The sequence below is a fragment of the Mobula birostris genome, chromosome 10 (assembly GCF_030028105.1).
Source record: "Mobula birostris isolate sMobBir1 chromosome 10, sMobBir1.hap1, whole genome shotgun sequence".
Classification (NCBI taxonomy): Eukaryota; Metazoa; Chordata; class Chondrichthyes; order Myliobatiformes; family Myliobatidae; genus Mobula; species Mobula birostris.
In genome coordinates, this window is record NC_092379.1 from 107,690,223 (window position 1) to 107,834,401 (window position 144,179).

The 144,179-nt window shown below is 41.8% G+C and overlaps 1 protein-coding gene across 1 annotated transcript; it reads right to left on the minus strand.

Moving 5' to 3' along the window:
* Positions 1-11,496: 11,496 nt before the first annotated feature.
* On the minus strand, positions 11,497-109,052 carry stard8 (StAR related lipid transfer domain containing 8). Its single transcript, XM_072270761.1, has 14 exons — positions 108,696-109,052; positions 65,053-65,124; positions 62,023-62,104; positions 49,276-49,339; positions 44,759-46,071; positions 40,374-40,547; positions 36,379-36,538; positions 34,033-34,231; positions 30,362-30,572; positions 28,814-28,928; positions 25,810-26,031; positions 21,226-21,443; positions 16,233-16,409; positions 11,497-15,215 (listed from the first exon to the last, which is right to left on the minus strand). Exons 1-14 carry the CDS (start codon positions 108,796-108,798, stop codon positions 15,119-15,121), a joined length of 3,207 nt encoding a protein of 1,068 aa, XP_072126862.1. The 5' UTR covers positions 108,799-109,052; the 3' UTR covers positions 11,497-15,118.
* Positions 109,053-144,179: the final 35,127 nt, after the last annotated feature.

Here is a 144,179-nt window from a genome sequence, read left to right on the forward strand (position 1 = left end):
CGCATTGCTTACTGGCGCCCCCGCAGCCACACACCATCGCTGAAAGGCTGTCTCCATGACAACTGTACTTTAAACAGAGTGATAACTCAGCATCTACAGAATTCAATCCTGGACGACAGCCCCCACAGATGTAACGCTTAGGGCTATTGGCTTGTGTTTGTCTAGGGGAAACCCCATCCGCCCGCCAAACCGTGTCTCAGGTTTGCGTAGTTGCTGTGTAATGCACCCTGGTACAAACTCACACATCAAATATCAGACAGCACACAATGTACGATTTACAGATTACACTTTATAAATCTTACTGGAACTATGTAATTAATAGAGATACAATATAAAAGGAAAGTACAAGGCGCCAAACTTATCTGAGTTCAACAACTTCGTGCACAACCGTTGGAGCTCAATTAACGGGGTCTTTCCACCAGTCGATCTCCTCCGACCTCCTCGACCCGCCGCCTGGGACTAACCACGGTGGTCAACCAGAGCGCGTCCAGCACGTCCTTCCTCTTCGGTTCTCCTCCCGAAAAACCAGCGCACTGACCCAGGTTCCCAAACATACAGCTAGAATAACATAGCTTCCATTGGTTAGTTCCTCCATTATCTATAACTATAACCCAAACATTTTAGCTACAGAGAACATTACCTCATAGTTAACATTACAAAGAGGCAATTTTATTATTACACTTCAGAGAAGCCATTTTATAATTAGCAGTTAACTGTTAACATTACAGTTAATATTACTGAGAACCCTACACAAAGAAACAACTTTGGCTTTTCTCCACGCTTCTGAAACCTTGCTTCTGACTTAAGAGGATACAAAGAACTCTGTCAAGGCCCAATCAATCTCTCCCTTGCCTCATTTAGTATTCTGAGATAGATTTCATCAGGGCCTGTGTATTTATCCACCTTAATGTTTGTCAATACACACAACATCCTTCTTAATACCAACATATCCTATCAACATACCCCTCTCTTAGCTCATTATAATACATGTCCTTCGCCTTGGTGAATAATAATGTGAAGTACTCATTAAGACCTTCACCCACTATCTCTAGATCTATACGTAAACTCTCGTCAATGTCTTTAAGTAGACCTACTATTTCCCAAGCTACTTTCTTGCTCCTAATACAGTATACAGATAACATGTCTTGGGATAAGCTATGCACATGCTCTTGTCTACATCAACAGCACTGAGGTTGGGAGGGTTGAGGGCTTCAGTTTTCTAGGAGTGAACATCACCAATACCTAACCTGGGCCAACCACATAGATGCCACAGCCAGGAAAGCTCACCAATGTGCCTTCCAACTCAGGAGGCTAAAGAAATTTGACATATCCTTATTGATTCATCCCATCTTTTATCAACAACCATAGAAGGCATCCTATCTGGATACATATAGCTTGGTATGGCAACTGCGCTGCCAGTGACTACAAGAAACTTCAGAGAATTGTGCACACATCTCAGCATATCACGGAAACCAGTCTTCCCTCCATGGACCCTAGCTGCACTTCTTGCTGCCTCAGTAAAGCGGCAATATAATTGAACACCCCAACATTTCTCATACCACCAGTCTAAAGGGCAACTTCTATCCCGCTGTAATAAGGCTATTACAAGGTTTTCCATATGATAAGATAGACTCTTGATGTCACAATCTACTTCATTATGATCCTGAAATTATAATTTACCTGAACTGTCCTTTCTCTGTAGCTGTTACACTTTATTCTGCATTGTGATTATTTTACCTTGGTCTACCTCTATGCACTGTGTAATGATCTGATCTGCATGAACAGTATGGAAAACAAGCTTTTCCCTGCACCTTGCTACCTGTACCAATAATAAACCACTTCCAATTCCAAGGACATTTCGTGGCCTCTTTTAGCCTTCCTAATTCCTTCCTTAGGTTGTTTCCTGCTTCTTTTATACTCCTCAGGAGCTTTGTCTGATTTCAGCTTCCTAAAGCTTGTATGTGCTTCCTTTTTCTATCCACAGCTGTTATTTTCAGTTCATATGAGTGGTATACAGATCATATAATCATAATTAAATTGGGAGTACACTGTCCATGTGTCCACACACACACGGCTACAGAATGACACATCACCAAGCTACCAATACAACTTTACTACTCTAGTATAAATGCACAATAAGTTTTATGTATCTGTACCAAATGAATGCAGGACATCAGCAGCTAATGTCATTCGCTTGCTAAAAGATATTTTTAAAAAGAAAAACAAGTGTTAAATATTGGTGGTGTTTCCTGTCTGGTAGGTTCTCTCACTCTCTTTGAGGAATGTAGCATTTTAACTGCTGGCAGACTGAATATTTCCATTTCCATATTTAATAAACTATTTATCTAGCAAACTAAGTAGATGGCAGAGCAAACTTGATGAGCTGTTTGACCTAATTCTGCTCCTATGTCCCATGGTTTAAGCTAAATTGTACTGGCCAGTTATCCCAGTTAGTAATGATAAACGAGAAGTCACCTTGTGAGGAGATGTCAATGATGCCTCAGTGAACAAGTGGCCAACATGTGGGATGGTGCAGCTTGTAGAGTTCTAGTGACCCCAGTTTCACCTTCACTTCTAGTTCTCACTGTGCAGAGTTTGACCATTCTGCCTGTGAGTTTTCCCGGGTGCTTCAGACTTTTCCCTTGCCCCTAATGCATGGGTCAAATAGCTACTGTATTTACCCCTTCTGTAGGTGAGTGGCTGGAGAACGTGGGGCAGAAGAATCTGAGAGAGAATAGATTACCAGGACATACGTAAGGGTTTGAGAGACTAATGGGAGTGCTGACAGATGGCATTGACTTGTTGTACTGAATGGCTTCCTTTTTTTTGCCTTGAGAATAAGCTCAAAATCCACATGTGAGATCCTGATTTTACCGTTCCTTCTGCTCAATAGTTTTGTCTGCATGCTTTTACTATGAGGTATGTTTTTAGGGAACCACACAGTCCACAGAGCTTATACATATCCATAGCTCCTCTTGCACATATGCCTCACCATCATAACATCTTGACATTCTGCAGTCCTGGTACGTAAGCAAACTCATCACTGCCTGGGTTACCAGCAACAGAGGCCATGTGCTTGCACAAAGACTGCGAGATTCTGGTAACTATGGGCGCAGGGTTTGAATATCACACTATGTAACATTTGCATGTATGTAAAATTGTTTAGTGCCATTTTAATTAAAACATGTAACCTACTACTACTGCATTAAAAATTAGCAAAGTCCAATAATAATGGCAGAACATTCCAGCTAAACTTTCTGCCTACACTGAGATGATGTCATCTTGTGAAAGTAGACAAATTTTGCCTTGTCTTGAACACTTGTTAGTTAATCCAGATAATTTCCTACCTTCCATCATCTTACTGAGTAAATGAGAAAAATATAATGACACGCACAGGGTGGTCAGAAACTCAGCTGTTCAGCAGACAGTGAGAGCCTCCGCTAAGACAATCAGTTGGGAAGTCAAAATGCAGATAGGTAGATTGGTCAGAGGTTCCATCCAGCCAATAATGTCCACTTGGTTGCTGTTACTATGTTCTACAGCAGGTGGCAGTAGAGGACCATTATTTTAAGGATTGGGCATCAAGAACCAAACGGAAACCATTGAGTAGAAGAATTGAAAGAAATTACTATAAGATAAAGGAGCAGAATTAGGCCAGTTGGCCCGTTGAGGCTGCTCCGACATTTCATCGTGACTGATCCATTTCCCTCTAACCCCGGTCTCCGGCCTTCTCCCTGCAACATTTCATGCCCTGACTAATCAAGAGCCTATCAACCTCTGCCTTAAATATACCTAGTGACTTGGCCTCCAAAGCCACCTTTGGCAACAAATTCCACAGATACACCCCTCACTGGCTAAAGAAGTAGTTCTTCATCAATCTAAATGGATGTTCCACAATTCTGAGGCTATCCCCTCTGGTCTTAGACTCCCCCAACATAGGAAGCATACTCTCCACATCCACTCTGTTGAGGCCTTTCAAGATTCAATAGGTTTCAATGAGATCCCACCTCATTCTTCTGAATTCCAGAGTGTACAGACCCAGAGCCATCAAACACTCCTTATATGATAAGCCTCTCAAGCCTGGAAATATTTTCATGAACCTCCTTTGAACGCTCTCCAAAGTCAGCACGTCCTTTCTTAGATAAGGGGCCCAAAAATTGTTCACTTTACTCTAAATGTGGTCTGACCGATGCCTTATAAAGCCCCAGCATTACATCCTTGATCTTATATTCTAGTCCTCTCTCAATATGTACACTAATATTGCATTTGCCTTCCTCACCACCACCTCAACCTGCAAATTAACATTTAGGGAATTGTGTGCAAGGAATCCCAAGTCCTTTTGCACCTCAGATTTTTGCATTTTCTCTCTATTTAGAAAATAGTCTACACTTCTATTTCTTCTACCAAAGTGCATGACCATACACTTCCCTACACTATATTCCATCTGCCACTTTTTTGCCCATTCTCCTAATCCAAGTCCTCCTGTAGCCTCTCTGCTTCCTCAACACTACCTGCTCCTCTACGTATCTTCGTATAATCCGCCATCTTGGTGAGAGAATAAGTTGCAAATAAGAGCACAATTCCTTTTCTCTCTTTCTAACTGTTCTCTACAATCTCCCAAATAAAACCTTCAGGATAAAAATTAAAGAGAAAACTGCTGGAAATACACAGCCTACCAGTTATCTGCATCTAATTTTGAAAATGTGCCTGGTCTTTCTTCATTGGTAGTGACCCTTGTAATATCAGCCTCTCAGAAGATTTGGTTTCTCAGAGTGAGTTTGACCCTCTTCTGCAGTATGAATCCATCTTTATATTTTGTGCTGAGGCTATTATTATTTTAATGAAAAACCTCCAGGTCATTTGGGATGCAGTGTAGTGTTCTAAATATGGAAAAACAAGTTGCAGATGAAGCCAATCCTTTTTGACAAACTATAGGGTGTACAGGCAACATCAGTAGGCATGGTGATGTAGCAGTTAACATTAGCACTATTAAGGTGCCAGTGACGTGGGTTCAATTCCTACCGCTGTCCTTAAGGAGTTTGTACATTCTCCCTATGAATGTGGGGGTTCCTTCAGGAACTCTCGTTTCCCCCTGCATTCGAAAGACATACAGGTTAGGAGGTTAATTGATCACATGCTTGTAAATGGGCGACCCAGGCTCATTGGGCCTGTTGCTCTACTGTATTTTTAAAAAAAGAACATTTCCCAGATCTGGAGCACCTACTGGGAAATGCTGTTGTAAAAACTTTTTCCGAACGTTTGATCGTCAACTGATGACCTGCGTCAGCCTTCAGTCAGAGCAATGGGAAGTCCTGGCTGCAAGTTTTGTCATCATTTCATATCAAAAACACATGCAAAAGTTCCTCTTTGTTGGGAAAACCTGGAAAGCACCCAGAAAGAGAAGAGATCTGGCATGAACAAACTTGGAGATGGGGAATGAGGAAGGTGGGGGTTACAGACCGTAAGAAACTCTTAAAGAATACGCAAAGTCTTTTATTTAGATTTTCATGGGAAATGGAAAATGATGAGCCAAGCCTGGGTGCAATAGCCTGGGAAGAAGCTGCTGTGTACAAAGATATAAAATGGGTGATGCTTGATTGGCACCTGATTAGTTCCAGGGGTTTAAACGAGGCAGAGTTTGTTAAGTGTGTCCAGGACGGATTCCTGACACAGTTTGTTGACAGGCCGACTAGGGGGAATGCCATACTAGATCTAGTATTAGGTAACGAACCGGGTCAGGTCACAGATCTCTCAGTGGGTGAGCATCTGGGGGACAGTGACCACCGCTCCCTGGCCTTTAACTTTACCATGGAAAAGGATAGAATCAGAGAGTACAGGAAAATTTTTAATTGGGGAAGGGCAAATTATGAGGCTATAAGGCTAGAACTTGCGAGTGTGAATTGGGATGATGTTTTTGCAGAGTAATTTACTATGGACATATGGTCGATGTTTGGGGATCTCTTGCAGGATGTTAGGGATAAATTTATCCCGATGAGGAAGATAAAGATGGTAGGGTGAAGGAACCATGGGAGACAAGTGAGCTGGAAAATCTAGTCAGGAGGGAGAAGGCAGCATACATGAGGTTTAGGAAGCAAGGATCAGATGGGTCTATTGAGGAATAAAGGGTAGCAGAAAGAAGCTTAAGAAGGGGCTGAGGAGAGCAAGAAGGGGGCATGAGAAGGCCAAAGGAAAACCCCAAGGCATTTTTCAATTATGTGAAGAACAAAGGGATGACAGGAGTGAAGGTAGGACTGATTAGAGATAAAGGTGGGAAGATGTCCCTGGAGGCTGTGGAAATGAGCGAGGTCCTCAACGAATATTTCTCTTCGGTATTCACCAATGAGGGGGAGCTTGATGATGGTGAGGACAATATGAGTGAGGTTGATGTTCTGGAGCATGATGATATTAAGGGAGAGGAGGTGTTGGAGTTGTTAAAATTAGGACGGATAAGTCCCTGGGGCCTGACGGAATATTCCCCAGGCTGCTCCATGAGGCGAGGGAAGAGATTACTGAGCCTCTGGCTAGGATCTTTATGTCCTCATTGTCCATAGGAATGGTACTGGAGGATTGGAGGGAGGTGAATGTTGTCCCCTTGTTCAAAAAAGGTAGTAGGGATAGTCCGAGTAATTATAGACCAGTGAGCCTTATGTCTGTGGTGGGAAAACTGTTGGAAAAGATTCTTAGAGATAGGATCTCTGGGCATTTAGAGAACAATGGTCTGATCAGGGACAGTCAGCATGGCTTTGTGAAGGGCAGATCGTGCCTAACAAGCCTGCTAAGAGTTCTTGGAGGAGGTGACCAGGCGTATAGATGAGGGTAGTGCAGTGGATGTGATCTATATGGATTTTAATAAGGCATTTGACAAGGTTCCACATGGTAGGCTTATTCAGCAAGTCAGAAGGCATGGGATCCAGGGAAGTTTGGCCAAGTGGATTCAGAATTGGCTTGCCTGCAGAAAGCAGAGGGTCATGGTGGAAGGAGTACATTCAGATTGGAGGGTTGTGACTAGTGGTTTCCCATGAGGATCTGTTCTGGGACCTCTACTTTTTGTGATTTTTATTAACAACCTGGATGTGGGGGTAGAAGGGTGGGTTGGCGAGTTTACAGACGACACAAAAGTTGGTGGTGTTGTGGATTGTGTAGGGGATTGTCAGAGATTGCAGAGAGACATTGATAGGATGCAGAAGTGGGCTGAGAAGTGGCAGATGGAGTTCAACCCGGAGAAGTGTGAGGCCGTACACTTTGGAAGGACAAACTCCAAGGCAGAGTACAAAGTAAATGGCAGGATACTTGGTAGTGTGGAGGAGCAGAGGGATCTGGGGGTACATGTCCAAAGATCCCTGAACATCGCCTCACAGGTAGATAGGGTAGTTAAGAAAGCTTATGGGGTGTTAGCCTTCGTAAGTCGAGGGATAGAGTTTAAGAGTCACGAGGTAATGATGCAGTTCTATAAATTCTGGTTAGGCCACACTTACTGTGTCCATTTCTGGTCACCTCACTGTAGGAAGGATGTGGAAGCATTGGAAAGGGTACAGAGGAGATTTACCAGGATGCTGCCTGGTTTAGAGAGTATGCATTATGATCAGAGATTAAGGGAGCTAGAGCTTTACTCTTTGGAGAGAAGGAGGATGAGAGGAGACATGATGGAGGTATACAAGATAGTAAGAGGAATAGATAGAGTGGATAGCCAGTGCCTCTTCCCCAGGGCACCACTGCTCAATACAAGAGGACATGGCTTTAAGGTAAGGGGTGGGAGGTGCAAGGGGGATATTAGAGGAAGGTTTTTTTAACTCAGAGAATGGTTGGAGCATGGAATACACTGCCTGAGTCAGTGGTGGAGGCAGATACACTAGTGAAATTTAAGAGACTACTAGACAGATATATGGGAGGCAGGGTTTAAGGTTCGGCACAGCATTGTGGGCCGAATGGCCTGTACTGTGCTGTACTGTTCTATGTTCTATGCTGAATCACAAAGAAAGTCAAGCTTAGAGGCTAATGGCCCAGGTTTATGCTTTAGAGAGAATGATTTAAGAACATACCAGAAACGGGAAGAATAAGCAACACACAAAATGCTGGAGAAACTCAGCAGGTCAGGCAGCATCTTTGGAAAAGAACAGTCAACATTTCAGGACAAGACCCTTCTTCAGGACTGAGAAGGAAGGGGAAGAGTAAGCCCGTTCTGCCAATCAGTGTGAATAGAATTCATATTTTATCTTATTATTTGGTTTATTGTATCATGCACCAAGCAACAGCTAAAAGCTTTTATCGTATGCCATCTAGAGAGATCATTCCAAGCGTAACTACATCAAGGTAGTAAGAAAAAATGGGGTAAGTGAACTGAGGACATGATGGTAGATTTACAGATCAAGAATTCATCTAAATTACATAAAATGTCTGTTCGAGAGTCCTATGAAAGTGAGAGAAGCTGCCCTTGAGACGGATAGTACGTGTTCAAGTCTCTGCGTCATCTGCCCAATTAGAGGGAAGTGAAAAGATCTGAATGTCATTTTCCAGCCATTTCAATGCTGTTTCTCAATGTTATTTTCTAGCACTAATCACATGTTTGTTGATAGAATCAAAGTTGCAGGGAGGAGAAGGAAGAGTATCAGCCTGTTGCCTTCTTAGAGTTGTGTTTTTTTAGATGTCATGTTAAGCAGGGTTCGTATCGACCTGTGCAGCAACATAGAAGTGGCGTCATGTTGCTACTTGAAGAAAAGCAGTGATAACAGAGAAAGTTAGTTGTAGAGATGACGCAAAATCTTTTTTAAATGGTGTGGGCTGTAATAAGATTTCCTGTCTAGTTGTCAGAGATAACTATTAAGTGAAATTCTGGTAAACTCCTGGGGGGACCAGTCACTAAGTATCCATGGTTTCATTTTGGTCTGCTGGCAGAAGTCAGAGAGGAGACCCAATTTTCAATCCTCCCTAAACATGTGAACTGAACTGAAGAAATTCAGATCAGTTTAAGGGCAAACTGAGGTCAGCCAGTCTAAAATCGGGGACAATTAACAGAATGAATCACTGACTGGCTTTAGTACAGGAAGCAGAGTTTGTTAGTGAACAGTAGCTAGTCACCGTGGAGGAAGATGGACAAAGGAGAAATGGTATTGGTTTGATCTTGTGGTAAGAAGGTGGTTGACACAAATCAGTACAAATGCGTTAAATCACCATTGTTAGCAATACAACAATCCCAGTAAGAAATTACTTTCACCCCTAAAGGTGGGCAATAGATTTCCACATGTAGTATATGGTGTACATAGGTAGACATATATACACCTTGATAAACTTACTTTGGCCAGAATCAGTAGGCGGACCATCAAAATTCACAATTCACATAAGCAATTGAGCCCCTGGAATCAAAATAAGTTTCTGGCAAGATGGCGGCGCACTTGGTTGCAGGAGCCTCTCCAGGTCCAACAAATGGTGCAAATGTTTGTCCTAAACATTCTTCTTGCAGTTGCAAGACCCTGTTGGATATTGGAAATGCAAAATACTCCAAGGTCTGGTTGATTGGCAAGACCAATGCTGGGGGAGCTTTCTGGCTTCGATTGTTGGACAGGGCAGGTACTCAAGCCACGGCCTTGCCTGTTACAGCCACGCAAGGGAGGAGGGGCCAGAGGTAACAGGCCTGCTGGAATCTATGTTGCGTTGGGAGCTGGCCCCAGCAGGCTGCCTCTCCTATTACGGCTGCTCTCAGGTGTTTGCCTCCTGGAAGACAAGCTGGTTTGCCTTCATTTGCAGCTGACCTAGTGCAAGGTGAAGACCTGTTGCATGCTTGACCTTGAAGAAACATGGCTCCAGGACAACATCCCATGCACCAATCTTCAAGACACTGAGGGACTTGTGCTACAATTATTTTGTGACTATATGAGCTATGTGTGAGTATAGGTACTGTGTTTTTCACCTCGGACCTGGAGGAACGCTGTTTCATTTAGCTGTATCCATGTGTATGGTTGAATGACAATTAAACCTGAACTTGAAAAACCCTGATTTTCCAATTTCCAAATGATTCTCATTGTAGCGGAGATGCTCCGTACTGGGGAACACTGCAGCAAATTACGGAAATACATTAATAACCTGACAGAATGGGGAAATATAATCAGCAAATGAAGTTCAGCACTGACACTGCACTTTGGTCAAATAGAGTTCAAATACACCCAATCACTGGAAGTTGCAACAGATATACTACGATAAGATTAAAAATGTGAGGGAAGCCAAAGAAGAAAGGGATGGACTGAGCCTATTAACAAAAATCTTTAAAATTATGTAAAGTTTTGCCAGATTTGATTCAGAGGGAAAGGATCCACTTGTGGAGGACAACATAACTACAATCATCGTTAAAAAAACATAGAAATACAGAAAACCTACAGCACAATACAGGCCCTTCAGCCCACAATGCTGTGCCGAACATGTCCTTAGAAATTACCCATGGTTACCTAAACTCAATCCCAAAAGGAGGCACAAGAGACTGCAGATAACGTAATCCAGAGCAACACACAAAATGCTAGAAAAGTTCAGCATGTGATGCAACCATCATTATAAAGGTAGCTTCCAAGAAATTCAGCGAGTAGAGAAGAATATTTATTTAAGGGGAGCAACACACACAAAATGCTGGAGTAACTCAGCAGATCAGGCAGTATCTACAGAGGGAAATTAACAGTTGACATTTTAGGTGACTCATCAGAATTTTGAGGTCTCCTGATGAAAGGTTTCAGCCTGATACATCAGCTTCTCGTTTCCCTCTGTAAAAGCTGCCTGGCCTGCTGAGTTCCTCCAGCTCAAGATTGCCAGAGCATTTAAAAGGAGACTAGACAGAGGAGGAAAAAACCTGTTACATTTATAGTTACAAAAAGGGGAAGACAGAAGGACGTTCAAGTGGAGCATAAATGCCAGAATGGTCTGTTTGGGTTGAATGCTGTTTCTGCTTCCTGTGGCAAGGTCTGAAGCCCCGAAAGAGCACAGGCTTTACAGAGAACCCCATGTGAGCAAGCAGGTTGTGGGAGACCAGCGAGTCTCTCTCTTTCAGTGGCCCAAACACATATAACACTTTTGCCACTTGGCTCCCTAATATTTTTTTTCCACCAACCGCTCTCTTATTGAACTTAGAGGGGAGGAACAAAGCAGAATTACACACCAGCTCCACATAACTTGCCGTGCATGCAAAGTGTGCTAGTGTGATACTAATGTACACTTTTGTCCATGTGCTAACTTTATGAAATGGGGGGTGGTGAGGGGGTGTCGATAAAATTACTGCTTTTAATACAACGGATAAGCAGTACAATTTCTTTTCATGTACCGGACTGCTTAACTTTTCACACACATATTAAATGTTCCAGCAGGAATCTTTAGATTAGAACCTTTGCCTCCTAGCTCATGCAGATCACTTGGAACCACCCTCCTGAACTTACTTCGCTCCACAGGGATCAAAATACTAAAACGTCGCAACACCAAGAAAATCACCCAGAGTAAAGGAAGATTTCACAGACTTTTGAGTCAGAAGCAAAATTTATTAAAATGACCTGTACATTTCTGAGCAGACTGTTGAGAAAAAATATATTTTTCATATATGACAATATAAAAAAACTTTCCATACAAATATTTCTCATGGGTGCACATATTTTGCAGGAATACAACATATGTACAGTTGGCAACAAAACTCATACATTTAAATACCTGAGATCAGACATATTCTCAATATTAAATAGCTATTTGTGCCATTATGAGTTCTTACAGACATGCCATTCCCTGAATACTCTCTCACACACACACTCCTCACTGATACAATACCCCACTTTATTCAATATCTCTAAGCAGAACATACATCAGCTCATGCAAGAGCATTCCATACGTCCATTTCTTTCCCCGCATGTGAATTCAATACTGTAATAATAATGCTGGAATTACCAAACTGTGGAAACTCTCTGCATATTTTCTATCTGTTATTTGCAATGAACAAAACAGCATGCAAACTGCACTTGTGTTTTATCTCTACGCTACGCCAGCTCTCTGCTGAGAGCACAGTTCTGTACAGTTCACTCATGGAATGCCAGTTAAATAAAAAAAAAACAACTTTACAATGTCCCTTTTACATAATGCCCTTTGCATTTCTTCATTTTATGAGGAGTAGTTGGTAATGTCAGAGTTCAAAAAGGTCTGAAGCTGAAAAAAGCCATTGTTAGACCCACTAGGTCATGAACTCATGATCATGCACATGATCATTATCATTTAAAATGATGTGCATATATAGTTCCTAAAATCATTCAATGAAATCACCAGGAAATCTTACCACAATTCTTTGAGAGCTGCCTTCCTTTGCCTGATATTTCCATAAATATAGTATTTTGAGATTCATTGTTCCATTACTTCACATTTCTTTAATGCAAACTTTAAATACCTATTCACAGGATGAAGACATTTACTTTGAGAAGAGGTTCAGATCTCATCAGGAGGCTACTAATAAATTTTCCATGTTATCACAGTTTCTCATTAATAGAAAGAGCTCTTGTGAACGCTGTTGTCCCTAATGACCTGAGATTGTAAATTTACTCACTCATCCTCCCTCTTCAAGCCTCCTTTAAATAGTTGGCCTTGCTTTTACTTTGAACCAATTAATTTATCTTCATTGTACTTAAAAGTTCAACCTATCTATCCTGAGGTCTTTTAGATCATCTTTAGGCTCTTAGTTGCAAGAACAAATAAATTTGGGAACTGTAATAAAGAACTATCAGTCAAGCTCATGGTTCTTGTCATTTTGTAACCTGAGGGCCAAGCCAAGGATTTGAACCTGGAGCACGTGCACTTGAAGTGAGGAGCAAAAACTTGACAAACTATTTTGGCTCTGAACAGCTGCTCAGTTTAATTGAATTGAAGTAAAAGTAAAATTTCCAGGTGCTAAAAGAACCAGAGGGGCAATCACAGAGGGTAATTAAAACAGTTTGTAATTACCACCTCACTGAAAACGATCACGACTCCGTAGGTTCATAGCCAAGGATCATGAGATGCTCTGTCTTAAAGCAGCAAAGTTATTAATATAACAAACACAACTGCAAATTACATTCCCAATGATGGTGGAATTAACAGGAATCCATTGTGATGTCAACCCTGCTCTTAAATCCTATGTAATGAAATTTTACCTTATGCCCATCACAAAAAGGCCAACATTTGAAATTCAGTCTCTAAGAGTCCTGGAAGTGGTATCAATTTAATCATTGGGTTAAGCCAAGACAAAAATACCTCAACAACTGATTTATGAAAGAAAATTGAAAATTAAATGTGAAGGCAATGCAGGAAAAATAAAATTGTACTGGGGTGGTGGGTGGGGGAGCACACTCTCTGCATAATCTGACAATTCAAATGCAGATGAGAAGCTCTTCAAGCTCTCAAGCAGCAGATCTTTTCTAGTCCTTAAAAAGGTAGCATTAAAATATTTATTACAGAAGATCTAACCTTCCGGGGTTCACAAAGAATTCACCCACCTGGTCGAGGATATCGTCAAAGCCAGGGCAAAGCAACATGGAATTATTTACAACACCAAACTAACCAGTGGCAAAAACAACTAAAAATATTCACAGAATCTTTGGAATGGTAGGATGAGAAATCCATTACAAAGTTCCTCTCCTCCAGTCATAATATCATTTAAAACAAAAGAACAGCAAAATAAATAACTGGAATAGGATAAGTAGCAACAAGAGGAAAACACCACTGAATGCTGCTATTGGGACTCAAAATACCCAACTCTGTGACCTGTGTTATTTCTTCTCTTTAAAGATACGGGGTGGGATGGTCTGCCTACGACAAGTTAAAATAAACAGAAACTTGGCAAATTTAAAAAGTTCAATCAAGCAAAATGTAAGAGAACGTCAACAAACTTCCAGCAATACTCTCCCATTATGAAAGACATCCAAAAGCAGAGGGAGCAACATGATTTTAAGTGCCAAGGAAAAGTTGAGGAAAACCGTCTGTTTTCATTGGATGAGGAAGGCTAAGGGGTCACATAGTTTCAGGTAGTTAAGGGCTTAGATAAGCTGTTTATCTCCAGCTAGTTGGATGGAGGGTGGAGGGTCTATGCAGAGATCCAAGAGGAAAGGGGACATTAGAAATCCCTTAGTGTTTGGGTTTAGAATCACAAGGACCTGATGTCTTATTTGCCTGCTCCAAAGCATAAAAATAACAGTTTAGATATAATCAAAAAGTAATATACCTGATACTCTGTGTTAAGGTACCCTGTGTCTGGAAAGGCCAAGGTAAAATATTAGTGCAGTATTCTATAGAAATAGTAAAAATCTTATATAAGCTTAAGGTTAAAAATAACCTCAAATAGTTTAAATATCCAGATTTACTACAGCGAACCGCTTGTGTCACTTCAACTGGTATTTGCTCCCAGCAAATGCTTTAAACATACTCCATTTCCGCTTAGCAACTTTTCACATAGCCCACAACATACCTTAGCCAACATCTCCTCACGTATACTGTAAATAAAAAATTCCTGAACAATTAAATCCTATATCACTCTCCTATTTCCTTTTCTCCCCCATTGTTTAAAGGCCTCAACTCCATTTCAAGCATTTTCCTTTCATGTGTATCTTTTTACCAGATGAATATGTTGCAAGCAATATCACTGTTTTCAGATTTACAATTCATACCAAACCAAGCAGGATAATAAAGTTAGAGCAACTCTGAACTCAATTTATGATGTTCAACTTCTTTGTTCCAAATGCACGGGTGCAAGAAATGTCAGGAGTTAAGGGGTCACAGCCACAGGAACAGACAAGAAAATTAAACCAAGACACTGCATAGAAGAACTCTCTCTTCTTCTGGGGATGTCACCATCACAAGAACTATTATGGTATGTTGATACAATAATGACTAAACAGTCAAGGAGAAGTTCAAAGATGATGGTTGATGTCAGGATACTCAGCATCTTAAATAAACAGTAGGAAATTATAGTAAGAAATGAGTTGTACAGCCACCTTCACCTGAGCCAGTGCTATAACTTGTCTGACCGCTATAGGTTGAAAACCAATCACTACTCAATGACAGCTGCCACTATGCATACTCAAATAAAACATCTTTCTTCTGTCTGAAGTGTCAGTTCAAGTCTGATTTTGATCTTTAATCCTTATGAATTTGATGGCAGAAAGGAGTCCCGTATCCTAGCAACCTCTACAGCACAAAGGTATCCAGAGACCTTGTTGTACCATTCAGGAGTCCTGCCCCTGGAAAATACATAGAAAGGAAGAATACAAGAAACAATGAGTACAAGAAAAGGCTACAAGACTCACAAGTAGCTTAATTTTCCCATTATATTATGTCCATCTACATTTCAAACACACTCCTGAAGTTTCTCCTAACATAACTCCAATCACCCGATCACTCCAAGCAGTCATCATGGTCTAGGTAAAGTTATCTTCAGAACAGTTGTCTTAAAATTAGTTGGCACTATGTCTTCTGTATCTTACATAATTGGGAGCAATGTTCTATGGTATTAATGTTTTGAAGTGAGTACTATCTGCATTTTTCTTCAGAATATCTCCATAGTCATGGTTAAAAAAAAAATCAGAAGTTCAATCCCAACATATTAGGAATGACAAGGGCAGTCCTGTATGGCGATCAAACACCAACATTTTGTACAGTAAACATGACCCAAAAGGTACAGGGCATTCCACAAACTATTTCAGTAGTGTTTGCTTGCACCATTAAGGCTGTAACAATTCATCGCTTATTTATACAATTCCACTTTGAGCATCAGAAGACACACTGGGTGCCGAGTATCAGGGCTCCATTTGATGTTAATAAAGATTACCATGAAATAAGTCCCCACTACCTTGACCAAGGAGGAAACATTGCTCTACAGAAGAGGTAGCTATCCTAAGAGTGAATCTCAGACATGTTGATTCAAAGTTGAGTAAGCTCTATTTCTCTTCTATTGCAGTACTTAACCCCTCACGTTAATGAGCAAAAAAAATCTAATGAGAAAATCTTTTGAAAAATATATGCACATTGTTATCTAACACAGGGATAGACCTCACAGAGGTTGCTTATCATTCTTCGATATAGAAGTAACTTCACTGAATCAAGTGAACTGGATGTGAAGTGCTGATACTTTGTCAACAATGGTTCGAACTGACAGGTGACCCCATTGACTAAAACCTCCTGCAGCCAGCACCCACTGCCCATGTTCACACCCCTGTAACCCATGAAGACAAAAAGAGGAGGAAGCACATAACACATACCTTAGGTCAGTTCGGGAGATGTACGTGAGCCGAGATCGACCTGAACCACAAGGCTCCACCAGGTACTGAGAGTTCAGTACTACAGCTCTTACACCTCCCTCCAAGGGCACTGAGTCATGCTCAACGGAGACTGCTACCATAACGCACATGTCCTTTGGCAGATCAGCTCGCCAGGTCCTGAAATAGAAGAAAACAATTCAAATATTGTAGTGGATTTAAACTGGATAACCAATTCAATTTTATAAAATGTAAGCATCTCTATTTACTGATAACAAAGGAATGTGTGAATTCAACCAGATACCACTTCAGTTTACTGCTCAGTAGGAATGGGCCCTTCACAAAACCAGTTGGTGGATACCTTGGTCAAGCAGTGAGGCACATTGTACTTGGACATGAAATATACATGAACAAGGTAACATCAGTTCAATTAGTACTTAAAAAGTACTTAGGTACATACAGTAGCTGTTATGGTGTAACCTATAAGACTACAGGCTAAACACGGTGAATGGAATTAGATTAAAGTCTCTTCAGGGCAACTTCTCTGATGTTGTCAGTGCTAGAAAAACAGGTTTGCACTTCAGTTTTTTTTATTGTACATGTTCACTGTAGAGATGTTTGACATTTTAAAATTATATTTCAAGTTTTCTGCAATGCTGAGGTTTAGATGAATTCCTCCAAATGAGATCTCATTTGTAAAATATTGACTTTAATTACATAGTAGATTTATAATTTTCCTCTATGATAACTGATAAGGTGCCACAACATATTAGGTAATAATTTACATCGGATTGCATAGCGGGAGAGAGTGTTTAAAAGAAGTGAACATCATACTTTGCACGCCACAGTTCCCAAGGAGACATTGAATTGTGCATAATTAGGCACTTAGCAAGGGCCAGTAAAAGGAAATTGGGTTAAAGCAAATAGCCATTGTGTGACTGGGCCAGTGTTGGTGTGGGGAGTTGAGGATTTGGCATATTGGAGCTTCGGTGAGGAGAGGCATAGGGCATAGGTAGATTTTTTTCTTCTATTTATTCTTTCTTTTTGCACATCTAGAACATTGGGGGTGCCAGGCAGGATACTGGAATGCTCCTCTTGCGGGATATGGGAAGGCAGAAAGACCTCCAGTGCCCCTGATGACTACACCTGCAAGAACTGCATCCAGCTGCAGCTTCTAACAGACCATGTTAAGGAGTTGGAGCTGGAACTGGATGAACTCATGGATGTGGTCAACTGAATCAGCAAATTTGCAGATGACACCAAGATTGGGGGCGCCACAGACTTCATGGCTTGCAGAGAGATCTGACCAGCTGGAAAAATGGGCTGACAAAAATTGCAGATGGAATTTAATGTAAACAAGTGTGAAATTTTGCACTTTGGTAGGACCAACCAGGGCAGGTCTTACACAGGGCACTGAAGAGCATCGTAGAACAAAGAAATCTGGGAACACAGGTACATAATTCATTGACAATGGTGTCACATGTAGATAGGATCATAAAGAAAGCTTTTGGCACATTGCCCTTCATAAATCAATGTATTGAGTACAGGAGGTGGAATGTTATGGTGAAATTATACAATACATTGGTGAGGCGTTATTTGAGTATTGTGTGCAGTTTTGGTCACCTACCTACAGGAAAGATGTAAATAAAGTTGAAAGAGTACAGAGAAAATTTACAAGGATGTTTCCGGGTCTGGAGGACCTGAGTTATAAGGAAGGATTGAATAAATTCGGACTTTATTCCTTTGAAAAGTGCTGTACTTCTCTATGACTATGATGCTCTAACACCAGATCATTTAGGAGGCTGAGGGGTTAATGATGGTGGCATCCATTAGTCTCGAGAGACCATGGATCTGTGCCTGGAACGTCTTGCTTCAGTCTGTATTGGTAGAGCAGCTTCTGTTGTGGCTGTAGAGCTGCTTTCCGTGTTGTGCTGTCGCGGTGAGGCAACGCTGGAATGTCCTCTTCAGGGCGCAGGCCTGACCAAGGTTGTATGGAAGAACGGCAGCAAGTCTCCCCCCTCCGCGATACCGATATTGTCCAAGGGAAGGGCAAGGGTCCTCAGGGTTTACTCCCGAAGCCTTTCCCATGAGTGGGTATGGCCATAAGGTAGCGGAGGTTTGAAATCAGTTTTCCCTCTCTTAGATGGACTGCCTTCTCAGACTGACGAGCTCCGTCTACCCGAAGCACTGGATTTAAGGTGCCAGGACCCACCTTCGCCCCTTCTCTTGTCAGTAGAAACAGTTCTGCTGGGCTTAGAGGCTAAGCCACACGAGAAGGCCAGGAGTTGGACTTGGTTGTCAGAGGCTATTTGAGGCGTATGCCATGAGAAGCACTTTTAGGTAGTGGGAGCTTGTCCCCACTACCACTCCTCGGCTTGACAACCTTGGAATAGACCAGACATATAGGGAGGTAGTTACACCCATTGCACAGAGCACAGGTAACTAGGTGACCATCAGGAGGGCAAAAGGGGATAGGCAGCTAGTGTAGAGTACACCTGTAGCCATTACCCTCAACAACAGGTAAACTGCTTTGGATACTGTTGGGGGAAATGACCCAGCAGAGAAAACTCACACTGGTCAGGTCTCTGGCACTGAGTCTGGCTCTGTGGCTCAGAAGGGAAGGTGGGGAGAAAATTTGAGCTATTGTGATAGGGGATTTGTTGATTAGGGTAACAGAAATGAGATTCTGTGGACAAGAACAAGATTCCCAGATGACTTGTGGCCTCCTGGGTACAGACAAGTGTTAAGCCATGTACTTTGGGACAAACTAGAGTAGGTCTTACATGGTGTTCTGTAGGATAAACAGGGGGATCTGGGAATACAGGTCAATAATTAATTGAAAGTGGTATGACAGGTGAATAAGTCGTAAAGAAAGCTTTTGGCACATTGGCCTTCATAACTCAATGTTTTGAGTACAGGAGTTGAGAGGTTATGTTGAAATTGTATAAGACGTTAGTCAGGCATCTCCAACATGAGTGCAGAGAAAATTTACAAGGATGTTGCTGGAACTTGAGGATCTGAGCTATAGGGAAAGGTTGAATAGATTAGGATTTTATTCCCTAGAATGTAGAAGATTGAGGGGAGACTTGATAGAGGTTCTGTAAACAAAATTATGAGGTGTATAGACAGGGTAAATGCAAGCAGGTTTTTTCCACTGAGGTTGTGTGGGTCCAGAACTGGAGGTTACCCAGAGGGTGGTGAGAATGTGGGATGAGCTGCCAGCACATGTGTGGTAGATGTGGGGTCAACTTCAACATTTAAGAGGAATTTGGATCGGTACATGGATGAGAGGAGTATGGAGGACTAAGGTGCAGGTGCAGGTCGATGGGTCTAGGCAGATTAGTAGTTCAGCACGGTCTAGAAGGGCCAAAAGGCCATGTTTCTGTGCCATAATGTTCTATGACTACATAAAACCACACATATGGGAAAAGAGTAAAATACTGACATGAATTGGTGACATGAAATTGACATGAAAGCAAAAAAAAAAAAAAAAGAGGAAAAAATGGGTCATTTTCAGTTAAGAAACTATGCCTGGTGATGCATTACAAGAACCAGTGCAGGTTTTCTAGCTGTTCTTAACCTATATCAATGATATGGATGGGAGAGCAAGATTAATATATCCAAGTTTGCTGAGTAAGAAAGTTTGGTGGCAGAGTGATTTCTAAGGTACACATATGAAGATATATATGTATGTATTTATTGATTGAGATGCAACACAGAATAGGTCCTTCTGGCCCTTTGAACCACGCCACCCAGAATTCCCCTGATTTAATCTGAGCCCAATCACGGGACAATTTACAATGACAAATTAACCTACCAACTTTGGACTGTGGGGGGAAACCCACGCGGTCACGGGGAGACCAGACAGGAAGCAGTGGGAGTTGAAGCCCGTCTGCCTCTACTGTAAAAGCATTGTGCGAACCACCACACTACCGTGCCGCCCTCATAAAAAGGCGAGCCACGTCAGTGGGGAAAAAATAGAAATGCACAGCATCTTTTAAAGGGGCTAGGTTGAAAAGTGTTGGTGCCCATGATAAACAATTGTCCTCATATACTGATTATTTAATAATGAAGGAATCAAAAATCTTAACTCAAAATTCTGAAATAATATATTAAAACTTTAAGATAAGCAGTCCTTCCAGTTTGTTTCAGAATTGGTCGTTCTGATATAATTTTACCACTTCTGGAATTAACTCCACTTTCTCTCTTCATCATTGATTACTTCCAGCCATCGCTTTTACTTCGGGTTTCAAGTACCTGCTGTGCTCACCATCCCCTCATCTTCGCTCTCTAAATACAGCTTCTCCAGACAGATCAGTTATGATTAACAAGCATTCTGCACTTTCCCTTAGAAAATGCCAACAGTACATCTCCAACTACTGTACATACGTTTGGTTTCCACCCCTTGGTTTTCTCCACCCCATCTCCTTTTCTGGCATTTTAAATAACCTTGCTCACTTTTGCAGTTCCAACATCATTGACCCTTATCTCTCTCTCCCCACTTGCTGCCTGACTGCTGGGTGCTTCCATCGTTGTTTGTCTTTCTTTTCAGGTTCTCAATAACGGCTTTTTTTGGAGGTTGTGACATGTTTCTGAGTAATGACATATTTCAATCATATCACACTGCAAAAAAATGTTACGTGAATGACAAAAAAACAAGAGGGAAATTACACAATTGCTTATCAAGAAAATACAGAACAGGTAAACCATTCATTTAGCCTGAAATTCAAACCTAATTACTCACAATCAAAAAAGGGACATACAAGCATAACTATACCAACTGATTTTTCTTGCAGTGGCATGTATTGCAAACTAGTCATGACCACATAATGAAACTGCTCAACAGTCTTGTTCGACCGTTTCTTGTGGTAAGTGAGTGTTAGTGACATCAGTCACAAGATTCCTCAATTTGGTCAGCTATAAATCAGGAGTGCAGTGTAACACACTTGAAGGGTATACAAAATTGCAATGTTGCCAATGCATTAGCTCGTCGTACCTCAGAACAACAAAGTCCCTCCTGGGATGTGGCGCCATGCTGTCCAGAACATAATGGTAAATCTCAGTATTTTTGTCCAAATTCTCCACAATTTTTCCCATCAATACATCATCATCCCAGAGATGTCGCTCTCGGAGCAGACGGTTTAACACTGAGCTCGGGGCTGCTTCTATTTCCGTTGTCACTTTCCACAAGCGGATGGGATATCCATCACCAACCTGTCAGAAAAAGGGAAAACAGAATATGGTCACCGTACTTCACATATAAATAACCCAATAAATAAAATACATGACTCACATCAGTGACTGGAGAATGTCACTGCGAAGAGCTACTATACAAAGTAAATTTGGACTTAATTGGATTCAGTCTTCCCTCATTTCCTTCTCTCAAGATTTGACTCAGGCTGTCCTGGAAAGGTCCAATTGTGAGACTTGCCTATTCTCTTCTAGCAGAATTGCTCTTTAGAATAAAGGATCAGTATCCTAAATCCTGACAATTAATTATTATTGAACAATTTAAATAAATATTTCAGAGCATGATTATATTTAATGAATTTCTTGGATCTTCTCCATTTGCACACTTAGAATAATTCTATGTTTAGTTCACTGTCCATCCCATTAAAACTTATCAACAGTCTCTACTGCACAACCCCAAGGAATGTGGAAAATTTTTCTTTAATGGACTCATATATAAATATACAGGGGTACTGGACAGAAGACATCAACCACATAACTGCTAATTATATAAGTTTTCTTCTAATGTCTGAAGATAAGCACCCTTAGTTGCTACAGCAGTGATACAACAATCAAAATCAGTGGAGTAAAGTAAATAAATAATGAGAAGGCTATATCGATACACATCAATAATACATCATTACTTAGTCCTGCTAAAAATGTCACTGTGACAGACACAAAGCACAAATAGCATAAAAATTGGACCTCTTTAAACTTCATTTGTTGGATCTGTCTACAAAGTTACATCAGATTACTAAAATTGGCTTCCAGTTTGTCAATGTACGCGAGTTAAATGTTGAGGAGATAAAGACATAATGGAATCTTTTATAAAACAAACTTTAAACAGAAGGGTCATATTTAAATAAGGGAATATCAGCTATTACTATTGTGCTTTGCATCAACCTATTGTTCAACGTATTGTACAGAGTTTACATAAATTGAAATAACTACTGTTACTAACATGTTAATGCTCAAGCAATTTTAAATTTTAACTGGATTTGATCTTTGCCATTCTCCTTCTCTCATTTATTTCCTTACAAGCTTCTTTATAAAACTGGGCCCACACAGGGGGAGACAATCTTCATTGTGAAAATTTAACTTTAGACATTTACTGAAACTCCTCACCAAGATCGTATCAATTTGGCCAAAGAATGATGAGTAATCATTAATCAACAGCTCGGTCATAGAAATACTGTGAATATGTGGAAATAGGACTGCTCTGCTTGGTTAAAGTCCTGCATGCAACCCACCAGAATCATTACAGTCGGTAATGATGCAGAGAGAGACTGCTCTTTTAAGAGTTCAGTATCTGCAGATGATTTCACTTTGTTATGGTCAGTGATTTTATCTGATTTGCACAATTAAAGTGTCTGAGGTCACCCAATGTCTGCCCAGAGAAAATGCCAAGATAAAAGGAAACCTGCAAACGATTCAAACACAGTGGGATCTTCCCAGTGAGTAAGAAATGCAGAATTTTATTATTCACGAAACAGACAAAGGCTTTTACTGATTTCTTATTTTCTGATAGTTTTCATGTTATCGATCATTCATCCCAAAGCTCAGTGGCTGTTTGGACAACATACATCCATTAGAACACTCAGCAAAATCCAGCATTTGTGCAATAAATACATATGATGAATGATCAAAGACGCATTCGAAGTCCCAGTCTGTGATAGACAGGGTGGTTCCGGTTCGTTACTATTGCCTTGAATTTGGGACAGTTTAAATTCCGTGACAAGGATTCCTGATCCTGATCTCTATCCATTGAAATGAGATGAAATGGAATGCAGATGATACAGTGAGTAAGAGATGAAGCACTTAACAAGGAGGAAGAGAACTGAGATTGAGAGCAAGAGAGAACTGGATGATAAGTTGGCACAATTCATAGTATCATTCCAGTACTACTCTGGTTAACACTCCAGATGTTAGCAGGAAGGGAAAATGTTAAAAACAATTTTGATACATTTTAGAACCAGTTCAGAGCGATATTGATCAAGAGCTATGTGAAATAAACTTTTCATTTTCATACGCAAACACGAGGAATTCTGCAAATGCTGGAAGTTCAAGCTACACACATCAAAGTTGCTGGTGAACGCAGCAGGCCAGGCAGCATCTCTAGGAAGAGGTACAGTCGGCGTTTCGGGCCGAGACCCTTCGTCAGGACTAACTGAAGGAAGAGTGAGTAAGGGATTTGAAAGTAGGAGGGGGAGGGGGAGATCCAAAATGATAGGAGAAGGCAGGAGGAGGAGGGATGGAGCCAAGAGCTGGACAGGTGATTGGCAAAAGGGATATGAGAGGATCATGGGACAGGAGGCCCAGGGAGAAGGAAAAGGGGGAGAGGGGAGAAAAACCCAGAGGATGGGCAAGGGGTATAGTAAGAGGGCCAGAGGGAGAAAAAGGAGAGAGAGAGAAAGAATGTGTGTATACCTCCCCCTCGTACCCCATCCGTTATTTATTTATAAACACACATTCTTTCTCTCTCCCTCTCTCTCTCCTTTTTCTCCCTCTGTCCCTCTGACTATACCCCTTGCCCATCCTCTGGGCTTCCCCCTCTCCCCCTTTTCCTTCTCCCTGGGCCTCCTGTCCCATGATCCTCTCATATCCCCTTTGCCAATCACCTGTCCAGCTCTTGGCTCCATCCCCCCCCCCTCCTGTCTTCTCCTATCATTTTGGATCTCCTCCTCCCCCTCCCACTTTCAAATCTCTTACTAGCTCTTCCTTCAATTAGTCCTGACGAAGGGTCTCGGCCCGAAACGTCGACTGTATCTCTTCCTAGAGATGCTGCCTGGCCTGCTGTGTTCACCAGCAACTTTGATGTGTGTAGCTTTCATTTTCATTGGAGCTAATAGGCAGCATAGTGGAAAAGCTGATAAAAAGACAAAGTATGTGCTGCAACCCAGCACCTTTTTCTGATTTGCATAGTCTGGAAACTTCTTAAATACACATGGTAATAGATACCTTGTGATTATTTTTATTCAGTATGAATTAAAATATAGCTTGATGACCCAACACACTCATACTATGTTTTAAGAAAACAGGTCCAGATATTTAATCATGAAATAAAAACAGGAAAGTCCAGAGGAACTCCTCAAGTCAGGCAACATCAGTAAAAAGAGAAGCAGTTCACATCTTGGTCTGGGACCCTTCGACAGAACTGAAGTGTGACAGTCATTTTTAATCATTTCCTGAAATGATACCTGTGATGAAAGAGGGTTACAAAAAGTACACATAGACTAAGATGTTAACTGTCCTGTGCTGGCACCAGTGGGATCAACAGTTGATCTGCCACCTGTCTTCAGGAGAAAGAGAGATAAGGAAGACAATGGTGCAGCATTTGGAAATGTTAATGAAGAGACGGCAGAGTTTAACGGAAGGAGACACGGTCTGAGAGCTGTCAAGATCAGCTCCTGTTTGAACCCTGAACTGTTTGAAGTGTGATGGACAGGCGATACCCCAGCAGGGGGATAAAAAGGGACAGGTTCGCTACGGCAACACACACAACATCACGAGGTAACGAGACCCAGGAAGCGGTGCGCCTCCCACAAGTCGGTGGGAGTTTTTGGAGGGCTGGTCGCGGAACCGAGCCATAGACGCACAGGGTGGGAAGGTACGATCAGCGGGAACCTGGTGTGCGTCCGCCATTGCCTGGGTGCCAGGTTCACTGCAGAGGAACGATCGTATCTGAAACGGAGGGGTCACAGTCAGTGGCCTCAGAAGACATTACAAAGGGCTCGCCCGAAAGCTGACTAGGAAGAATATCGAAGGTCTGTGTGGAAGCCGTTTTGAATATTCATTCGCTATCTCTCCTTCCCCCCGCCCCCATCCACCGCCACGGCAGTGATTACTGTGAACTGAACTGAACTCAATTGAACTGAACTTTGCGTCACTTTGAAACTGGTCATTTACTCCTAGACAACGATAGAGCTTGATTGATCCTGTAATCCTAGTTCTGTGTACATGTGTGTTTATCATTGCTGAACTGTTGCATTTATTATCCTTTTGATTAGAGTACAGTGTTGCTTATTTCTTTAACAAAACTTTCTTAGTTCCAGTAATCCAGACTCCAACTGAGTGATCCATTTCTGCTGGTTTGGCAACCCAGTTACGGGGTACGTAACAATACCCCAGATGCTAAGCATGTAAAATAAAGTTACAAATGCATACACAAGCATGTAGAATGTCAAATCAAAATTTAAGTGGGATGTTTAACTTTCTTTTAAAACTGTAAATTCCAATCAGGATGGAAAATCAGATGACAAACAAAATATTGGCCTGAAATAGCCCAAAATAAAACAAAAGTAATAATTATGGCAATGAAAGACATCTTATCTTGCAAAACTCGGTTTAATACCTTTTTGTAAGAAAGTTCTGTGTTCACAGGTCCTACGGTGCTGGTCCAGCCTTTAAACTTATCTCCCACCTCTTTTAGTAGAGCCTGGATTGTGTCCTCCATGTGGGCCATATAATCCTTGACAATGCCTCCAGCATGTCTCCTGAAACCCTCTGCGGGTAACGGGTGAGCATCAGCTGCAATATAGGAGTTCCGAGACTGCACCATTATATCATGGGGGATCTAATGGAAGAAGAACTACAATGTAAAATCATCTTAAATTTCAGAAACACATTAGACATTCTTTCAAGTAGAAAGTTGCAGGTCACGTCTTTAAGCATTTTGAATACTTTCTATTTAAAGTGGATTCATATCTGACTACAACACCACATAAAATAGCTAGAAGTTCTGTCCAGAGTGGTTATTACTGAATACAATAATACCCTTTGTACATTTTTCAATCATACCAAAGGCAAATGAAACACAGGGTCACTCAAACACAGGCACAAACCCTGAATGAAACACAGGGTCAATGGAACACTGGCACAAATCCTGAATGAAACACAGGGTCAATGGAACACTAGCACAAATCCTGAATGAAACACAGGGTCAATGGAACACTAGCACAAATCCAGAATGAAACGCAGGGTCAATCAAACACTGGCACAAACCCTGAATGAAACACAGGGTCAATGGAACACTGGCACAAATCCTGAATGAAACACAGGGTCAATGGAACACTAGCACAAATCCTGAATGAAACACAGGGTCAATGGAACTCTGGCACAAATCCTGAATGAGACACAGGGTCAACAGAACACTGGCACAAATCCCGAACGAAACGCAGCGTCAATCAAACACTGGCACAAATCCTGAATGAAACACAGGGTCAACGGAACACTGACACAAATCCTGAATGAAACACAGGGTCAATCAAACACAGGCACAAATCCTGAATGAGGAACAAGGTCACTCAAACACAGGCACAAATCTTAAGGCTGCTTTAGTATCGTAAAAGAAAATCAAAAATCTGCAGATGTTGACAGGTGAAAAATAAAACAGTAAATGCTGCAAAAACTTGCCAGGTTAAGCATGATCTGTGGAAAGGAAAACAGTTAATGTTTAAGGGCAATGTTAGCCATTAACTATAAAGTGTTCCTCTTGCTGCCAATGCCGCCTGATCTGTTGAGTTTTTTCAGCACCCTCTGTTTTTATACTACCTGTAGCAAGCAGAGCGAGAGGTAATATCTTCATTTTAATCCAACCTGCCCAAGTCCTAACTTTCTCCTTCACCTTTATCAGGTTCTTCCCACACCTTGAAACAACCACCCACCCATTGAACAAAATTCCTAAGCACTTCATTATTATTCCCTGAAATCTGTGAGTATCCTGGTGGATAATGAGGTAGAAAGCTTAATATCATTATTCAACTAGAGCACAATAAAGTGGAAAACTACAGACCAGTTGTTCTGATATCTGCTGTAACAAAGGTCTAATAGAGTATTTTGATTATGTAATAGGCAAAGTCCAGTAAGAGGGAATCTGTAGGTGTAGTACTTCTGAATTTTTGAAATGATGCTACACAATAGGCCATTAAATCAAATACAGCCTAGACAGTTAATGTGAATTGAACATTACTTAACCTGTTTTTAAAGAAAATAGAATATCCAGATTAATGGACCAATTTGAGCTTGGCAAATTGTTACACGAAGGATGCCACAAAATCAATGCATGTACTCAGATATTTACAAGCAGTACTAACATCTCAGATGTAGTGCGTCCACATTTCCAAGCAATACAAAGATGCAAAGCAAACTGTGCGAATAACTTGGAAGGAACGTATCCAAATTAAGTGAGTGAATGGGAAGGTATGTGGGAAAATGTGATGTTACTCAGTTTGTTGAATAGAACAGCAAAACAGAACTGGAGATAAACAAGTGTACAGAAACTGGAATCTGAGTAAAGAATAAGCTACTGGAGGAACCCAGCAGACAGAGGGGGAGAAGGAATTGTCAAAGCTTTGGATCAAGCCCTGCATCAGGATTGAGAGCAGAGAGAGAGGAAAGCTGGCATAAAGAGAGGAAGACGGGTGAGACAGAGGCTGGGAGGTGATAGGTGAACCAACGGTGGGTGAAGGATACTGGGCAGACAGAGTCCAACTCCAACTGCCTTTTATTATCTTCTTTCCTTGTCTGCTTCTATTTTGACACCGAGCTGCCTACCTTTCCCAATTCCGCTCTTTCCCCTCCCCAATCTACCCATCATCCTTTGTCCCGGCAATGGAGAGAGACAAGTACGGATAATTTGGTGTGGAAACCGGCAGCTTGGGAAGGTCACCGTGGACAGAGCGCCGGTGGCCTGCAAATCAGTCGCTTTGTCTGTGCTTAGTCTCACTGATGTAAAAGAGGCCACACTGGGAGCACCAAACAAATCAACAAAGTTGGAGGAGGTGCACTTAACTTTATCCTCACGTGGAAGGACTATTTATGTTCCTGGGTAGGGTTGAGGGAGGAGGCATAGGAACTTAGAGAAGAAACAACAGAGTAGATGCTGAAACAGTATTTCATATTGACTCCAGGTTTAGGGCAAAAAGACTAAGGGGTGTGCAATTTACGAATTTACATAGAATGTCGTGAATCATAATTCTCTACAAATGAGTGTAATGGATGCCAGTTACTGGATGTAGTTATCAGCCGCAACCTTACTGACAGGTAAAGTAAGCTCATGGGACTGCATGAGGGTATCCTTGTTTCCAAGTTCCCATGGTGGATAGCCTAAAACATAGTTAGAACCAGAGAAGAAACAAGGCAGCAACTACGAGAACCTATATAACCAAAACACACAGCAAGTACTGGTGCTTAAAACTGCAGAGAAGTAGTAACCATAAAAGGCTTCACCTAAATCACATAAGTACGATAAGGTATTCTTCACTAACATCACTCAATTCATATTTAATTTTTTTTTACTGTTAATCCTTCACTGTAGAAATGCTGCTGTCTGAGCCCTAAAATTTGTTTTGAGGTACCTGGAAAAGTTTCTTGCACTCTGTGATCATGTGACCTAATCCCTCAGTTGCTGCCAGATTCTCGCTGAGGTCCCTCTGATCGGGTTTACTGAGAACACCTCTCCTTCGAATCATCCTACAATAAGGCCAGGAAAAAAAGGTAAGAATTTCCACAAAACATAGCACATACATAGAACTAAAATGTATCAGTCACACATATGATCACAGTTATACGCAACTTCCACTTTTTACATCTACGTGCATAGCGATACAGGTTGACTTTCTGTGATTGATAATTTTCTTTGTATAATGGTACCAATTTTATGAACCTTATTCTGTTACTTCTAAATTTCTTAATCAATAGCAAGCATGAGAGGAAGGTGAAGTTTTATGTTCAGCCACAATTTTTATCTTCTCACCACATATCTGACTGACTTCCTTTTAATCTACTTTTAATCTTTCCTTTTAATCTCTCCCCACTCCCTATCACGGTCTTTCCCACTGTTCTTGTGAACTAGAAACAATTAAGTTCAGTCCAGACAAGGATAATGAAGGTTATCTTTCAAGAAGGAAAACTCTGATACCTAACCTCTGCTGCCTTGCAGCTATTACCACCCATGGGGAAGGCTTCAGGAGTAAACCCCAAAGAAGCAAGGAGCTGGAGTCCCTAACGCAGTCCGAAGTTGAGTTCAGCGCTGACTAGCAACTCCTGTGACGCCACTATCGCAAAACTGTACCAGTCTCTGCTGTTCCTCTGGATTCATCAGCTGGGTGGAGGGGGGGCACCTGTTGCATGGTCAACAGCTCGTTCTCCATATCACACTCCCTGGCTTGTGACTCACATAGACAGGTATGACGCCACGTCCAATGGTCAACCCTGACCAACAGAAGGCCTCATATGCTGCCCTTTTTGATTAATGTCCTTTTTGATTTTGAGGCCAGAACCAGGGGACAAAAACACAATGCTCACAATGTTATAAGTGTTGTAGGTAGATCAAATTATCCAGTTTTGTATTTACATTTACTAGCATTCTCCCTTGTCAATTTTGAAATTATGTTTTTGAACCTAGAACTCATGATCTAGGCTGATTCTCCAATGAAGCATTGAATACTAATTTCATAAAGTCTTCATTTTTATTTCCCTTTTGTAAAATATTTTTTGGGTAGCTATATGCAACTCCTCTCTCAGCTTTTAAGCAAGCACATTGCAATGCACTAATTATCAAGCCCAAGAAAGTGAAGCAAATCAATGCTTAGCACACCACACCACACTGGTTCACTTTCCTAAAACTTCAACATTTTGGAATTCCTTGCTTTCTACAGGCTTTTAAAAATCTAGTATGATGTCAGCTAATTTCTACATGACTTACTTTGACTTCATTCTTATTCTTTACAAACTCAGGAACCGCAAGATGCCTTTTGACTCACCAACTGGATTTCTTAATAGCCAAGAAAAATGGAGTCGATGATGATGACATAAGGTTTTGTGGTAAGAATTTCTTTCCTTCAGTGTATAGCAGGACTATAGTAAGCTATCAACCACAGAGTTTCAGTTGACATGGAGCTCACCTTGGAGAGGAAGTTTCTTTCTTCAGTACATTAAGGTGAAATAGTGAGGGCGCAAGGCACACAGCCAAGTTCCCAGCAGTCATCTGGTTTTGCTGCACAGACGCGATGTCACTTAGGAAGTACAATAGGGACTGAAGAACCTCACGGTTCTGATCTGGCATCAGCAAAATGGCAGCCTGAACAGCTTGGAGACGTTGATCCATTGGCACATCTGAGGAAGGGGAAGAAGGATTTACAACAATCTCCATGTCATTATTACTTCAGCGTTTGAAATCAGGACAACTCCATCAATTAACTACTTCCAAGTATGGGGTGAAACTACAAGATGAACTTCCAAACCCAGCAAGGGTCTCTCCATGCAGCTCCAAAACCCGAAACCTCTACTGCTCAGATCGAGAAAGGTCAGATACATGAGAATACCACCACTCCCAAATGACCCAAACTATGTACAATGCCCTGACTTGAAAATAATCACCCTTCCTCTCGCAATTCTGATCCAAATTCTTGGGGGCTTCATCATATGTGCTGTAGCAGTTTCAGATTGTGACTCACTTCTACGTACAAAGAATTAGTGATGGGTCAACAAATGCTGGCCTTGTGAACAATATCTATATCTCATGAATGAATAAATACATAGGGAAGTAACTGTCAGAAATCATCTAAATAACCATGAACTTCACTCAATTCTAAGACCATGGCAATGCTTAGGACACAGAGAATCACAAAACAATATTCTGCACGTGGATAATGTGGTTGAACCCGCAAACAAGGACTTCATCTCTAGTGGTATTGATTCACCAGTGCTCTCTGTATCGTAACCTATAAAACACAGGATAGCTTTGGGGATTTAAAAAGATCTCGGGCACCAAGTCTGGCTCGACAGCTCAGAAGGGAAGGAGGGAGAAGAAGCGAGTTGTAGAGATGGGGGACTTGTTGGTAGGGAAACAGAAAGGAGGCTCCGTGAACAAGAACGAGATTCCTGGATGGTATGCTGTCACCTGGGCGCTAGAGTCAGGGACATCTTGAATCGAGTCCACAGCATTCTTAGGTGGGAGGGCAAGCAGCCAGAGGTCATGTTCCATGTCAGTGCCAAAGACGCAGGTGAGAGGGATGACGAGGGTCCTGCAGAGTGAGTTCAGGAAGTTAGGTGGTAAGTTAAAGGACAGGACCTCCAGGGTTTCCAGGGTTGTGACCTCAGGATTGCTACCCGTGCCATGTGCTAGTGAGGCCAGAAAAAGGAAGATCATACAGTTTAACATGTGGCTAAGGAGATGGCACAAGGAGGGCTTCAGAATTTTGGATCTTTAGTCTCTCTTCCAGGGATGTGTACAGAAGAGACGGTTTGCATCAGAACTGGAGGGGGACTAATATCCTAGTGGGAAGCATTGCTAGCGCTGCACGGGGGTGGGGGGGGGTTAAGTTAGAATTTCAGGGAGATGGAAACCACAGCACCAAACCATATAGTGGAGTGGCTGGGTTGTGGAGAAGAATGTTTTTAAGCTTCATACAAAGTCAGGAATCAAAAGGTTGAGCATGGTGAGACTAATGCTCTGAACTGCGTATATTTCAATACAAAGAGACTGTCGGAAAGGTAGAGGAGCTTAGGGCATGGATCAGCATGTGGAATTATGACACTATGGCCATTAGTGAGACTTCATTGACAGAGGGGCAGGACTGGCAGCTCAGTGTTCCGGGGCTGTGTTGTTTTTGACGTGAGAGAGCAAGAGGGATTAAAGGTGAGCATTGCCAGTCATGGAAAATGTCACAACGGTGCTCAGTCAGGACAGACTGGAGAGCTTGTCTAATGAAGCTTTATAGATAGAAGTGAGGAATAAGAAAGGTATGACTGCATTAATTATATTTTTAGACTACCCAACAGTCCGTGAGACATAGTGAAACAAATTTGTATAGAGATCGCAGACTGTTGCAAGAAACACAAGGTTGTGATAGTAGGTGATTTTAACTATCCATAGACATGTCCCAATGAGGGGGAGGGGGAGAGGGGGAAGAAGGGGGGGGGAGAGGGGGGGAGAGGGGGGGAGAGGGGGGGAGAGGGGGGGAGAGGGGGGGGAGAGGGGGGGAGAGGGGGGGAGAGGGGGGGAGAGGGGGGGGAGAATAACTCTCCTATTGGGGAATGAGTCAGGGCAGGTGACAGAAGTTTCTGTTGGGAAACACTTTGCATGTAGTGATCATAGTGCCATTAGTTTCAAGGGAATTGTAGAAAGAGACAAGTCTGTTCCATGGGTTGAGATTCTAAATTGGAGACTGGCCAGTTTTGATGGTATCAGAAAGGATCTGGCAAGTATGGACTGGGACAGGTTGTTTTGTGTCAAAGGTCTACTTGGTAAGTGGGAGGCCTTCAAAAGTGAAATTTCTGATAACAGGTTTAGGGAACTTTGATTTTTGAGAGATATTGCGGCCCTGGAGTGCACTGTAGGTATATGCAGGCAGGATAATTGAGGTACTTGAGGACTGTAAGGAATGCAAGAAGAAAATCAGGAAGGCTCAAAGAAGGCTTGAGGTTGCTCTAGCAGACAAGGTGAGGAAGAATGCTAAGGGTTTCTACAGACATATTAAGGGTAAAGAACAATAAAGGAAAAAATTAGTCCTCTGAAATATCAGAGTGGTAGTCTACGTATGGAGCCAAAAGAGATGGGCAAGATCTGAAATGGAATTTTTTCATCTGTATTTACTCAGGAGACAGACACAGAGTCCATGCAAGTGAAGCAAGATGGTAGCAAGCTCATGGACCCTATGGAGATTGCAGAGGAGGTGGTGTTTTCTGTCTTGAGGCAAGTTAGGGTGGATAAAGCCGCAGGGTTTGACAAGGTGTCCCCTCAGAACCTCTGGTAAGGTAGTGCAGAAACTGCAGGGGCTCCAGCAGAAATATTTAAAACACCCTTTGCCACAGGTGAGGGGCCAGCAGATTGGTGGATAGTGACTGTGCGTTGTCCCATTATTTAAGATAGGCTCCAAGAATAAGCAAGGAAATAATATGCCTGTGAGCCTGACAGCTGTAGTGGGAAAGTTATTGGAAGGTGTTCTAAGGTACCGGATATATAAGTATTTGTATAGACAGAGACCGACTGACCAGGGATAGTCAACATGGTAGGTTGTATCTAAAATAGAGTGTTTCATGGAAGTTGCTGTACCAGGAAAGTAGCGGATGAGACTAGTTCAGCACTGACTAAATGGGCCAAAGGGTCTGTTTCTATGTTGTAGTCTTCCATGACTCTATAAAAACTGGAATTGCATCTCTCAGGCATACAGTAATAAACAATGAAGCTGTCGCAATTGAAATCCTGTCCATTGGTTGTGTGGGACCCATGTGACAGCCTTAATCCAGTCCCTAGTGGGTGTACCCCACCTTAAAATTTATTACAAAAATTACAGTTATGGAAGTGGAAAGTTCACAATGGTAGCATAGCACACTGATTCTTCAAAGAGGGAATTTCCAAGCCAACCACAACATAGCTGTATTTTTAGTGGTTCAAAGTATTGACTTGGAAAGCAATTTTAAGCTCACAAACCTCCCATCGTGATACAACTCAATTACACAGGGAACAGTCCTTTGTGAGTTCTTCAGAATGCATGACTCAGATACACAAGTCATATTATAACTTATTTTTAAATCAAAGTAGTAAAAACAACATTTTCGCTATTACACTCACACTGATAGATCTGTAGAAAGGTTTCTGTCAGTTTGCTGGTGAAAATAGGCTCTGGAAGATCTCGGAAATACTGTTTCAACAAGTCTGCTACATCAAATGCTGATTGACCCTGATAATTGACATTGTCAGGATTGTTTTCATTCATCTGCCTGAGGACCTGGATTCGCGATTTCACCCCTGACTTCCTGAAGATACCGACCTGTGTACAAATTAATAAAATTAGACATCCTCATTTTCTAATCAATGCAACTTTTTTACTGAAGAAAACCTTTGTAAATATACAACACTGGTAACAGGCAACTAGACAGTGCCCTTACTTGCTGGCAGTTCATTATGAGAAGCTAATGGACATCCAGATACTCAACAGTAAGTACATGAATGCACAGGTCCAACGATGCTAGAGAGGTTATGCAACACACATCAAAGTTGCTGGTAAACGCAGCAGGCCAGGCAGCATCTATTGGAAGAGCTTCAGTCGACGTTTCAGGCCGAGACCCTTCGTCAGGACTAACTGAAGGAAGAGTTAGTAAGAGATTTGAAAGTGAGAGGGGGAGGGGGAGATCCAAAATGATAGGAGAAGACAGGAGGGGGAGGGATGGAGCCAAGAGTTGGACAGGTGATTGGCAAAGGGGATATGAGAGGATCATGGGACAGGAGGTCCGGGGAGAAAGACGGGGGGGGGGGGGCGCGGAAACAGAGGATGGACAAGTGGTATAGTCAGAGGGACAGAGGGAGAAAAAGGAGAGTGAGAGAAAGAATGTATGTATAAAAATAATTAACGGATGGGGTACTAGGGGGAGGTGGGGTACTAGGGGGAGGTGGGGCACTAGCGGAAGTTAGAGAAGTCGATGTTCATGCCATCAGGTTGGAGGCTACCCAGACGGAATATAAGATGTTGTTCCTCCAACCTGAGTGTGGCTTCATCTTTACATTAGAGCAGGCCGTGGATGGACATGTCAGAATGGGAATGGGATGTGGAATTAAAATGTGTGGCCACTGGGAGATCCTGCTTTCTCTGGCGGACAGAGCGTAGGTGCTCCCCCCCGCCCAGGGTCTTTCTCCCCGGATCTCCTGTCCCATGATCCTCTCATATCCCTTTTGCCAATCACCTGTCCAACTCTTGGCTCCATCCCTCCCCCTCCTGTCTTCTCCTATCATTTTGGATCTCCCCCTCCCCCTCCCACTTTCAAATCTCTTACTAACTCTTCCTTCAGTTAGTCCTGACGAAGGGTCTCGGCCTGAAACGTCGACTGAAACTCTTCCAATAGATGCTGCCTGGCCTGCTGCGTTTACCAGCAACTTTGATGTGTGTTGCTTGAATTTCCAGCATCTGCAGAATTCCTGTTGTTACTAGAGAGGTTATCACACTTTTTCAGAATTTGTCATTGGGAACCATAATCAAAAAACAGGAGTTTATGCACTCAACATCCTCTCCAGTAACTAGACATATGTAGAAGGCAAGAATTAATTTAGAACCTTACCATACATATGCAAGGAGGGGATGAGTTAGCTTCACCACGTTGCCTATGAGTTGTAATGGTTCATAGCTGGCTATTCTTTTCTATTCAATTTCTCCCAATTCTTTTTTTTCTTGGTCTTTCCAAATCAATCACCAGCTATAATCAACTAGGAAATGTTCATGAAAGGCCTTTACCCCAACTTTAGTCTCTATCATCCAGGACTTGGGCACTACAAGATTTATGACACCACTTATTTTTCATCTTTGCTTTCCTGCTTCCAAAATTAGCTAATGGCTGACCACTGGAGCTTGAAACTCATCTCATGGGAGTTCATACCTGTATACTGCAAACCCAAGTACAGTCCCTCCAAACTACCTCACTATTGCACTGCGACATAGTGAACTCTCACAGGTGCTGTAAAAAAATAGAACATACTAGCAGTATAAGCTTATTGTTTGTTGGTGGTTATTGAACATGTACATGAGGCACCACCTCCAACTATAAATGTACTTCCCAAAGTCTTAATTATTATTCATATTCCCTTGACGAACACAAGGAGCACAATAGGCTCCTGGGCACACCATACAAACACTGAAACATTCTTAAAGATCTGTTGCTCAATGGCTTATAAAATCATTAACTGAACAGCCAGCTTCTATTGAGCAAAAAATTATTTTTGGTGGATATATTCATAACTCAACATCCCAGAAGACATCTGATGACCTGAAAGACCACAGGCTCTTTACAGACCTTCGACAACATAGGGAACTCAATCTGAAAACAATGTAATATATATGTAACAGCTGAGATTAACCATATTTAAAAAGAAAGCCTATTGAAAAACAACACAATTGGTTCTGATTTGTAACAGAACACAGAAACACACCTGGCCCATGCACTGACTACGCAGGTAGCGCATGGCTTGTTGAATGCTTTGAGGCAGTGGCTGCCCCGACCTCTTGACATTTATTAATGGTGGAACACCAAATACATTTTTGCCTCGGTAATCTGGTTCCTTGCTTCTTTTCATGAACTTGGGAACACCCCTGCAGGAGCAAATAAAAGCATATAAATTAATAAAACACTAAAATCTTGTGAAGTGATTGAAAACAATAAATTTAACTGCTGATAATACACCCCCTTTTATATTACTTTTCCATTCATTCTTGTGATACAGTGGATTATCTTGTTCCTGTAACCCATCACTCTAACATTGTTTCTCATAATTCTTTCCAGTGTTTTTATTCTTCTCAAGTTCTCATCATATTAATGTGTAGAATTGGCTTATTTGCCGGTCGAAAGCCATTTCCACCATGTCAGTCATTGATCAGTTAAAGGATGCAGCCTCTGGTTGGCTTGCATGGCACAGCACCAGTTTCCGGTTCCAGGTGCTTCGGAGTTAAAAGAATAGCAAGTGTGGGAGGCTTGGCCTCTTTCCTCTCCTGGGCCCACATCAGGCTGAAGACATGATCCATACTGAAGAACCATTGAGAAAGAGCATTACAAAAAGAGACAGGCCCCCTGCATTTGTTTAGTTAAATATTTGTTTGTAGCATGCTTAGGTCTTCAGTCTTATAATTTGGTGAGATTTAATGTCGTACCCGTTAATGAGTGACTGAATGTTCGGTATTATAGTTTTGTGTAGTTTAGCATAGTTTAGATGAGCACTTGTTTAGTATTTCACTGTTCACTTAAATAAATAATGTGCCCATTCGCAATCTGTGTCTCCTGTTCCACTGTTTGGATCCTCGAATCTGCCTCGACATTACATCGTAAGAACTGGGTACAAAATGAATCTCAGCAGCAGTTCCCTGAGGGACAGCGTCACACAGCATTGGACGTTATTGATTTTCACCTACATGCTTTCTGCTTCAGGCAGCATGGGTAAGATTCCCAAGTCAGGCAGAGTACGGACCAAGTAAGGCACATTGGCCTACCTGTGCTCCCAACGTTCCCCCAGCAAAGACTGGTACTTACAGGCGGCACGGAAAGTAGAAAACCTGTAAGACCTCAAAGTCTGAGGACCAGTAGGAGATCAAACCCAAATATATCATCTCCCTTTGGGGGTCCGCTTACTCTTCCAGCCGGACACAATCTCCATCTTAAAGGGCTCCTGTGCAAGACCCACCACTAAATGCGGATGAAACTTCAAGGATGCCAATGTCCCCTCCCACCTATCTAACATCAGAGCACAAACTGTGCAATAGGGATTTAGATCCGCCACCATCAGATTTTCCCTTTCAGACACCAAGCAACAAGATAACATGGCCAGGCACTGACTGCAACCTCAGCCCGTTTTGTAGCTGTAACAGGGTTGAATTTCAAGCCTGCCAGCCATCTGATTTCTAGGCTGTGGACCAACCCATTCCTTTCTCACAGGCTGCTCGCCTTTGTTTACAATGCACCCTTCTGACTGCTTCAGCACAAAGAATTCCTTTCCAAGATGTTTCCACCCTTTGTGAGCTTTCAAACAATTTAACTCCCGACCTCCTCAGCACTCCCAGCTTCTGCCTGTTTCCTCATATCCCCCACTCACACAGCTGTGACTTGACACAACCCCTATCCGTCCACAGAGGAAGCCATCTATAAAATTCCAAGGGTCAAAGGCCTTGCTTGGACAGACTCCAAGTCCTGTGGATTCCTGTTATTGTACATTCTTTGACTGGATGCATTGAATGCGAAGACACAGAATAGCAGGGCTCATATCCAATTGGATGCTTTTTTATCCTCAAGGAAGCACAAGGGATGAGTTCTCTCAAATCGCCAGGACACAGGCCAGTGACACTATGTGTGGCCGGTTCCTGTAAGCACTGAGATTTGAGCAATCAAAATGAGCAAGGAAGGGACAATTCCGGCAATTGCACAAATAATCTGATTGTACTGTCACTCTGAGGCCACACAGGTTCAAATTTTACCAATCACCAACAGGTTATTTCTCAGAATAATAAAACATGGAGCAAGCCCCCAAGATCCATGTCTCTCATACATTTCCTGGAGGTGAGGTTCACATCCTACGCGAAAGACGTCTGGCTGCAGAACGTCCCATCTCCGAACAAGCAAAGCAATCATCATTCGCAGTGCTCTAGGGAAGAACTTCCAGGATTTAGACACAGTGATCATGAATAAACAGGGATAAATTTCCAATTCAGATTGGATTTGGAGAGGAGCCTGTGGCAGGTGCTGTTCCCATGATCCTGTTGCCCTCGGCCTTGGTAGTAAAGGTCACAGGTTAGGGAGCACATTTCACAATAGCCTAAAAAACCATTTGTTATTACATAAGCTACCCAATTAATGAATCAGATTCTTGTGTGTCTGTATAAATGATTTAAATCCCTCTGGCCTTCTGTTGCACTGCATGTGATTCTTTCAATGATCCATACAGGTTTCACGTTACTGTTATGACAATTTCATAGAGAGCGTCACTGAATAGTACAGTGTAGAAACAAGCTCTTCACCCATCAATCCACACTGACCACCAAGCATCTACTTACCCAAATCCCAAAAAATAACTCTCAGTGATGCCCACAACATACCTGCCAATCTCCAACTGCGCTAACAATCATCTACCTTATTCCATATTATGTGTGCGTTCAAAGACTTTCCATCTGTATTCATCAACCTTTTCGATTTTTGCCCCCATGTTATACTTCACCTCATCCTGCTGAATGCAGTTTTGTCCCATCATCTGCCTGATCTTCCTCATAGTATTGCTACAGACTGCACCAATCTGTATGCCAACTAACCCATCCTCAGCCCTATTATTCCAGTTGACATCCCCCTTCCAACTTAGTTTTAAACCTTCCCCAACAGCTCCAGCAAACCTCTCCTGAAGGATATTGGTCCCCTCGCATTCAGGTATAAACCGAGCCTTTTGCACAGGTCATACCTTCCCCAGGAGAGATCCCAACGATTCAGAAATCTGAAACCCCGCCCCCTGCACCACTTCCTTAGCCACTCATTCATCTGTACTATCATCCTATTCCTGCCCAGACTACGATGCGGTACTGGGAGTAATCCAGAGGTTAGTACCTTGGAGGCCCTGCTCTTCAGGCTCTTCCCTGACTCCCTATATACACTGCGCAGGACCTCTTCCCCCTTTCTACCGAAGTTATTGATCCCAATGTTCACCACAACCTCTGGCTGCTCACCCTCCCCCTTGAGAATCTTCTGCAGCTGCTCTGAGACATCCTGGGCACTAACACCTGGGAGGCAACACACCATCCTGGTTTCTCTTTCGCAGCCACAGACCCTCCCGTCCATCCCCCTAACTATCCAGTACCGCTCTGCCTGACTTTACCCTTCCCTACTGAGCCTCAGCGCTGCCCACATTGCCACTGGCCTGGCTGCTACTGCTGTGTCCCGATAGGTTATTCCCCCCCACCCCACCCCAGCAGTATCCAAAGGGGTACACTTGTTGCTAAGAGGTATACCATTTTTTATTTCCTGCACATTACCCCAACCCCTTCCAGATTCTACCATTCAGTTACACTTAAAGGGCAATTTTACAAAGACTAATTAACCTATCAAATCTCATGCCTTTGGAACGCAGGGGAAAGCCAATAGTCACAGGGAGAACACGCAAACTCCACACAGACAGCACCAGAGTTCAGGATTGAACCCAGATCACTGGACTGTGAGAAAACAGCTGTAGTAGCTGTGCTGCCACCCGCCCCATGATGAGTTTTACCTGGTGCCTTCCTTAGATGGCAGACGCTTAATTTCCATTATTGGTAACTGCAAGTCTGACTTAGCCACACAAAAAGATTCAGACAAATGTAGAACATTCAAAAGTCTCTCTCTGCTTTGTTGCCTGCATTCATGCGCCTGGCCGATGCAGCAAATAAGACCCCTGCCCACTCTGTCGGAATCCTAGCTACTGACCAGTTCCAGCCCTGCTTGCTGCGGACACTGTACTTCTCCATGATGGCAGTCAAACGTAGCAAGGAGAATCGCTGCAGGAGGTTGAGCTGAGCTGCCGACTGTCTGTTGATTTCCATCGAGGCAGAATTCAGGCTGGGGCGGTGAGAGTTCTGGAAACTGTGCCAGCGCAGCTTCCTGAAGAAAGAAAATACAAAGAATAATGAACATCAAACACCATAACCAAAACAACATATGGCCAAGGCTGGCATCCCTACACAGATACCATGAAGGGCCCCAGTTTCAATATTCCTACCAATCACCTTTGACATCACATTTGTATCTTGGTGGGTGACATAGCAAGATGCATATTTTCCATGGCACCTTAGGCCTCAGTTTGATTTCCAGAACATCTTGTGCTACTCCTGTAATGGAATCGCAATTTTTTCTCCTCAAAGTCACCTTCTACACAGGCTAGGATATTATTAATGTGAGTTCCAGCCTAATTTTGTCTCCATCTGACAGGCCGCCAGCTACCTTCAACAATGTCTGTGCTGGAATAGTGTGTCTCTGTTATAATTGATTTTTGGAGCAATAGATTATCTGCTATGAAAGTCCACTGAGCTAATGAGGTGCCTTTCTGCTAGGTAATTGACTGAGGAGGTGAATCTGTGGAATTTATTGCCATAGGTAGCTGTGTAAGTCAAGTCCTTGGGTATATTTAAAGTGAAGGTTTATAGGTTCTTGATTAGTAAAGGTACCAAAAATTATGGGTAGAAGACATGAGAATGGGATTGTGAAGGAATAATAAATCAGCCACAATGTAATGGCAGAGCAGACTCAATAGGCTGAACAGCCCAGTTCTGCTTATGTCTTACGATCTTGGTTATGATATTAGTGAGGTTACAATGCATTCCTTAAAGAAAATAAACTTTCTACCTTTCAGTGTAAAGAAAGGTACCTGTCAGAAGAACACCATAAAGTACAGGATATAATGCAAAGGGCTGCAAAGTGTTGCACGCCATTCAGGAACAAATGAATTGTCATCTGCTTATCAGTAACATCGCTAAGCACAAGGCACTTTGTCACAGTCATAGTCATACTTTATTGAACCCGGGGGAAATTGGTTTTCGTTACAGTTGTACCATAGATAATAAATAATAATAGAACCATAAATGGTTAAATAGTAATATGTAAATTATTCCAGTAAATTATGAAATAAGTCCAGGACCAGCCTATTGGCTCAGGGTGTCTGACCCTCCAAGGAAGGAGTTGTAAAGTTTGATGGCCACAGGCAGGAATGACTTCCTATGATGCTCTGTGTTGCATCTCGGTGGAATGAGTCTCTGGATGAATGTACTCCTCTGCCCAACCAGTCCATTATGTAGTGGATGGGCGACATTGACCAAGATGGCATGCAACTTGGACAGCATCCTCTTTTCAGACACCACCGTCAGAGAGTCCAGTTCCATCCCCACAACATCACTGGCCTTACGAATGAGTCTGTTGATTCTGTTGGTGTCTGCTACCCTCAGCCTGCTGCCCCAGCACACAACAGCAAACATGATAGCACTGGCCACCACATACAAGTGATCTTGGTGAATCTCAAATCTCTTGAATAAACACATACTACAGGACAACTCTTCTACTGACTCTTGTTATTTATTAAAAAGAAAATGATATTTAAAAAAGGAAATATCATATTCAACCAGCACCAGTGAATCATTGAAACCGACATGCAGGAAAAAAACAATAATAATACAAACTATGAAATGTATTCTAATGGAAAGTTACTGTTCTGTTTTTATCCTCTTCATAGCTATCCCTGTGTTCTTCTGGAAGCTGATTTACACTGGGATACCTCGCCCAATTTTATTTTTGCGAAGTGTGAATACCGGGATAGGAGACCACCAGGACAGCCAGACAAAACCTGATCTTGTCTCTCTATTCACTGTTCGCATGGGCAGAGTTTCAAAGAGGCATCAATGGGCTATGACCAAGGATAGGAATCCTGACTCATTTTCCTTCCCATCATGCCCACTGCAGCAAAAAGATCTGGGAATAACTATCGCTGCTCCCATCTAAAACAAGCCAGTTAAGACAGACTACATGCAAGCCACTCCCAAAGCACCTTTGAATCAAACATTGTTGAATTAGACAGTTACATAAACAGTCAGAAAGAACAAGTGAATTATACAAAAGGAACAACACAAAATGCAGGTCAGGCAGCATCTATGGAGGGGCAGAAAGAGCTGATGTTTCAGGCCGAGATCCATCCTGACAAAGGATCTCAGCCCGAAATGTTAGTTCTTCATTCCCCTCCATAGATGCTACCTGACTGTTCCTCCAGCATTTTGTGTGTTACTCCGGATCTCCAGCATCTGCAGAATCTCTTGAGTTTATGAATTATATAAATTTTGTATTCATGTAATACAGCATTTATCCCCAAGCACTTCAGAAATACAGGATTACTCTCAGACACACACTGTATTATAAACCATTTTGCACACAGGAAAGTGTCAAAAACTAAACCAAAATTATCTTTGGTGGTGCTTACCTGCTGGAATTCTAGCCAGGACAGTCTGTCAAATAGTCATAGAGTCATACTACACAGAAACAGGCCCTTTGTCCAATCTAACCATCAAGTACCATCTCTACAGCTGTTATTTGGCAGAACTTGGTATGAAATCTTCTCTGCCCTGACAATTCAAGTTGTTGCCCAGCTGCTTTTCCAGTGTTTGAGTAACTTCCTCCTCACCATCTGGTCAAATCATGTGTTCCAGACCAACCAGCAAACGCATGGGATCGCTAATATTGATATGAGGGCCATAAACAGAGCTCATATTCAACAACAGTGTTGTCAAACAGTAACAGTCTACACTCATTTGTATTAGAAACTCTTCAAGATACTTATGACGTGTGGGTTCGTTATTGAGCTACAGCTTGCTGGGATTTTCTATATTGAACTGTCAGCACACAACTCCCATTGACTACCAGGGAATTGACACTTCCACCCATCATCATCAGATCTTCCTCAGCCTCTGCCCAGCACTGAGCTCCTCCCGGGGCCTTGTAGAAGAATATAAAAGTGCTGCAGTTCCCTACAAGTCCACTGGGTTTCTTGCCCTAGATCTAGCTTAGAAATAGGAGTCCATTCATTTAAATGAAGTGAAACACCTGGCAGTAAGGCTCGTGAATGAACATAATTTACACATCTCTTCAGTTATTAGTTGCTTAAAATATTGCTAACTTTTGGAGGATTTTATACAGTTTTATTTTGATTATTTTAAGATGTTATTTGTTACACTGTTTTTTTTTATTATTCATTGGGCTGTTTCAAGTATTCACAGACCTTGCCAGGTTTGAACGCTGGCAGGTCTAGGGCTCATGCTTGGCTTGTTTAGCGCCTGAGTTTTTCTCAGTTGTATTGTGGACAGAGCTGTGGCCTGTTCCTATGGCAACAATGTACGACATGACACCTTGCCGGTTTGAATTGGAATAGCTTCTGCAAGCGCGTTCACAAGATAAACACTCAAAAAGCGAGCCATGCGGCTAAGTCACAAATGTGATCCGCTGGCCAGAGGAGGACCAGTTTGGTGCCCTCATTGTACAATACTTGAAAGGAAGGAAACTCGAGCTGTTTCTGTTACAACAGGGAAACTTCCCTCAGATTTTCCTTTCTGCTGCCTTTCCATAAGTTCCGCCCGAGCTGAACTAATGTTGTGTGACACCCAGATAGAACAGATAAAATCTATTCTATTTTAATACTCGAGCACTATATCATGAGCAGCACGAGTAATGACATGCTGAATTAAGTTCCCATCAGCTAAGGAGTAAGGTGTGGAATCACTTGAACAACATTTTACCAAGTGGTAACTCTTCACACAAAAGCTTCAATTAGTTGGTCAACTTGTTAATTAACTTTGGTTCTCCTCATATGGCGATCAGAGCTGCAGTGAGTAACTAGAGATCAGAAGGAGAAATGAGATCTTATCTATCATAACACAAGATTAAAAAAAAAACAACTTATGCCAAACCATTGCTAAACCACAATTCGACCAGTTCACAGTTCAATGACAAGCTGTGCTGAACAATAGAGTAACAGACACACACAAAATGCTGGAGGATCTCAACAGGTCTGGCAGCATCTATGGAGAGGATTAAACAGACACATTTCAAGCCAAGTCCCTTTACTAAAATTCTGATGACGGTTTCCGTCCAAAACATCGACTGTTTATTCCTCTCCGTAGATACTGCCTGACTTGCTGAGTTCTTCCAGCATTTGGTGTGTGTTGCTCTGGACTTCCAACATTTGCAGAGCCTTTTGTGTTTCTGAGTAATAGAAACAGCCTACAAAATGGCCTGTGTCTGATTGTCGTGACTGTCAACAGAAGTTCAGAAGTCTCTACCTGCTTGGTCTGGTTAATGAAGCCCCTACTCCAGAATCTCTCCGTTCCCTCATCTCCATTTCTTCCACTTCATTCAGTGAATTCCCAGTGCTATCAAAATCACTTGCAGTTGTCCCCACATCAGACATCGAGCGGTCTTCAAAGTTCAAACCTTGCAAAGGAAAAACTGTTTCTCCAGTAGAGTCAGACTCAGTGTCGTTATAATCAGTGCATATCATTTTTGACCAACTATCTACTCTCTGCTGTAATCCATTAACATGCTTCAAAACATCATCTAGTTGTTTAAAATAGTATTCTGGTCCACCAACACTGTTATATGGATGGGTTTCAGGCACATTGTCATAAAAACTCTGCCTGCTGTCCATGGAGCTGCAAGAATCCCTTCGTCCCTGAAAACTCAGTCGTTGAACATTGTTGGCACTCCCACACATAGACATCCCAAAGGAGCTGTTTCCTGATCTCCATTTTACCAAATGGTTGTCAGCACCAGGACACAAGCTTTCAATGGAGAGAGCTTTGGGAAAGGTTCCTAATTTGTGATTTGTTGGGACACGAACAACATAATCTTGTGGAGAACATGGATCATCATTTCTGTTATGACTGGAAGATGCAAAGCCCATTTCATAGTCTTCCAAGTACAGTCCGCAATGGCTCTTCCTAGATTTGCCTGAACAATGTTCTAGACATCCACAATCAGCCAGTGAAGGAATGCCAGTTGGAGATAAATTATTCACCAAGCCCGTGGGGCTCTTGCTCCCAGTTTTCAGAGGACTAGAGCTCTCTAATGGTTCATGGTATTGCTTTAATACTGTTCTGATACTTTTTGTCTCTTTGTTCTTTGAAGCCATTTTCGATTTATTCCGAAGGGTTTTAAACCGAAGGGATTCAATTCGTCTGAGAAAGCTCCTGGTCCGATGCTTTCTGGGGTTTTCAGTAACATCTGGAGTGGTTTGATCTTCAATGAAAACATTGCTATCGAGTGTGCAGCTGTGAGCCTGTTCTTCTGCTTGGGAACGAGCCAACAGGGTTGTCTCAGGATTGTCACCGGTGGCCAGCTGACTGTTTGAAGAGTGACCCCCCAACACTTCCTGGATGCTCCCAACACTGCTGTTGCTGCGCACGGAGCTGGCTTCGGGATCACTGAGCTCGGAGAGAACACTCTCACGGCTGGCTGACTCCTTCATTATCGAGCTTCGCGCCTCGGCTCGGCTCATCCGGAAGTCAGCAACTGTCAGGCGAGACCATCTCCTGCTCTCCCGCTGAAATGCCCAACGGTCACTGATAGCACAGGGGTCCTCATCAGAATCATCACCCTAGAATGATAAGAGCATACAGTTAAAAGGGCTACATCATGAGGATAAAAATAATGAAATAAAAGTGGTGAATATGATCCTAAATAGCATCTGATAACTGAATGTTACTCCTCCATTGTGAAAGGCAGTGCCCTTAATCACCTACCATGTCTTTACTGACATACTTATCCAACCATACTCTTAAATGCTTTGACAGATCATGAAGGCTTTATTCAGTAGGTGCCACCAACCCCACTATCGCCCATCCCACCTGCTTTTGCGACATGGTTTATGTAAGCCAAGTATGGAAGATTACCACAGTCATCTTAAAAGGTGCTAAAGTCACTCACCTCTTGGTCAACTAAAATAACTTCCTATACCAGACTACTGGAGATCCCCTCCCTCCTCCTGATTATACCACTGCTCTATAACTAAAAAGAGAAGCCTTGCACTCAAGAAGCCTTACTTTTTCCATGCGGCAATCTTACCACCTATTTATAGTTTCTGGTTCCTTAACCTACTGTCTGGCAACACTAGACCACAGGAGTGCTCAACCATACCTTCAGATACACAAGAAAATAGGAACCACTTGGCCCCTCAGGCCTGCCTCGTCGTTCAACATGATCATGATTGATCAATACTTGTCTCAACTCTTCTGTGTCAAGTCCATGTAATTCTCAATTTGATAATCTTTCAAATATTTATCTATCTCTGTTTTAAATACATCTAATTCTCTGGCCTCACAATGCTCAGGGCCAGAGAATTCCACAGATTCACTGACTTCTGTAAGAAGAAATTTCTCTGCACTTCAGTTTTAAATGACCAGACCCTTATTTTGTACCTACGACCCTTGCTCACGACTCTCCCACCAGTGACCTTAGGAAGACTAAGCCTGCACGGCTCCCTGCTACTATTTATGGTGAGGACCTACAAGTATTTGGTGGTGCACCTAAATAATAGGCTTGAGTGGAGCACCAACACAGAGGATCTGCACATGAAGGGTCAGAATTGTCTCTACTTCCTGAGGAGACTAAGGTCCTTTGAAATGTGCTGGCCTCTCCTTCACATGTTCTACCAGTCTGTTGTCACCAGTTCAATCTTCTGTACTGCGGTGTGCTGGGGCAATGGCATCAACACGGGTGATGCTGCCTCTGTTATAGGAGTCAAACTGGACACACTGGAAGCTGTGGCAGAACAAAGGACCCTATGGAAAATCCTGGTAATTCTGGACAATATTTCTTACCCTGTGCATGCCACCCTGGCTGAACAGAGGAACACTTTTAGTAATAGAGCAAGACAACTGTGCTGCTCCAAAGAACACTACATGAGGGTCATTCTTACCCTCAACCATTAGGCTCTATAATGAGTCAACCTATAGCCAGAGAAGTGATGACTGTTTGAGGCAACTTATTTTTTTATTATTTCTTACTTCTCTTCTAACATTTGTATATCTGTGCACTTGTAATGTTATTGTGACACTGTAATTTCCTTTGGGATCCATCCATAACAATCATTTCCTCCACCCCCCCCCAACCCGCCATTCAGCTAAACTTTAAGAAAAACAAATCCAAACTTCTCTAGCCTATTTTGATAGGACAACCTCTCATCCCAGGAACCAGCCTGCTCGAGTTTCTTTAGGCGGTTACATTTTTAGGTAATGGGACAGAAACAGAGAGACAGTACACTGTCAAGGGCAAGATGCTTGCGTAGATGAGCAAAGGAAGTTCACAGCTTCCTGAAAGTGGCTACACAGGTTGATAGGATGGTTATACTTTATACTTTATTGTCGCCAAACAATTGATACTAGAGTGTACAATCATCACAGCGATATTTGATTCTGCTCTGGCTAAGGTGGCATATGGTGTGCTTGTTTTTATTGAGAACTGATTTCAAAAGTCAGGAAGTTACTGTATGTTGCAGCTCTATGAAACTCTAGTTAGGCCATATCTGGAGTATTCCATATAGTTCAGGACATCCCATTGTAGGGAGAATACTGAGGCCCTGGAGAGGGTGCAGAAGTGGTTTACCAGGAGAGGGGGCGGTTTCAAAGGCGATGTGACAGGCAAGTTTTTTAAAATTATACAGAGATGGTGGGTGCCTGAAATACACTGTCAGAGGCTGTGGTAGAGTCAGGAGGACTAGAGACTTATAAGAGATGTTTAGGTAGACACATGAATGTGGTGAAAATGGAAGGATATGGACACTGTGAGGGCAGTAGGGATTAGTTTAGTTAGCCATTTAATTGCTAATGTAATTGGTTCAGCATAACACTGTCAGCTGAAGGTCCTGATCCTGTGCAGTGCTGTTCTATGTTCACTGGGACCAAAGCTACACTCAGCATTCAGCTGTGGTCTCACCAGTACCCTGTACAGGTGTAGCAAAACCTCCCTATTCTTAAATTCTAAGATAATGGAGAACACGCCGCTTGCCCTCCTGCTTACTTGTTGGATCTCCTACTAACTTTTTTCGTTCATATACCAGAACACTTAGATCCCTCTGAACCTCACTCATCTGTGATCTCTACTTATGTACTGGCAGCAAAAGCTGAAGGTTCCTAGCCATCTACTGCACCACGCTAGAGGCAGACAGAATTGAGACTACAAAATTAACCACGGGGCTTGTCATTCTGCTGTAGTTGGAAAAGATCACGGCTGTGCTTAATTTTTCAAGGATTGCCAACTTCATCATTGCAACATTGTGGTTGTACACGTACAAAATCCAAGCACAGAGATGCTAATCCATCCTGGTATAGACAAGCAATAGGAGATGATTTCTTTAAAATCTTGAATGTCGACAGGGAGTAGCTGCATTGGTAAAACAAACTGAGAATGGGAGTCCAAAGGTGGGGAATATATCATCTCCTACACAGGTGTAATACTGGAAAGGGTGGAACAGGGTCTCTATGTTGTTTAGGACCCAAGGAAACTCAAAAGTGTCTCAATTCTTTGTCAAGATTCAAGGGGTATAATGGTGATCTCCATAATGATACATTGCCTACAGAGATGAATAGTTATTGGTGGTCTGATAATTCGATTCCAAATGTTGCTCTGGACTCAACAACTTCATATAGATTTTGTTCCTATAACTGTGGTTATAACCAACTCAGCAATGTTAAGTATATAGAAAGTTTTCAAAGAATTTTAAAATTATCAGTTTTAGATTTTGAACACTCAGATAATAGGAAAATAAAGCAGTGAATCAATGCAGTCATTCATGTTTGCTTACCAATTTCCTGGTAGGGTTGGCATCAGTCTTTATAAAGGTGTATTTATTCAGAATTACTAGCCGTCTGTGAAAAAAAATAAAGTCAAGTTAAATGAAGGGTATCTCATCATAAACTGACTTACAGCAATGGCTTCATTTTCACTCAAGAGCACAACTGCTAATTCTCTTTAAATTGGGACTCGTTTGCATAGTAAGGATAGAATGTCATTGAGAGCCGCAGGAATCAGCAAGACATTTCCCACTTTACATTATTCCCTCTTGCTTTGACTTTGCTGTGGTATATTAAGAAGATTACTCTCAAGGGACACCAAAAGAAGCCTTTATTATCATTTTGTATCCATTTTCAATCAGGACTCATTGAACAATGATCAGAAATAAAAGCCTAAGAGGGCAAGGTCCAATTCTGTTCTTATAATTATCTTAACCACCATTAGCTCAATCCATCAGACAAAATGAAGATATCAGGGGAATTACAATTAAAGGAACAAAGCAAAAATTGGCCTGTTATGCGGATGACATCTTGATCTATCTGGGGCCACCAACATACTCTTTACCTAAATTGACGCAATCCTTTGAACAATATGGCTAATTATCAGGATACAACATCAACATAGATAAAACCCAACCACTTTCATATTACTATAGCCCACCAAGAGAAATTTAAAGTAGATATCCTTGGGCATGGCAAACAGAGTCCGTCAAATATTTGGGCATCACTATGCCAAAAGATTTGGCAAAATTATCAGAATGCAATTATCAGCCTATATATAAAAAAATTAAGGAAGATATAGCAAGATGGAACCTAATTCCTTTTCTTGGTCTCAGTTCAAGGATTGAATCTATTAAAATGAATATACTGCCCAGACTACTATATCTCTTTCAGACCCTACCAATAGAGATTAACCAAAAATCAATTCAATGAATGGAACAAGATGCTATCAAGGTATATATGGCAAGGTAAAAGGCCTAGAGTTCGTCTCAAAACCTTGCAATTAGCCAAGGAAAAGGGGTGATGGGGCCTACCTTCTCTTAGAGATTATTATTTTGCAGCACAGATGAGAGCTGTGATATGCTGGTGCAACCCATCATATGGCGCTCAATGGAAAAACATTGAGGAGAGGATAGTCTCGATCCCCATACAGGCAATTTTGGCTGATAAGAACCTACAAAGTTACATAAATAATATTGACAACCCGTGGGTGAAATGGACTCTTAAAATATGGAAAATTATTATAAAAGAATATAAACTAGAGAGAGACATTGCAATTCTTAAATGGTATGCATATGACTCGGATTTTACGCCGAATAAACTGGATGCTAGATTTAAGGACTGGACAGCTAAAGGAGTAACAACTATTTGCAATATAATGAAAGAAGGCACACTGTTCAGTTTTGAAATGCTCAAAGAGGAACACTTAATAGAAAAACAAGACTTTTACCAGTATTTACAGATGCGACAGTATGTTAATAGGATGGTTAAAAATGTAACCAAGGCAAGTACATGTCTGATCGAGCTATTTAGAAAAGCATATAATTCAGACAACAGTAGTAGAATAATTTCAAGTGTTTATAAGGGTTTGTCAAATCTTAAAACACATTCGACTTCATACATTAAAACAAAATGGGAGAAGGAAGGAGAAATAATAATATCTGAGGAAGACTGGACAATAATATGGAGGTATCAATGGAAGTGTACCAGTTCACAGAAATGGAGGGAGTTCGGGTGGAAAAACTTGATAAGGTATTTTATTACACCCTCTCAGAAATCCCATTATGATAGTAACCCCCCCTGTTTGCTGGAGAAATTGTGGAAATCAAAATGCAAACCATTTATCATATTTTCTGGGAATGCCCCGTTATCGAAGACTATTGGAGTGGGATACATAATACCCTACAAGATATCTTTAAATGTGAAATACCCTTAGAGAGTAAGACCATATATTTTGGATACATACCTCAAGAATGGTTGAAAAGAGATAATTATTTAATGAAGGTACTGCTGGTGGCTGGTAAAAAGACCCTTACCAGGAAATGATCATCACAGGAGAGCCCAACTTTAAATGTATGGATGAAAATTACAATGGACATTTACAAAATGGAGAAGATAACAGCATCTGTTAGTCATAAGTTGGAACAATTTTATTCATACTGGAAAAAATGGTTTAACTACATAACACCTCATAGGCCTGATTTTATTCTCACGAGTTAATGAATATGTTGTAAAAAAACATCACTCCCTACTCTGTACATAGTTTTCTTCTTTCGATTGTTCTTTCTTTCCTCTCCTTTCTATAAGTGTACACCTCAGATAAATATTATGTGGAGATTTGTGACAAATATGATTATGATATATGTACAGTATCTGAAATACATCTTATGGAAATGTTTGATGATGAAATTCAATAAAAATAGATTACAAAAGAAAAATGATCTGAACCAAGATAAGATAACCCAGCACAGACCAAAGATCAAAATTCATAATTTCCTGCTCTACATCACCCTTTGGTCATCAGCACCCACTAGTCATCTGAGTACACTTTCATGAGAATTGCATGAATTTGATGGATTTATTTTCAAAATATAATCCATAGTGAAAGACCTATTTCCTAAGGAAAAGAGAGAAATTCAAGCATTAACTTCCCTTAATACTCTGTGCTCTCAGAAAAGGAACATAAATTTTACTCATTGCTCTTTCTCATCCAGTCTCTATCCTTATCCCTTTGACCTCCTGCAGATTACTTCTCATCCTGATTTTTCAAATAACCAACTTTAATGAGCTAACCTACTCAAAAATCGTACTTAGTGGATAATTGAATATTTATTTTCTGCCATTTTAGTTTGTCTTGTCAGCCATACTTTTGACAATGAGGGGGGAGGGGAAGAAGAAGGTGATCACATTCTTCAGCACTTCCTTTTGCGCAAAGCAAAGCCCAGCAATGCAGCACTCGAGAACCGTGTGGAGTCCCCAAAGGTTTAAGAGCCCACAATGGTTGACAAGCCTGTTAGCTGATTATGAAGTCTAGAGAAATTGGTTTTGACACAAAGTGGTACTTTCTGATAAACACTCATCAAATCCCTGGGCATAGGGACTAACACATCCTCGATTAGAAATGATGATGATATCCATAGATGGTGTCTCACTCGATCAGAAATGAAGATGAAATCCATAGATCGTGTCTCACTCACTCGGTACTTCTGGCAGCACCTGATTGACTGAGGAAGCCCTTATGAAGTCCTGGAGTGGAATTGTGTCTCCAAAAACAATAGCATGTGGATTGACATTTTAGAAGGGAGGGGGGAGGGAGGGGAACGTCGACTCAGACCATGAGAAGCCTGCGTTGGGCATTTTCATGCCTCACAAAACGCAGATTGGAAGTCTGTGAGGGGCGCCGCTCCTCGCACAGACACTAGAGCAATGTGTGGTTAAGCGCCTTGCTCAAGGGCACAAACATGCTGCCACAGCTGAGGCTCAAACTAGCGACCTTGAGGTAACTAGACGAATGCCTTAACCACTTGGCCATGTGCCCAACACAATTTTAGAAACACCGCATAAATAAGATGTATCAGAAATTTGAGTATATACTACACAAAATGTCTCACCCATTTGAAACAGAACGTAGAACAAAACAGCACAGGAACAGGCCCTTCAGCCCATGATGTTGTGCTAAACCAGCTAAAAACTCAAAAAAAACCAAAACAAATCCCTCCTACCTACACGGTGTCCAAATCCCTCTATCTTCCTCATATTCATGTGGCTCATGGTTAAATTTTGCCAAGATCACAACTTGTGAGTTTTCCAATGGGGAAGTATCAGCTGAAAACACACAACTGCCTCAGGGTCCTTCGGCATTTTTGGTAGCTCCTCATTGCACTGAAAAGTAATTCAGCTCTTTGCAGCACAGATCTGAAACAAGTGTTCCTGCGCAGCAGCCTCCAGTAACCAGTTAATGGAAGTGAGATGCTTATCAATGCACAGACATTCTCACATCATGATCAAAAGAACATACGAAGTGCCCTGCTAAGCCTGTCAAAGTTAACTTACAGCACACAGACTAGGCTGAGAGATGATGATCGGGGAATAGATATGGCCTTAAGTGTCATGCACAGGTGCTTGTGATTTTTGACCATTTTCACTTGCCTGAGACCATCTCCTATTGGTAAATAGATGATACAGGAATATTAATCATAAATAAATCTCAGAATATAATATCACTGCAAATTAACAGACACGGGATTTCAAAATAAGTGATGTGAATTATTTGCTGACTGCAGAGGAGAGGTACCTCGTGAAAAAGCTACAGCATAAAGGAAGAAGTAGACTTTGCTTAGATCAAGATTAAAAAACTGAACTAGTCTCCTGATACAGAAGTACATAGAAATAGACCATAACAACAAAAACTGCAAATTATCCTATTGAAACTGGAGACGTGGTCAATGAGATGCACAGACACATATGCCTGTTACAATATAAATATTGAAATCTTAGCACTACAAAGAGCAGCTACACAAAGACAACACAAGAAAAACTGCAGATCCTGAGAAACTGAAGTAAGAAGAATCACTATCCAAATCAGTATCAAGTTTATTACCACTGACATACATCACAAAATTGGCTGTTTTGTGGCAGCAGTAGAGTGCAATAGGTTACAAAAAATGAGGATGTAGGAACATATCACTCCCACACGAGCTGCTATGCGTTGGCCTCCTGTATCTTTTTCGAAGTGATTTTCAAGCTCCCTTGTTTTTAAAAATTTAATGGTCTGGGCCATCACCAAGACATTTTTGTTTTATAATCTCAGGTCTTCTTGCACCAATCTCTAAAATTTAAATAATCTCCTTCAAAAGATAATTGGCAGGTCAGCTTTTTTGAACTACGCTCCTAAACTTAAATTTAATACCTAAAACTAGAAAGGAGCAGACTCGGCTGGTGCTTTTAAACACCACCTCAAAATCTATTTATTTAACCTTGCTTTTAACTAACATCTTTTGGTCTTTTATTTTCATGTTTGTATTTTTATCCCATTGCAAAGTATTTTGAACATCGTCTGTATGAAAAGTGTTCTATAAATAAAGTTATTATTTTTTTGTAATTTATTTTTTATTGAATTTCATCAAACATTTCCATAAGATGTATTTCAGATACTGTACATATATATCATATAATCATATTTGTCACAAATCTCCACATAATATTTATCTGAGGTATACACTTATAGAAAGGAGAGGAAAGAAAGAACAATGAAAAGAAGAAAACTATATACAGAGTAGGGAGTGATTTTTTTACAACGTATTCATTGACTTGTGAGAATAAAATCAGGCCTATGAGGTGTTATGTAGTTAAACCATTTTTTCCAGTATGAATAAAATTATTCCAACTTATGATTAACAGATGCTGTTATCTTCTCCATTTTGTAAATGTCCACTGTAATTTCCACCCATACATTTAGAGTTGGGCTCTCCTGTGATAACCATTTCCTGGCAAGTGTCTTTTTACCAGCCACCAGCAATATATTCATTAAATATTTATCTCTTTTCAACCATTCTTGAGGTATATACCCAAAATATATGGTCTTACTCTCAAAGAGTATTTCACATTTAAAGATGTCTTGTAAGGCATTATGTATCCCACTCTATTATTATTAAAAAATAAATAAATAGTCTGACAGGAGCGAGGCAGTGTCAAGGACAGTTCAAAAACCAGATGGTGGAGGGATAGAAGCCATTCCTAAAATATTGAGTGTGGGTCTTCAGACAGATCCTCTGAGATGTTGATGCCCAGGGACTTGAAGCTGCTCACCTTTTCCACTGCTGACCCTTCAGTGAAGATGGATGTGGGTTCACCCAAATTCCCCTTCCTGAAGTCTGCACTAAATTCCTTGGTCTTGCTGACCTTGAGTGCAAGGTTGTTACTGCCGCACCACTCAGATGGATCTAATTCCTGTGCACCTCCTTGTCACCACCTGAGATTCTGCCAACAGTGGCGTCATTGGCGAGTTTACAGTACGTGCTGGAATATAGTCAGCACATCAGGCAGTAATTTAGAGACAAAGGTTCAGGGGTCACAAGTGAGACAGTCTGACTTTCATTTCATTAAATTTTTGAAAGAACTAATTTACTGGTTTCACCTCTTTATGAATAATAATAATAATAATAAATTCATTATCCCACCCCAATTCTGACTAAAATCACTCCAAACACCATTACATTCTTGCTTCAGTCAGATGTCTGAGACTCTGGCTTGAAGCAAGCAAGTGCCTTATGAATGAAGGAAAATCAAGAACCCACGATGCGATTATGTTTTAATGTGGAGGCAGAGAAACCCCTCTTGACTGGCTAAGTACAAGTTCACAGGATTAGCTCCGGGTACTGACCCACTAGCTGAACATGAATATTTGGCATTGAACACTTGAAAAATATTTACCCGCCATAGTAGTGCTGCAGTAATTTCCTTCTCCTGCCAAAGACCGACCACACAGCAGATGTCATTGACAACAGGAAAGTAAATCATTTGGTGCCCATCATTAGTAACCACTTGCTAACTTGGTCCCAATGCACAACTGCTCTCCTATAACAATTACTGATAGTAATCGCCTTGTATCTGGAGTACTTGAAATAATTTGTGGAACTAGTTTCATACAAGGAATATGCAAATGTAATTTGGATATACAATATACTTGAGAATATTTGCATTTGCAGAGAAGCCCCAGACACCTCAGGCTCTCCAAAGAATATGTAAAAGTCCTTCTGCAATAAGTGAGATAAAGGGAAGAGACCAATTTGGCATGTAGCTAAAACAACCCATGAGCAAACCAATTTAGCAGAAGTACAAAAAATGTTCAAGGCGGGCAAACATACCACACAAGGCAACTCAGTGTAAGGAACAGGATCACAATATTATTATGCATGCATTAGTCACACCTCCCAATTATACCCCTGGATAATTACAGTGCCTATATAAAGTTTTCACCCCGCACTCTTTGGGAGTTTTCATGTTTTATTATTTTACAACATTGAATAACAGTGGATTTAATTTGGCTTTTTTGACACTGACCAACAGAAAAAGCCTTTTTCATGTCAAAGTGAAAACAGATCTCTACAAACTGATTTCAAATAATTACAAACATAAAACACATATAATTGATTGTATATGTATTCATCCCTTTTAATATGACAAACCAAATCATCACTGGTGCAGCCAATTGGTTTTAGAAGTCATATAATTAGACAAATGGCAATCTATTTTTGGAGACCTGTGTGCAGTCAAGGTGTTTCAATTGATTGCAGTAAAAATACACCTGTATCTGGAAGGTCCAATTGCTGGTGAGTCAGTATCCTGGCAAAAGCTACACCATGAGGACAAAAGAACACTCCAAGCAACTCCACGAAAAGATTATTGAAAAGTACAAGTCAGGAGATGGATACAAGAACATTTCCAAGTCACTAAATATCCCTTGGACTACAGTTAAGTCAATCATGAAGAAATGGAAAGAATATGGCACAGCAGAAAATCTGCCTAAAGCAGGCCATCCTTAAAAACTGAGTGACCACGCAAGGGGACTAGTGAAGGAGGCCACCAAGATTCCTATGATAACACTGGAGGAGTTACAAACTTTAGGGGCTGAGATGGGAGAGACTGCGCATACAACATCTGTTGCCTGGGTGCTTCACCAGTCGCAGCTTTATGGGAGAGTGGCAAAGAGAAAGCCACTGTGGGAAAAAAAACTCACATGGAATCTCGACTAGAGCTTGCCAGAAGGCATGTGGGAGACTCTGAAGTCAACTGGAAGAAGGTTCAATGGTCTGATGAAACCAAAATTGAGCTTTTCGGCCATCAAACTAAATGTTACGTTTGGCATATCAAAAACACACCATCCCTACCGTGAAGCATGGTGGTGACTGCATCATGCTGTAGGGATGTTTTACTGCAGCTGGCCCTGGAAGGGTTGTGAAGGTAGAGGGTAAAATGAGTGCAGCAAAATAAAGGGAAATCCTGGAGGAAAACCTGATGCAGTCTGCAAGAGAACTGCGAATTGGGAGAAAATTTGTTTTCCAGCAAGACAGCAACCCCAAGCATTAAGTCAAAGAAACACAGGAATGGCTTTAAAAAAAAAAAAAAGTTAACGTTCTGGAGTGGTCAAGTCAGAGTCCAGACCTCAATCTAATTGAGAATTTGTGGCTGGTCCTGAAAAGGGTTATTCACCTACGATCCCCATGCAATCTGACAGAGTTTGAGCAGTTTTGTAAAGAAAACCCTTTTGTAAAGAAAAGCTTTCTATGACCAGATGTGCAAAGTTGATAGAGACCTATCACACAGATGCAAGACTGTAATTATGTAATTGCTGGCAAAGGTGCATCTACTAAATACTGACTTGAAGGGGGTGAATACTTATGCAATCGATTATTTTGTGTTTTATATTTGTAATTAATTTAGATCACTTTGGAGAGATCTGTTTTCACTTTGACGTAAAAGAGTATTTTTCAGTTGATCAGTGTCAAAAAAAAACCCCAAATTAAATCCATGGTGATCCAATGTTGTAAAACAAATAAGCATGAAAGCTTTCAAGGGAGGGTGAACAGTTTTTATAGGCACTGTATATCTGATAATCTATGACTTTCCCTTGCATTCTGTTGAAGTGCTTACTAACAATGCCAAAAGGGTCCTTACTTAAGTCTTATGTTGAATTGTCCCACTAAAAGTCTCACCTGGAAGCTTAACTGCTTGGAGCACTCATTCAGAGTGATAGTTTGGGCTAATAAAAGGTCATTCCCACTTCTTGTGAAACTCATTGAAGCAGAAGGCAAACTTTGGCACCAGCAAACCTCAACTTTCATGCTCCCTGAGAGAAGGAAGCTTTGCTGATACTGAGGAAGGAGATCAGGCACAGCAGAGAGATGAGGAAGTATGGGAGCAGCTGCAGTTGCAAATTCCTTATTATATTTTGAACTGATCCCATGACACTCACATTGTCCGTCAGCAAATTCTAACATGAAACCACCTCAAACTCACCACATTTGTTGAAAGTCACATGTAAACTCCACTCCTCAACCACCTGTTCCAATATCTCTTCCTCTTTTCCTCCTCCAGATACATCAGAAGAGGAAGAAAAAATATCTAACCCACCAATACATCATGGCATGTAACTTCAGTACCTCCACAGCACTGATCAGAATCTACACCAGAGAAATGGCATTAGGTCATCCATGTTAAACAAGTAAACAAGAGCATAAGGTTGACAAAGACACAAGGGCAACCAATGGCTAAAAATTCATTTGTACAAACCCTTCAAGGAAGAAAGTTTAAAGTCTATGTGAAAAATATGATGCAGGTGAACTCTACCATTTTCAGGTATTAAAGATTCTAGGGAATTTTACCCAATATGTATGGAAATACCGGAGCTATTTGCAGCAGAGGGCATGGTAACAGTGCCCTTAGACAGCCTGTTTATCTATCACACTTGTTCTGATACTGATTCCAATCACTTTACTAACCCTAACCCACACATGCAATTGTTGATGAACAAAATTGATCCATTGTTGTATGTAGATGATACAAATATACCCTACTCCACCATCTCAGCAAGCCAGCTCACCATAAGCCAGTAGTGACCCAATGTAATTGCCTTCATGGAACCTCACCAAATGTGAATTAAGGACCTAGAAATTCTTTGACCTTAAGGCAATGCTACCCTGTGGTTTCAAGCTGGATTCAGGCCAGGATACAATGATCATTAGAATTATGAATGCTAGGCTTTCTGTACACAATTACACGCCTGTTATAAAGTCACACAAAATGGAAGCTTTTAGTTGCATGACCTCCCTGCATGGTAGGAGTTCTCGATGAAGAAGATTCCCTAGGTTCACAATTGGTGAGGTTGGGGCCGGTTTTCCCTTGAGTGTTGAGTGGTTGATGAGGATGGGCATCACAGTGTCCTAATAGCTAATCAAAGTTCAAAGTACATTTATTATTAAAGTAAAAAGGGTCCAAAGGATCACTGGGGACCTGAGTCACCCCAACCACAACCTGTTCCAGCTGCTACCATCCAGGAAACTGTACCGCAGCATTAAAGCTAGGACTAACAGGCTCTGGAACAGCTTCTTCCACCAGGATATCAGACTGATTAATTTACGCTGATAGAGTTGTATTTCTAAGATATATTGACTGTTCTGTTGTAGATCTTCCTGCACAGACTACTTATTACAAATTACTATAATTTGCACACTGCACATTCAGACAGAGACGTAATGTAAAGATTTTTATTCATGTATGTGAAGGGTGTGAGAAATAAAGTCAATTCAGTTCATATATGTCATCATACACAATCCTGAGATTCATTTTCTTGCAGGCATACTCAATAAATCCATTATAGAATAATGACCATAATAGGATCAATGAAAGACCGCACCAACAGAACAGTCATCCAGTGTGTAAAAGACAAGCTAAGTACAGAAAGAAAAAGAAAAAAGTAATATTCAATCAACAGGGACTAAATATCAAGAACATGAGGTGAAGAGTAATTGAAAGTGAGTCCACAGGTTGTGGAAACAGTTCAATGATGAGATGAGTGAAGTTTACTAATGTTACCTCCTCTGGTTCAAGAGCCTGATGGTTGAGGGGCAGTAACTGTTCCTGAATATGGTGGTGTGAGTTCTGAGGTTCCAGCACCTTCTTCCTTCTGGCAGCAGTGAGAAGAGAGCATGGTCTAGGTGGTGGAGGTCCCTGATGATGGATGTTGCTTTCCTGTGACAACGCTCTGTGTAGATGTGCGCAGTGGTGCAATACTCATGATGTATGGACTTGACCACAAACAGAAGAGATACTGCAGAAGCTGGAAATCCAGAACAACACACAAGCAAAATGCTAGAGGAACTCAGCAAGTTAGGCAGCTTCTATGGAAATGAACAAACAGATGAAGTTTCAGACTGAGAACTTTCGAAGGATCTCGTCCTGAAACTTCAACTGTTAATTGAAGACCATAATGCCATAGGATATAGGGGCAGAATTAAGCCACTTGGCCCATCACAGCTACTCTGCCATTTCATCATGGCTGATCTATTTTTCTCTCAGCACAAATCTCCTGCCTTCTCCCCATAACCTCCCATACCCTGACTAATCAAGAACCCATCAACCTCTGCCTTAGATCTACCTAATGACTTGGCCTCTACAGCCACCTGTGGCAATGAATTCCACAGACTCACTGCTCTAGGGCTAATGAAATTCTTCCTCAACACCATTCTAAATGGATGCCCTTTTTTTTCTGAGGCTGTCTCCTCTGGTTTCAGACTATCCTACCGTAGGAAACATCCTCTTCACATCCACTCTATCGAGGCCATTCAACATTCCATAGCTTTCAATGACATCCTCCCTCATTCTTCTGAATTCCAGTGAGTACAGATCCAAAGCCATCAAAAGCTCCTCATATGATAAGCCTCTCAATCCCAGAGTCATTTTCCGAACCTACTTTGAACCTTCTCCAATGTCAGCATATCCTTTCTTAGATAGGGGCTCAAAACTGCTCAGAATACTCTAAATGAGGTCTCATTAATGCCTTATAAAGCCTCAATATTACATATTTGCTTTTATATTCTAGTCCACTCAAAATGAATACTGACATTGCATTTACCTTCCGCACCAGACTCAACCTATAAAGTAACCTTCAGGGAATCCTGCACAAGGACTCTCAAGTCCCTTTGTCCCTCAGATTTTTGAATTTTCTCTCCATTTACAAAATAATCTTCTACCAAAGTGCATGACCATACACTTTCCGACACTGTATTTCATCTGACACTTCTTTGCCTATTCTCCTAAACTATGCCCTTTCATAGCTTCCCTGCTTCCTCAACACCTTCTGCCTCTCCACCTGTCTTTGTATCATCCACAAACTTAGCCACAAAGCCATCAATTCTGTCGTTCAAATCATTGACATATAGTATAAAAAGAATCAATTACAACACAGACCCCTGAACACCACCAGACACTGGCAACCAACCAGAAAAGGCTCCCTTTATTCCCACTCTTTGCCTTCTACCAATCAGCTACTACTTTATTCATGGTCTCATAGCTTGTTATGCAGACTCACGTGTGGCACCTTGTCAAAGGCCTTCTGAAAATCCGAGTACACAACATCAACAGATTACTACCCCTCCAGCACCATTTTCCAGTGGTCCAATATCTACTCTCATCTCTCTTTTACACTTTATGTATCTGAAGAAACTTTTGGTATCCTCTTTATTATTGACTAGCTTACCTTCATATTCCATCTTTTCCTTCTTTATGCCTCTTTAGTTGCCCTCTGTTGGTTTTTAAAAGCTTCACAGTCCTCCCACTTCCCACTAATTTCTGCTCAATCATATACCTTCTCTTTGGCTTTTATGGTGGCTCTGACTTCTCTTGTCAGTAATGGTTGTGTCATCCTGCCTTTGGAATACTTCTTCTTTGGGATATACCCATCCTGCACCTTCTGAATTGCTTCCAATTCTTGCATTGTTACAAGAAGACAACAACAGAGGCATCAACCATGCACTGTGCACCAGAAGGTTCTGTACTTAAGTATGTCATTTGTGAAGAGTGTGACTACAATCCTACAAATCCTAAAAGTGCTGTCAATTAAATTCAGCAAAAAATTTCATATAAAAGATCACGGCATACAAAATAATAACGTGGTACTGTTCTGTGGAATTTCTAGCCAGAAACCTTTAGGAAGAAAAGTGAGAAGAGTAGCCACCATTAAAAAGGTTCACAATAGTTACCTGCACACTGATTTCAAAGAATCCTCGTCAAGAAAAATGTGATCCTTCTTGACCGCTGTGATGTCAATGGGAAACTGGGAGTCTGAAAAATAAGGGGGAAAATCATTCATCAATTTGTGCCTGACTTGCTCCCTCCGCTTAGTTGCAAAAAACTAAACTTGCCTGATCCAGCTACGATTGAAATTTATTCAATCATATCAGGATTTCAACAATCTTTCAGAAGGTAACTCCCTGAAGGAAGACCCAACTATTTTTCCCTGCAGTCTTCAGAATTTGCCTGACCCATCAACTTTACCAACATTTTCTCCTTCTTCAGGTGCTGAAACACACTGAGGTTCAATTTCCAAATCTTCACAGATGAAGAAGTGGCCATTTTTCACATCAAAGCATCAACAAAGATGACACTTTTCTAAATGCATCAATTATGATCAGTGTTTTAAATATTCTCATCTGTAAAAAGAAAGTATACTTGGATGCATTTGTATCAGATGAGGATCAAAGTCAGATGCTTTTTCCCAGGGCTGGAATGGCTGGCACATGAGGGCACAGTTTTAAGGTGCTTGGAAGTGGGTAAAGAGGAGATGTCAGAGGTAAATTTTTTGCGCAGAGTGGTGGGTGCGTGGAGTGGGCTGCCGGCGACAGTAGTGGAGGTGGATACAATGGGGTCTTTTGGAAGACTCCTGGACAGGTACATGGAGCTCACAAAAATAGAGGGCTATGGGTAACCCTAGGTAATTTCTAAGGGAAGGACATGTTCAGCACAGTTTGTGGGCAGAAGGGCCTGTATTGTGCTGAGTGTTTTCTATGTTTCTAAGTCAGGGAAAGAACTCCAGTGAATGTTAGCACAGTACACAATTGGAAGAAAGTGCATGGAAAGCTCCACTCTCCCCTACCATGTGTTGAGTCAATTATATAGAGAGAGAACTGTACTATTCTTAAGGTGCTTAAGCTGGATTCTCATGGGATCAGTTAGTTACACAACTGTCATCAAAAATCTAAAGAGTAGTAAATGCAATAAGTAAAGGAATTGTCACAGAAATCATTTAAACAGGACCAGTCTTGTTTAGTGCAATGCAGATTAAAGAGACTGTCTAGTGCACTTGGTGTCTCAGCATGCGCTGATGAAGTGAGGGAGCAACATGAACACTGAGCAGCCATGTCAGAGCAGAACTCGAGACAATGGAGGTTGCTTAGTCCAACAGTGACTAACAACGTCTGAGGAAAACCAAAAGGCCAATATAAGCACAACGTGATTTCTGAGCTTTCAGTTCCCTCCACCCCCCCCCACCCCCAACCCAGCTCAACAGAGATTTAACAAGTCCCACACAGCAAAGTCAGGCAGCAATAACTGGGATTTTTTTCAGGGATGAAAGTAATTTTCCCAAAGGGAGCAACAACATGTGCTTTCATTGAGGGGCAAGCTGTTAGCCGGAGGGTGAAGGTTGATTAACAGAGAGGAGATTTGCTCAAGATCATTTCCCAGCATGCTTTACTTCCAGTAATTGTTCCCTGCTGACCCTCCCAGGGTCACTTAAAGTTACTGTCAAGCCTTTATTGCACTTCAAATGTTTGCTTTAATTAAATATATAAAGTCCTCACAGAAAAGTTTGAATAGAATTTTAAAACAGGAAGCTCCGTTATAATAGCTAATAAATATTCAAAGCAAAAGTAGTGTAGCAGTTAACCATTTGTGAATTTATTTAGCTCTGATTTATAAGATCTGAAAAAAATGGAGAAGGCACACTGTGCCTTTCACAGAACTTTATGTCACAATATATTAGTGCTGGAATCTTAATGTAGCAGATGAAGCAGGAAGACTCTTCTAATTAATCTACCAGTCTAGTTTGGCACCAGCTTCCCTTCACTTCTGCCTTTATCTTTTTAAGGGCAGGTGAACCCTGGCTGCAAATGAGGTAACTCTCCCTAAGGCAATGTGGACTGCAAGATTTACTAACAGTAGCTGCTGACCTCTTGGAGGCATGGTCCAGGAGGCCTTGTCCAGGTGCTGGAAGACGAGCATGTATGTAGATCTGCACTCCGGGTAGCAGAATAACCTTTAGAAAATACAACATTGACTAAAGGTGGTTGCAGAATTCAATGCAAAGTGTTTAGTGTTCAGGATATGCCCATAACATCGATCAAGTTTTCATGTTGTAATGGATACTGGGGAGATACAATAGGTTGCAAAAAGTCAACTAAGTGCCAACATTTGAGAAGACTGGCAAACCAAAAAGGCAAGTGGTAGTCTAAACCACATTCAATTTTAAGTTATTGAATAAATTATCAAGAACAAGTGTTCTGTGCAATAACTGTCTATTAATAACATTAAAATTGATTTGGGGGAAGTAAATCTTTCCCAACTTCTTGAAGGATTTAAGCTGTCTGTGAGAAGTCTGAACTCAGATTCACCACTGGTCTTTCGCAAGCATCAAGACCACCACAAAAAAAAATCCCCAAACAGCCCTCCAATTTCAACATAAGAACGACAAAACTTTTTCATCTGTCTGGGACTTCTGCGCATTTCCCAGCTGAATTTTCGAATCATACATGAATCAACTGGCTGACAAAATGAGGAGGCAATGAGATGGAAATTCTGAGTTAGGATTTGTATGGGCAGAATAATCTTCCTTAATTAACTGGTAGCTTCATGAACTCATTCGCTCAATGGACTTGGGCTTTGCTGGCAAGGTCGTTATTCATGCCCACCTCTAATTGCCCATGGGAAGGTAGTGGAGGGCTGCCTGGGACTGTTACCATCCTTGTGGCCTGGAACTGTTATGCTACATTTCAGTAATATTCTCTGGGACAAATAAGCCAAGGGCAACAGAAAGGAAAGGAAAGATACACACAGACTGTTATTGGGGGAACAATATCAAACATCCTGGGATAACAGGTGCACCATTGTCCTCAAGTAAGTTTATATATGGTAAATTAAAACAAATTTCTCTCCGTCTCAGGACCACAGTTTCCCATTGGTCCTCTCCCATTCAGAAACCAAATCAAACAATAAGGAATCAAGAGCACCCCCACCTTCATAGAGCTGTGCATACTGAGGAAATCCTGCTGCCCGCAGCCAATCACACGCATCCTTCGCTTCCTGCTCTGTAATAAAGAGTTCAGTAAATTAATTCTTGGAACACCATTTTTCACTTTACAGTGTCACAATTGAAGAGCAAAATAAGCAAAGTTTTTCATTTACAGAGAAATGCAGGGAGTCTACTGTGCAGATCAAATCAATTGGCTTAGCTCATCCTTAGCTCCACACAAGTTCTCCCACCCCTCTTTGTCTATTTTCATCAGAATACCCCAACTGTCCTTTATTCACACTCCTCTTCCCCTATACTTGGCTTCTCTTTCATTTACTCTGTGGTTCTGCATTCCTCAGTGAATTGAATTGCCTTTATTTCTTACATCCTTCACATACATGAGGAGCAAAAATCTTTACATCTCCATCTAAATGTGCAATGTGTAATCATAGTAATTTATAATAATTTATAATAAATAGAACAGTCAATGTAATATAGAGTACACTCAAATCTGCGTGAGTTTATCAGCCTGATGGCCTGGTGGAAGAAGCTGTCCCGGAGCCTGTTGGTCCTGGTTTTTATGCTGCGGTACCATTTCCCAGATGGTAGCAGCCGGAATAGATTGTGGTTGGGATGGCTTGGGTTCCCAATGATCCTACAAGCCCTTTTTACACATCTGTCCTTGTAAATGTCCTGAATCATGGGAAATTCACAACTACAGATGCGCTGGGCTGTCCGCACCACTCTCTGCGGAGTCCTGTGATTAAGGGAGTTCCCATACCAGGCAGTGATGCAGCCAGTCAGGATGCTCTCAATTGTGCCCCTGTAGAAAGTTCTCAGGATTTGGGGGCCCATACCAAACTTCCTCAACCGTCTGAAGTGAAAGAGGCACTGTTACTATTCTTCCTCATGCCCTTAAAAACACACAATATTTTCACTCCTTTCTCAGGACTTGAGCAATTTAGAACACTTTTCCTGTCTAATGCCTGTCTCATGGAACCTTATAATGTCTTAAAGCCAAAACCTCTCGATTTCTCTTGTCACCTTCATTTGCTACTGTGTCAGATTGTACACTGGTTGCAAATTCCCCATCAACTCTTCAATTGTTCCCAACACAAACAATTTTACTACACAGGAATTGGACTCTTCCTGTCTAGTGTCAATGTTGAAAACTATGACACCAGACCACTCTGAGGAATGTGTATAGGTTGGTCTGGGTGTCAGTATTGTGAACATCAGAGATGATTTGACCAACTGATGTTTACTTGTCATGCACAAAATATAATTGGAGATACTTGTGTCTGCACAATGTCACGTAAATAGTGGTACAACCACCTGAACGTACAGAATGCACAGTAGAGTTTTAAACAGCTCAGGTGGAGTTACCACAAGCTATCCAATGATTTACCACAAAAACCAACAGCTAGGCGATTAAAGGTTCTTTTTTGGATTTTTTTAATACTTTCTAAGCTTCTCCTATCTGGAGGTGACTGATGCAATTCCAAGACATTAGTGCATCTCGAGCATAATCTCAAGTACTGTCTCAGAATGTGTGACCATTGAAGGACAACCACAATGTTCACTTCCCCTAATTTGCATGGAACAGGGAATGGGATTTTTTCTTCAGCAAGGAGATCACTGCACAATGAAAACTACAGACGGCAAGAAGTGTGACGTCACACTAATAAATTTAGACAGACAGCGGGATTAGGGTCTTGCCACAATGAAATCCATTACCCAGAATCACAACACAGTATTAGGAAGGGCTCTGGCAACTTTTAAAAAAGATTAAAGAAATAATGAAGAGGTAGAGAAAAGAAGATGCAGTTTTTTAAAAATTGCAGACACATATTAGCAGATTCAGAGATGACAGAATAAATAAAGGAGCACAGGAGCAATACTAACCTCTTGTCTTTAAGAGTCTGCCACCATTCTGAAGGACTGATCAAAGAGAAGTAATGGATTTATCTCAGAGGTCACAATCTCGTCCTGCAGTATTAAAACCAAGTTGTTCTGGCAAGACATCTTACCAAACACTCTTGTATTGAAAGGCCTAGATAGAGTGGAGTTGGAGAGGCTGTTTCCTGTAGTAGACGAGTCTCGGACCAGAGGGCACAGCCTCAGATTAAAGGGACGTCCATTGAGAACATGATAGTGAGGAATTTCTTTAAGCAGAGAGTGGCGAATCTGTGGAATTCATTGCCATGGACGGCTGTGGAGGCCAAGACACTAAGTATACTTACAGCAGCGGTTGATAGGTTCTTGATTAGTCATGGCGTTTAAGGGTTACAGCGAGAAAGCAGGAAAATGGGGTTGAGGGGGAGAGTAAATCAACCATGATGGAATAGCAGAGCAGACTCGATGAGACGAATAGCCTAACTCTGCGCCAATGTCTTATTGTCTTACTAAAATCATTAATATGATCACTATTTGTGCAAGGTACTTAACACTGGGACTATTTTTATATCCAATTCATCTAACTAATACAATTCTAGTAAATGTTTCCCATGCCACACTCCGCACTAATAATATTACCAATAACATTTCTGCTCTGTAACCAACTGAATTACACTGCCGTATCAGATGGGATGATGGTTGGCATGGACAGGATGGGCCGAACGGCCTCTTTCAGTGCTGTATGACTCACTAGATGGAGGAGTAAGGAAGTCATCCTGTAATGTCTTCCAACCGCAGGACATTTCCAAAGAGACAGGTAACCAGATACACAGAATTGAGAGAGCTCAAAATAGAATATTTTCACACTAGTTAAGCATTCATACTACTGAGGACACAGCTCATATAAATAAATGGCATCAACTGGATGGCATTTCATTAATGGAAACCTCGGTTTCTCTTGGCAAGGATTCAGTGGAAAGGAGATTCACAGTACTGCATGTGGAATTTGGAAAAACTAACAGCTTACCTCATCCAGCTAAGAAAGCAGTCATTTATCCAATTCCTTTCCCCTTCTCAGTGCACAAGTACACTCAACCGTTGCCAGGCAATTAACGATGTAAAAGGTTACAATTTCCAATAACTGCCCAGGGATGAGGCCTCTACAAATGCAAAAGGAAATGTACCTCTTGCTTCACATTAGCAATAAAAATATGTAATGTGTATATTCACCATCACTGCACCAGCTTAAGAGGCACAATAAGAGGGTTGACAGTATCAAAGCCCCCACTACATTTTGGCTCATCTTGTCTCTGCTAACTTTAACAGTATCTATTTTTTTGTGCAGTCTCTGAAACAAATATACACTTTATTTCAATGTGAATCAAAAATCTTGGAGTCAGTTCAGGACTAATTCCCAAATCTTCAGCCTTCAATTCTGGTCACAAATTAGTGGATGACTTTTCTAAGCTGTTACAAATGGTCCATCATCTCTTTACTTTGCTGCTCGTACACTGAGTGGCAGAACTGGGGCATCTTTCACCGTGAAGTTTCCCACAATTAGGTCTTTTGGAAAACTGAAGAATACAGCCACCGAAGGGACTTTCACAGAAGAGTAATGAAGAGATTGCTCATGGCGATCCAGGCACCAGAAGCAATCCTTCAGCATTACAACCAGTAGTTTAATTAAGATTCTTACAGAAAGGGATAATAAACGAGATACACCAGCAGTTCTACTTCATTAGCAGTTTGAGGGGATTTGGCACATTGCCAAAGACTCTTGCAAACTTCCATCTGTGCACGGTAGAACGCATTCTAACTGGTTGTATCACAGTACTGTATAATATGGAGCATTCCCAATCCATAGGACCACAAGAGGCTGTACAGGGCTGCAGACGCAGCCAGCTCCTTCATGGACACAATCCTTTCCACCAAAGCCATCTTCAAGGGATGGTGCCTCAAGGCAGCAGCAGCAGCATCCATCATCAGGGATCCTCACCATCCAGGGCCTGCCTTCTTCTCATGACTACATTTGGGGAAGAGGTACAGGAGCCCCAATCCTACACTAGTGATGCAGGAACAGCTTCTTCCCTTCCGCTACCAGATTTCAGAATGGTTCGTGAACCCATGAACACCATTTCATTATTCCTTTTTTTTTTGCACTATTTATTTTGTAATTTATAGTAATTTTATATCTTTGCACTGTACTGCTGCCACAAAAGAACAAATTTCATGTCATGGAACAGGGGTTCCCAACCTTCTTTGCACCGCGGACCGGTTTGATATTGACAATATTCTTGCGGACCGGCCGACTGGGGGGGGAGGGGGTGTTCAAATAGGGTTAAACTCACCTCAACATGTCTTTTACAGTTAGGGTTGCCAACTTTCTCACTCCCAAATAAGGGGCAAAAGTAGCAGTCAAATCCCAGGACACTTTACCCCAGGAAAGGCTACCATGACCATGAAGCCTTGCGCGGGCACCTGTGTGCGCATGCGCGTATGTGCCGAATTTTTCAACCACAAATCGGTTTTGCCTTCATCTTCCCGACTATACTGTACATACATTATTTCTACTTTATATAGGCTGTGTGTTTATCATATCATTCCTGCTTTTACTATATGTTTACAGTTATTTATTTTCAGTTTTATGTGTTATTTGGTATGATTTGTTAGGTTATTTTCTGGGTCTGGGAAGGCTCAAAAATTTTTCCCATATAAATTAATGGTAATTGCTTCTTTGCTTCACGCCATTTCAGCACAAAAGGTTTCATAGGAAGGCTCCTTAGCGGGGGAAATACGGGACAAACCATTAGCCCAATATACGGGATGTCCCAGCAAATACAGGACAGTTGGCAACCCTATGTTCCAGTTCAACAGTGCATGACAGGGAATGAGGAAAAGGTGCAGCTGACTTGTATCGTTTCCTCATGGCCCGGTAGCACATGCTTTGTGGCCCGGTACCAGTCCGTGGCTCAGTGGTTGGGGACTATTGTCATAGAAGACAGTGATAATAAATCTGATACTGAGGTTTGAAGGCAGTGTTTATGCAGTTTCCTTTATTACCATGTGACAACAAACAGCTTGCTCAACTGAGTAAACTGTGAATAGCCCAGTGGATAGCATTAAAAGTACAATGACTTAGAATATTGATGTAGAATGCAATTCTGCTTGGTTACAAAATAATTTTTAAACCTATAAATTAAGCTGTCCAAAAACCATGGCGACCACACTTGAATTGTCATCTTGGAGGCCTCTGTTGCTCTCTGAACCTTGGCAAAACTGTGTACCACTGCAACCAAAAGACTATTCCGAAACTGAGCCCCTTGGTAACTTAGACATTTGACCTTTCTGCATTGTGGATTGGTTGTTAGTGCTGACGCCTGCTGTAATTGCTCTGGATTTCTTCAAATAAGAAAGGAATAATAATGGAATGGAATATGGTTTGACTTTATACTCTCTGGAAACTAGAACTTCATTATTTAAACCCACAAACTCAAACTATCACTAGTATTCACAGCTCAAATAACAAGTGTGCCTGCAGAAGCAGTTCTCAGCTACATAGACTTGGAAACTGCTCATATTCATTGTTGTAAAGTGGATGGATGTTGCATCAGAGGCTTACTGGGGCTCAGCTTTGCTGCCCTATTGATGTGCGTCAATGACATCTTCAAAACATGATGTCTCAAAAAAGGCGGAATCTATTATCAAAGTTCCTCACTTGCCAAGATGCCCTCTTCTCACTGCTACCATTAGGGAGCCCGACGGCACACATTTAACATTGTAGGAACAGCTCCTACAAATCCGAAATCAGATTTCTGAACAGACCATGAACATTCCCTCACTTCTGTTCCCTTTGTGCATTACGTATTTATTTCATGTTTCTTATTGTAACAGATTATTTTTAATGTATTTCACTGCACTGCTGCTGCAAAACAACAGATTTCACAACATGCCAGTGATAATAAACCTGATTTCTCCATTCTGATGTCTGTTGATATCCCAGCATCATTTTTTCCCGTCAGTGATATATTAATAATAAAATTAAGTAATACAAAAAGGATTAGAAAATATGGTTTAAGCGAGAAAATCTAGTCTTCATTGTCCAGCCTCAAATCTAAAGAATGACTCAGGTACAAAGGGAAGCCGACATCCGGTGACCTTCCCATTACAGCAAGTATAATCATCCTTGAGAGAGAAAGGCAAGAGAGCAAACAAACAACGAAACAATGAACCTGAGCAGGAACAGGCCTGCAGTAATTGGTTACTGGTGAACAATGGCCGCCTATATTTAAGATATTTCATTTACTGTTATAAAAATAGGAGCTGAAACCATTTTCCTGCCTCCCTCAGTTCAAGTCACACATTCAAGAAACAGATGTCATGGGAAAGGAAGCTCCAGATGTTTATGTAAGATTTTAAAAGGATGCAAACCCTTATCAAGAGTTGTTAGAGGCAGTCGAGGACACCACAAAATTGTTAGCTACATATGTGGTCTGTAAAAATCCCAGCTTTCCACAACAGCAGGCCACTGGGATTGAGTATTGTACTTGGGAAGGCGCCTATGTCTGTATTCCTCAGATTAGTCTTTTCTAATCGCTTTGCTATCATACAACTCATCATGAAAACTACTTGATGTAAGGTAGCCAGAATTAGGGCAAAAAAATTTCCAACTGGATACATTCCCAAAATTCTTAAAAAGAAAACACTGCAGCTCTATAAGTAGCAAGAGTGCTTTGCACGAGTATTAGATAACAGACAAATACATACAACTCGAAGTTCTCGACAATAGACAAATAATAACCACAACATCAATACTTGTCATCAATATTCTTTTCTCATGTCTATTTTAGTTTTAATACTTCTTCTCCTTCCACTCATGTTATTTTTCTCTCAATACCTACTTAGCTTTAGAATTGACTATTCTCTTCTGTTGGAAGACAGATCAATAGGTGATAAGAGGTCCCAGCATCATAGCAAGGCTGGTAAAAGATGTCTACTGAATTCATGGGGGACATAAAACTAAGAGAGTCCTTTCAATCTCAAAATGTTGATAAGCTTTATCCCCCAGTGAGACAAAGACCAGAGCCAGAAGGAGAGAGACAGCAATCTCTCACAAGCTTTCACTGTGCTAAATGTTGGTAGCCGGGATAAGAGCTGAGAAAGAGGCCGTGAACAAAACTCAGATTATGAACTCATTTTGCACATTAATAGCATAAGTGGACCCACAGAGTTTTTACAAAGAACAGCCCCCTAAATCAGACCCCAATAGTTGCTGTGAATACAGAGAAATTTGGGAAAATTGTAAAACACCTCAAAACATGAAAATGGATCTAGTACTTTCCCAGCATACATGAGAAATAAACTCTTCTCAGGCTTCCAGCCAGGTAGAGGTATTGATTTTAAGTGACATTTCAATGACGAATTCTGCCATCTTCATCAGGCATGGCAGAATTTGTCATCGAAACGTTGATTAAAATTGATACCTGTGCCTGGCTGGAAGCCCAAGAGGAGTTTATACCTCAAAATATATCAGCACTTGCTTGACAAAAAAACTACAAGAAAACGTAGAACAAAGAAATCTACAGCATGTTACAGTCCCTTCGGCCCACAATGTTGTGCCAACTATGTAACCTACCCGACAAGTTGCCTGGAATTTCCCTGCTGCGTAGCCCTCTATTTTTCTAAGCTCCATGTACCCTTTCTAAGAGTCTCTGAAAAGGCCTTATTGTATCCAACTCTACCACCCTTGCTGCAGTACATTCCACGCACCCACCACTCTGTGTGAAAAACTTACCTCTGACATCCCCCTTATACCTACTTCCAAGCACCTTAAAACTATGCCCCCTCGTGTTAGCCATTACAGCCCTGGGAAAAAGCCTCTGGCTATCCACACGATCAATGCCTCTCATCATCTTATACACCTCTGTCAGATCATCTCTCACCCTCTGTCGCTCCAGGATGAAAAGGCAAAGTTCACTCAACCTATTCTCATAAAGCATGCTCCCCAATCCAGGCAACATCCTTGTAAATCCCCTCTGCACTCTCTCCATAGTATCCACATCCTTCCTGTAGTGAGGTGACCAGAACTGAACACAGTACTCCAGATGGGGTCTAACTAAAGTCTTATATAGCTTTAACATTATCTCACGGCTCTTGAACTCAATCCCATGGTTGATGAAGGCCATCACACCATACACCTTCTTAACAACACAGTCAACCTGTGCAGCAGCTTTGAATGTCCTATTGATATGACCTCCAAGATCTTCCTGATTGTCCACACTGCCAAGAGTCTTACCATTAATGCTATATTCTGTCTTGAAATTTGACCTACCAAAATGAACCACTTCACATTTATCCGGGTTAAATTCCATCTGCCACTTTTCAGCTTAGCTCTACATCCTATCGATGTCCCTGTGTAACCTCTGACAACCCCCAAGACTATCCACAACACTCCCAACTTTTGTGTCATCAGCAAACTTACTAACTTCACCCTTCTACTTCCTCATCGAGGTCATTTATATTAAAAAAATCACAAACAGGAGGAGTCCCAGATCAGATCTCTGGGGAACACCACTGGTCACCTTCCTCCATGCAGAATAGGAACCATCTACAACCATCCTTTGCCTTCTGTGGGCAAGCCAATTCTAGATCCACAAAGATGGAAATAAGATTGCTAACTCACTCTTTCAATGGATTATATGCAAATTATTATGCAATTTACACCTATTCAATCCATTCAATAAGAGTTACTTGCGTTCATTCACCACAAGGTATGATCTACAAAAAAAAATCATCAGGCAAAGTGCCAGAACATCTACCCTTAGACCCCAATACTAAATCTGTCCTCCCTACAACATTGTTCTTCAGTCTTAGCAGCCCAGAAGCCAGTGAACAACTTCATTAGTCAACATCCATTCTTTTAGTCAACTATTATATTGAAGCTTAATATTATTCAAATGTGCCATTAACCTTCACTATGAGATGTGCTAAGCCAGGAGATCCTCAGTCTTGAAGGAGGATTCCAATCACTAGTTCTCAGTGCAGATCTCCTATTGATACAGATTAGGAAATATCAAGGATTGCTCGGTCTCTGTTAAGAAAATAGACACTTAACCTAGGACAAAGGCATTTCTCAATTATGTTAGCTGCTTAAAATAGGATCATACCTCATTCATACCAAACTTCACAACAAAGATGTGAAAACATCCTGCTCAGAAAGCTGGTATAATACTTAGTTCTACTTAAATTAATATTTGACATCCTTGGACCTTGGTGTGGTTTGAAGAATAATGTAATCTGGTACTAATTTTCCTCTCTTTACCCCTGGCTTTCTCCTTCTGTGCTCCGAGTATTGTCTACATTCAGAGCCAAGAATATAAATCTTAAACCTAACACCTGCAGAAGGGATGTTATCCATTCATTATTAGATACCGACAATTAGGAATGTCAGCTTGAAAGACGTTCCACATCAGATTTTTAATTTAAAGTCAGGCACTCGAGACATTGCCCACATCAAAAAGTCTTGAAATCCATGATATCTTTGAGCTCAGTCATGCACAACAGCAGGTCTCCAAAATAAAATCTGAAAACTCTTCACAGCATTGAAAAGCTCCTTGTAGCTGGCACACTGGCTAAGCCAAGAATCAAAGCTTCTGCTGAGATAAACAATCTTAGGACCTTGGCCTGGATACGCAACCCAGCCCCCTCAAAATTTAATGAATTTTATATTTTTCCCCAGTTCTCTCATAAACAGAACTAGGATGACGAGAAAAATATTTCTGAGGGGATTTTATCTTAACTGGTTTTCACCCGACAGACGCCACGTGACCCGCGAAGCAAGTCCGGCAGTCTCAGACAACCAGTATTTAGTTGTTGAAATGGCCTTAGTCAGTCAAATTCTGATGTATGTGAAACTTTTTAAAATTTTTATTTCAGAGCCTGGAGACTATGGTTTGTAATTTGGCGAACCTGGGTGCCGGTGAGTTCCTATTTAATACCTAATTACCGCTACCTGGTCTTCAGAAGATGAAGCAGAGACCCGTTCAAACTGCCAACCACCCTGTCCGGATAACAGTTACAATTTTTATACATTTATCTGCCAATAGGAAAATACGATGCCTGTTTCCAAGCAGTGCTGAGGTTACCCGAATCAATAGCAAACGCAAACATCACATTATTATTTCTTGCCTAACCCCTCACTCCCTTCCCCAATACCCCCGTCCCCTCTCTTCCCTGCCCCATTCTCACTCTCTCTCCCCCATCAGCTCTCTCCTCCCTCTCCGCTAGCGAGCTTGTCGAAGGGTAGAGAGAGAGTCTAACTGGACAATCCGCCTGTGTCTGCATCTGGTCAACAAGTCAATCTACGGGGCCGGCAAGTGGAGAGGGCCAGTGCATGAGGATGGGACCTGTTGCAAAGTGAAACCAGAAAGGAGCATACACCTGTACATCTACATACCGGCACAAGCTTCTAAAAATAATATTTCCACTTGCCCCTGCCACGCTCGCTACACATCAAATTCATCGGAAAGGTGGGGAAGTACTAAGATAATCCATCGCTTGACGTTGGCTACAGAAACTCATCAGCAAACGGAGCCCCTATGGACACACACCCACTCCGCCCAGACTTCTGCACCGACGCACATATCCAAAGAAAACAAGGATGAAGATCCATCCGCCGAATTCGGAAAATTAATGATTTTATTCTTGATCCCGGTGGATGCTTAAAAGGGAATAACTGCAATTAATTCATTCCGACTTACCGCAGTCTGTCAAAATCATCCCACCATCCAGATTCACAAAGGTACAGCACTGAAAACGAGCAGGTCAAAATCACCTCTCGGTTCCACACTTCTAATTGCCTGAGATAAACTGCCGAACAAGTCCTGGACAGAGCCGAGGGAACGCCGACCGCACGCTGGGGGAGTTCGAATGGATCTAACAGTAGTGGGAGTGAGCTAACGCAGTCTACATCTCTCACACAAATCCACACACGCACACGTAGAGCTAACTCGCACCAGCGGCAAATCGCGCACCAAGGCACAGCGAATATCACACCCAGGGCTCCCGGAACTCGAGCATTTAAACTGGAATTTACAGTGTCGTTCTCATCAATCCCTTAAACAGTTAACGTTAGCGTCCTTATTTTTGTTTCCTTTAACCATGAAGCGGTAGGAGGATGCTGGCTTTTCCATCATACCGGTCCAGACTCTCTCAAAATTCTCCCACTTAACCCTATTCCCGACCTTTTCCTCACAAAGCCTCACCTGCTCCCTCAACACCACCTCTTTGTCAACAAACACAACAGCGTCTCCACTTCCTGAGGAGACTGAGGCGAGCGAGGCTACACCGCCCCCCTCCCCTCCGCCATTCTAACCAAATTTTACAGCAGCACCACCGAGAGTGTCCTGACCAGTCTGGTGCGAGAATTGTGAGGCATCCGACTACAAGTCCCTGCAAAGGATTGCGAGGACAGCCGAGATGATCATCGGGGCCTTTTTTTCCCCACCCATTAGAAATACTTATTCGGAATGCTGCGTACGCAGGGCCCTTACCACTGTCAATGAACCCTCTCATCCGTCCAACAATCTAATTAGCCTCTTACCACAAGGCATCAGGGCAAGAACTACTTTATGAGGATGGGAAAGTGCTTCTTCGCCCAGGACCACTACTAAATTCCCTGCTACCACCTGGGTCTCATCACAGTAGCATTATACTGTTTACTTTTTTAATTATGCCCTAAACGCATCTTATTATTTGTTAATTTGTTTGTAGCAATATTACTTTATGAATTATGTGTTTGAGTTACATGTTCTGTGTTGTGCACCTTAGTCTGGAGGAATGTTGTTTTATTTGGCCAAATACATGTATATGATTGAATGGCAATAACCTGAACCTGAACTCGAAAATTGTTCTTTAATTGGTGGGTAGTGTTTTCCCAGAGAAGGATATTTGATGATCTAACTGTTGTGTAAAAAAAAATCTAACTAATATCTTTGTTCTTAAGTTCATAGAGGTCAATTGCCAGAGCTGTGTGAGAAACAAAACGTTCAAGAACTCAAAGGGTCAAGCAACAGCAATTTGTTCCAGATTACAGCATCTGATAACTCTCACATCTCTAATGCTGTGCATCCATTTGCTCCAACTTTGAAAGTTTCATTCATCTTTGCTCCAATGATGAACACCCCCTACCATACCCACCCCCCACCACCACCTACCGATAGCTAAGTTATTCCTTACGTCATCAATGGACATTGAATCTTTGGACACTACCTCACTTTTTTAAAAAATATACGGTACATCTGTTCTTGCATGTTTTTTAATCTATTCAATATATCTAATTGATTTACTTGTTTTTTTTTTCAATTCGCTAGATTATGTGTTGCATTGAACTGCTGCTGCTAAGTTAACACATTTCATGTCACATGCCGGTGATAATAAACCTGAATCTGATTCTGATCTTGATCTCAGCAAATATTTCCTGAACCTTCCTTCAATGCCCAAGTTATATAACAAAGTTGGAGGTGTTCACAAAGGGTTGGAGAGGGGACAGGAGTGTCCATAATATTATGATGAGCCCATACGCAATTCTATATATAATATACTTCAGTTCAAAGTTAATTTTTTTTTAAAAAGGGCAAATTTAAATTCCTGTGCATCCCTTTATGTAATAAATGACATAATGCAGTGATAAAACATAACATTTGTACTGGAGAGAGTGATTACCACAGAGAAAAGTCTTTACCTTGCATACTTGCCTGATGCTGCACTGATCCCTTTCTCTGAGTTGGTGAGAAATATTGATGCATGTGATAGCAGTATTAAAAAGATACCCAGAAGTCTTCATACTCTTTATGCGTGAAGATCGTAATTCATTTAACCAATTTAGATGATGAAAGATGGAAGAAACTATAGAAAGATTTGAACCCTAAATCCAAGACTAGGTTACCTAGCTTTGAGCCCTCAAGGCAATGGGTGCTAAAGACTTCTCTGGAAAAAAAAACTTGTGCTGACGGTTTAATTTAAATCCAAACTTGATAAAATAAAATACCTCTGAAGCAGGTTAGTTGCTGGGTTCAACAGGAAATTCAAACCACTTCACCATTACAATGCAAGGATATGAAGCCAAGCATTCAATCAGTATGTCCTTCAACAGCTTCCTCAGCAGATAAGCGTGTAAAAACAATGAAAAAAAAACTCAAAGCATAGAAAGTGGACCTTAAGAGTTCAGAATGAAGAGGAATGTCACAAACTACACAAAGAAAACTGTGGCAAATAGAAGTCCTACGTGCCTTAATTACTTTAGGGATTTCCAATCATTTCCAAGTAGCTACTGGTGTAGGATGTAGATAAAGTCCCAGATTTGATCTACGAGTGAACCACAGCAACAGATGAGGAACTAGAATAGGCCACACTCCCCCTAGTCCAAGTGGAAAGCAACTGTAAAGATTCCCTAAAGCAGTGGAACAGCCCTGGTGACACGGCAGCATTCAGTGCAAACCACGAACAATCACCTTAACTTTCAGCATTCTACACAAGAAAGAATCTGGACTACTTTATGTATGTGGAAAGGCAGAGTTTAGAAATATGTATTGCTATAATCAAAGCATACTCATATTACATACAAGTATGAATTTAATATATTTGGTTGAATCTATGTGGAAGAGCTAGTTAAATTTTTATCATCACTTTCACTCATGATGAAGGCATAGTCACCCATTAGTTGAGAAGCTGTTTCACACTGACCATTCTATATCAAGAGAATCAGAATCAGATTTCATATCACTCGCACGTGTCATGAAATTTGTTACTTCGTGGCAGCAATGCATTGCAATATATAATAATAAAAATGATAACTTACAACAAGAAACTGGTGCAAAAAGAGAGCTAAGAAAAGATAAAATAATGAGGCAATGTTTTTGAATTCATTGTCAATTCAGAAATCTGATGGTGGAGGAGAAGACGCTGTTCCTAAAACATTCAGTGTGTGTCTTCAGGCTCCTCTACCTCCTCCTCGATGGTATCAATGAGAAGAGGACCTGTCCTGGGTGATGGGGTTCTTGCTGATGGACGCCACCCTTTCTGAGGCATCGACTTTTGAAGATGTCTTTGTTACTGGGGAGGCCAGTGCCCATGATAGAGCTGGCTGCATTTGCAACTTTCTGCAGCTTTTTCCGATCCTGTGCAGATGGTGATGCCACTGGTTAGAATGTGCTCCAAGGTACATCTGTAGAAATTTGTGAGAATCTTTGGTCATACACCAATCTCCTCAAACTCCTACTGAAATAGATCTGCTGTTGTGCTTTCTTTGTAATTGCATCAATATGTTGGGCCCAGGATAGATCTTCAGTGATGTTGACATTCTGGAACTTGGAACTGTTCACCTCCTCTGATCTCTCTGAAACTGCTGATCTCCCAATGAGGAATGATTTAATGTTCCCTTGACTTCCCTTTCCTGAAGTCCACAATCAATTCCTTTATCTTACTGACATTGAGTGCCAGGTTGTTGTTGCGACACCACTCAACCAGCTGATCTGTCTCATTCCTGTACACCTCCTCATCACCATCTGAAATCCTACCAGCAATAGGGCTGTGTCTTTGGCAAATTTATCAATGCCATTTGAGCTGTGCCTAGCAACACAGTCGTGATTGTAGAGAGAGTAGAGCAGTCGGCTAAGCACACATCCTTGAGGTACACCAGCGTTGCTTGTCAGTAAGGAGGAGATGTTATTTCCAATCTGCACTGACTGTGGTCTCCCAATGAGGAAATTAAGGATCCAGTTACAAAGGGAGGTAGAGAGGCTCAGGTTTTGGAGCTTATTGATTAGTACTGAGGGTATGATGGTGTTTAACCAATATCATGATTTATATTCGTAAGGCCCACAAAACAGATTACAAATTGTTATTAACTTGCAAGTAGCAAATGAGCAGCCAAAGGAATGGTGTGGAACTAGAAATGACACCTTCGTGTCATATTAAGCATATTTTAAGAGCCATTTCAGGATGTTTATTTTACTGTAATACAGAGGGAGAAATGTATCATCTTTCCTCCAAGGACCCCATCTGACCGAGCATAGTAGTGGAACTTAATTCAAGTACAGTAGTCAAAGTGCTAAACCTACTCATTCACCTCCTCCCTCACCTCTATTCAGGGCCCCAAAGAGTCCCTCCAGGTGAGGCAACACTTCACCTGCAAATCTGCTGGAGTCATCTATTGTATCGGGAGCACCGGACACGCCTGCTCTACATTGGTGAGCCACATCGTAAATCGGGAGACCGCTTCGTCGAGCGCCTCCGCTCCATCTACCATAAATGGAACTTCCCAGATTTAAGTATTTTAATTCCGATTCCCACACCAATGTGTCCATGGCCTCCTCTTCTGCCACGATGATGGAGGAGCAACACCTGATATTCTGACCTGATGGTATGAATATTGAATTCTCCTTCCAGTTAAAAAAATCCCTCCCCCTCCCTTCTTCTATTCCCCACTCTGGCCTCTTACCTCTTCTCACCTGCCTATTACCTCCCCCTCGATCCCCTCCTCCTTCCCATTCTCCTATGGTCAATTCTCCTCTCCATTCAGAGTCCTTCATCTTCAGCTATTTACCTTTCCTATCCTGGCTTCACTTTTCAACTTCTAGCTACTCTCCTGTTCCTCCATCATTTTATTCTGGCATCTTCCCCCTTCCTTTCCAGTCCTTATGAAGAGTCTCCCGCTTATATACCGGAATGTTGAGAAATAAAAAGGAAGGAGGGTAAATAAGAATAAAATCAAAGGAAAAATTGTTTAGATTCAGAGTGAAAAGTGAGACAGAATTAAGAAGAAAATCTGTCTGAAGGTAACTTGGATCCAATCTTTCAAATCGTCTTCCCTTGAGACCAGAAAAGTTGAGAGGCTTCTGGGACCCTTTCACTTTAAGTAATAATCTCAATCTTCCATAGTAAGTGAACTGATAATTAATATGCAAATACTGCAATTAATGAAACTCACAAAAACAATTAGGACAAGAAGGTATTTCAGCAAAGCCAAATGAAAAAGGTAAAATCATCCAGCAATTTGTCACAATTACAATTTACAGGAACTTCTTCCCTAACACAAGTTAGCAGACAATTGACTCAATTTCAACTGCACATCCATTAAATTTTAGAGGCAAGTTCTTATCCAGACATTTAATTTATCAATCAATAAATTATGAACACATGCATGAGCACAGATATATGTGTCTACGTTACACACACATACAAATGCACACAAACACAAAAAATACACTCTCTCACACAGACATGCGGACTTGCACGATCATACAAACACACGTGCAGGCACGTACATACTCTTACATGAGCATTTACACATTCAAACGGGCACGGATGTACACACACACACACACACAAATGCTCAGAGGTATGAACGAGAACTGGCTGAAAGCAATCCTTCTTGGCAATGTCAACTGTACTGCATAGAAAAACAATTAGCAGCATCTCTGAACATTCCTTGGAACTACTACTACACCCCACAGACTGCATCCCAAAGAAATCCCAGCTGGAATTCTATCCAGATGCCTTAATGAAAATAAGTATTCATTCCTTGAGAAGTGAGACCCACCTTTAAATCGGCCAATCTGTTTTATGCTTCTTCCCCCCAAACACACAAGGAGTGACCTCATTCGTGGGAAGTGGAAAGAAGAAAAAAAAGTTTTCATTTGAGCATAGTCATTGAGCCCTTATGCACACAGCTTGCTTCTAATTACGTGGGTCATCCTGGCGCCTGAGTTGAAACCCAGCCCAAAGCAGGCAGTGACCCAGAGTTTAAAATTAGATGGGCAGCAACTGCTCTGCACTGTAGAGTCACACCTCCATGCCCACCACCCCCAAGGCAAACAATCAAACACGTGTATAAACATACACAGGAACATAGGCGCACACACACACACAGTGCATAGGCAAAAAGGCATGCACAGAAACATACATACACACAAACACACAAAAATGCATTGATATAATACACACACACAAAATCTATTACACAAGAACAGAGGAATTTTTAGGAACAGGAAAAAAGCCATTAATCTTAAGAGAGCATTCCTTCACTTCAGATCAACTCCACCTACTTCCCTCTTGATCTATGCCTCTTACAGAAATACATTTAATATATTATTCTTATTTATCATTATACCACCACACATTCCCCACCCCACCCCCCATCAACTGTTCAGATTTCTCCTCCAACCACAAGGAGTCTTGCTATTGGTGGGCTATAATGCCTGAGAAGAACTGGCCTCTGGAACCTCAGCAACACACCCCTCCTTCCAGCAGGAGCACACACAGCAGTGGCAGATTACTTAACTGCAGGTCATACTGCAGTAGGTTTCTATGCTGCTCTCCTCCTTTTGATAGTATCAACCCCACCATTCTGACCTGTTATGACTCTCTCACCCATTTTCCAGATGCTTTAATAGGATGGTTGGGAGTGGGCCGGGGGAACAGGTGGGGAGAGAAATTTTGCAGTAGAAATATGGAGCATTGTTCTCACTGATTAAGGCACCTTTCTGACCATCAGAATAGCTCTATTTTAAGTGAGGTGCTAGAGGCCAACTGTTGTGGCAGATGCCCTCATCACTTAAAAAAAATACCTGGATGTGTGCCTTTTCCCTATAAACTTAAAGGGCAGAGATGATGATCTGAGAAGTTGAATTAATCCAAATAGCCCTATATTTGGCTAGCATGGAAACGATGGGCCAAATGCCTCCTATTGTGCTGTAAATTTCCATGCATTTCTAATTTCACGTTCCTTGTATACTTAAGCGCTGGTGTGCTGCAAACTGGAAATTTTCTGAGCAGTCTATTCAAAGAACTGGAACATAAGGAAAACCTCTTATGAAGTGGTGAGGTGTCCTTCTGAAAAAGAGTTTGGGAAAAAAAAAATTCTTGATATTCTACCAGAACGGACAAACCTTCCCAGGCAGTTTCCTTCCTTACTCAATCAGGCCTATTTGATGGTGGGCAGCTGGGGGGCAGGGAAGGAAGCTGCTCTGAATATTTTTGGCAATATTCAAGCTAACTGTCTTGTGAATCATGGCCCTCTGAAAATGTGCACTGCAGACAAAGTTTCATAAATAGGAAACAGCCCTGGGAAGCACAAAGAGGGAAGAAGGCTTTCTGCAAAGAATGGAAGAATTCAAGAATTTAACTCTTTACTTGCATTATTATCTTTGTTCAGTTAACAGCTTTTAGTGGTTTGAATCAGGAAAGTGTGGGGTTCTCCCACATGGAGACTTAAGGAAATAAAATGGTATCCCTGCAAGGCACACAATATTCCAACCTGGAAATATACCATTGGGATTTCATCAGCACTGACTCAAGATCCTAGAAATCCCTGCCCAGCAGAACAAGGAGAGTAGAAAAGGTCCACAGCAGTTCAAGAAGATAGCTCACAGCCACCTTCTCAAGGGCTGGTACCCTGAAGCTGGTTAGAATGGAGAATGGAACTCAGTAATACTTCTTTTTCATTTAAAGATACATAGTGGAACAGACCCTTCCAGCCCAATGAGCCACGCACTGCCCAGCAATCCGCGTACTTAAACCTAGCCTGATCACAGGTCAATTTACAATGACCAAATAACCTACTAACTTATCCAGTTGATGGTGTAGTTGGAATGATGGCAGAGCTAGTTAAATCAACAAGGGTGACAGAAACAGCAGCCGATAGTTTGGCAGAAGGATATCCGTGCGAAGAGTAAAACAATGGCACAAGACCCTTGAGCAACATGAACTGCATCGGTGTTGCATATCATGTGTAACTCAAATCAATGAAGTTGAGATTTTGATGATATAGTGTATCATTACATTCCAAAGCACTGACTGGATGCCAAGTTTTTTTTGCTTGAATGAGTTCAACAAAAATTCAAACATCTTTCCTTTCAAAATAAAGTACGGGATCTTCGGTAGATAGGTTGCCCTATTCTGAGTATTATTTCACTCCATGTTATATACAGGAGTAGCCTGAACAATCCAAACCAGGTGACAAGATACAGTATTAGAATATTGAAGTACAGTATGTCCATCTTCATTGCGACAATCCACCAATCATTAATTGAAAGGGCAATGAGGAGATGGGGAAATCTGCTCTATCACATTACTGTTCATTCAGTGAAGATGAAATTTTAATCCAGTGACATTATGCGTACAATGCAACATAAGCTGCAAATATTATTCTGCCATAGAGCGTTCCTGAAGAAAACCCAAAGACTAGCAGTGAAAATTCATGCAAGTATGAAGATAGGCTTTGCCTACTCAAAACCAACAGTCTGTTGGCAGAACAATGATTACCAAAGGAAGTCTAACTTGGAGATTTGAAAACAATTACAGTTAAAAACTGAGGAAGGATCTGTCACTACCACCTGGTTTCTCTATATTTCCACAGTTTCTGGAATGATCATCAGGATCCTGAAGAACCATTGGATTATTACCATCCAGAAACCCATAAGGAATGTCAAATCACAGCTTATGTGGGTCAACAATGACCTGGGACTCAGGTAGGCTGGTGTTTACAGGATTCCCTGTGAATGTGGAGCAGCGTACATCAGCCAGACAGGACACATGGTGAAACCCACATCAAGAAGCACAGGAAGTGTATCCACTTGGGTTACCAAGAGAAATCGGTGGGAATAGAACATTGCATTCGCATTCGCCATAGGATCGACTTCGACGGCACGAAACTACTGTGCTGTGCCAATAGCTTTTGGGACCGCCAGGTAAAGGAAGCCTTTGAAATAAAACTAGAGTAAAAGAATTTTAATAAAGACAAAGGTCTTGCTCTAAGAAAGAACTGGAGTTTGACTGTAAACAAGGTGGGAGACAGGAAACCTGATTGGATCAGGACTACCCAACGAAGGATGACACTTCAGGGATATAAATACCACCAGACTAGACATGCCCAGGCATCATCCCTGATGGAGACGGTGGTGATTGTCATCGAAACATCAGTTATAATCAATACCTGTACTCAGCTGGAAGCCCAAGAAGAGCTTATTCATAATTACAGTTAATTTGGGGTCTTTTTTGTGAGCATGCAATCAGACGTATTCATTGAGGCTGCGCTATCCTGGTCCCTATTAGTCATTCATGTGGAAACAGATTTTCATATAATTAGTACACACTCCAATATTAGGATGGGACAGATTGGGATTGCAGCTTTCTTCTTTGTATGCCAAGTAGTAGTAATGATGAGCACGTGACTAGTGGTGTGCCTTAGTGCCCAGTGCTGGGCCAGTTATTTGTCATTTACGTCAACAATTTGCATAGGAATGTACGCGGCATGGTAAGTATGTTTGCAGATGACTGTAAAATAGGTGGTATAGTGGACAATGGAGGAGGTTATGAAAAATTGAGGGGCGATCTTGATCAGCTGATTAAGTGAGCCAATGAATGTTAATTTGAATTTAAAGTTAGATAAGAGCAAAATGTTGCATTTTGGAAAGTCAAATCCAGGTAGGATGTTCACAGTGAATGGCTGAGCCTTGGGTGATGTTATAGAACAGAGGGACCTTAGAGTACAAGTTCACTAAAATTGGAGTCACAAATAGAGAAGTTGTTAAATAAGGCATTTGGCATGATGGCTTTCAATAGTCAGGGAATTGAGTAAAAAAAGAGGTTAGGTGCTTGTGAGACAATACTTGGACGATAGTGTTCAGTCTTGGTCACCCTGCTACAGGAAAGATGTTATTAAATTGGAAAGGGTGCACAAAAGATTTACAAGGATGCTTCCAGGATGTGAAGGACTAAATTATAGGGAGAGGGTTGGACAGGCAGTCCAGAGAGTGTAGGAAACTGAGAGGTGATCTTATAGAGGTGTATAAAGCACGACATAGAGAGGGTGAATGCACTCAATCTCCTCCACCCCCCCCCCCCCACCAGAGCTGGGCTATCAAGAATTAGAGGATATAGATTTAAGGTGAGAGGGGAAAGATTTAGTAGGGACTTGAGCAGTATTTTTTTTTGGTTACACAGATGGTGGAATCCACGTGGAATCAGTTTCCAAAAGAAGTTGTTGAGGCGGGTAAAATAAGTTTTAAAAGACTTAAAAGATTGGAAAAGTTGATAAGGTTATGAACCAAATGCTAACAAACAGGACTAGCGTGAACGGAGCATTCTTGGTCAATATGAATCAGTCGGGTCAAGGTGCCTGTCTCCGTGCTCTGACTCTGTGACTCTAAGTTATTTCAATGTCTATAGCCAATGGGCATGAGACCTTAATGATGCTGGTGGGAAGGGTTTACCTCTTCCAGCTTGATTACATTTACTATCAATCAAAGCAATAACCTCCAATCCACAGTTGTGGCAGTAACCCTATAACCAGGTTGACAATCATACTATTCATCTTACTTCGTGTTACAGCGGACTTCTACATTGGTCCCTCACCTCCAGGCTCCTTTCTTGAGCTGCTTTCAGGTGGTTTCTAGACCTCATCTGGTGCCTACCATTTTACCACCCCAGAACATCCTAAAATTGGGCTTAAAATAAAAATATAAAGGAAAACTTAGAAAGATAAACTAAAGGATGAATCAGAAAAATAGCTGCTGAAGTAGTGTACGGAGAGTTAATAGGGAGGGTGAAAAAGGAATGAGAAAATGAAGAAAAAGGGGAATTGAAGGAAAGCGCAAGTCAAATAACAGATGAAAGAAACTAAACACAGAAAAACAGAAAAGGAACAAAGAGGTGTCCAAAGGATGGAAACAGATATAAACAGTGGATTCCAGTTAAATGGACCATCAGTTAATTAGGGCAGCCACTTATTTGGGACAACTCTTAAAGAACAAAACCAAATTGAGAAAATACCCAGGATTCCAGTGGGGGGGAGGGGAAGAGACAATATGCCACTTAATTGGGACACAAGACTGTTGCCGAATAGTTTCTAACCAGCATCAGTCAAGTGAACATGTATGGCCAATAGACACTACACTGTGCTCAAAGCAAACTTTTTTAAGATAGCGACACTTGAAGGTGTTTGTGTTCAAAAGGCAGTGATTTTTGTCACTGATATTTGGCGATAAATAAGCAGCAGGACCATTCAGAACTGTTTTCAATCATTCAGGCTTGCAGATGCCAGAAACAGCTAAGAGTGAAAACAAAATGGTTTCGCTATTTCAGTAGGTGGGAAACTATGAAGAATTTGAAGGTAATTATAATCATCTTGAATGTTATAATGAAAACAAAGATTTGGAGGATGCAATCAAAAACATTGTATGAAGGCAGTCCATTATCTGCACCAGTTGCCTGTACTGATTTTTGTTTATTTACAGTCAAACAAGGAACACAGCAGCGTGTTAGTCAACCCTCGTGTCCAACAATGACAGTGAGACAGTGTGGGAGAGGTTGTAAAGTGGAAAAGCGGCTGCACTGGGACAGTTCCACTCTTTCAACCTCAGAAATCCAAGTCTAGTTCTACAAGTAGTCATCACAAACTATGGTTACAGTGCATAACCATGACTTTTCTTATCTGTGCCATATCATGCCTTTTGTTTTCCACGGAGTATTTTAGAATCACCTTCTTGGCGATTGGATCTCACCGTTAATCTCATCTGCCCAGTCTACCAGAGCTGGCTTCACATGCTAGGACAGGCATATCCTTTTTTCATTGGGTTATAAGGCCGCCAATCCTCACCTAGTTTAGGCTCCCCTGTCGACATGCCGTACCTGGCTGTGGCTGCAATTGCACGCAAACAGCCACCTGGAGCCACAGGTGAGAGCTGAGTATCCAGTGAAGAACAAAGGTGAGTGAACTTTCCCAGAATGGACATGACAAACCCCTTCACCAGAGGTGCTACCCCTCCCTGGACACCCCACACTGGATGAATTCTACGGTCAATAACTAGTAGGAACTAATACACAGGTTTATAATACTCTAATAGCGTTGGTAGTGTTCCAATTCATTCTGTATTTTATTTAGATACATAATTTGTTACTCAGTTATCTTTTTAACTATTTCCATAAACCTTGGCTAATCAGGACAGCTGCTTAATTGGGCCAATATATACTGGTCTCGATGTGTCCCAATTAACCAGAATCTGCTGTAGAAAGGAAGCAATGAAGATAATGGACGGTGACAGGGGGAGATGAAGACAGATTTATATCAAGGCATATACAGCAGGAACACAGACAGACAGATTTAGTCATATTACTCCTTCCTTCCTTGTGCAAGGTGGTTCAAGGCTAATTTTGCAGATTAATCATGATCTATGTTCACAAAACATATATGGTTTCAATGTAATTTTCAACTCACAAAACAATTCTCACAAATACCAGTTCATTCTGGAAAGAAACGGTTGAAACAAGAACCCACAAATTATTGAAATTCCAGCTCCAAATCCTGAAAAGCTTTGGCCTTCATGTTTGGTAATTTTTTATAACCAGAGTCCGTGACACCCATTGATTTTGTCAGTGGTCCCAATGTTTGACCTGGCTGAACAAATTCATTCATATATACACCAAGTAAACTGGAAACATTAGAAGAGTACTAAATAAGCCAAGAAATCAAACAGACAACAAAGGGCTGTTCCAAAATCAATGCAGAGTGTCCCAGAATAACAAGGATTAATTGCTCTTTCCAATTGAATATGAACACTAGTTATATTAACCAACCAACCCCAATGAACAACTCACTTTTACTGAAATATATAACTTATTAATTATCAATGGAATGCAAAGCCCAGCAGAGCAATGAGCATGAATAAATGAAAACACTGCAGTGTGACTAAGTTAATATGCAACAAACCCTAGAAAGGATGGGAAATGGAAATATTCATCTTCTGATAAAACCCAGACTGAAATCACATGAACTCTCTTCCTGTTCTATCAGCTGCAGATCGGAATATTCACAGTGATTAACCCACATTCTGATGAATTCACATCAGATTCCCAATGCCCTGACAAATAAACCAGAAGTCCATATCAATATACAGAAACTAATCCTTATCCTGTTGTTCGAATGACCTCCCTGCAGACAAGATAGATTTTATTATAGTGAATTCAAATGTAGTGTAACCCCATATGTACCACACAGTAGCAGTGTTTATTGACATAGAAAAGGCAACGGATAGAGGAAAACTAAATTATATACAAGACCATACAAATTGGTTGTTTAAAGAGATGTTACTTTTGGAAGTTGCCAATGAATCTGTTACCATCATTCTGTTAACAATGCATTCCAGATTACAACTAATTCAGTAAGTTCTCATCTTCTGTTCAGTATCCATTTTCAGCCCAATCAATTTCCCCAGCTAATTAGGGTTCATTCTCTGGGACGCCACAACACTTTTGTTATTAGGACCTCTGATAACAGAAATAGGAAGTAAACCAATTCTCAGTGTCATTGTGAAGGTCTTTGCCCAATCAAACACTGGACTAAAACAGCCATTGCTGCTTTGATTTCCAGCATATGCAGCTTTTCTCTTGTTGGTGATTAGACCAAACAGCCATTGTGCACAAGTTTCTGAGAAACTGAATAACGTAAAGAAAAACATTGCAGTTAAAGGGAAATTCAAGTATGAAAGACGCTACAAATAAACTCACTTATTGCTTTTTGGAATCCAGATGACCTTTACCACCACAAAATTCTCAGAAAGCCTCAAATCCAGTTGTCAACACTGGACAGGCAGAGCATCATAAATGAGAGTTCTTCACATATCATCAATGCAGGGATCAAATGTCATTGCATTATGATATGTGACTCCAACTCTGCTACAACCTAATTGGAATGAATGCTAACAATCTAGTTGACTTAAAAGGTATATTGGCATTGCTGGCAAGGACTTTGTGCCATTCCTTAACAAAAAGGTAGTAAGTCAGCTTTTTGAATTGCTACAACCATCCTGCTGAAGGCACACCCACAGTTGGTAGGTAATTTCATAGAACACAATACAGGTCCTTCGGCGCACAATTTTGTGCCTAAATATATAAACCTGCTTCTTAATCAAGCCTTCTCTCCTATATAGCCCACAACTCTCCATTACAGGCTCAGTGACTCTGAATTGCAATATTTTTGCATGTCAGGATAGCGTATGGCTAGAAGGGGAAGCTGAAGACAGGGGCGTTTCCATATTTCTGTAACCCTTGTATTCTAGGTGGTAAAGATTGTGGGTTATGGACTGAAGTTGAAGAAGCCTTGGTGAGTAACTGCTGCGTTTTTTTTCTAGATAACATAACCTGAACCACAGTGTGCTGGGGGTGAAAATTTAATAGCCAACATAAACAAGAAGCCTTTTACACTGGGAGACACAAATATAAGTGTACCTGGGTGTAATACTATAGTAACTAAAGGTCAGTAACATATTTGAAGACTGCTTTCAATGGTCAAGAAGTCCAAATCCATTCTAGCAAACCAGATACCAAAATTAGAGTGGATAAGACAGTCAAATTGGAAATAAAAGTCAATTCCAGTATGTAAAATGAATAATGATTAATACATGGAGAAAAGGTATACAAATCAAACCTATAAAAATATCCAGAAAAGTTAAGATTTAAACTATAAACAATCCACAAATCAAACGTAATCACTGGGTTTGCACCTCAAGGATGTGTGCTTAGCCCACTGCTCTACTCTCTCTACACTTGTGACTGCGTGGCTAGGTACAGTGCAAACACCATCTATAAATTCACCAATGAGACAACTGATACAGGCAGATTCTAAGATGGTGGTGAGGAGGCGTACAGGAGCAAGATCCATCAGCTAGTGCTGCACTCAAAATCAGTAAGACCAAGGAATTGATTCTGACTTCAGGAAGGGGAAATCGAGTCAACACCCACCTTATTCAGGGCTCAGCAGTGGAAAGGATGAGCAGTTTCAAGTTACCTGGGTGTCAACATCTCAGAACATCTATCCTGCACCTATCATATTGACACAATTACAAAGAAGGTACAACGGTGGCTAGCTAGGAGCTCCAGGAGCTTTGGTATGTCACCAAAAACTCTAGCAAATTTCTACAGATGTACCATGGAGAGCGTTCTAACTGGTTGCATCTCCATCTGGTATGATGGGGCCACATCACAGGATTGAGAGAAGCTGCAGGGGTTGTAAACCCTGTCTGCTCCATCATGGGCAGTAGGCTTCCCACCAATGAGGACATCTTCAATAAAGTGGCATCCATCATTAAGAACCCTCACCACCCAGGACATGTTCTCTCCTCATTGCTATCACCAGAGAGGAGGAACAGGAGCCAGAAGACACACATTCAACATTTTAGGAACGGCTTCTTCCTGTCCACAATGAATGGACTATGAACCCATGAACATCCCGTCCCAATTTTCCGCTTTCTTTTAGCACTATTTATAATATATATTTACAGTTTTAATGTATTGCACTGCTGCTGAAAAATAACAAATTTCAGTAATAAAAAAAACTGATTCTGATTCTGTTCAATTTCTAATTTACAAAATCCTCCTAAAATGCCTTCAGATTGGATATGGGCAGGAGAATCTAGAGAATGGATACACATAGAACCATGCTATAACATAGAGAAAATAGAAAGAGCTTAAAGCAAAGCAATTTAGCTGATGTTCGTTTCAGATTTCAATTGTAGGAAGGCAATACAATGTACTTTTTTACCAAAAAAATGGTCCTATGACATCTCCTTGATATGCAGCAATGTTACATTCACACAACAATGAACAATGCTCAACGTCCTTGTTCAATACAGGCATTTGTTCTTATGTGCATTGCTGCAGCACCATGGGTTATAATGGGTCATTACTGCTCTGTGTAGTAATGACGTCAACCTCTTGCATGTGCATTAGAGGCACATTTAGCAACACAATTAGTGGCAATTTCCAGATCTCCCAAATGAACAATGAGAGCACTGAAACAGCTAAATGGCAAAGAGTTTAGAACCGGGGGAAAACTGGCAAAATGAAATGATTGGCAAAAAGAAGGAACATGTTCCTTTGTAACTTTTAGGTAAATCTTGTAATGATTTGTTACTTGATCTCAGGGAAATAAATCCAAATTATTTCCAGATAATGAGTGGGCCAAATCCTTTAATCCCACTCCCAAATTGATTTTTTCCATTCAAGAGCTGCCCCCTGGAAAGTTTTAAGGAGCAAGTATAAACTTCACTGATTGCAAGCTAGATATTATGAAATGTTGAACACCGGTTAAAAAGACTTTTAAAAAATGTATTGCTGCCCCTCCTTCATACAGGCATACACTGCATTCTCCTCTCTGGCGACCTTTTGACTGCAAGGAAATTGGAATCAAAGAGCCCACTCACGGGCTAAACTTCTCACAGGAAATTGGAAAGAGACGCAGAGACGGCCCATGAATTACCTATTGACAGGATCCCGGAACAAGGGCCGCAGTGTGTGAAGCCAAGGATGACAGCCGCCTGCTCATTCCTTCAGCATCTGAGAGCCTCATTGTTGGTACAGGGCTTGTGTGGAGTAAAGGACATGCCAATTTGATGCAGCAAGGAAGACGCTAGCTCAAATGAAAACACATAATGCACTTTCCTCTCTCCTTCCCATTTCAAGTTGATTGACATCAGACCTGTACATTCACCCAATGGCTCAGAGGCCACCCTACTTGGTACTGACATGATTTAGCAACGGGACTGTTGCTTGTGCTTGTAAGTTAGCCAAGTGCATTGCTCCTCATAGCCACCCGTGTTGCAAGAACTACATGGCGAGTGTCAAATGAGAGCAGAAAATGCTGAATAAAGATTAGCAGGACATGCAATATTCATCTCTCCAGCCCTGGTGCAGAATCAAAGACATAAAATATTGACTGTTCCTGCTTCCATAGATTCTGCCTAACCTGCTGAGATTTTCAAATTTATATCTCTAGCAGCTGCAGTTTTTTTTTAAACTTCGTAGAGAGTTTGGCTGTAGATAGAAATGGACTTGGCTGCATAGCTGCCTAAATTTGAGCAGCACAAGCACAAATGCATTTTAAAAAAGTGTTTCTCCTGGGCTAAGACCTGTACCTTATCAAGGAGCACAAAAAGAAAAGTATAACTCTCAAGTGAAATGGGATTATGACAGAGATAAAATTTCAGGAATTTGAGGTTCAGCTATATGGTGGTCCACAGCTATTGGCCTCACTAGGTATAAAACCGTCCTGCTCTCAGATGGGGAAGGTAAGAATAACGACATGAAATAACACAGCATGGAAACAGGCCCTTCAGCCCATCTGATCCATACCAGTTTCCTTCCTACTCGTCCCAGATGCCCACATTCAGCCCATAACCCTTCCAGTCCATCCCCTCCACGTATCTATCCAAATGCCTCAAATATTATGCCCACCTCAACTCACAAACCTGTGTACAAAAGTTACCTCTCAGAGCAACACGTACAAAATGCTGGAGGATCTCAGAAGGTCAGGCAGCATCTATGCAAGTGAAAAAACAGTCACTGCTTCAGGCCAAGACACTTCTTCGGGGCTGGTACGAAACGCCGAGTGTTTATTCATTTCCATAGATGCCGCCTGACCTACTGAGCTCCTCCAGCATTTTGTGCTTGTTGCTCTGGATTTCCAGCATCTGCAAAACCTCTTGTGTTTGAGTTGATCAGTTGAACTGGGAATTTATATTTGTAAATCACATGCTCCTTTCTTCGAATACAGCCCAAAAAAACAGGGCAAATTGTAAAGCACGAAAAGCTAAAAATTCAAACCCTGAAATGTCAGCTGTTCATAAGCAGTCATTGCCCTTTCCTGAGCACTTATTTGAACCACTCTCCCAGCTACTACAGCCAGTAGTCTTTTTAGATAAGTCACTATTAGCTTTGCACAACATGATGGAGCAAGATTTGCCCATTCCTCCTTATAAAATTGCTCAAGCTGTGCCAGATTAGTTGGGGAGCGACAACAGACAGCAAACTTGAGGTCTTGCCAGAGATGTTCGATTCAAAGTTAGGACTCTGACTGTGCCAATCCAGGATATCTTTTTTTCTTCATTTGAAACCACTCCATGGTTGTGTGGAGTGTACTTTGGGTTGTTGCTCTGCTGAAAAACGAACATTCTCCCAAGTTTAAGCTTTCTGGCAGAGGCTAGCAGGTTTTAATACAGGATCTTTCCGTCTTTAGCAGCCCTCATCTTCCCATCAATCCTAACCAGATTTCCAGTCACTGCTGCTTTAAAGCATCCCCATTGCATGATGGGGATACTCCTACCATACTTTACAGTAGGGGTGGCGTTACCCGGCTGGTGCACAATATTAGATTATCATAGTTTAGTGTTGAGGCCAAAAAGTTCCACTTTAATCCCATCCAACCACAAGACCTTCTGCCATATCTTTATAGTATCTTCTAAGCGATTCTTTGCAAAGTCTTTACAGGCAAGGATATGCTTTTTGTTTCAGCAGTACATGTGGCGTAACTAACCTGGCATAGCTTGAGCAATTTTGCAAAGGAGGAATGTGCAAATCTTGCTCCATCACGTTGTGCAAAGCTAATAGAAAGTTATCCAAAAGGACTACTGGCTGTAATAGCTGCAAGAGGTGGTTTAACTAAGTTCTGAGCAATGGGGAATGAATACTTTAGGACCGCGGACATTACAGTTTTTGTACTTTTAGTTGTTCACGCTTTAAAATTCTCCATTTTTTTGGACTCTAAAGTGAAAAAGGAGCATTAGATTCTCAAATAAAAACTCCCAGTTAAATTGATCAAAATCCCTTGTTGGAATACTCATTTATGTGAACAAAGGATTGGGGACTGCGTATTTTTACAAGGCACTGCGGTTATTTTTTAGCTACTGCACTACACTGCTGTCAGAAATTTCACAACATAGGCCAGTGATAACAAACCGGATTCTGATCATAATGTCCCCACTCCTAAACTCGATGCCCTGTCTGATGAAGGTCGGCATGTTAAAGGCCTTCTCACTACCTTGTCTATCTCAGTAGTCACTTTCAGCAAACTGTACATTTGATACTCCCACATCTCTCTGTACCACAATGTATAGGTACCTTAAGGAAATCTAGCTCATGCTCATCAGTACAATTCTATTCTCTTTTTAAGATTCCTTGAGAAACAAATTCTCAACTCTGGATACGAGCTCACTGTGTAAACCTTTCTCTGATCCAACTTCAAACGGCAACCTTACTCAGATAAATTGGAGAATGCCTAAATGCAGGAGACAGACAAGGTGAAATAGGACAGACACAAGAATAGAATGAGGGATATTACTGGATGGGATAGAACGTTCCCCTGAATCCAAACCATTGTATACACGACAAGAGTGCATGACATTGCCAATGGATGCTCAAAATAAACCAAATTCTCTTTTCCATTTCAATTATCCTTCAATTTAATGAGAACAATCTTCATTCAGTTTATCAGTTACTTATAATGAGCATTGCGGCTGAGTGATAGGAACAAGTAGTAATAGAGAAGTGGTCAAAGTTTCTCTTAAACCCTCCCTTATCCTGCCTCGTGCAATGAATTTCCATAGTTTACACAGTCACACATTTTTAACAGATTATCCTCATGTCCAGTGCATCATAGAGACTGTACTCAGTAAGATTATAGCACATAACAGTGACAAGCTTAAACACCTCCTGAACATTATAATATTTTAAGTGCAATGTTATACAGCTCAAAGCAGACCCTTTGGCTGATCATCATAACTATCGGTACTATTCTCATTTACGAGCATGCACTTTATCAGCAGCTTACTATGCTGTAACAATTTAAGGTTCATCCAGGTACTGTGTAAATATAAATCCGTTATCACCTTTTTTTAAACACCAGAAAGGTTTACAAAATTAAGCTGATTTCCTTTTGCAAGTCTTTGTAAGTATTATGTAAACAGGCGCTTCCATTTATCAGAATACTCTAAAAGATCGAAAGCAAGTTTCCCCCTTCCCACTATTACTTGAGTCACTGCACTGTAAGTACTTCAAACTACTTTTTAATAATGCTGTCTACATTGTAAATACATGCTGGTATTCACGTATTTATACACATTTTATTCCATACCTGTACTTCTAACTTTTTTATATAAATCTTTATTTGTTATAATTGTTGAAAGTTGTTTTTTGTTGCATGTCACACAGACACATGAAGAAGAATCCCAAAGGCTTCTACAGATTTACAGTGTTAAAAGTAAGGGGATAGCAAAGACAAAATTGGCCCTCTTTTAGATCAGTGCTCATCTATGCATGGAACCAAAAGAGATGGGGAGACCTTAAAAGGAGTTTTACATCTGTATTTACTCAGGAGCCGGACATAGTCTATAGAAGTGAGGCAAAACAGCAGTGGGATGATTAACTGTCTACAGATTACAGAGGAGGTGGTGTTTGCTGTCTTGAGGCAAATTAGGGTGGATAAATCCCCAGGGCCTGACAAGGTGTGCCCTCAGACCCTATGGGAGACTAATGCAGAAATTACTGGTGACCAAACAGATATACTTAAAACGTCCTTAGCCATAGGTTAAGATGTGGTGCCAGAGGATATGACAATAGCTAATGTTGCTCCGTTGTTTCAGAAAGACTCCAAGAATAATTTCGGAAATTATAGGCCGGTGAGCCTGTCATCAGTAGTGAGCAAGTTATTGTAAAATAATGTAGGGGACTGGATATACAAGTATTTGGATAGACGGGGACTGATTAGGGATAGTCAGCATGGCTCTGTGCATGGTAGGTCATGTCTGACCAATCTTTCAGTTTTTCAAGGAAGTTACCAGGGAAAATTGATGAAGGCAAGTCAATATATGTTGTACACATGGACCCTGGCAAAGCCTTGGACAAAGTCCTGCATGGAAGGTTGGTTAAGAAGGTTCAGTCGCTTGACATTCAAGGTGAGGTAGTAAATTGGATTTGACATTGGATTTGTGGGAGAAGTCAGAGAGAAGTAGTAGATGGTTGCCTCTCTGACTGGAGGCCTGTGACTACTGAGGAGGGGGAGGAGGAGGGGGAAGGGGGGGATTAGTGAACAGCGAGGAAGACTATCAAAGCTTGCAGCGGGATCTGGACCAGCTGGAAAAATGGGATGAAAACTACCAGATGGAATTTAATGCAGACAAGTGTGAGGTGTGTGAGGTGTGTTACTTAGTGAGTAGTAGGGCTCTGAGAAGTGAGGCAGTACAGGGTGATCTGGAAATACAGATCAATAATTCCTTGAAAGTGGCATCACAGGTAAATAGGGTCGTAAGGAAAGTTTTTGGCACATTAGCCCTCATAAATTAAGATATTGAGTACAGAAGTTGGGATGTTGTGTTAAAGATGTATAAGATGTTAGTGAGGCCTAACTTGAAGTATTGTATGTAGTTTTGGTCACTACCTACAGGAACGATATCAAAAAGATTGAAAGAGTGCAGAGAAAATTTGCAAAAATTTTGCCAGGACTTGACGACCTTAATTATAGTGAAAGGTTCAATATGTTCGGACTTTATTCCGTGGAGCGTAGGAAAATGAGGGGAGATTTGGTAGAGGTACATAAAAATATGAGGAGAATAGATACGGTAAATGGAAGCAAGCTTTTTCCACCAAAGTTGGGTGAGACTAGAACGAGAGATGGATTTTGAAAAATGCAGTCCAATTCTCAATTGCCATAGGTCCAGGGGAAATAGTTCACTGCCCATCATCTCTTAATGACTATTATTCAGGGAATTCAGAAGTGACAGCCTAGTGCAGAATGAGCTGTTTTTCCACTGCCGTGGCACTACTTTTGGTTTGTACCTCAATGCAGTGTAGTGAAGCTTTACTCCTCACATGGGTGGCCCTGCAAACTAGGGGTACAATCCTCATCCAACTCACAAGGTGACCAACTTGCAAAATCAATGGAAATGCCAGTTATGCACCCATGCGCTCACCCAAAATTTTACTCTCCACCGTATCCATTGTGAAGTAAACATCACCAGTGTCTGAGCCCAGTATTCAACTCAAACCCACCAATTTCCTATGAGGCAAGTTAAAATTGGCTCCTGGTGAACAAAAGGGAAATAAATCCATTCTCCCATATATCCCTTAGCCCTGATCACACAGGAAACTGGGGTATTAAGAAAAGTGTACAGAGCATCACTTGGCTGAATGGTCAAGGTCAGTAGGCGGAGGATAATATTTTAATATTTCTTCAGATTCTTATTGAACTTTCAAAAAAGATCTTGGCTCAGACAATATATTCTTCTCCCCTCTTTCCAACCGTAGATTGCCCAAGCTATCGTATGTTATTGTTGTTAAGCTATTGTTGATGTTAAATTGTTGATCACCTGCGTCTGTATTTCACAAATAGAGAGGGTCAGACTGTTGGTGCATGACAACATGCATTGATTTGTTACACATATGGCAGCTGTGGATAGGTTTAAACTCAGATGATGTGCTCAATAGTCTACCATTTTAACAATCTTAGCTCAGGTATTTAAAATTGCCCACTTAGCTGAGGGTAGAGCTTCTCTTTTTCTCTCCACATTTGCTACCTGACCCACTAAATATCTCCAGATCTTTCTGTTTTTATTTCAGATTTTGAACACCTGCAGCATTTGATTTTTGCTTTATTCAATTCTAAAAGCACAGAACTCAGTACACATGGTGCTTACATAGATCATGTTGTCTCACCAACTTGGTTACAACATGACTTTCCCCTCTTTGAAGACAATGCATGTAAACATTTTGCATAGCTACAGACGGTCAACAGAGATCCAGTCTACTTGTTGTCTTCTTTAGTCTGTTTGACATCCTCAATTTTGCACTTATTTCTAATATTTATTCCTTGAACTGACGAACTTGCAACCTCTTTATTTAACTCGATTCTATTCTGTGATCTGAAAAGCATTTATCTCTATATAGATGTCAGAAATAGATTCACTCTTATATATTATAATCAATGCCTTTAGTTATGCCACTTGCTGACATGATGATTTCTAATTCAAACTAAGTACTTGTTTGGAATATAGATTTGGACTGCTTCCCCAACACCCCAATGACAGTTTTATAGTTCCATTCTGGTCTAAATCCTCCGTGTCTCTCATTTAATTCAAAATTATTTTCATTATCTCAAGTCTTCAATTACTGTCTCTATACTGTATATATCCCTCCCACTCACTGCTCTGTTCTCCCCTCCACAAACACAAGATCCTTTAAAAGCAGAATAAGATATTAAATAAATTATGAAATAAGTAGCAAGAATTGGGAAATGAACATTGATGTAATTGTGTATTGAAATCAGAGATGAGTGTGTCCTGGAGGATTTTTAATCATCCTGTACATAACAGAACATCTGTTTGTGGAGCACAACATTGTAAAGAAGCAAAGGGGACTATCAAAGTCATAAAAAAAAGAAAAGCCATCCACATGAAACTAACTGTATTTCTCTGGTGCTATCATACAGTCCACCTTGACCTGAATCTGCAGCTGACTGAGGGAATTAGAATCAATTGAGCACACGGAAGTTGGGCCAAAGTCCAAACAAGTTAACTTAAATGACCTGAACAGAGAGCTAGATGAAACCATGGTTCATTCAGGAATATGTCAGACAACACAGAGACAGTAAAGTGAGATTGCCAAGATAGAGAATAACACGGGTTTTGCTGGCGAACATGTGGAGTCTGGTTCTGCACCCCCAAGGAGTATCATCTTTTTAAGGAAAGAGGAATCAACCCAGTTAGAACACCAGAGGCAAGAGTGAGGACTGGGAAGAGACATCACTGCTGATAATTCCTTCTCTACAATCAGAAGAGTATATGTGAAACCAAGTGAAGAAAATCCCACTGAGTTGGATCATGCAGAAAAGATGGTGGTACAATTAATAACATAAAGAAGTGAAAACTATTTTAAGATAAAAGCGAGAAACAGAAAGCAAAATGTGAAGACTGGAAGTGAGAAGAATTGCCCATCACTCAAGCCATTGCTTTTGTGACATTTTATCATGGTTGGTCATGTAAGGTTCCATAACTTATAGGCAGTAACACAGAATTTTGAGATAGTCTCTTTGCTGCCAGTAGCTGTATGTTTACCAATCTTTACTTACTATGTTGCTTTAAATCATATGAGAAAATAAAATCCACCATGTGGAAAGTTGCTGTTTGACTTGAAATAGTTTAGACACAAGTTTGGTCAAACCATTGGTCGCAAGTTTTAAATGCCAGTCTGACCCGAAGCAAAGTGATAAAACATGAGTAAAACCAAAACACAAAACATAGCTGAAAGAAATATAACCAGGATGCTAAAAACCAACAGTGCTAACGCAACATTGATCACTGTACACACTTATCGGGGAAGGGAAGAAATTGTTCTGTGATGTATCCCTGCTTGCTTTCACTGAGTTTAGTAATACTGAGGTTAACAATCCTTAGGCAACTAATCATTCTTTTCGATGAACATCAGGAAATCATTCGACGTGAATCAAATCGCAGTGAGACAGGATTTCCAAACCTGACGCTGAATCATTTGTACACACAAGATTATTCAGATGTTGGAAATCTTTTACAACACATACAAAATGCTGGAGGATCTCACTAGGTCAGGCAGCATCTTTGGAGGGAAATAAAGAGTCAACAGTTTGGGAAAAGATCCTAAACATTTGTACTTTTCAACCAAGATATCAAATACTCATCAGGAGCAAAAAAAAACACCCAAAGACAACAGAAGCATATCTGCTATCATCCAAATGAAATCAGTAGACCTGGCATAAATTAAAGTTTCAGACTTGAATCTCCTTAGTCAATATATCAGTGGTTTATTTGTTTATTCAGGTTTGTTTATCACATTAAAACATACAGTTAAATGTGGCATTTACGTTCACAACTAATACACTCAGGGATGTGCTTGAGGTAAGTGTCGTCATACATTGCTGCACCAAACACCATGCTCAGCAGAACAACACAGAACATAAAACAGAATGTACCAAGCAACAAAGCTGCTGCGTTCACCAGCAACTTTGATGTGTGTTGCAAAGCAACAACAGATTACTTTTACTATCTAAACCATCAAGAAATACACTGGATTCTGGTTAATTAGGACAGTGGTCCCCAACCTCCGGGTCGCGGACCGATACATTGCCGTGAAATATGCAGGGGTGCAGCGGTGGCGGGGACGCACCCAGCACATCTTTAAGAAAAAAACCGAAATAAACAAGCTAATTAATTAGGTGCCGCCCAGCACGTAAATGTCGGCCTAGATCAGAGGCAATGCAATCGGCAATTGCCTCTGATCTGGGCCGACATTTACTTGCTGGGCGGCACCTAATTAATTAGCTTGTTTATTTCAGCTTTTTTCGTAAAGATGTGCTGGGTGCATTCCGGCCACCGCTGCACCCATGCATGCTTCGCAGCAATGTATCTGTCCGCGGCCCAGAGGTTGGGGACCACTGAATTAGCACACCACAAGACGAGTACATTTTGGCCTAATTAAGTGCCTGCCCCAGTTAGCCAAAGTTTCATGGACATAGTTAAAAAGTATAAAAAAGACAAACTACCAAATACAGAACAAATTACAACAATGCCAATACCACTACAGTACTATAAAACTTTGTATTAGTTCATAATAGTTATCGGAGGAATTCGTCCAATGATGATTACATACTCAAAATCTTCATTTTCATTGTAACTTTCAAGATGATCACCAATACTTTCAAATTTTTTTTTACAGTTCCTAACTTGAAGTAATGACATCATTTCATTTTCATACCCATCAGTTCTGGCATTTCGAAGCCTGAGTGCTCAAGACTGCAGTGAGCAAAACGGTTCTGAATTGTCTTACTGCTTATTTCTTGACAACTACCAGTGACAAAAATCATTGCTTTTTGAACACAAACACATGCAACTGATGCTATTTAAAAACTGTTCACTCTAAGAACAGTGTTGTGTCTAATGGCCACACAAGTGCATGCAACTGATGTTAGAAACTGCTCAGCAACAGTCTCTGTCTCAATTAAACAGCATAGCATCCTAAATAAACAAAGGGAATCCCAGCTCTGTTCTAATTTAGTTTTTGTTCTTGTAGTTTTCCTAAACAAGTGGCTGCCCCAATTTGAAGGTTGAGATTGAAGTCAGGTGTTTCTATCACAAGTAAATAAAAGTCTAGTTGCTTTGAAATGCCTTTGCAATTCGTTCGAAATCTCAGCTGGAGACCCAGCCCAACAAGGGATTAAATACAAAGCTTCTTCCTGTGCTTCAGCTCTGTGCATTTAGATGAATTGTGAAAGTGGGTACAGGAATGGCAGATGGAGTTTAACTCAGACCAGAGCAAAGTGGCACATTTTATTAAATTAAACATATACAAAGTGAATGACAGGTCACAAAAAATATTGTCGGACAGAGAAATCTAGGGGTGCACATACATAGTACCTGAACACAGCAACTCAGGTAGACAAGGTGGTGAAAGAGGCATATGGCATTCAACAGACAGGACACTGAGTACAAGAGTTGAGACATCATGTTACAGTTGTATATGATTTTGGTAAGACTGCACCGTGAACATTGTGTAGTTCTGATTACCATGCTATAGGGAGGATTGTTTTTAAAAGTAGGGATTATACAGATTCACAATGATGTTGGTTTAATTATAAGAGGAGGCTAGAACTGGAGTGAAGGGAGTTGAGGAGTGACAGGGTTCCAGAACATTGGCTCCCAACCTTCTTTATACCGTGGAGCCCTACCATTAACAGAGGGATCCGTGGAACCCCAGGTTGGGAACCTGGGGTTCTAGAGGTATACAAGATCATAAGGGGCTTACATAAAATGGATTATCATAGTCTACTTCCTGAGGTAGGAGAGTCTAAAATGAGAAGGCAAAGGTTTTGATGTGGGAAAGGACCTGAGAAGCAGATTTTTCCCATACAGGGTGGTGGGTATATGGAACAAGCTACCAGAGGAAGTGGAAGAGACGGGTATAATTACAATGTTTAAAATACATTTAGACAGGTTAGTGGTTAGAGAATGTTTAGCACGATATGGGTCTAATGCAGGCAAATGGGACTAATTCAGGAAGGCATCTTGCTCAGCAAGGATGCGTTGTGCCAAAGGGCCTGTTTACACATCATACAACTCGATGACTATTATTTTTCCAGATCTTATCAGAAGTTCGGTAACTATCACCAGCCACAGACTAAACTATGAGCAGAAACCAGTCAAAAAATATTTCTTCCTAAGATCCCCATGTTCAATCAAGAATGAAATAAAAAGTTATATGCATAGAACTGTGGGATTGTATTGTCCCTTTTTTATATCCACCTTTCAATTTCAAGATTTGGATTCCCATCTGTATAACATGACCCTATGGGGGCAAAACACAGCAGCCTTGTTGGTGTGATTAAAAGGAGGGTAAGAGCATGTAATGGAGACAATATTTTAATGGGGTGGTTTATATTGGGAGTGATATGTGATGAAAGGAGTTTTATAATGACAGTGGCATGTATTCAAAAGTTTATTGATGGCAATATGTAGCTGAAGGACTATGGAAAGGGGTAGATATAACAGATTATTACCAGACAACTGTATAATGAAGGTGAAGTTTGCCATGACATTCATGTAATGAGGATGGTGATTGTATCATAACTGACAGTCCCACAATGAAGATGGATGGGGAAACCGTTCTCTAAGAAAGAATTCTTAGTGCTACAAGGGACCGCACTTGGAGTCAACTTTAATCTTCTAAAGATTGCAAAGGAGCAGGTTACTAAGCCACTCTGTGGACTATTTGCAACACTAACCTGAACTCAGGCCAGGCTCCTGCCCAAGTCACAAATGAGCTGTATAAACTTCTTCGAATCGTAACAAACTCCAGGCAATTCTAACCAGAGCCTGAATGGGGAAATGGTTCCCCATGTCTACAGCTCAGGCAAAATCAGAAGCTGCCTTTTTTTTAAAGGTTATCCTGAGAAGCAGGGAAAAGAGATGTGTCTAGTGGCATTAAATTTGCTGTGATTATTTCTGCCAAGCAGAAAATGAACTCATCAAAAACCCCTTGGTTACGAATTCAATAGTTTATTTAGTTTTGTCATAAGGTCTAAATTTTCAGTTCCTCTTTTCACCAAGGGAAGTGGAGTATATCTGCCCATCTGATCTTTAGTCTCACCACTGATCTCAGCACATTTATCAAAGTTCAAAGTTTTTGCATCAGAAGCCTCCAGTTTGTTGAATATGTCATACAGGCACCACCTTAGTCTTTCCCCATAATTATTCTGCCAATGATCAAGCTCCAAAATTTGCCATTGCTTAATAATATTTATTCGTCAATATCCCATGTGCTTCTCTTTCAACTTCCCTTACTACGAGTTTCACTACTTGGTGGTAAATTTGCATACAACTGGCATGACTCGTTAAAAATTTTTAATATGCACATGGCTATCATATACCCTTAGCCCCATTTATGTTTCAGCAATTTGATGAAAATTTAACAACAGCAAGAGTGTCAAATTGATGCCTACTTCAGTAAGAGGGTTAGTTTTAGTTTACCTTCCAGAAATCAGTCCTGTTGGAGAATACGACCAGCCCTAGTGACTGGGATGCAGATTTTCCCAAGATTCAGCTTCCGTTCACTGCAGTCTGTCAATGCTCCAAATGCAGTGTCAAGTTGTGATGCGCCCTGCGGTTTGTACTTTTCCAACTCTGTGGGTGCCAGAGCCACCAGCCACTTTGGCACAAGATACACTCACGGCAATTGGACATCTTCATCTCAGTCACAAGTTTCCTGAAATTGTTCACCCCTTTATCCTGGCCGAGCCTTTTTGCACTTAATTATGCAAAGTTCAGAAGACAATCCCTGTCACTGAAATTAAATGCTGCAGCATAGGGTATAGCATCTTCATCAAAAATGTGAAGATAGTAGACTTATCTTTTCAGCATTCCAACACATGCTCTATTCTAACTGTAAGAATTCTCACAAAGGATGTTTCCTATTTCCAAGTAACCACCACTAATATTTTCCTCAATTGCAAAAATGACCAGGCATCATTTAGTTAATAAAGTACTTCATATTGATCATCTAGATTATATCCTTTGATTGCAGCTGAATATTTGGAGAATATTATTCCTTCTTGTTGATGTAAACACCATATTTCGTACTGATGCTTTTCTTATACGAGTGCAATACACAGTGCCTTCAACTTTGAGTATGCTGTTACTTTGCATCCCTCACTTTGAGAAACAATATTCATAAAGATGACATAAATGGGCGAGTTCTTATCACCGGCCAACATCCATGGTGAATCACAAATGAAATATTGCAGATCTTCTGCAATAGACTGGAAGCATTCTGATCTGTGAAATGTCATCACCTCTGCGAACAAAGTAATAGAACTCTTCAAACATGGCTTCAGGTCAGATTCCAAGAACTTGCGTAAAACTTGATGCACCTAATTATGAGTACTTAAGTCTCCTGAGACAACAGAAGATTTTGTCCTCTGTACCATCTGATAGCTGGATAACTGCATTCCCCTTATTCTCTTTTGACACCATCAGAAACCTCTCCTGTCCCTGTGCTTCTCCTCCTCATTACAAAGTTGAATTATTGATGATTGCCCAAAGGTAAATGTGGATTTACTGACACTTCAAATGAGATTTCCCTTATGACTAACTTGAAACCCTCTGAAAATGAATTCATAGCTTTAGGCCTTCATAGTAACGAGCCTTAAAATAATGTGCTTAAATGACAACAGCAATACAGTATCTCTGCAGATATACCCCCTCCATACAAAAGACAAGAAAAACTGCACAGCTGCATAGCTATTTCCGCTTCCTCCTAATATCTTCCAGCGAAGTTTGTAGCATGACTTGTGTGCTGGTCTTTTATTTTCCAGAGTGCAGGAGATTGACAGATGTCATTAATGACACAACAATTTTTTTGTCCTTTGTTTTGCTTCTCCTCCAACAAATTTAAGGTAACCTTGGCACTGCAAGTCCCTTTGGCCAGAATGATAGATTAGAATATTATTTGGGTGGAGACGCAGTCTAGCGCACAGCCACATTGAGCTCACTTTTGAATGGCTAGGTGGTTAGCAGCCAGAATAACCAGACATTCATCTCTCCAGACAGCATGTCAGTGACCTCAGCACTTTGTTCCACTCCTTTGCATTTCTGATTTCTGACTATGTCTGTTTATTATTACATTTTAAGATCACGTCTAAGATCACAATGATTATATTCAATGCAGATTATATAGAAATATACCTTCCAAACTTTTGATGACTTCTCAGGATTGATCAGCTTCCTGAATTTGATGAGCTCTGTGAAAGTATCTAACATCTTGTTTGTAAATTCCCACTGTATTCCCCACATAATTAACAACACGTTCATGATTCCTACATGTTCACATCCAAATATTGAAGCCTTGAACTTGCTCTTTACCATTCTTTGCCAGCCTTTTCTAGGCTGTGCTCCCACTTTGGCTTATTTTATGTACCAGTAACAGAGCATATGTTACAGTAATTCCCCATCAATCACACTGAAAAGCTGCCGGATGAAATCATACTTGCATAGACCATCCTAAGCATTAAGCTGGTTTGACAGCTGACTAAGCTGGGAAGGAGGAAGACACGAGCTACCTATAAACAGTTCTTGGGTGAAGTTTGTTCTAGCACTATATTCATATCCCCCCCCCCCGCCCACACACACATATCAACACATGATCTTGTCTTCCTTCATTTGAGGCCAAATCATTGAGTATATTTAAAGCATAGGTTGAAATATTCTTGATTAATAAGGGCAGCAAAGGACATAGGGAGAAGGCAGGAGCATGGGGCTATGATGCAAAGTAAGTCAGCCACGCTCAAATGGCGGCGCAAACTGTCGTATAGACTATTGATGATCGGATCAGCAATATGTAGGAAGTTAACAGAATGGGTTTTGCAAAATGTATATTCAAACATGTTTTAAGTCAGCAGCAAGTATGGAAAAATGCTCGTTGAAATATCAAAATACTACAAAAATTTGTGAATACAGCCCAACCCCTCAGAGGAAAAGCCGTCCCCACCGTCGAGCGGATCTACAAAGAGCATTGTCACAAGAAACCAGCATCCATCATCAAGGACCCCCATCATCCAGGCCAAGCTTTCTTCTCACTGGTACCATCAGGAAGGAGATGCAGGAGCCTCAGGACCCACACCACCAGGTTCCGGAAAAGTTATTACCTTTCAACCAACAGGTTCCTGAACCAGCATGGGTAACTCCACTCACTTCAACACTGAACTGATCACTGGACACAACCTATAGGTTGTATAGACTCACTTTCAAGAACTCTACAGCTCATGATCTCAGTATTATTTATTTACTAATGTATTTATTATTCTTAGTTTTTTTTTTGTATTTGCACAGTTTGTCTTTTGCACATTGGTTGCCAGCCAGACGTTGTTTATGTGTAGTTTTTCATTGATTCTATTGATTTATTTGTTCTACTGTGGATGCCTGCAAGAAAATGAATCTCAGGGTAGTGTAATATTTGGTGACGTACAGTTCCAGCACATAAATAATAAATTTACTTTCAACTCTGAATATTTCTGTGCAATTAGAATATAGGCCCAAATAGTAACTTTTTGTTTGTTCACCTCAGTAAGTAATACTGTCTTTTACACTGCCTCCAGCTGATGCACTTGGACGTGCATTTGAATTAACTTAGTTGCTTTAAGTATAACATTATAGAAAGCTGTCGGAGGAAGCATCACTCTCCTTCAGCTGTGGATATTAAAAGCAGGAGGGATTCACTGTGTAATTTTCAGAAGAGAATTGTGCTGTCCTGGTTAATGTTATCATAATCAATATAAACGAGACATCTTGGTGCACATTTCCAACATTTTTCTACTGTGAAAATTGGTTTCTGTATGACTAGAATGGACTAATTTATAAAGCACATATAGTTCAATTTCAGAATGCTTGTAACTAGTCACAGAACATGGGCAAAAAACACACACACTGGAGCGGATCACAACTTAACCTGATCCCATTCTCACCAGAGGTATACCAACTGCCTGTAAATCTCTTTTGGTGTCCCTGCATTGTAATCTGGAATGGCTAAATTCCACCCTTCTGTGATCAAAGGTGCCAAAGCCAATAGAAACAACTTAAATCCTGTCCCTCCAGAGGCCAACCAGCAAACACAGAACCCTTCAAAGCACTCCAGGTCACCCAAACTCAGCTACAGTATATTCAAAGTCTGTGGTGAACATCCTGCAGTGGTTTACAGTTTGATTAAAAACTTTCCAAACTGGCAGTTTTAACAACGTTGGTTATAAGTGAAAATGAAACACCAGACGTTGCAAATCAAACTACTCTCCTAACAGACCCAAGTCCTCATAAACACTCTGAAAGTACTTTTCAAATCAACCTCACCTCCTCAACAAATCACTCCGCCTTACGATTAGATTATTTTATTTTTGAATCATAATATTTTTCGTATATATGCCGAAAGTCCAAAAGTTGTGACATGAAAGGAGAGAATGGGAAATGTGTAGGGGTAAAGCACGCGGCCAAACTAGCACAGGCTCTGGCTTATAATAGGTAGAAGATTAGACGTTATTTGACATTACAAACGGACTCTGTATTTCAAACGCTGTACTGTCAGATCGTCGACTCCGCTTCGAGACTGGTATTTCAGTGCCACGGGACAGCAGAGTAGAACAGTACCGAGCGAATGCAGAAATTCTCGGGAGCTCTGCATCGGATATGCTGTAACATACATTATGTAAACTTTCAGCCAGAAAAAAAAGGGGCTCTCAGACACTATCATAAATTCACCATGCTCCTATCAAAAGCAGAATTTCGTTACTGTATGCGCCGTCTTTTTTATATTATCAATCAGCTCATTTGACAAAACTAGTTGTAAAAAGGCAGAATCTGTTCTTACCTATCGCTCCTCGGTTGCTCATTTTGCTGAGGAATGTTCTGAAGTTTTTTAAGTGGAAACTGCGAGACCTCCTGAAGGAGCCGGGCTGTCCGGAGCCATCCATTGCCGCCGATATTGCAGTTCCCGAGCCGGCGGCAAGCAGGACGTATGCTGGGTGGACCGGTAAGTATTTTGCGGAGGACACCGCTTGGCATCCTCCGCGCCGGGGCACGCGAACGACGAGAGTGCCTCTGCGTCCGAACCCGCTCGGGAAAGTGAAGGGGAGGAACTGACTCAGCGACCAACTCACTTCGCCTTCATTGGAACAAGCGGTTTCTCTACGCAGCTGCGGAGAGTTTGCAGTAAAGCCGCAATCTGAAGTCAACAACTCAAAGTGAGATCATGTGTCATTTCTCAGTTTGGGCCTCCTACACGCCCACTCACGCAAACCCGGAGGGGATTTACCATGCAAATTAATGTACCCAACTGTACCCAAGATTAAAATAAAAGGGAACCGTAAGATGGAAGATGGTCATTTGGCCCCTGGGGAGAATGAGCTAATTATTCCCCTGACCTTTTTCCTGTGTCGTCATCATTTTTTCTACGATTATTTTATTTTATTTGTATTGTTTCCCCTTTACGGCGACCCCCATTTCCTCTGGGATACAGGTCAATAGTTGGAGCTGTTGTTATTCTCTCCCAATTAGTACAAGATTGTTGGTGGACAACACAAGCGCTCATTCCGACGATGTTCTGATGAAGGGTCCTTGTCTAACGTTGACTGTTTATTCCTCTCCATAGATGCTGCCTGGCCTGTTGAGTTCCTCCAGCATTTTGTGTGTCATTTCGATGGTGTGTTATGCCATCTGTTAAACGGAAACCCTAGCTGTTTTCTTATGTGGATGTGGGAGATCCCCAGCATCACTTTGAAGAAGGAAATTGACCCTGATATCCCAAGCGATACCTATCCCTCAACCATTATCTGTAAAATAGATTTGCCCAGACATTAAATTGCACCTATTTAGGTGTATTAAACTCTCTAAAAAAAGGGAACCAAACAATATTTTATTGGGTAGATGGCTTCAACAATACTCTGTTGCGCACAAAGGCCAAGGCTTAGTCCGCCTTACATGAGAAAGGCCTTTCCACTTACACATCACTAATGTGGATAAATTGATGGTTATCAGGCAGCTCCAGTGTCAGCCATGGTGGAAAACAGTGCTGGTGCCCTGGAGTGAGAGATACCCAAGAACAGGGAAGACTAAAAGGAAACAGAAGGATATTTATCATAGAAGTGATATTGTTAGGCGGCAAGGACAATAGATGTGTCAGTTTAGCAGGTCGGGGAGGAGGGACTGGTTTGGCAGGTCAACGGATGGCAGGAATTAAGTTATAAAACAACAGACAGGTAATGGACGTTGGAGACCGGGCAGGCTAAAAGATTAATAATTGGACGGAATCAAGCAAGTTGGTAGGGAGTTGGAATTACTATGGATAAGTAGCTGCTCAGGAAAGTAGTGGATAATGTAAAGGGTATGGGACTGCAACAATATATCAACTGCAGATCCAAAGACGTCCTTTGGAGCCAGCCATGTCAGATTGCAGTTATAATTTTAATAACTGTTCCATAAAGGAGTATATTTTCCATATTATGACTCGTCTACAAAAGCAGAACAAATTTATTCCAGCAAATTACCACCTATATCATCAGTAAAAATAATAAATAAATGAAGTGAGAGGAGAAATCATCCGTAGCAGAATTTATTCTTTGCTGAGCTCCTTAGTGCTCAGTTTGAGTTGCATCAGGAACTTTCACCTCATCATCTTTTTACAGCCTTGGTCCAAGCATACATAAAAAGGCTGAATACCAGGGGAAAATGAAATTCATTTCACGTCAGTATTAAGTTTACACCTGGTGTTGTGGCATCAAAGGGGCCGATAAAATTTGAGGATCATGAGAGGATCTTTTCACAGCTTGAGTTATGCCTCATAGAACCACGAGCATCCATATCATGTTGGCAACAACACAACCTAGCCCAATTCTGACATCCATTCAGTCCAGCAAGGGTCAGGATACACCAACCAAAAGTTCAAGAGTCATTCATTGGGACAAAGGAAATTTAATACAGTTGATTTCCATTATCCACTGTTAGACAACAGTCCAATTTTGAACAATGCAGAAGTCCACATCAAATTTGAGAAATAACACCTTTCGTTTCTCTCATTTGTTGTCCATTATAGATTAGTATTAAAGTATAAATTCATTTAACACCATTAATATTTGATCTTCAGGCTATTAACATAACTTTTAAATGAATGTCTTAAACCAGTCTCAGATGAACTTACTTTAAACAGTGAACTCTAATTTTCTGTGTTCATGCCGCTGAAATGCGCATGCAACCAGAAACCAGCGATCCATGAGCCAGTCCTCTTTGTAGCATCAGAGGTAGAGAGAGTCAGCAACTTTAAATTCCTTGGTGTTATCATTTCAGAGGACCTGTCCTGGGCCCAGCGTGTAAGTGCAATTGCAAAGAAAGCACGGCAGTGCCTCTACTTCCTTAGGAGTTTGAGAAGATTCAGCATGACATCTAAAACTTTGACAAACTTCTATAGATGTTTGTGGAGAATATATTGACTGGCTAAGTCACAGCCGGTATGAAAACACCAATGCCCTTGGACAGAAAATCCTATAAAAAGTAGTGGGTATAGCCAAGTCCATCATGGGTAAAGCCCTCCGCACCTTTGAACACATCTACACAGAGCACTGTTGCAGGAAAGTAGCATCCATCATTAGGTACCCGCACCAGCCAAGTCATGCTCTCTTCTTGCTGCTGGCATCAGGAAGAAGGTACAGGAACTTTAGGATTCACAGTGTCAGGTTCAGGAACAGTTATTATCCCTCAACCATCAGGCTCTTGAACCAAACTTCACTTGCCCCATCATTGAAACATTCCCACAACTTATGGACTCACTTTCAAGGACACTTCATCTCATGTTCTTGGAATTTATTGCTTATTTATTTATTGTCATTGTGTCTTTCTTCTTGTATTTGCACAGTTCATTGTCTTCTGCATACTGGTTGGCCACCCAAGTTGGTGTGATCTTTTGTTGGTTCTATTTATGGATTTATTGAGTATGCCCACAAAATAGGAATCTCAGGGTTGTATATGGTGACGTATATGTACGTTGATAATAAACTTATGTTGAACTTTGAAAACAGTGTCCTTGTAAAAAATAAGCACAAACACCAAATTTCACCTCAAATTTTATACAAAGTGTGTTAAAATATTTTTAGTGTATTTGTGCTTATACTTTACGTTTGTGCAGTTATAGGCTGATTATCAGCAACATTCCCTTTGGAGAAGGATGGCTAGTGTTGTCACTCATTTATTTTGCTGTATTTTAATTAATGCTGTTTAGTTTAAAATACAGAATAGCTTTTAAGACTTTGTTATTCAAAAGAATAAGGAGATGACACACAGCTCAGCAATTTATACATTGAATAGAAGTGTGCAATGTATAATAACTTTTTCAACCAATTCCCATGCAACCAGTATGTTCATACAACTGGCCACCCTCCGTTCCTCATCGATATCAGATGGCTGAGAGTATACTGTGGTTTTTGTTTCCTTACGTTAGTATTCAGTTTTCCTCCTTCCTATATGGTTTCCTCCAAGTGCTCTGTTTTCTTCCCACATTGCAAAGACGTACGGATTAGGAGGTTAATTGGTCGTTGTAAAATTGTCCTGTGATAAGGCTATAGTGAAATAGATAGGTTGCTGGGCGGTACCACCAATTGGGCAGGAAGCAGCTGTTCTACGCTGTATCTCTAAATAACTAAATAGATTGCTGCAGTACAATTGAAGTCACTGGCAATCTACTTGTATAGAAATGTGTTTTTTTTTTTGCCTGGATAGCAAATGTTCCCAGCATAGTAAATACTATGATAGTAAAAAAAATGAATATACCCATAGTTACCATAGCCTCCATTTGTGCAAAGGACCATTAGATATAAAGGAGAGCTAGCATATCATATCAGATGATTTTTCTGCTTCACAGACTATTTATCATATTGAATCCCTGGCTTTGACCAGTTAACTTTGCATACACCAGAGCAGGCTTTCCCATCCTGGGATCTGCAGACCACTCGGTTAATTGTCGGGGTCCACGGCATGCTCCAGAAAATGGGTGTAGCTTATGGCTCAGACTTGGGTTGTACACTGATTCCAACTAGATCTTTGATAAATATTCATCATAGGGAAAAAAATCTGCAACTTTTGTGTATTTAATATCAAGTTCGTGAACCTAATAATGAGTCAGATATTTCATCATAGCACTTGCACAGAAGAAAGTAGCCGTGTAAAAGGCACATAGTTTAATACTCCCTAATGCTTCCAGTGTATTAAAAATAATGTATAGTCATCCCACCTGAATTGTCCTATGTTGACCAACTTCATAATCCCCTCCTCAGGCCTTAGAGAGGTTTAATCAGTGCGCAATATAATTCAGTTTGCACTCACAGAGTAGCTGGGATTCACATTGTCCTTCATGTCAATCTTCAGTTTGTGCTCAACTTGCCAAAGGTTAGTGAGTGAAATTTGATTTCCCAAATTGATATAAAGTAGATAGATTGCTCCTATTGCCCTAAGATGATCATTATGTTCAAGAAACAAGTTGCTGAAAGAAGTCAGTAGGTCTGGTAGCATCTATAGAGGGAATGGACAATTAATATTTGGGGTCAAGACTTTTCATCAGGCAACCACACTATGAAAAATTGTGTGTAAATGCCACCGACAGAAAGTAAGCCACTGTGTACCTATACTGGATTGAATTCCCTCCCAATAGTTAACAATCCTATTTGCCTTAAGGACTTTTGATTTTGAGAGAGTTGACTCATTAGGGTGTATTTATCCCTGGATTTAGTCAGCCCTTCAATCAAAAGACTGCCTTCATGTTGGAACTCAAGCTGTGATTCATGGTAACCTTACTTGACTAGGAAGGCCATCGCAGATGAGTCCAGTTCAGCTGCATAAATGTTGCAGGGATCATTGGTGTGGAAATGTTGGCACTCATCCCTTCTTTCCCCACAGGTTCTTTGGCCAGTTCTTTGAACCTACAATTGCTGCAGCAGAGAGCAGCTAAATTAGTTCACACCAGGGATCAAAGCTACTCAGTACTAAATCATTCTTCAGCGTTTGATTCAGTGAACATCATGTTCACCATGTGATAAGTGCTATAATTAAATTGAAGGAACTCAAAGTTTTACGTCCAGCCTGCTTAGCTGTGGTCTGGAGTGATCTGTACAGGGACATAATCTGGTACTTTTCAGATTTGAGCCACACATATTTGCTTGCTTTTCTTAGTGAAAATCAAAATCCATGCCAATTTTGTCCCTTCATATTTAAAGTTGCAATGGTCATTGTGATTACACGAAGAATATTATGCACACCACATTACAGAAAGGATATTAGATCTATGGAAGGCGTAAAGAAAACAGCTGGCCAAATGATTGCAAACACACAAAAACCTGCAGATGCTGGAAATCCAAGGCAATGCACACAAAACACTGCCAGAACTCAGCAGGTCAGGCAGCACCAATGGAAATGAATAAACTGTCGACATTTTGGGCTGAGACTCTTCATCAGGACCATGTTGCCCAAATAACTGGATTGGATTATAATTATATTTGTGTAATTTGCTCACTAGAACTAAAGTGGTCGAGAAGTGATGTTTGTGAGAGATGATGTAACAGCTTCTTTAGAATTTTGACAAGATGATGGTGAAAGTGCCATCCTGTTCAAAAACGTAGAACTTCTGGATAAAGACTCTACTAGATGGAGGAAGCAATTATTTCATTATTAAACAGGTTTCCTAGGTGAACATTTGAAGCAAATAGTTCAGATTACCCTCAGATATGAAGAAGAAGAAGAAGAAAGCCCTTAACTCCGAGTGGAGTCATCGGGACGCCGTCATGATGGCATTTTTTTAGCAGGCTTTCTTATTTTTACAGGGCCGAGTTGCTAGCTCGACACTCAACCCAGCACGGATGGAAAGCGTGCAAGGGAGCCGGCTGGATTCGAACTCGGGAGCCTTCGCTCCGAAGTCCGGCGCTGATGCCACTACGCCACCAGCCGGCGACCCTCAGGTATAGTATATGGATAATTCAAGCAATCCCTAGAGCAAGTGAAGCAGATGGCTCACAACGTTTTCCTCCTCAAAAATTTTCTTTATCCCATGTCTACCTATTGCAGACAAATTGATGGAGACTAATCAGCAAATCTATTACCATGTTTCTGACAGTCAAGTTATTAAAAGCCAAACTTGATTAATCTTTATGCTTTGCATTCGTTAATTCCTTTTCTCTTTAGTGGTCCCCTGATAGAAAATAGGAGCAGAGAAAAGCCATTAATTTCTTTGAACTTGCCCCACATTCAATATCATCAGAGCTGATCGTCAGTCTTAATGCTATGTTTCCGGGCTCTCACCTCACTCCTGGATGCCTTATAAATCTAGAATTTATCTTTTTAAAAATATTCACCAACTTGGCCTTGGTAGACCTCCGTGGTAGAAAATTCAGGAGTTTCAATATCCTCTGAAAAAACCTGTTCTCATCTCAATTGTAAATCTCATGTCTTATAACATTTTATTTCTCTTAACTCAGCCAAGAGCAACATCCTTCCTACATACTTCCATCTTGGCCCATTAGAATTTTGCCTGTTCAAACTGGATCCTTTCTCATTCTTCTAAGCTCATGAATAGAAATCTTAATGTGGGTGGTGCAGCAGTTAGTATTGCTGCCTCTCAACCCTGGCCTCAGATACTTGCTGTGTGAAGTCCTTGTGACTGAGTGAGTCTCCTTCAGGTGATAGATTAACTGGCTTCTATAGATTACTCCTTAGTACAGGTTAATAATAAGAGGAACCAGGGCAAAGTTGATGTGCATGTGTGAGGTAGGAGAAGTATAGGGTGCAGGAGAGTCTGGGAAGGGAGAATGGAACTGATGGGCCAAGTGGCCAGCTCCGGTGTCATTGTAAGTCAGTCAGTCTGTCCTCATGTGACAAGCCCACCATGCCAGAAGTCAGCATAACTTTCCAATCGCAGTTTGAACAGGCTGAGCGTGGTAGGACTGGATCATGTCCACCTCCATGAGAGTCATGCCTTCAAAGATAAATTACTGCATAATAGACTTATTCATAAGATAAGGATGCATGGAGTGGAGGCAATGTAGTAGTATGGATGGGGGATTGTCTAACCAATAGAAAGAAGAGAGTTGGCATAAATGGGAGTTTCTCTGGTTGGCAGTCAGTGTTGAACAGAGTGCTGCAGGGGTCTGTGCAGGGCCCACAACTGTTCACTATATACAGTACATTAACAATTTGGAAGAGACCAACTATAGCATATCTAAGTTTGCTGATGACACTAAATTGAATGGAAAAGCAAATTTTGCAGAGGATACTGAGAGTCTGCAGAGGGACATAGAGAAGCTAAGAGTGGACAAAAGCCTGGCAGATGTGGTTGCGAGGTCATCCACTTTGAAAGGAACAATAGGAGATCAGATTGTTATTTAAATAGTGAACGATCGCAGAATGCTGTTGTGCAGATGGATCTGCAAGTGCCTGTGCACAAATCACAAATGATTGGTTTTGCAGGTGCAACAAGTTATGGAGAAGGCAAATGGAAAGTTGGCCTTCATTGCTTGATGGATTGAATTTAAGAGTCAGGAGGTTATACAGCAATGGCACATGATACGGACTACTGGTGAGGCTTCACATGGAGTACTGCATGCACATAAGGTCTCCTCACTTGAGGAAAGACATACTGGCTTTGGAGGCAGTGCAGAGGAGGATCACTGTGTTGATTCTGGAGTTGTGAGGGTTAACATGAGGAGAGATTGAATTGCCAGGGACCATGCTCACTGGAATTCAGAAGAAAGAGAGGGGATCTTATAAAAACATATAGAAACATAGTGTGGACATGTGGCCAAGTGGTTAAGACATTGGACTAGCGACCTAAAGGTCGTGAGTTCGACCCCCAGTCGAGGCAACGTGTTGTGACCTTGAGCAAGGCACTTAATCACACATTGCTCTGCGATGACACTGGTGCCAAGCTGTATGGGTCCTAATGCCCTTCCCTTGGACAACATTGGTGTCGTGGAGAGGGGAGACTTGCAGCATGGGCAACTGCTGGTCTTCCATACAACCTTGCCCAGGCCTGCACCCTGGAGAGTGAAGACTTTCCAGGCGCAGATCCATGGTCTCGCAAGACTAACGGATGCCCTTTTATGAAAATGATCGGTCAGACAGAGGCAGAAAAGTTATTTCTAATGGTGAATGAGACCAGAATTAGAAGGCATAACCTCAAGATTCAGGGGATGAGAAGGAAATGCTTTTCCCAGAGAGACGAGGAGGAACTGCTTTTCCCAGAGATTAGTGAATCTATAGAATTCTCTGCCTACCAGAACAATAGAGGCTACGTCATTAAATATATTTAAACGAGGTAGATGGACATCTGCACAGCAGGGTAATTGAGGACAATGGGGAACAGGCAGGAAGGTGGAGCTGAGTCCTCAGTCAGATCAGACATGGTCTTATTAAATGGTGGAGTAGGCTTGGCAGGCCAGATGGCCTACTCCTGCTCCTATTTCTTATGGTTGACTTTACCTTCGTAAGAACACCTGTGGTGCCCTGTTTGAAGCTGAGCAGATCTACTCCCTGTGTTTAGTTAGAGCAATAGTCTGGAAGGCAGAACGGATGGGATGGATTGCTTTTAGTCAGGGGTTGGTGGCTGACAACTGGGAGAGGATAGAGGAAGATTGAAGTAAGCATTTTTGTTTTGTAGCACCTATAGAACACTGCCTGCCTCATAAAATATCTTGAAAAAAAATACACATTTTTTCTAGCCAGTGATCCAATTCCCGTGATGTTTCTCACTTGATCAACAAATGTCACTGCTCAGATCCTGGAATAAGATTGCCACTGAAGCACAATCACACAATTAAACCCAATTTCTATTTAAAGTGGGAGCCTGCTACCTCTCTCCTGGTGCATTAGTCATCAGTGGTTTAGTTTAAAAGCAGTCAATGAGATTTACTGGAAGATGCCGTTTCCTGCTTGGCATTGTAGCCTGCTGCTCCTCTAATAGTGCCCTTAGGTCACTGCAGGGTCGTCTGCCAGGGATGACCATTCATCGATGCTTTGCTCCCTTAGCCCTGGTACATCTCCTGGTGGCAGAGCAGTGACAGGGACATCTCCCTGCCACCCCTGTAGCTTCCAATGGGGTTAGCCGGTCCGCCAGTTCCTGTCCTTCCTCCTCAGCCACAGCCAAAGGCTGCCCTTTTCTGCCTCTTCAGCCAACTGTCTGGTGCCCTCCTGAGCCTCTCTCCGGTCACCGCCATATCCTGGAGTAACCTTGACGTCGATGTGCCGATGAAGCCCCGGCATCCAACCAGCACAAGGTAGGTGATGGTCCCGCAGCCAGCCTCCTTAAACTCAGCTGCCATACCCAAGTACTCCAGCTTCTTCCACTCCTGGGCAGTAGCCGCTCCTTCACATTATGTAAGAGGCTGTCTTTATTTCAGTTGTCTCCCTGCCCAGTTTCTTCAAAGCATTCTGGACAATAATCAGCGGGAGTGGGTGTCATGGGGGGTGGGTGGTGGGGGGTAGTGTTAGGATGAAATTAAAATCGGGCACTTCGTAAGAACATCATGTTTGAAGATCTATGCGTTTATTACATTACGCTGCTCAGTGGGAATCTGAACACATGGGGTTTTATATTAAGATTTATAGTGGATTTTTTTTTTAACTTTAACTGTCCAGTAAGCATTAATTTATATTAAAAGAAAAAGTGCGGGGGTTTGCCAAGTCACTCAAGGGTTAGTGAACTCCATCTGCACAGTGACCTTTTCCATTGCCTGATGCCAGGGCCTACAGCCCAAGTCAGTACATAGTTTCCCACCATCCCGAAGCCAGCAATGATTTTCTTAAAGGTCGCAAGTAAAAGGACTGTCCCTCAGAACATTTCCTGCGATACTTATCAATCTTGTCTCCACTTATCATTCTTGTCTCCTTCCTTCCTTTCGGCCTCCAAACAGACCACACATTATTGTAAGTTGTTTTTTTTAACACATATTCTGCCAAAAAAGGAACTGTGTCAAACAATAGTGATAATCATTGGTATGCTGGATGGGTGCTTTCATTTGGAAGGGTGTGTCCCACTTTATTGACCAAGGTTAAAATGAGCAAAATGTACATTGGACACGTGATGATTCAGGGAGCAGTGATGCGACACCAAGCTTGGATTTTAAAAGCCAACAAAGAATAGTAGGAAGAGCAGGGAAGGGAAAGTTATATTTTTCATGTTAATCCTTAAGTAAAATAATGCAGTTCCATCACAGCATTCAACTGCTCTGGATGAAAAGTTTTACATCACCACTCTCTACTTTGGCCCGCAGACAGCTGCCCAAAAACCTAATGCAACTGGAATGATTTTCACAGCTTTAAGATTGTGGGCAGGATTAATTGGCTTCTGAACATGAAGGGGATCAAAGAGGAAAGTAAAGGAGATGTAAAATGAATCAAGAAAATTGAATGGAGGAGCAGATTGAAGGGGTCTGTGCTCTGCGCCTGCTTCTCCTTAGTTCTCATGTTCATATGAACAGCTTAGAGAAACGTGCCAGTTCTAGTTGTTTACAGTTGTTAACTACATGTAATACTGGCATTTGACACTCCTAGTAACTATGATATCACATAATCAGAAGAAAGACTTTTTTGGTTAGCAGCTTATCATATTCATCCAAAAAAAAAAATCCCAAAATGGTTTCACACACATACCAAAGCACTTTCAAATATACTGACAACTGGGCTGTTGACATGGTTATACTTGATCCATAGAGAGGAACCCATCTTAATTAAATGCCACAATCTTGTGCTTAAACACTTAACTAATTTTCTTAGAAATTTTCCTAGTTAATAGAAAAAAATCTGCTGCACAATAGGCAAAACATTAAAGGAAAAGAAATGAAAGAACATGCATAAAAAATAGTGCTGGCTTTTGTCCAGTTTCTAAGTAGATGCATTTTCAAAGGTTCAGCAAAGGTTCAAAGGTTAATTCATTATCAAAGTATGTATGCAGTACACATCTGAGATTCGTCTTCTCCAGGTAGCCACGAAACAAAGAAAACCATGGAAGCCATTGAAAGAAAGACATCAACCCCATCCCACACAAAAAAAGAAACAAAAACTCGGGTGCCTCAAACCCACAACGCCCTCCCTCGCACAAAAAAACTAACCGATTGCTCCATATGGAAAATGCCAGCTAGAACATCAAACTCCAAGCCCCAAATCCTCTCCGTCACACACAAAACCCAATAAATCACTCCACATGGAATTTTAATGTATAATTGGAAATTTAATTCTATTTTCAAATACATTGAATATACATTGACAAGGCTTACACAAAAGGAATACTGTCTTGGGTAGGTTAACAATGGAGCAGCTAAAGACTTGTGTGGGAGAGAGTTCAGAAGAAAGAAAATTGAAGCAAAATAAATAATGTACCACAGCTTCAAGGAATGTAGCTCCACCATCATTGTCCCAAGCAAGAAACAAAGAAATAAAGAACAACTAAGGCTGCTCAGATTTGGACTATTTTTGATAAATGACACCAGAAATGCAAATATCTTCCTTTACATGACATCACTGTTTCACAGTCAAAATCCACTGCCAATGTTTATGAATGATGTTTAATCAAATTTCATGTTCTAACTTGGGTCCAGTTTGCCTGAAAACCCTTTGCAACATTTTTCTATGAATATACTAATGTGAACAGATGAAAATTTTGATAAACGTTCTTAAGATTAATTGCTAACATTATCTTTCTCTATATAGATTCTGGCTGAAGTGCTGAGTACTTCCAATATTTTTTATTTTATTTCAGAATTCCAATAATTACAGGTTTAAAAACAACTTTTGGCTTGTCACAATGGAGATTTGAATTAAAATTTACCTCTTAGTACATTAGCATCATCCAGCTAAATCATTGGTGGAGAGGCAGGTGGGCAAATGACAAAAGAAGGTTGATAAATCCTATTTGATAACAGGGAATCCAGTCAGCAAGATAAAATCAATATGGTTACAAAGCTGACACCACCATGACGTTCATGTATCATACAAAAAGGGGATGTGGTTGAAAATTAGGATTTAGTTCTGTAATTTAGTCTCAGTGGTGCTAATCATGAAACTACTGGATTGTTTTTAAATTTCCTCGCTTCACTTTTGGAAAGAAAATCTGTATCTCATTAAGGGACTAGAGGGGAAGAGGATCAGTATCTTTAATTTCCTTGGTGTTATCATATCAGGGGACTGGTTCTGAGACACAGCAGTGCCTTTACTTTCCTAGAAGTTGGTGCAGATTCCATATGTCACCTAGAACTTTGCTAGACTCCTATAGATCCACAGTGACTGGTTTACACTACAGCCACGTCTGCAAACACCAACTCCCTTGAATGGAAAATCCTACAAAAGGTAGTGTGTACAGCCCAGTCCATCACAGATAAAATTCTCCCCATCACTGAGCACGTCTACAAGGAGTGTTGTCGCAGGAAAGCAGCCTCCATCATTGAGGACCTCCACCATCCAGGCCATGCTCTCTTCTTGGGAAGGTGGTATAGGAACCTTGGGTCCCAAATCACCAGGTTCAGGAATAGTTAGTACCCTTCAACTATCAAGCTCCTGAACTAATGTGGATAACTTCACTCACTTTAACACTGAACATTACACAACCTCTGGACTCACTTTCAATGACTCTACAGCACATGTTCTCAGTATTATTTACTATTATTATGATTATTATTATTATTGTTTTCTTTTGTATTTGTACAGTGTGTCTTATTTTGCACATTGGTAGTTTTTCAGTGTGTGCAGTTTTTTGTTGATTCTATTATATTTCTTTGTTCTATTGTGAATGCCTGCAAGAAAATAAATCTCAGGGTTGTATATGGTGACATGTACGTACTTTGATAATAGACTTCCTTTGAACTTTTAACGTTGAACAATGTGACTCTAGATCCACAAATTAGTTGACTGCTAGCTGCCTTCTTAGTTCGCAAACAATCAAAACTGGAGCACAGCACATGACCAAATATATAAAACTTCTTGCTTAGAGATGCAACACCATAACAGCCCTTTCCAGTCCTTGCCGCCCAATTACATCCATGTGACCAATTAACCTAATAGCCTGTACCTCTTGGAATGTGGGAGGTAACCGGAGCACGTGGTCATGGGGAGAATATACAAACTCCTATCAGACAGCAGTAGGAATTGAACCTGAGTCATTGGCACTAACCACTACACTCCCATGCTGCCCCTAAAATCTCTTAGGTAATTGAAAAGTTCTCCAAAAGTTCATAAAAGGGGCCTGTGAGCTCCTGAGAATTCAGTTGCAGGTTGACAAATGACTAAAGATTACCTTCAGCTTCAGCCCTGTAATTTGGTCCAGAAAGAGTTTCACTAACTGATTCAAACAAGAGAAGATCTGCAGATGTTGGAAATCCGAGCAACACGCAGAAATGCTGGAGGAACTCAGCAGACAAGGCAGCATCTGTGGGGAAAAAAAACTACAGTTGATGTTTTGGGCCCAAACCCTTCAGCAGGACTGGAGAAAAAAAGCTGAGGAGTGGATTTGAAAGGTGGGGGAGGGGAGAGAGAAACACCAGGTGATAGGTGAAACCTGGAGGGGGAGGGATGAAGCAAAGGACTGGGAAGTTGATTGGTGAAAGAGACAGAAGGCCATGGAAGAAAGAAAAAGGTGGGGGGGGGGTTGGAAAGGAGCACTAGAAGGAGGTGATGGGTGGACAAGGAGATGAGGTGAGAGAGGGAAAAGGGGATGGAAAATGATGAAGGGGGAGCGGGGCTTGTTGGAGGCAACACAAACAGAATATAAGGTGTTGTTCCTCCAACCTAAGTGTGGCCTCATCACGACAGAGGAGGCGGCCACGGATGGACATATTGGAAATGGAAATAGGAAGTGGAATTAAAATGGGTGGACAAGTGTAGATGCTTAGCGAAGCGGTCTCTCAGTCTATATTGGGTCTCACCAATATACAAGAGGTCACACCGGGAGCACTGAACACAGTATATGACCCCAACAGACTCACAGGTGAAGCGTCACCTCACCTGGAAGGACTGTTTGGGGCCCTGGATGGTAGTGAGGGATAAGGTGTAGGAGCAGGTTGTAGTACTTATTCCACTTGCTAAGATAAGTGCCAGGAGGTAAATCAGTGGGGAGGGACAAATTGTCAAGGGAGTTCATAGGGAGCGATCCCTGTGGAAAGCTGAAAATGGCGGGGGGTGGGAAAGATATGCTTGGTGGTGGGACCCATTGGAGGTGGCGGAAGCTTGAGAGAATTATGTGCTGGACACAGAGGCTGGTGGGGTGGTAAGTGAGGACAAGAGGAACACTATCCCTGGTAGGGTGGCAGGAACCTGGGGTAAGAGCAGACGTGCATGAAATGGAAGACCACTTTGACCTGTAGCTTCCTTTATCTGCAGCTTGATTTAGAATTGGGGCTACCAGAAGCCTTCTTGCTGCTAAGGAAAGCAAACACTTTGCATTATGTCACTCACCATGGTGTCAAAAAGAGCAGGAAGCACAGTTGAGGAAGGAAGGAGCTTCCCAAAATATATTCAATGACGCAAAAGAAAAGATTCTCGGTGATATTTAGAAAATTTAAGTCCATGCATAGTGAGACTACAAAGGAGGTGTGCCCACTAATCAAACGTCTTTCACCAACAAGCTTTTAGAAACATTGTTGGTTCCACATCAATAAGCTTCCTTCTGCAGTATGTGCTTCCAGCAAGCACTATACTTAGGATGCGGAGGCATGCCAGTCTTCCTGTACCCACGGTGTCCTTGTTGTTACTTTAATGCAGCCGGTGGCCATGTGCCAAGCAGCTGAATTTCTCACCAAGGAAATGGGAAGAAGTTCTCCCGATCTGGATCTTAGCATCTTCCCTAGCACTCACTTTTCTTTCCTATATAGATCACAGATACTTCTCTCTCTTTACCAATTCTTATGAAGCATTATCTGTTTTTCATTCCTCAGTCTGTCTCCACAAGACCGTTCTACTAGTTAAAACATTATAATAACACCATAAGACAGAGGAGCAGAATTAGGCCATTCGGTCCATTGAGTCTGCTTTGCCATTCCATCATGGCTGATTTATTATCCCTCTCAACCCCATTCTCCTGCCTTCTTCCTGTAATCTTTGACACCCTGCTTTCAACCTCTGCTTTAAACATACCCAATGACTTGGCCTTCACAGCCATCTGTGGCCATGAATTCCACAGATTCATCACCCCTGGCAAAAGAAATTCCTTCCTCCTCATCTCTCTTCTAAAGGAATGACATTCTATTCTGAGGCTGTGCCTAGATTCCCCCACTATAGGAAACATCCTCTCTATGTCCACTCTATCTAGGGGCCTTTCAGTATTCAATAGGTTTCAATGAAATCCCTTCTCAATCTCAACCAAACTCCAATGACTACAAGGCCCAGAGCCATCAAACGCTCCTCATACATTCTGCCTTCCATTTCTGGTGTCTCTCACGAGAATCTCCTCTGGACCTGCTCCGATGGCAGCTGTTTTAACTGTAATATTTGCACTTACCAGGGGGAGAAATTACTGGTTAACTTTCCTCCCTAGCGATTTGTCGGCTTAAACTCCAGGGTATTCTATCTTCCATCCTTCAGCCATTTAGCAACAAAGCAATGCATCTCAAAGTTAGTTAATTCTTATCAAATCTTATCAAATTTGAACCAAATAAGGCATCCATAAGTTTTTACAATGTTCCATTGAAACCCAAGGAACTAAATGTGCAGGGGTAATTACAGCCAACACATGACTTCAGTAGCAGTGACCAAAGGCAAATTTCTCTCTTGTTGTGTCCCCATTACATTGCAAAGCTGGAATACCGCCTATCTGTTGAGGTATACCACCATGGATTAATCAAACACAGCCAACTGAATGGACAGCTCAGGAGCAGCGCAAAAAAAATTAACAACCTGTAGAGATTTCATCATGTGTGCAGATCTCACTGATGTGTCCACGCGTCCCCTGTAGCACATTTGGCTGCTACTATGCATTTTAATACATCACGTTTTACAGTAGCTGTGAAAGATGCTTATCAGATTTAATTCTATTTGATGCCTGCGATGTTATCTGAAAACAAAGGTATTATATTTGTGATTAGCATAGCAAATGGGTAGAATATGAAGGAACTAGTTCTTTTTTTAGAAAATAATTTGTTTCATTTATACAGCCAGTGATTTACGCTCGGCTGGGGGGCGCTGGAGAAATTCTCATACCATATCAAAGTGATAAGTTCGCCAACAGCCACAGTAACTGTACAAATGATCTTGGAAGCAAGCATTATTCACAATGCCTGTTGTATTGTCAGCAGGGGAAATTGGGTGGGGGTGGACTCAAGGGAGCAGTAAGTGGATCTGATGTATACGCCTATATAGGAAAGCTGTGAGGAAATGGAAAAGAAGCAGGAAATGGCATGACAGAAGGAGATCTTTTAAGTATATTTGTTGGATGGGGGTATGGAGGAATTCAAATGAGAGTGATAAACACAGTCTCAATTTTGCTGGAAATTAAAGGGAACTGTTGTGTATTTAATATTTCAGTAGTACTTGAGTAATATTGTAAATATAGTTAGATTAAACATTCCTTGTTGTTTACATAATGCATTGTAGGGTATATGTAAAGGTACGTAAATGGCTTACGTTATCATGCCACCATGTGATACTTGCACGTCTTGTTTAAAGTAAAAAAAATGTACTAAAACTCGCACTTCCTGGCTTCTGTGTTTTCCTTTCAATTAATTTGATGTTTTGGAGTTACAAAACATAGCAGTGGCATGAGGAAATTTTAAACCAAGCCAGTGACAGCTGCCTACCCGTTGAAGTACAATGAGACATTCGAGTTAAACAAAAATGCAGTGAGACGTTCAAGTTTTTAAAAAGTGCTGCAAGATGCTTGAGATTTTTTTTTAAAAGCGCAGTATGCTTTCTTCACAAGAGAAGACATTTGAGTTTTAGAGAAGGCGAACAAATTCACTGAACTTAGCTGAGGCCAACCTACAGATGGAGATGGAAGAAGAGTCCAAGTGCTTCTCACCACAAGCATGCATTATGGCTATAATAAGCTTATTTTGAAATATCATCTACACCTGCACCTTGGCAGAAAGCCATGCACCAGGTGCTGCAGGACTGTCCAGACACTCAGTGTTACCTGGATGACATCATTGTTACTGGTAAGGATGACAGGAGCATCTGTAGAATCTCCAGACAGCGTTAAAAAGATTAGAAGATTATGGACTCAGAGCACGGCGCTACAAGTGTGAATTCTTTAAATTAAGAATTACTCATTTTCACACCATTGATGCCCGAGGATTACATAAGTGTGCTAAGAAAATTCAAGCAGTGGTGTATGCCCCAAGGACAAAGGACACGTCACAATTGCAGTCCTTTTTAAGATTTGTCAATTACCATAACAAGTTCCTGCCAAACCTTGTTACTGTACTCCACCCCTTGAACTCATTTCTACAGCTCGAGAAGAAGTGACAGTGGACAATGCACTGTGAAGTGGCTTCCAAAAGGCAAAGGAAATGGTGACAGCATACGTTGTAGTCACACGTTAGGATTCACATCATCCAGTGAAGCTTACCTGTGAAACATCACCCTATGATATAGATGGTCGTGAACGCCCCACAACCTTTGCATCATGTGCGCTTGCCGCTACAGCAAGAAATTATGCACAGATTGACAGAGAGGCCTTGAGACTGGCTTGGGGTGTAAAACATTTCAACCAGTACCTGCATGGGAGAGAACCACTAGCGTCCATTTTGAATTCATAGAATAGTGTTCCACCAAATGCAACAGCACAAATGCAGAGATGGGCTCTGTTTCTTCGAGGGCACATTTACAATAATTTAAAACTTACTATGCTGTGGATGTCTAAATAGTAGTTGTATTATATAAGTAGAGATGCGTTCTATATTGAGTTGGAGTTTACAGCTAAGCAGGGAGGAATGTTGAGTATTTAATATTTCAGTAGTATTTGAGTAATATTGTAAATATATTGTTTAAACATTTTTTGAGGCTTACATTGTTGGTTATATGTAAAAGTACATAAATGGCATATGTCATCACACCACCATGTGATACGTGCGCACCTCTCTTAAAGTAAAATAAGGAACCAAGACTTGCATCTCTTATAAGACTCTCTTATTTCCTTTCAATTAATTTTAATTTTTACAAAGAAAATTTTAAAAATGGCAGTGGAGAATCTAACCAGAGGCCTGTCTTTGCTGTCTTAACTTGATTTTAGCAATGTGGACTGATGGAGCTTGATATTGATCATCCATATTTTATGAAGAATAACTGAATCACAAATGTATTGGATATGCTTTATGTTCAATGGAGTAATATTTTGATTCATATTTAGGCAATGATCAGGACTGGAGAGAGTAAAGCCATTTTACAGATCAGTAGTATGTGAAGGAGTGGCTGATTTTTTTCAATAACTGTAAAAGCATTGTGATAAATGAAAAGACCAAAACTAGAAAAAATATATTGAGGAGAGTATTGAGACTTTGAAAGATGGTGTAAATTACATTCATTTTGATGCTACCTGGTACGAGACAAATAAAGGCAAAACCTTCAAAGATTATGGAAGTACTGTATACTATAATGGAATTGCTTAAAATTGTGATGGCATATTTACAGCATCACTGTATCCTCAAGTTGTGTATTGCTACATATACTTCTGTAATTTAGTTGACCTTCCACTATCTTTTACCTGATGTGTACTTCCTACAGGTAATGACAAATTTGGTTTTAAAATCTAAATAAAATGCTGTAAACATCTGTGATGGCAAGTATATAGAGATTTTATGTCTACTGTTATCTTCTTTCTGAAAATACTGCTTCTCTTTTATCGAAGAAAGTGCCCATATCACAGGTACTAATAACCTCAGCTCATTCTTCATATCCAAAATGACACGTTAAGTTTTGGCAAGATATGTAACTATGAGGAATATCAGGGTTGTGAAAAGCTTTGGCCACTACTGATATTTGCATGATAGCTAAACAATTTTTCTGCTTCTTCATTTCAGGAATGTTTAAACTAACTGTGATGGTTTGACCTGAACTAGTTAACTCAGCACAGAGCAAGAACATACCCTGGTAGCGTCCTTGACAGTATCATTTGTTTTAACATCTGGCTGCAGGTTGGTTCAAAGAGGTATTGGGAGACTTAGGTCACCGACTGAAGTTAACAAATAATTACTGCCCCTTCTGATGTTGGGCACTGCAGCTTAACTGATGTTAAAATAAAAGACCATGACCAATTATTAACCATCTGTATATTCTTAGTAGTAGGCAGCCATCGATCCCAGGGTATCATGGGTTTGCGCCTCTGGTGGACTGTGTCCTCTCCCGGGCACAAGCCTGGGCAGGAAGATTTGAAGAACCGGCTGTTGCCCAGGCAGTGGGTTCCCCCTCTCCATGTCACTGATGTAGATATTCTTATCAAACCAGCATAATAGGATATTCAGGGTAACATCAGCAGCTGGATTGTTTAAATTACAAATTTCCAACCACAAGGTATTTTCTTCTCCACTTCTTTTCACATCTGATACAGTGCTAAATTTCAAACAGAAATTACAGACTGGGAGCTTTCATTACACAGTAGGGGGAAAAGGAAGCTGGATTTCCTTCAAAACTCAACAGTGCAAATACAGAGAGAGTACTGTATGCTGACTGCATCATTATGTTTCATGTTGGAGCAATGCAAATAATAATAATAAACAGCTGAGCATGAATTCCTACTCGATGAACATTCCCTTTAAACAGCTAAATCACTGTGAAAGAGGAGAGTGGCTCATAGAAGCAAATTTGCAATATCTATATTTGCATTCTCAAAAGAAACAAACTAGAAATGTACATAAATGTACCCAGCATGGTTGAATGTTCGTTTTGCGTGTAGCCCCAAATATTCATACTGAGGGATTGAATCCTTACAAAGTTATGCCCATAATGTGATTACCTGCTTCTTTGCTGAAAAGTTCTTTCCAATAACTATTTCTGCCCTGTCCATCAAATACTCCAGACAAGGAGAAGATAACCAGTACTCATCATTCAATCAGTAAAAGATGATTGAATGAAACTTACAGTCCATTGCTTCTCATCGTACCCTGTCAAATCACAGAGCTCTGTTCATTGCCCCAATCAACTCCTAAGAATTACTAAAATCTGTCTTTACAATGTCAGTGGGAATGATATTTATCCTGTGACTTCCTCACAATATATTCCTCACAGTCCGAAAACATGAGCTTCCATGTTAGGATCATGCAGAAACTGCCCTTGTAAAAATGTATAAGATCATGAGGGACTTAAATAGGGTGAATGCACACACAATCAAAATCAAGGGGGACTAGGATTAGACGGAGAGAGCAAAGATTTAAGAGGAACCCAGAGGGTAACTTCTTCGTGCAGAAGGTGGTCCATATAGGGAATGAGTGGTTGAGGCAGGTACAATGGTAGCATGTATAAAACATTTGGAGAGGTACGTCGATATGGAGGGTTTGAAGGCCAAACGGGCAAAATGAATTTGCTTAGGTAGGCATCTTGGATAGTAGGGATGAGTTGGGCCAAAGGGCCTGATTCTGTGCTGTATTACGCTATGCTCTATAACTTATGCTTAGCGTTGGCAAAATGCTCCTCAGTTTGGAGTAGCACAATAATTTATGCATGATATAATGAAATCTTGAACCTGCAGTCATAAAAACAAAGTGACAATGTCAAAAGGGCAGCTGCAATAGAAACGTAGAAACACAGAAAATAGGTGCAGGAGTAGGCCATTCGGCCCTTCGAGCCTGCACCGCCATTCAGTATGATCATGGCTGATCATCCAACTCAGAACCCTGTACCAGCCTTCTCTCCATACTCCCTGATCCCTTTAGCCACAAGGAGGAGATTTGGAGGAGGAGTCACAGTCAAATCAAGTCACTTTTTATTGTCATTTCAACCATAACTGCTGGTACAGTACACAATAAAAACGAGACAACGTTTTTCAGGACCATGGTGCTACATGAACAATACAAAGACTACACTGAACTACGTAAAACAACACAAAAACTACACTAGACTACGGACCTACCCAGGATTGCATAAAGTGCACAAAACAGTGCAGGCATTACAATAAATAATAAACAAGACAATAGGCACAATAGAGGGCAGTAAGTTGGTGTCAGTCCAGGTTCTGGGTATTGAGGAGTCTGATGGCTTGGGGGAAGAAACTGTTACATAGTCTGGCCGTGAGAGCCCGAATGCTTTAGTGCCTTTTGCCAGATGACAGGAAGGAGAAGAGTTTGTATGAGGGGTGCGTGGAGTCCTTCATAATGCTGTTTGCTTTACGGATGCAGCGTGTGGTGTAAATGTCACTAATGGTGGGAAGAGAGACCCTGATGATCTTCTCAGCTGACCTCACTATCCGCTGCAGGGTCTTGCGATCCGAGACGGTGCAATTTCTGAACCGGGCCGCGATGCAGCTGCTCAGGATGCTCTCAATACAACCTCTGTAGAATGTGGTGAGGATGGGGTGTGGGAGATAGACTTCTCTCAGTCTTCGCAGGAAATAAAGGTGCTGCTGGGCTTTCTTTACTATGGAGCTGGTGTTGAGGGACCAGGTGAGATTCTCCACCTGGTGAACACCAAGAAATTTGGTACTCTTAACAATCTCTACGAAGGAGTCGTCGATGTTCAGCGGAGGATGGTTGTTCCATGTCCTCCTGAAGTCAACAACCATCTCTTTGTGTAAGATATCCTGGACTCTACAATAGGATGTAGATAGGTTGAGTGAATGAGCACTGCATAAAAGAAACTCAATATAGGAGAATATAAAGTCATACATTTCAGGAGGAGGAATCATAAGGCACTCTTTTATCAACATGAGAAACAGCAAATGAATCAAATGCAGAGAGATTCAGGTGTTCGTGTGCATCTCTTTCATCGTACGCCACGCCTCTGAATTGTGGAAATGTCTTTCTAAGCTTCTGTTCTGCATGTCAGTGAAAACATCCTGTAAGTTTACCTATACAACAATGCATCATTTCATCCCTCTCAACCCCATTTTCCTGCCTTCTCCCCATAACCTTTGATGCCCTACTCAAAAACCTATCAACCACTGCTTTAAATATACCCAGTGATGGCCTCCAGAGCCATCTGTGGCAATTATTTTCACAGATTCACTCTCCTCTGGCTAAAGATATTCCTCCTCTGTTTTAGGTAGGCTTCCCTCTGTTCTGAGGCTACACTCTCTAGTCCTAGACTCTCCCCTATAGGAAACATCCTCTCCACATCCACTCTATCAGGCCTTTCAATACTCAGTAGGTTTCAATGGGATCCACCGTCATCCTCCTAAAATCCAGTGAGTACAGGCTCAGTTCCATCCAATGCGCATCATACATTAACCCTTTCATTTCCAGAATCATTTTCATGAACCTCCTCTGGACCCTCTCTAATGCTAGCACATCTTTTCTTAGATAAGGGCCCAAAACTCCAAACGTGGTCTGACCAATGGCTTGTAAGGTCTCAGCATTATAACCTTACTTTTATATTCTAGTCCTCTTGAAATGAATGCTAAAATTGCATTTGCCTTCCTCATCACCGACTCAACCTGTAGGTTAACCTTGAGGGAATCCTGCATGAACACTCTCAAGTCCCTTTGCACCTCTTATTTTTGAATGTTCTCTCTGTTTAGGATATAGACTATGCCGTTATTCCTTCTACCAAAGTGCATGACCATACACTTCCCTGCACTATATTCCATCTGCCACTCCTTTGCCCTTTCTCCCAATCTGTGTAAGTCCTTTTGCCGACTCCCTGCTTCCTCAGCATTACCTACCCCTCAATCTATCTTCGTATCATTTGAAAACATGGCCACAAAGCCATCAATTCCATCCAGTAAACCATTGATATATAACATGAAAAGAAGCAGTCCCAACATCACCCCTGCAGAACACTATTGGTCACCAGCAGCCAAACAGAAAAGACCCCCTTTTATTCCCACTCTTTGCCACCTGCCAGTCAGCCAATCTTCTATTCAAGCTGGTATCTTTCCTGTAATACCATGGGCTCTTATTTAGTTAAGCAGCCTCATGTGTGGCACCTTGTCAAAGGCCTTCTGAAAATCCAAGTATACAACATCCACTAACTCTCCTTTCTCAATCCTCCTTGTTATTTTCTCAAAGAATTCCAACAGAGTTGTCAAGCAAGATTTCCCCTTCAGGAAACCATGTTGACTTTGGCCTAAGCATGTATAAAATCAGTTTAATGCATTTTTAATTATTGCATTTCTATTTTCCCATATAAATACACAAGGAACAATGAAGTGTCTCATGAAGAATATAAAATATTATGGTCTAGGAATTGTTTTGTCCATTAGAATCAGATTAACACTGACATATGACATTAAATATCTTGCTTTGCAGCAGCAGGAGAGTGCAAAGATACAAGAAGCTATAAATTACAAAAATAAGTAAATAAAGCTAAAACAAGGAATAATAAGGTAGTGCTTGTGGGTTCAAATGCCATTCAGGAATCTGATGGTGGGGGTGAAGAAGCTTTTCTGAAGTCATTGAGTGTGTATCTCCAGCCTCCTGTACCTCGTCCCTGATGTTAGTGAAGAGAAGGGGCCAAGCCTGTGACAGGACATTCATCCAGAGGAGTATGTGCAAAAAACCTACTGATTCTGATCCATTTGTGCACGTTTTTATCACTGCCCCTCACACAAGATTGTGTATGTGCTGAAATATCATATTGATTTGGTCATTAGAACACATTAGTATAATTTTGTGCATTCAATGAATCTGCTGAAATGAACCAGCATTGACTGATATCTCAGAGAGAATTGACCCTCGAATCCAATCGCTTTTGAAAAGCATCAGACACATCACCGGCCATTGATGGGAGGAATGATTGAGCATGAGAAGGCACAGAGATGGGAACAGACCCTAACATCCTTATAGACAGGTAAGGTGTTCCAGAACCCTCAACTCAAACTGAGGTAAAACATTAATAGAAGAAGGGGGCAGGAATGGTCATTCATGTTCTTGGTCCCAGAGACAAAAATGAAGATAATGTCATCTCTATTGTATGAAAGTTCGTGGCAAGAGCCTTAAATCCCATGCACCACCACAATTGCTACTACAGGCCCTCCAAAAGTGAAGAACATATATTGGGCTGCTGTTTATTGATTACAACCCAGCGTTTAACACCATCATCCCATCAGTACTAAGGAAAATGCTTCCAAACTTGGACCTCTGTACTTCCTGTGCCACTGCAAACTTGATATCCTTATCGGGAGTTATCAGTAACAATATCTCCTCCTTGCTGGCAATCAAAATAGGCACACATCAAGGATGTGTGTTTAAACCACTGCTCTACTCTCTCTATGTTCATGGCTGTGTGACTGGGCACAACTCAAATAGCATCTATAAATTCACTAATGACACCTCTATTGTTGGCAGAATTTCAGACAGTGTTGGGCAGGCGTACAAGAATGAGATCGAATGCCTGGTTGAGTGACATTACAACAACAACTTCACACTCAATATCAGCGAGACCAAGGAATTGATTGTGGACTTCAAAAGGAGGAAGCCAGGGGAAGACAGATCAATCCTCACTGAGGGGTCAGAGTTGGAAAGGGTGTGCGGCTTCAAGTTCCTGGGTGTCAGCATCTCAGTGGATCCACCTTGGGGCCCAATACATTGATGCAACCATGAAGAAAGTATGCCAGAGGCTGTACTTCATTGGGAGTTTGAGAAGATTTGGTATGTCACTAAAGACTGATACAAATTTCTATAGATGTACCGTGGAGAACATTCTGACTGGTTGCATCACTAGCTGGTATGAGGGCACCAATGTGCAGGATTGAAAGGGGCTACAGAGAGTTTCAGACTCAGCCATGGCCATCATGGGCACAAGCCTCTCACTATTGAGAACTTGTTCAAGAGTTGGGGCCCCAAGAAAGCCATAACCATCATTAAGGTCTCCCTTCTCACCATGACCATCAGGGAGGAAGTACATGACCCCGAAGCACCACACTCAATGTTTTAGAAACCGCAGAGGAGCCTGAAGAGCCATACTCAATGTCTTAGGAACAGCTTCTTCCCCTCTGTCACCAGATTTCTGAATGGTCCATGAACATTACCTCGCCATTTCTTTTTGCACTAATTATTCATTGTAACTTATGGTACCTTTTATATCTTGCACTGTACTACTGCAAAACAACACATTTCATGACATGTATCTGATAACACTTGGCTTACGGACTCCATGTACATACAGTATGAATCAGTGTTAAGGCTGATTTATACTTCTGTGTCAACTCAACGCCGTACCTACAGCATTGCCGCGAACCCTACGCAGAGCCTAAGCGGATCCCTATGCCGTAGCCTGACGCGCACCTGTCCCAAAATGTAACTACGCATCGCAGCAACGCAGACTGCAATAACTGTGATTGGTCCGCTTGGTAGCATCGCATTTCCTCCTACGCTGCAATAGCTTCCCATTGGGCAACTGAAGGGCAGGGAAGGAACTCTGGCTGTAGTGCTTTCCATAAAGCTTTACAGACCTCCGAAATTATGGAGGACACATTTCGCTTTAACGAAAAAAGATGCTTGCTTTAAACTTGTTTACCCCGAGAAAGACTACCACGACCATAAAGCCTTGCACGGGCAGGTGTGTGTGCATGTGCGGCGTGCGCGAATTGCAGAGCGACACAGACACACCAACGCAGAAGTATAAATGCTCACAATGCGCGTAGGCCACTTGCGTAGGTTACGGCATCCAGTTGACACACAAGTATAAATCAGCCTTTAGGGATAGCAGTGGGGATGGACGGGGATGCATTTGATGGCCGTGGCAGGGCCACAAGCATTTTCACATTCCCACTGGCCACCTCTCCCACCCTCACTCCTGCACTAAGAAATAAGGGGCTGAAGAAAGCTGAGCGGATCTGGGAGAACTGAGCGGACCCACTTGCTGACAGAGGCGGTGAGGCCAGCCGGCAGCTGCTCTTCTCGCAGCAGCTTGCTCCCCCGTCACAGCTGTTTTTGTAATCCACTCCCACACATTTTTTATTCACTCGTATCTGACAAAACGTTTGGGTGGTGAATAGTCCTCAGGAACGGAACACTGCCATAATCTGGGGACTTCACAGACTTGCATCATGTGCACCTTACACGCAACATGTACAGCCCACATGCACCTCACTTAGTGCTTGTAACTCTTTAGCCATGACTATCATGTCTTTTACAGAAGGTGAAACAGGCTCACCAATCAGCTTAATTCTCTGGTAGGTTAGGGCTGTTAGACTGAACCAAAGGTACACGTTCAGGTGGTCACCCTCATCTCTGAACCTGGGGTGGTCCGGTCACTAAGGCAAGACTAAAGCTCCAGGCTGACACCTGTAAGAGTCACGTCACCTGCAGGAATTCTCTGATGACTCAGCAATAGCTGGATGTACAAAGGGCGATAGGATGAATACAGGGCCCTGGTGGAGGCCTCTGTCAAATGGTGCAAGCTAAATCATCTGCAGCTCAACGCCAGTAAGACAAAGGAGATGGTGATGGACTTTAAGAAGACTAAGCCTGCACTGCCCCCCATTACTATTGATAGTGAGGACAAGGGTGTGGTGGAGTCCTACAAGTACCTGGATGACAGAATTAGTGGAGCAACAACACAGAGGCTGTGTACAGAAGGGCCAGAGTCACCTCTACTTCCTGAGTAGACTGAGGTCGTTTGGAGTATGCAGGCCTCTCCTTTACATGTTCTACCAGTCTGCTGTCGCCAGTGCAATCTTCTATACTGTGGTGTGCTGGGGCAATGGCATCAACACAGGTGATGGCAACAGGCTCAATAAACTGATTAGAAATGTTGGTTCTGTAATAAGAGTCAAACTGGACACACTGAGGCTGTGGTAGAACAAAGGACCCTACTTTAAATCCTGGCAATTCTGAACAATGTTTCTCACCCTCTGCCTGCCACCTTGGCTGAACTGAAGAGCACTTTTAGTAATAGACTACTAAAGTAAGACAACTGTGCTGCTCCACAGACACTATATGAGGTCATTCTTACCCTCAGCCATTTAGCTCTATAATGAGTCAATCTATAGCTGGGGAAGTGATGACTCCCTCCTGTTAGACTATTATTAACCTCTGTTTAGCTCTGTTTACCAACCCAATCACGCACACCCTGTGAAATACTACCATCACTTCTTATCTGGACAGTGTGAATGTGCAACCATTACTGTATAATATTATGGTAATTCTTGCACTACCATCTTATCAGTGTTGACTTGGAAATCCTGTAAACCTTGTCATTTTTGACTTGTAAATCTTGTACATGTTTTGTACTTCTCCTGATATTTTTTATCATAGCTACTGTGACACTGTAATTTCCTTGGGGATCAATAAAGTGTCTCTCTATCCATCTACCTTGGATATTTTTAGCCTTTGGATACATTGCTCCTTGGAGTTGGATGTAGGTGTATACTCCTGGTCACAGTTCTTCTGTCCTTCCTACTTTATTTACCCTTTCCTTTATCCCTGCCTCCTCTTTCAGTCATGCTGAAGGTACAGTAATAGTAAAACTACAACATTTATATTATTTTTTACTTTTTGTAACATATTATCTCAAAATAACAGATGTCTATTAAGTCATTTGTATAGTATCTATTAGATAGTAGGCAGCCGTCAATCCTAGGAGATCACAGTGTGGTAAACTACATATATATGTTGTAACTGGGTTACCTGTCTGGACACGCTCCTCTGCTGACTGCTCCTGTGGCTCCTCCCACGGACCCTGAATAAAGGTGATTGCGCCATTGCTCCTCCTCCTCAGTCCAGGGGCAGATACTCAGCATGATGGAGGTCACATTTTACTGCTAATAAAAGCCTTTCAGTATTTACTCTACTTCCAGTCTTTTGGAGTTATTGATGGTGCATCAATTTTATTAGCAGTAATTTTAAAGCATGCAATGCTCTCTGAGACCCGACAAGTTAGACTCCGACCCGCAAACACCTGAAGCTGGAAACGCTTTCGAACTCTGGCTGGCCTGCTTCGAATCATAACTAGAGGCGATTGGAGTGACCGAGTCCACCGCGAAGCGCAGAGTTCTCCTCTCAAGGGTCAGTCCACAGGTCTACTCGACGATCAGAGACCAGCCGAGCTACGACGGCACGATGAGCGCCCTCAAAAGACAATACCTGCAGCCGGTAAACACTGTCTACACGAGGCATCGCTTAGTGACATGGCAGCAGAGGTGCGGAGAGTCGACTGCTGAGTTTGTCCGGGCACTACAGACGCTCGTGCGGACCTGCGGCTGCCAAGAACTGACGGCAGAACAGCATGCGGAGCTCCTAGTGAGAGATGCCTTCGTCACGGGGACCAGGTCAGTGTATGTGCGCTAGCGGCTGCTGGAACAAGCTGATCTTACCTACATTTGGCAACTGAGCTGGCCGACACACCAGAAGCCGCTCTGCACAATTCTGAGGCTCTCCAGGCACGCGATCCCCTGATGGCTCGTGGACACCGCAGACCCTGCAACCCACCGACAAATCGACCTCAGCTGCTGCCACTCGCAAGTCCGCGAAGTGCTTCTTCTGCGGATTCGAGCAGCACCCCTGGAAACGCTGCCCCGCCCGAGAAGCTACCTGCTCCAGCTGCGGAAAGAAGGGCCACTTCGTCAAGGTGTGTAAGTCCAAACTGCAAGCGGGATCAAACAGCGCCGCGTGTGAGGCATGGAGGTCGCCATTTTGCCTGCCGCCATCTTGCCTGGATGCTGCCACCATGTGCGAGACATGGGGGCAGCCATCTTGGTCGGCACCACCTCCCACCACCTACAACCAACAGGTGATCACGGGGCACCCCACCGCACCGGACCAAGACAGCAACTCAACTCTGGCCTCCATGACCCTCGACCAAAGCGCTCCCCACCAGCTCGCAAGGTCAATGATGGACATCCTGGTGGAGGGGCGCAGGACAAGCTGCCTGTTTGACACGGGCAGCACAGAGAGTTTTATCCACCCGGACACGGTGCAGCATTGCGGACTCGCGGTACGGCCGGTAAGTCAGAGGGTCGCCATGGCTTCCGGGTCGCATACAACAGTCATCCGGGGGGGTTGTGTAGCGACGCTAGTGGTGAAGGGCAGAGAATATCGAGACTTTACATTACTGGTCATGCCTCAACTGTGTGCCCCTGTGCTATTGGGGCTCGACTTCCAGAGCCACCTGAAAAGCATGACAATGGAGTATGACGGGCCCCTCCCACCAATCACTGTCGTAAATCCTCGGTATTGTAGGAATACATCACATACCCCGCTACTGACCACACACACACACCGACCCGCACATCCCACCCAACACCATGCCAACAGCCGCACTACCGACACCACTTGCGGCCTCTCCACCCACAAGATCCCTCCCCCACCGCTGTTCGCCAACCTGACCCCCGACTGTAAACCTGTGGCAACTAAAAGCAGGAGGTACAGCGCGGGGGACAGAGCTTTCATTAAGTCGGAGGTGCAGAGGCTGCTCGGGGAAGGGATCATTGAGGCAAGCACAAGTCCTTGGAGGGCGCAGGTGGTCGTTGTTCAGAACGGGGACTAGAATAGGATGGTTGTGGACTATAGCCAGACCATCAATAGGATCACGCAGCTCGACGCATACCCTCTACCCCACATCGCGGATATGGTTAATCAGATAGCACAGTACAAGGTGCACTCGACCGTAGACCTAAAATCTGCTTACCATCAGCTCCCCATCCGCCAGGAGGACCACCCTTACACTGCCTTCGAGGCAGACGGCAGGCTTTATCACCTTCTGCGCGTCCCCTTCAGTGTCACGAATGGTGTATCTGTCTGTCTTCCGGAGGGAAATGGACCGGATGGTGGACCAGTGCCAACTGAAGGCCACATTCTCATATCTGGATAACATCACCATCTGCGGTCACGACCGGCAGGATCACGACAACAACCTCTGAAAATTTCTCCAAGCAGACAAAGCTTTCAATCTCACATCTAGCAAGGACAATGTGTGTTTGGAACCACCCGACTTGCTATCCTTGGGTGTGTCGTGGAGAACGGAGTCATTGGCCCTGACCCCGACCATATGCGCTCCCTGTTGGAACTCCCTCTTCCCAACACCCTCAGAGCCCTCAAAAGGTGCCTGGGCTTCTTTTCATATTACGCCCAATGGATCTCGAACTACGCAGACAAGGCCCGCCCCCTGGTCAAGTCCACCTTCAGCCGCATAAAAGGGGACATTGCCAAAGCGGCAATGCATGCGGTGGATGAGGCCATTTCCTTCCAAGTAGAGAGTGACACCTCCGACTTCGCGCTGGCTGCTACCCTCAACCAGGCGGGAAGACCGGTGGCGTTCTTCTTCCGTACCCTTCAAGGCCCTGAAGTTCGGCACTCAGCGGTGGAGAAAGAGGCTCGGGCCATAGTAGAAGCTATTAGGCATTGGAGGCACTATCTCGCTGGCAAAAAGTTCACCCTGCTGACTGACCAGCGCTCAGTCACATTCATGCTTAGTAACCAACAGCGGGGCAAAATCAAAAATGATAAAATTCTGAGGTGGAGAATTGAACTCTCCACCTACAACTATGACATCATGTCCAGGCCTGGGAAGCTCAACGAGCCCTCCGATGCCTTATCCCGGGGAATGTGCGCCAGTGTGCAGATCGTCTGGCTATACGCCCTACATGTAGGTCTTTGCCACCCGGGAGTCACCCGACTTTTCCACTTCATGAAAGCCCGGAACCTGCCTTACTCCCTTGAGGAGATCAGGACGATGACCAGGGACTGCCAAGTCTGTGCAGAGTGCAAACCGCACTTCTACCGACCCAAAAAGGCATAACTCATCAAGGCCACCCGCCCCTTTGCGCGACTGAGTGTTGACTTTAAGGGCCCCCTTCCATCCACCGACCGCAACGTGTACTTTCTTAACGTTATCGACGAGTACTCGCGGTTCCCCTTCGCCATCCCCTGCCCCGATACCACTACCACAACAGTTATAAAAGCCCTGCGCAAGCTCTTCACTCTGTTCGGATACCCATGCTATATCCACAGTGACAGAGGGTCCTCGTTTATGAGTGACGAGCTGCGCCAATACCTGCTGGCTAGGGGAATTGCAACTAGTAGGACCACAAGTTATAGTCCCCGGGGGAATGGACAGGTGGAGAAGGAGAATGGCACAGTGTGGAAAGCCACACTCTTAGCCCTCAGGTCAAAGGGACTGCCGGTCTCCCGCTGGCAGGAGGTCCTTCCTGAGGCACTCCACTCCATCCGCTCCCTGTTATGCACGGCCACCAATGCCACCCCTCATGAGCGGCTCTTTGCTTTTCCCAGAAAGTCGACCACTGGGACCACCCTACCAACTTGGCAGACGTCCCCGGGGCCAGTGATGCTCCGGAAACATGCGAGGAGCAATAAATACTCCCCGATGGACGAGAGTGTTCACTTACTTCATGTGAACCCCCAGTATGCTTATGTGGTTTTACCTGATGGGCGGGAGGACACGGTCTCATCTGCGACCTGGCGCCCACAGGAGCACCGGGCCCCTACCCTGAACTCTCCATGGTAACTATTAACCCCGTATTCACCAATATATATACCCACGAGACAGCGCGCACTCCAAGCCCTACACAGACACCGGGTGCAACACACACGCACGAGGGATTACTGACGCCTAACGTGCTGGCACCTCAAGTCAGGCCGGAGCCAGCACAACCACTGTCACCAGTGCAATTACCACCGGTGCTACGTAGATCACAGCAACGGACTCGACCGCCTGATAGACTTAACCTGTAAATATACTTGTTTTAAATATTGTCAGTCACTTCACCCCGCGGGATTCTTTTAAAAAAAAAAAGGAGGGGTGAATGTGGTAAACTATATATGTTGTACCTGGGTTGCCTGTCTGGACACGCCCCTCTGCTGACTGCCCCTGTGGCTCCTCCCACAGACCCCTGAATAAAGGCGATTGCGCCATTGCTCCTCCCACAGTCCAGGGCAGATACTCAGCATGATGGATGTCGCATTTTACTGCTAATAAAAGCCTTTCAGTATTTACTCTACTTCCCGTCTTTTGGAGTTATTGATGGAGCATCACATAGGTTTGTGCCTCTGGTGGACTGTGTCCTCTCCAGGGTGCAAACCTGGGTGGGAAGATTTGAAGAGCCAGCTGTTGCCCAGGCAGCAGGTTCCCCCTCTCCATGTCACTGATGTAGTCCAAGGGAAGGGCAAGCGCTGATACAGCCTGGCACCAGTGTCGTCGCAGAGGTTGCCAGAGTGAAGTTGTAAACAACATCAAGCTGCCTTAGGGACCCCGGCTCTGGATTTCTTCCTCGGGGTTTACTCCCAAAGCCTTTCCCATGTGTGGGTATGGCCACAAGGCAGCGGAGGTTTAAAATCAGAGTTTTCCTTCTCCGAGGCGGGCTACCGTCCAAGGCTGACGAACCCCACCTGCCCAAAGCAACTGCTCTTGAGATGCCAATGGTCCACCTTTGCCCCCTGTCTTGTCAGTAGAAACAATTCCGCTGGGCCTCGTAGCTAAGCCACACGTGAAGACCGAGAGTCGGACTCGGTTCTCAGAGGCTGTTAGAGACGCACGCCATCTAGAAAACCTTATAGGTAGTGGGAGCTTATCCCCACTACCACCCCAGCTACGACAACCTTAGGAACCGGTATCTATTAAGATAGATATTATTGGAGGGATGGATGGATGATATCTTTAAATTATTTTGTCTGACAAAAAGCCTTAAACTGCAACCATTTACACACAAGCAATTTTAGTGAAATGAAAGCTGGAAGTGAAGGGGACAGGAGATTTACTGTATTCACGATACCTTTATCCTTCAGTCGATAGATTATAAATTAGTATTTTATTATTTATAGGTTAGTAACTGAATGGTGTAAGGAAGTACAAAACTAGTCTCATTTCAATTTCTGCATCAGTTGAGTTATTACCTACTTCTGGTCTCAGCTTTTTTTTAGGCATCTGTTAGTCTCGTGAGACCATGGATTTGCGCCTTGGAAGATTTCCAGGGCACAGGCCTGGGCAAGGTTGTATGGAAGACTGGCAGTTGCCCATGCTGCAGGTCTCCCCTCTCCATGCCACCGATATTGTCCCAGGGAAGGGCATTAGGACCCATACAGCTTGGCACCGGTGTCATCGCAGAGCAATGTGTGGTTAAGTGCCATGCTCAAGGACACACACACTGCCTCTGCTGAGGCTCGAACTAGCGACCTTCAGATCACTAGACCGACGCCTTAACCACTTGGCCTCAGCTTATTGATAACATTTAAGCAAGCCTACCAGCCATTACGGACATACAGAAGGTGCCGGAAAAAAAGCGCCACTCTATTACAGCCCGGGGTGTTCCGGAGTTCAGAGTTCAATTCCAGCACCGTCTTGTAAAGAGTCTTTGTGCGGTACGGCCTCCCCGGGGAATGCGTGGGTTTCCTCTGGGCCCACTGGTTTTCTCCCATAGTCCAAAGATGTACCGGCGTAGATTAATTAGTCATTGCAAATTGTCCCGTGATTGGGTTAGGATGAATCAGGTTTGTTTGCCTGGGGGTCGCTGGGGTGGTGTGGCTCGAAGGTCCAGAAGGACCTACTCCGTGCTGTATCGTTAAATAAGTCAGTAAGACCAGCAATATATGAAGGTTCCCACGCCCCTGCGCATGGACTGTTTCTCTCGCTCCCATCAGGGAGGAGGCTACGTAGCATCCACACCAGGACTACCGACCTACAGAAGTTACTTTCCCCAAGTAGTAAGGCTGACCAACACCCCCACTACTAGACCACCCCTCCATACACCCCCAACATCATTTCCTGTCAGTCACCTTATGTACGGACACTTCTGTCACTTCATGTACATATAATCAACGTATATAAGCTGTCTTATGTATTTACAGTATGTGTAGCATTTATTTTTACTACTGTGTTCTTTATCTTAGTGTGTGTTTTTAGTACGCTGCATCAGATCTGGAGTAACAATTATTTCTTTCTCCTTTACAGTTGTGTACTGAAAATGACATCAAATAATCTTGAATCTTGCAACGCTCAGATAACTAAATAAAATCAAAACAAAATTAGTTCCAGATCTTATGATATAACTAACAGCAATCTACTTTGCAACAAGCAAGATGATGAGACAGGCAGGAGCCTTAGAGTATGACGCACAGCAAGTAACTGTTGAAAACATCAGGCAAGACGGTGAGCACCACTACAATGGGTTAACAAACAAGGCAATGCGGTGACATCTGAAGAACTGAGGCATGGAACATGGTGAGGACAGCAGCAATGAGGGAGATTGACAGATGATACAATCTGAATAGCAACAATTCACTGAGACTGCGATAAACAAGGAGGAAAGTAGCAGTTAGTAGAGCAGTAAGCAGGGCAATAAGTAACTGCAGTTGTGAAAATCAAAGTCTGAAACAGCTAAAGCTGAAGGGGCCTTCTGCAGAACACAGCAGGCAAAAAAAGAGCAACCTCACTTTCAAAAAGGGAAAAGAGGTGGTAAGAGTAGTTGCAATAACAGATGGAAAGATATCGCCAACTGCAGTTGCAGAGAGTGGTGACATAATTCAAAAACACAGCATTGCCCAGCACATGTATGCTGACAACATTCAGTTCCTATCTTGTCAACATCTCATCTGACCCTGCTTCTGGATCTAATTTCCCACACTTCTTAAATCCAGTACTGAATGCGTTGAAATTTCATCCAATTACATCAGGAAGATAAAAGCCATTGCATTCTGTTCCTGACTGAAACTCTGTTCCTCAGCCACTGACCCTGACAACTCCATCTGAACATGAACTGCTATGGACTCCAATTGAAAGATGTACTTGTGTCATTACTGAAATTACCTTACTTCCACCTTTTCAACAGCATCACTCTCCCTCTATTCATCAGCTGCTGAAACTCTCACTGATGTCCTCTAGATTCAACCACTGAAATGCCCAGAGCCAGACTCATTTGTGTTACAAATGGGGAATGGAGAGCACTCTCTTCAATTTTGGCTTCCCACAGAGATTCAAGTCTATTTTCCATTTGCTTCATGTAAGACATGATCCCAACTAAGTGCTCTACAACAAACACAGTCTTATTGAAAACCAGGGTCAAGCAAAGCTGTAACATTTCCCCAAGACATTTTTAACATTTTTTGCAGCAATTCTGAAATTCAGTTCCAAGGAATCTCCCCCGGGAGTGCTTGGCATAAGGTTTATTCCCCCACTGAAATATACAAAAAAATGGGCCTTGTACTCAACAACCATCAGACGAATGTGTCCTACCAACCTCAATGATAAACTTTGCCATTGCTGTCAATACACCTGTGTAATCTTTGGTCAAGGACAAGTTCATCGT

Bases quoted from the DNA above. Each gene is read 5' to 3' on its own strand.
- stard8 (XM_072270761.1), bottom strand. From the start codon at position 108,798: ATGGATGGCTCCGGACAGCCCGGCTCCTTCAGGAGGTCTCGCAGTTTC. The intron at 40,548-44,758 runs GTAGAGACTTCT...TTCTTTCTTCAG, and splicing joins TCATTAACCAGACCAAGCAG to GAAGCTGCGCTGGCACAGTT. The intron at 28,929-30,361 runs GTGAGCTCCATG...GCCTTATTGTAG, and splicing joins AAAGAAACTTCCTCTCCAAG to GATGATTCGAAGGAGAGGTG.